Source organism: Thermobia domestica, chromosome 15 (genome assembly GCF_964235325.1).
Source record: "Thermobia domestica chromosome 15, izTheDome1.hap1.1, whole genome shotgun sequence".
NCBI classification, from domain to species: Eukaryota; Metazoa; Arthropoda; class Insecta; order Zygentoma; family Lepismatidae; genus Thermobia; species Thermobia domestica.
The window spans coordinates 153032321-153176499 of NC_137468.1; the positions used below are offsets into that span (position 1 = coordinate 153032321).

At 37.0% G+C, this 144179-nt stretch overlaps 4 protein-coding genes and 7 non-coding genes across 13 annotated transcripts in view; 6 read left to right on the top strand and 5 right to left on the bottom strand.

Annotated features, from left to right (window-relative positions):
• Positions 1-9159: 9159 nt before the first annotated feature.
• TRNAI-AAU (transfer RNA isoleucine (anticodon AAU)) lies at positions 9160-9233 on the top strand. Its single transcript has one exon. It is a non-coding gene; the product is annotated as a tRNA-Ile (tRNA).
• Positions 9234-9656: 423 nt separating this feature from the next.
• On the bottom strand, positions 9657-9730 carry TRNAI-AAU (transfer RNA isoleucine (anticodon AAU)). The gene has a single exon. It is a non-coding gene; the product is annotated as a tRNA-Ile (tRNA).
• A 27218-nt stretch (positions 9731-36948) lies between these two features.
• TRNAI-AAU (transfer RNA isoleucine (anticodon AAU)) lies at positions 36949-37022 on the bottom strand. Its single transcript has one exon. It is a non-coding gene; the product is annotated as a tRNA-Ile (tRNA).
• A 4961-nt stretch (positions 37023-41983) lies between these two features.
• TRNAK-UUU (transfer RNA lysine (anticodon UUU)) lies at positions 41984-42056 on the bottom strand. The gene has a single exon. It is a non-coding gene; the product is annotated as a tRNA-Lys (tRNA).
• A 1236-nt stretch (positions 42057-43292) lies between these two features.
• Positions 43293-43365, top strand: TRNAT-UGU (transfer RNA threonine (anticodon UGU)). Its single transcript has one exon. It is a non-coding gene; the product is annotated as a tRNA-Thr (tRNA).
• A 12406-nt stretch (positions 43366-55771) lies between these two features.
• TRNAI-AAU (transfer RNA isoleucine (anticodon AAU)) lies at positions 55772-55845 on the bottom strand. The gene has a single exon. It is a non-coding gene; the product is annotated as a tRNA-Ile (tRNA).
• A 40334-nt stretch (positions 55846-96179) lies between these two features.
• On the top strand, positions 96180-96779 carry LOC145671661 (uncharacterized). The gene has a single exon (XM_081740859.1). It carries the CDS (start codon positions 96180-96182, stop codon positions 96777-96779), a length of 600 nt encoding a protein of 199 aa, XP_081596985.1.
• A 237-nt stretch (positions 96780-97016) lies between these two features.
• Positions 97017-97613, top strand: LOC145671662 (uncharacterized). The gene has a single exon (XM_081740860.1). The coding sequence runs from the start codon at positions 97017-97019 to the stop codon at positions 97611-97613; it is 597 nt and encodes a 198-aa protein (XP_081596986.1).
• A 458-nt stretch (positions 97614-98071) lies between these two features.
• LOC145671663 (uncharacterized) lies at positions 98072-98584 on the top strand. Its single transcript, XM_081740861.1, has one exon. It carries the CDS (start codon positions 98072-98074, stop codon positions 98582-98584), a length of 513 nt encoding a protein of 170 aa, XP_081596987.1.
• A 15179-nt stretch (positions 98585-113763) lies between these two features.
• Positions 113764-113836, top strand: TRNAK-UUU (transfer RNA lysine (anticodon UUU)). The gene has a single exon. It is a non-coding gene; the product is annotated as a tRNA-Lys (tRNA).
• A 16555-nt stretch (positions 113837-130391) lies between these two features.
• Positions 130392-144179, bottom strand: part of LOC145671303 (uncharacterized) — a 14547-nt gene continuing 759 nt past the window's right edge. Inside the window, exons 2-4 of one of the 3 annotated variants that reach the window (XM_081740273.1) lie at positions 138183-138406; positions 136702-136861; positions 130392-133066 (exon numbers count right to left, since the gene is read on the bottom strand). In XM_081740273.1, the coding sequence (XP_081596399.1) occupies positions 132547-132987 (441 nt within the window). In that variant the 5' untranslated portion in view covers positions 132988-133066; positions 136702-136861; positions 138183-138406 and the 3' untranslated portion in view covers positions 130392-132546. The remainder of the gene's footprint in view (positions 133067-136701; positions 136862-138182; positions 138407-144179) is intronic. The other 2 variants (XM_081740274.1, XM_081740275.1) reach the window with 2 other exon arrangements.

The following is a 144179-nucleotide window of genomic DNA, read 5'->3' on the forward strand; positions in this document are numbered from 1 at the left end:
TGTTTCTTTCTTTATTTCCTATTGAAATTACTAGTTTTGCTCATGATACAAGATGGGAAATACAGTTTTCTCGTCTTGTCTGGTAAATTCTGTAGAAGACCCGATTCCCAAAGAATTCTTTTCCGTTTCGTAAATTAATGTATTTGACCTTTGGTAATAGTCTTGGTAGAATTTTGCACTCAATAATATTACGTTCAAGTATACGAGGAATGGCTGAAAAGTTTTGAGCCTTGTGGAAACTATAAGAAGCACAGATTTGGTAATACCTTTATTTTTCAACATAATTTCCTTGGACAGCAACACACTTGCTCCAACGGTGCTGCAGTGCTCTTATCCAAGTAGAAAAAAAAAACTTAGGCTGTCACCACAGGAACTCTTCCACGGCTTTCATGACGTCATTATCGCTTGCAAAACGTCGTCCTGCTAGAGTCTTTTTAAGATTAGGAACAAGTGGAAGTCTGAGAGGGTAAGATCTGGAGAATAAGCTGGATGAGGAACGAGTTCAAAGCCGCATTCGTGAGTAGTGGCCATGGCAACTGCTGATGTGTGGCCGGGAGCATTGTCATGATGGTAGAGAACGCCTCTGGACATCATTTGTGGCCTTTTTTCTTGAATTTCCACTCGAAGTTTTTTTTTTTTCAAAAGGTCACTGTAGTGTTGTCCTGTGATTGTATGACCCCTTTGCAGGTAATCAATGAATATCACATTTTGGAAATCCCGAAAAACAGAGGCCATCACTTTGCCAGCTGTAGGGATCACCTATGCCTTTTTTGGGATAGGGGAGAAGGGGTGCTTCCATTGTTTGAATTGTTGTCTTGTTTCTGGCTGGTAATGGTGTACCCAACACTCGTCCATAGTGATGAATCGACAGAGAAAATCGTCCACATCACGTTTTAACAGTTTCAAATTGTCCACGGATAGGAGGTACGTAGTGCGTTTTTGTTCGGGAGTCAGAAGACGTGGGACACATCGAGCGGAATTTTTTGATAAACCATTCTCATTCTTCAGAATATGATCTGCTCGCTCCTGTTATATGCCCAGCCTGTCTGCTTTTGTCGAGTTGACAATCGGCGATCTTCCATGATCATATCAAGTACCAGTTTTTCGTGGTGGTAGCACTTGATGGTCTCCCAGATCTCGGCTCATCTTCAACACTGCCTACCACGCTTGAATTCCTGCACCCATCTTTTGATGGTAGCATATGAAGAGGCAGATTCGCCTACGATATTGACCATGTCCTAGTGGATCTCACACGCCGACATTCCTTTTAATTGCAGACACTTGGTGGCTGACCTGTACTCGATTTATTTTCCATTTTCCCAACTTCTGCCATCTCACTCACTTCAAGAGCCTGTAAAAGACAGAAGAAATTACTTAGAAACAAGAGCTTGATACACATCAATATCAAAGGTTGTACTATTCTAATACATATGCTTATTCTATTCTAGATTCTCATTGGCTATGTTAGGCTCAAAACTTTTCAGTCCCTCCTCGTAATTGCTGAGTAATTCATATTAATTTAAAAAGATACATATTACCCAGACTTCTATGCTCATACTCAATGCAATATAAACGCCATTCATAGCAGAGAATTACCAGTAACGGACTTTTAACAAGGCAAAATTCTGGAGTAAATTATAATTTTGGAGTAATATATGAAATGCAAAGATACCGATCCTAACCTTCTTCCGTCTTAGAGAATAACGTAACAGAAATAATAGTTCATGTAGAAAGTAGGTAGCTTTACTTTTTAGTATGGAAACAATTTCTTTAACAAATATGAATAAGTATCACGCAAATAGGTAAATCACATAATGACAATTAATCTAATTACAAGAATAAATTATATACTCAGATAATTTATATACGATTATATGGAATACAGGGTGTTTCAAAACAACACTGACAACGTTTGGGAGGTGATTCCTGACACTAAGATAAGACAAAAAGTATGGACCAACCTGGGTGCACAAATGCTTCCTTTCGGAGTTATAGGCTGCCGGAAAATGAAAAAATGAACTTTAAATATCCATAGCTCCAAAACTATTTAACTTAGCGTACTCGGGGTCAAGACTTCACTTAGGAACTAGTATGTGCCCTATCCAAAAATCCATATTTCAGAACCCTGCGGTACTTTCGCAACAATTTTTATAGAGGTAGTTGGTAAGTGCTTGAAATTATATGCCAGTAGGCAAACTATCTCTACAAAAATTGTTGCGTGAGTACCTTAGAATTCTGAAACATGTACTTCTAAATAGGGCATATATTAGTATCTAAGTGAAGTCTTGACCCGACTACGGTAGGTAGGCTAGCATAGTTTCGGAGCTATGGACCATTAAAGTTCATTTTTTCATGTTTTCGGCGGCCTATAACTCCGAAAGGAAACATTTCTGCACCCGGTTGGTCTATACTTTCTGTCTTATCTTGGTGTCAGGAATCACCTCACAAACGTTGTCGGTGTTGTTTTGAAACACCCTGTATATTATAGGAAAGATAATACGAAATTTATTACAGTATATATATATATATATATATATATATATATATATATATATATATATATATATATATATATATATATATATATATATATATATATAATACGACTATAATATTTCATATATATTATACAAAATAAAATACGATTATACGGTACTCCATTACAAGATTTACTCGTGTTTATAATTAGAGTTTGTTGTAAAATGAGTTATGTATTTTTAAACATTGATACGAGTAAATGCCTTTTTATTTTATTAACTATCATTTTATCAACTTATACTATGAGTCATATGATAGTAAGACAATGTTTGACAGTAATCCTATAAGACGAAGAAAGTCTCGTCTTGTGTGAGAAACGAGACAATCATAGAGGCCACAGATATTTTTCAAACTCGAGAGGAGACGAGACGAGAGGAGAAAATTGTTGAGTTGCGTGTCCAATAGGGTGCATCGAATTTTCACTTTTTTTGAAATCAGCTTACCCTTAGTGATATTTTTTTTGCGAAATGGCCTCCATATAACGTGTAAAAAATTGCAAGTCGATTGGTCAATATCTTTAGGTGCTACCAACGGCCAAAAGTTTTAAAAGTTTGTTAAAAAATAAATGTTATTTTAAAAAATGTAAAATATCTAGTTTTATGAAATATGGTTATCCTATGTGGTTTTGTTTCTGTAAAAGGACAATATTTTACGTGAAAAAAATTTCAGCTTGATGAGCCAAGTCATTCAGGTGCCACCTTTGGCTTAAAATATGGACAAATATGTCCCTACTTTTTCATTTTTTAAAATTAAGTTGCATTGTTTGTGATTCATCTGGATTGTTAATTAGATAAGAAAGATTTTGTTTTACATCTGCAGCTATTTGCTTATTTCCAAACGTTAATGATGGAAATAATCCAGAACTCACCATGAGGAGGTGGCTGTAGTTCGAGTTCCGCCCACCCGTATATACTAATGTTGCATATGGTAGTGCAAGTCATATTGTTACTCTTTTACCTCAAACTGTTTCTCTTCTCTTTTTTGTATTACATTCTGGTATGTTTTTTCTTGATTATAGTGTTGATAGGACAAATCTATGTCGTGCTTCTTGCCCACATACCGTTGATGCCGCTTCTGTCCCCAACTTCACCATTCTTTCCACCGCGCGAGTGTGACAAGGTAAGGATGTAATATATTCATTAGCCATTGGAGCCGTCTTTACATTTTCTCTTAGCTTCTGCACGCTCAAGTGTTTTGTCAGTGGTGGCTCCGCCAGCGTCATGTTGAGCAATTAATCATATCACCAATTAATCATCATACACACGAATGAGCTCCCATTTCGACATTTGATTGAATTTATAGACGGCAAGTCTACTGGACCAAATACATTTAAAGGACCAATAGGATCAGCACTTCCAATCTGCGAAGAGTTGTCACTCCAGATTTTTCAGCCCGTTACAGTAGACTGGAATCTGAGGATTCATTAAACACGGATCAAAAGTATGTGCTGAATATCTGCCAAGCGGTTTCTTCAGAAGAATGGCCCATTGAGTTAGCTCACATGAAGCCTGGTAAAATTCATCAAGCCAGATGGGTAATTACAGCAAATAGAGTCTTAAGTTTGTGTGTAGGAACGAAAGAACCCACGAATGAACTTAAAACCATCGTCCAGTACATCATGATGGTCTACGCGCCACTCTGGTTTGCTGTGATCCGTAATACATCGTGTGCAGAAGAAGCTCGTCATTTGTGGCAACTCATCATGACTTCTCGCCACATGGAAGCGAAATACAGAAAAATAATTGATCCAGTGTCCGTAGAAATGCGTGGTACGGTCATCCTGAGAACTTACTTCTATCAATGTTGACTGACCAAGATGCTAACGTACGAGAGCTCAGCTGGAGGCGAGTCCTAAAAGCAAGACAAACGACCCAATCTGGTGATCGCGTACCGGTACGAGAATTCGTCATCCCTGAAATCAACTTAGAAGCGACAAACTATGTTGATATGATTAATTGGTCAATATGACGCTGACGGAGCCACCACTGACAAAACACTTGAGTGTGCAGAAGCTAAGAGAAAATGTAAAGACGGCTCCAATGGCTAATGAATATATTACATCCTTACCTTGTCACACTCGCGCGGTGGAAAGAATGGTGAAGTTGGGGACAGAAGCGGCATCAACGGTATGTGGGCAAGAAGCACGACATAGATTTGTCCTATCAACACTATAATCAAGAAAAAACATACCAGAATGTAATACAAAAAAGAGAAGAGAAACAGTTTGAGGTAAAAGAGTAACAATATGACTTGCACTACCATATGCAACATTAGTATATACGGGTGGGCGGAACTCGAACTACAGCCACCTCCTCATGGTGAGTTCTGGGTTATTTCCATCATTAACGTTTGGAAATAAGCAAATAGCTGCAGATGTAAAACAAAATCTTTCTTATCTAATTAACAATCCAGATGAATCACAAACAATGCAACTTATTTTTAAAAAATGAAAAAGTAGGGACACATTTGTCCATATTTTAAGCCAAAGGTGGCACCTGAATGACTTGGCTCATCAAGCTGAAATTTTTTTCACGTAAAATATTGTCCTTTTACAGAAACAAAACCACATAGGATAACCATATTTCATAAAACTAGATATTTTACATTTTTTAAAATAACATTTATTTTTTAACAAACTTTTAAAACTTTTGGCCGTTGGTGGCACCTAAAGATATTGACCAATCGACTTGCAATTTTTTACACGTTATATGGAGGCCATTTCGCAAAAAAATATCACTAAGGGTAAGCTGATTTCAAAAAAAGTGGAAATTCGATGCACCCTAGTGTCCAATACTAGATCATCGAAGTCTTTGATCTCAATCACTGAACTATAGTACAGAAACTATAAGCTGATAAATTGATTGTATGAATATAATAGAGAGTATCTATCAACATTTAAAGATATGGAAGTTATTACACAATAATAAATATGGTTAGAATGTTACTGTATCACATCCTTTGTGAACCTCTTGTGACGCGGAAGAATTCTCTCAACCTTCTAGATGAAATTAAGAAAAAAAAAATCATGCCGCAAATTATGTACTGTATGTATGTAAATTCACAAAACGAGACTAGAACATTTTTGCGAGACAAGACGAAATTTCTACAAGATTAGGACTCGATGTGAGAGACCGTATTTCTTACCTCGTCTCGTGGACATTAATATACTTGGATGAACTAGTATCAATGTGCGAATTAGATCATTTATATTGGGGGGGGGGGATAAAATTAGACCAAGAGGACGTAGAGTTTGAAGATGCAATAATTCAAAATGAGACAATAATGACTAACCCTCCCCCCCCACACACACAAACATAAATATCATATGACATCTGTAATAAATAAAAGATTTATTAATTCAATAAATCTACTGACGATAACTAGGTATATGTTGTCTGACACGGACACACCACACCTAACCTTTCGGGGCGTGTTTAAATGTTCTACCCATTCTTGTGCCCGTAGCTCTGTAAGGTTTGTTTACTTAATAATTCGGCCCATTTACTACCCTAGTCACTTGCGTCGATGAAACGCAAAATTTGCGTATTAAATTGCTGTAATCAGCATTCCAATTATAATGGCCTTTTAAATTTTTTTTTTGTGTTGCTTTAATGTAGCCTATGCAAAGTTTGTAGAGATATGAATCGGAATGTGCCACGGCGCAGACATATCACTCCAAACTGCCTGAACAAGACGATTGTGATATACTGTCACATTCCATAACGGTGTCCATAAAATTTGTGAATCGTAACGCAAATATTGCGGATAGGCATTATAATTTCTATGCCAATTATCACAAAGTAAATGCAACTTTAGAGTTCCGTAGACGCAAACCACTAGAGAATGAGGACCATACGCTAACAAAGAATACACTGGAAAATGAAATATAACAAAACTTTAAACAATATGGGGGCCGCGGTGGCTCTGTGGTAGAGCGTTCACCTCTGGTGCTTGGGGTCTCGGATTCGATCCCAGCCCCCGCCAAGTGAACTTTGTGGTGGACAAACGTCGTGTGCGTTGGTTTTCTCGGGGTTCTCCCGTTTCCTCCCACTTTCTTCATTCCACCATTTCCTTCATTACTCATCATCACCGTCTCTTTTAGCCTAACCGGCAGAACGTAAAACTCAAAGATTTCATTTCATTTAAAACAATATGATAATCGATACACATGTAGAGGATGGATATGACATGTTGACCTTCGCCAAGTATAGTAGAAGAAGTTATTTGTTTACTTGTTCTTGGCCAACCGCTAAGAGCATTTATAAATCCAGATGTGACTTTCTTATGCGTAATTAATACATTCAAATTCACGAACGACGACGAACTGAAGCTTACGAGGATATGGTTGCAAGTAACAACTGTATCATAAGAATATAGTTCAACTAAATAACAGTGAAATTAGTGGGTAAATTAGAAATGAGCAACAACTGAATGGTTTACATTGCTTGTTTCGAAATACAGCTAGCATATTAAACTTACAAGAGATGACAAAAATCAGTGAAATTTGGCCTTATACTTAGCATAGATTGGGGGGAAAGCAAGCATCCCCGATGGGGATACTTCAGTTGATTCCTAAGGGGAGAACAAAATATGCTTTAGGGTAACATCCGCCTCAGTCCCCCGGTAATTCGCACCATGACTAGTATTACTTACAAGACTCATAAAATGTATCGTTTTGTGTCGAAAACGGGACGAGAATTGTCTTATCTTTCATCTAGACTTGAATTTCAAAATATTTGTACGTATTTCTCGTTTCGTATAGAGAACACTAAAGTTAACAGTTTGAAGTCCTGATATTACTATAAGAAGAGATAATCACTAAACTTTTCCACTTCTATTTCTCAAAATGTGAGGTTTGTCTATGTTTTATATTTAACTCTTCAATAACTAGCATGATTTAACTTTATCATTTAGCTCGTTCTTGGCCGTATTTCCGATTTTGATTTCCGGTAGGGGCTTATGTGGTTGGGATCCACGTTAAGCTATAGATTCATATATTACATGATTCGGGACAACTTCGGCTATGTGGACCTCTACCAATTTTGAAATTTTTAACCTCATTGCATAGTGCTCCACTTACTAACCAAGAAACTGAAACAATTTCTTGTCGGAAACTCCCCCTTCCCCTCCATAACCGACATAAAATAACCGACAACGGTTATGGGGACCTCTACCAATTTTGAAATTTTTAAACTCATTCGATACTGCTCCACTCCCTAATCAAGAAACTGAAACAATTTCTTGTCGGAACCTCCCCCTTCACCTCCATAACCGACAACGGTTATGGGGACCTCTACCAATTTTGAAATTTTTAACCTCATTGCATAGTGCTCCACTCCCTAACCAAGAAACTGAAACAATTTCTTGTCGGAACCTCCCCCTTCACCTCCATAACCGACATAAAATAACCGACAACGGTTATTGGGACCTCTACCAATTTTGAAATTTTTAACCTCATTGCATAGTGCTCCACTTACTAACCAAGAAACTGAAACAATTTCTTGTCGGAACCTCCCCCTTCACCTCCATAACCGACATAAAATAACCGACAACGGTTATGGGGACCTCTACCAATTTTGAAATTTTTAACCTCATTGCATAGTGCTCCACTCCCTAACCAAGAAACTGAAACAATTTCTTGTCGGAACCTCCCCCTTCACCTCCATAACCGACATAAAATAACCGACAACGGTTATGGGGACCTCTACCAATTTTGAAATTTTTAACCTCATTGGATAGTGCTCCACTTACTAACCAAGAAACTGAAACAATTTCTTGTCGGAACCTCCCCCTTCCCCTCCATAATCGACATAAAATAAGCGACAACGGTTATGGGGACCTTTACCAATTCTCAAATTTTTAACTTTATTCGATAGGGCTCTACTCCCTAACCAACAAACTGAAACAATTTCTTGTCGGAACCTCCCCCTTCCCCTCGAATGAGGGTAAAAATGTCAAAATTGGTAGAGCTCCCCATAACCGTTGTCGGTTATTTTATGTTGGTTAAGGAGGGGAAGGAGTAGGTTCCGACAAGTAATTGTTTCAATTTCTGTGTTAGGGAGTGGAGTCCTATCGAATAAGGTTAAAAAATTGAAAATTGGTAGAGGTCCCCATAACCCTTGTCGGTTATTTTATGTCGGTTATGGAGGTGAAGGGGGAGTTTCCGACAAGTAATTGTTTCAGTTTCTCTGTTAGGGAGTGGAGCCCTATCGAATAAGGTTAAAAAATTGAAAATTGGTAGAGGTCCCCATAACCGTTTTTGGTTATTTTATGTCGGTTATGGAGGGGAAGGTGGAGATTCCGACCGGTAATTGTTTCAATTTCTTGGTTAGGGAGTGGAGCCCTATCGAATAAGATTAAAAAATTGAAAATTAGTAGAGGTCCTCATAACCCTTGTCGGTTATTTTATGTCGGTTATGGAGGGGAAGGGGGAGGTTCCGACCGGAAATAGTTTCAGTTTCTTGTTTAGGGAGTGGAGCCCTATCGAATGAGGGTAAAAATTTCTAAAGTAGTAGAGGTCCCCATAGCCGAAGTTGTCCCCATAATTCAGTAGACAAATGTTTAATTTCACTAGATGACAATATGTTTTAATGTAAGATACAACATTCAGGCTTGCATGGTGGCCGGTTAGCTCAGTTGGTTAGAGCGTCGTGCTAATAACGCGAAAGTCGTGGGTTCGATCCCCTCACTGGCCAGAAATATCTTATTTTGTTGTTTTACCAAGTCCATAAGTTTCAATGCCTTAACTGTTAAAAAAAAAAAAAGTTCGAGAAGCTATACCGATAATCCTAATTTATTTATGTACCACTTTATAATTACAATACACAATTAGAGGTGGGAAGCATCGAAACGTTTTCTATTTTTGTGAGAATCGAGACTTCTTTTGAAACTATCATTTGTGAATCTAGCACAATTTTTTTCTAGTTTAACGTCTCATATTTATGCTCCGAGGGTAAGGACGACGATGGTAATGAGATGGATGATTGAAGAAAGTGGGTAACCCACGCACGCACGGGGTGTTTGTTGAAGACAACGCACACTTGGCGCGAGCTTGGATTGAACCAGGAACCCCATGCATAGAGTTGACCGTTCTACCAATTAGACAAAAAACACACTTGTGGCCAGTGAGGGGATCGAACCCACGACTTTCGCGTTATTAGGACGACGCTCTAACCAACTAAGCTAACCGGCCACTATATTAAAAATTATTGTCATCTAGTTAAAAAGTAATTTGCCTCCTGAATTATGCAATATATGAATCTATTCCTTAACGTGGATCCCAACCACATAAGCTCCTACCGGAAATCAAATCCGGAAATACGGCCAAGAACGAGCTAAACGATAAAGTTAAATCATGATAATTATTGAAGAGTTAAATATAAAACGTAGACAAATCTCACATTTTCAGGAATAGAAGTGGAAAAAAACTTTATATATATATGGGGGGTATAAATGTATAGTAATATCAGGCGCTGTTGTTTTCAAATTGTTGTTTTTGCTGTTCTCTATACGAAACGAGAAATAATTACGTACATTTTTAAATTCGAGACTATACAATTCTCGTTCCGTTTTCGAGATAAGACGATGAAGTTTACGAGTCTCGTGGGTAATACTAGTTCAATCAAGTCTATTATTGCCCATGAGACAAGGCAAGACAAAAGGTGTCTCATTTCAGGTCCTAATGTTCTAGATATTTCGTCTCATCTCGATTCTCAAAGAATTCTCTCTTGTCTCGTTTCTCGAAAAACTTTCTTTTGTGAACTTATGTAAAAAATTTGGGCCATGGCTTTAAAAAAAATCATTTAGAAATTGTGAGAATTCTTGTGAGTCCCGATAGATTCACAAAGTGTATAATATAGTAAGCACTGTCCCCTTTAGCCTAGCCGGTATAACCGTCGGACGCAGTGGCGTATTTAGGAATTTGTTTCTGGGGAGCTATGCACATTTTCCTGAGTGGGTTTATATATACTTGGTCTATGTATATACATGTAAAGTTATTATACTATACTATATATAAATTTATCTATTTCGGGGGGATTGAGCCCGAGAGTCACCCCCTAAATACGCCACTGGTCGGACGTAAAACTTAAAGATTTTTACTGTATTGTGACAAGAAAACACTCAAAAAATTCATGAATCAGAGGAAAGCAGTCGTTCGACAGAAAAATAAACTTTGATGGACGCTGTGGGTTTTCTGTTTCCAGTGAATTATTTGTTGAGCTATTAGATAATGCTCAATGATAAAAAAATGTTTAACAGTTACTTACAAATTTAATAGTGTTAGCAATAACCAAGAGCGATTGCACATCTTTGCAGTCGGATTCACTACCGGAAAATGGTATTGTAACGATTTTCTGATATGATAAGTGTGTCTTCTCCATGATGCAGTGGGCTTGGTGTTTATGGACGACAACACACGTACACATAGAACCGCCCAAGTTGAAGAGACCCTGGAGCGTGAGAATATCTATCGCATGGACTGGCCACATATTCTCCAGATTTGAATCCCATTGAGTATGCTTGAAATGCTCTTGAAGGACGGGTTGCACAGCGGAATCTACCATCTTTGGCCCTTCAGAAACCGAAAACTGTCTTCAGGGAAGAATAGAACATACACCTGGAACTCATGAATTCTCTTGTGGACAACATGATAAACAAAGGTGTAGCTTATATTGGCAGCCGAGGAGGTGATGCACCTTACTGATTTGCTCAGAATCTCTCTTTATTAATGACACTGACATTTCATACCATCACTCCATAGTGCTCCTCATGTGTTGGTTTAGTTTTTCACATCCTCTTTCTTCCCATGATGACGAATTCCTGCCAAATATGGTTAATAAAATTGTCTTAATATGAGTATTCATGTATTGGTCATTTACTGTACCCTGGTTGTGTTTTAAAAAAAAAAAAATCTAGCTAAAAATATATTTGTTCCCTAGCAATTTTCAACCAGTGCAATCCAACTCTTCAAATTATATCACAACTTATATAATTTCTCAAATTATATTACTTATAAATAGTTTTTCTTTGTACTTTTTGTACTTTGCATTGTACAAATGTTTTTGATGTAAGTGACTATACAACAGTAACGAATGTTGCACTCATCTTGAAATCGAATGTTTAAACACTTATTTGTCATGAATTCCATATGTCTACTCTTTTTTTTTTTTTTTTTTTTTACTATGTTTTAATAAAAGCACTAAACTGCCAGAAAATCGATATATACATAACAACATGCTTTCTGTAGCGAAAGCGTCAAAATATCGTACGTTACAGAAAACTCCTTAGTTTGATCTAGGGTTGCCAGATCTTTCAGAGAAATAAAAGATTGTTAGTGACATGCGATATTCATTTATATGTAGAAGTTTCACATAGTAAACCGAGACAGAAAAACGTAAGATCTGGCAACTCTAATTTGATCTGATATTCTATTCAACTACAGTAAAACTTGTCTTCTATGAACCCTTTATTAAACGGAAACTTGTGTTAAAAGGAAGCATTTCACGGTCCCATGAATTTACTGGCTAAAATCGTACTAAATTCCCTTCATTAAATGAAAACTATATTATGCGAACAACGGAAATCAAAATAAACCTCTTAAACGGAAAATTTCAAGTTTCGGAGTGCAGCTTTTAGAAAGTTTTTAGATATCCTATGAGAGAGGGTGGATATATATTTTTTAGCAAAACAGACAGTGATGTGCAAATCGAAACAGACACGACGGATATACATACTTTAGTTGAGAATTATACGTAATGTCTGAAAGGAGAAGAGGAGGTGGAGGAAGAAGAGAAATAAGGCATTGAGTTGGAAGGAGAGTTTAGGCTAAAAAGGTATCAAGATTCGGTAAAAGTTTGAAGGAACTGCAACATTTGCCTTACTTCAAAATGACACAGATATGCTTAGTATGATTTTTCAGGCTAAAGTCTCTGTGGCAAGTTGAGCAGACAAGCAGCGATGTGTACAGAAAACCCTCCTTGACTATTGGAGAAATAGAATTAACGTGTGTACAGTAATTTTTTTCCTGTTCATTGTAAGTTTTGTGTGTATTAATATGTAGTAGAAAAAATGTCAATTGACTACGGTACGTACAGCATCTTATTTAATCACAGTGTGTGTATTATATAATGCACTTTTTCTTCTTTTGCATACGTGTACATTCGTTCACCGCAAACCTATTTTTAACGAAAATTTTTGCAAGTCATGTTCGATTCCGTTAAAGGCAGGTTTTACTGTACTTTCAAAATCCTCTTCACAATCATCTTTTTATTTCTGTACAGTCTGTTCTTCCTCAGTTTACACATACGTTTCTCTTCCTTTCTTTCATTTTTTTTAAAAAAGACATTTCCTCTTTAAAGGTGCAGAAAAAAGTATGCAGAGTGTGGATATTGTATATTATGTCACACTCTTGTTAACATGAAATTTATGGTGATAGGTCTACTTGCGTGACGTTGGTTACTGCTTTGCATTTTCATATTAGTCATCATCTTGTTTCTCACTGTACACCATACATATAAAACCACTTCTCAAACAAACATTCTGAATAAATAAACTTAATAATAATAATAATAATAATAATAATAATAATAATAATAATAATAATAATAATAATAATAATAATAATAATAATAATAATAATAATAATAATAATGCACGTACTGTAGCTCCAGGAATATGAGTTTATTCATCATTAGCAATTATAATCACATTTGTAGTTCTTGTGTAGCACGTAGGAACTTCAGTTTTTCTTTTTTCTACGTAGAGGAAACACACATCGCCGCTACAAATTACCTTCCTACTACAGACAGGCGTCATTTGGGGAGGCCAGTGGGGCAATAGCCTCCCTTGAGTTTGAGAAACATGTTTTTTAATAAATTACATACACTAATATACTAAAAAAAATGTGAAGCTCCTACGCCCATAGACAATCTTGCCTTCCCCTCTGGCAAAATCTAAAGTGGCGCTACTGATTCTTTCACATCAATTTTTCATTTAAACAAATTTGAACCTAAAAATACCAGATGTTTCTTGACAGCTAGTGAATCTGCGCTGAAATTTTCTTAAATGTATTGCAATATCTGAACTTAATGTATATCCTTCTATATATATATATATATATTAAATAAATAGCTACATTTTACCGCTGCCTTACAACTTTAAAGTTGAACCATGCTGTCACAATGCTAAACACTGTTTGACATTGACATTAGCGTTGTCAGACTTATCTGTAAATCTACAGATTTTCATTGCATTTATATAGTTACGAGTATAATCTGCTAATTTGTCTTTAATATTGCCGAGCGCATTTTCGCAGAAGTTTTAAAATGTGTAACTCAGGGCTAAGTTGCAATACTACTACTACTACTACTACTACTACTACTACTACTACTACTACTACTACTACTACTACTACTACTACAACAACAACTACTACTACTACTACTACTACTACTACTACTACTAATAATAATAATAATAATAATAATAATAATAATAATGCTGAAAGTTTAGTAGGTCTAAAGGTATGGTTCACGAGGATGCAGTTCAAGTACATAATGAAACTGAAAGATTATTATTATTATTATTATTATTATTATTATTATTATTATTATTATTATTATTATTATTATTATTATTATTATTATTATTTCTAAAATTTCTATCTATTATATATAATGTTTGAATTTTGAATCTCATTTATCTATAGGCCTATTCCAGTACTTACATGGTAGATCATTGAGGATAGCAATTGTCCAGCTGTCTTAAAGGAAAAGATAGGAAAAGAAAAGAGCTCTTTCGGCTGGTGTAAAGGTGTAACAACGGGTATAGAACCTAGACTTAAGACACTAAATTCATATCAAAAATTCGTTTCTCGATATTTATTACCGTTTTTGTTCTTTGGGGATTAATATAGAAACGGAAAATTGCTGGATTTCTACCACTTTCAGCTTCATTGCAATGATAAGAGCGGAAAAGGGTTCTATTCTTGATAAGTTCAATGAATATTTTTTTTTAAAAAATAATGCAACATTTTACCGCTTTTGGTCTGGCGATTAACATTGAAAGTGAAAACCTTGGCAGATTTCTATATTTCCGGTTGGTATAAAGGTGTAAAGACGGAATTCCTGAAACAGTGAATCTATATCCGAAAATTGCGTCTTACTATCTACCATTTTAAAATGTATGTTGTGCTGTATGATTTCGAAACATGGTCGTTTACTTTGAGGGAAGAAAGCAGACTGAAAGTATTTGAGAACAAAATCCTGAGGCAAATGTTTGGACCCAAGAGGACCGGGAATGGGGAATGGCGGAAATTTTTTATACAAGGAACTGCATAATTTATAGCGTTTACCAAAGTCTAGGAGGCTCAGGTGAGCAGGTCATGTGACCAAAATGGAAGAAAGTAGAAACGCTTTCAAAATTTTAACTGGAAACCAAATCGGAAGAAGACCATTATGGAGATCTAGGCGCGTAAGTGGGAGCACTGGCGCAAATCCCGGGGGGATGAGGGGGACATGTCCCCTCCAATCTTTGAACTCTGGGGGACTGTCCCCCTCAATTTTTCGATTTGAAATGTGCATTTTGCGGAGAAATGTGATGATTTGTGTCCGATTGCCAGAAAGGAAAGTGAGATGAAGTTGATTTCTCCCAGAATAAACCTCAAATCTGTCTGCTTTCCAATGTTGAAGACAACTCTGTTCCCCTGATCCTCCATAGCATTGTTTTTCAACTTCATAAATATTTTGAACATCATTAAAAAAAAATAAAAGATTATGGGAACCCGTCTCCCCCAATGTTAAAGACAGATTTCCGCCACTGGGTGTGAGGACAATATTAAGATGGATCTCACTGAAATGGGAATATAAAATAGAATCTAAATCCAGTTGGTTAAGGACAGAAGTGAAGGAGAGTTTTGATTAAAGCGATATTGAACCTCGAGTTCCATACGCCATAGAGTTTTAATTAGATTTCAACCTTTTTTTGGACTGTAACCTATCAGTAGACCGGAAGACAGATGGTCATACCTTATATATTTTCCATGTTTATGCATAGCACAGTTTGAAGTTTAATAACCTTTAGATGTAGTAAAATAATGAAAGTTTTTATCTAATATGTAGTTCACTTCTATTCAAAGTAACCTGTGCGAATATTTTAAAATTTCTGCTGAACCAAGTTACATTACACGAGCTGGTAACATTGCCAAAACTACAAAGAAAAAGAAGAACAAGAAGAAGTGGAAAGTTGTTAAACTTGATTATTAGAAGTAAAAGTAAATTATCCATTGATTACATCCTTATCTTCGTGGAGATAATACTTCATATTGAACAAATACTTCAAAATTTATTTCTGTCATTTTTTAAATAAAAGATCTCTCTCCTTCCATATATATTTGATTTATCTTCCTCGTCTTTATCAAGTCATTTCTGAGGTTTCAACTACGCAATCCGAGTGAATGTGTTTGTCCTCGAAGTGTTATGGATTCTGAGATGTGGTGTGCAAATTGTGAATTGTAGCCAAGCTCTACTTCGTGCTTGATTTCACTCTGGTGATAACAACAGTATAAATGTGCCACATCAAAAAAGCGTAATGGTTGGAAGTAGTGTAGCTATAGCGCATGATAACCAGTTAAAATTGCAGATTGAAAAGTCTCCATAACAGAACTCCATCTAATGATTACTGAAGAATGAATTCTTAGAGAATGAACAAAGAGATTAAGTCCATGCAAGAAATCGAGGGGTGTCCGGAAGACTTTTTGCCTCTGAACGACAAGAGTGAAGGAAGCTGTAATCTTAAAAAAGAATAAATCGAATTCGAGATTTCAATATTTTTTTACGTTTCATGACGGCTAACAAAACTACCCGGTACAAAAAATTTTGGTAGGGAGATTAAAACATTTGCGTAATTAGAAGATTTTGCAAGGGGATCTAGACACCTTACTTATGAGCATTGAAAGTAGGCCTACTGTTTCAGAAAATCTTATTTCAATAATGTTTATTATTATTTTAGATACATTCTACGTATAAAGAGTTGCCCATGAGACGAGATTTAAATATATCTTGTAGTGAAAAGGTGTTGTGAAGGTACTATATTGTCTTATAAAACTGTTCATATTGAAAGAGGTCTGTCTCGTCCAGGGTCGCACCTACAGGGGGGCCCACCGCAAGGTGACCAGACGTCCCGTTTTAGTCGGGACAGTCCCTTATTTTCAAACGTTGTCCCGCTTTTTTCTGATTCTCAAACGGGACGCCTAAATGTCCCGTTTTTAAGCAAACATGACCCAGGTGTCCCGTAATTATTATTCAAAATATAAATGGTCAATGCTAATTCTACACTCTTTCGTATCAACACTCATTGGGAAGGTTCAGCCGTGCCTAGAACTACTGCATATTCAAATGAGAATTGAGTGTTCTGTGGTTCAAGTGGGAATTGAGTGGGAATTTTGAGTGTTGTAGTCGTCAAAAGTATTGTTGGGTAGTATTTAAGTTAGAAACGCTGTGTTATCATTCTTACTTGTATATTTTGTAAATTGAAAACACGGCTGAGTCCCAAAATGCAATGTGGAAGTCACCACCTCCTCCCCTCTGTCGCCGATTCGTATGCGTCCCGTTTTTGAAAGTAAGAGTTCTGGTCACCTTGGCCCACCAGTCCTTTACCCCCAAAACTTCGTAACTTGACATACATTTGTACACTTCCTTAATAAAACTACTTCTTTAACGGGGAAATTATGAACATTTGATTTTACACTTCATCTGTACTCTTTCTCTTCTAAAAAACAATCTAGTTCTATCTGAAAATAGCCTATAGGTGGAAGTATTTTACAATTACTTATCGGGTACAGAATAATATCCGTTCAATATTACATAGATGTAGTGGCTTGTAGTATTGGAACATCTCAACAAAAAATTCTGGGTTCAACCCTGGTCACGTCAAGTGTCTTGTCACGTAAATTCTGTTTTGTCTTGTATCGTGGAAAACATTAATTCTGAATACAGTGCTTCCCTTGTCACTGTTATTATGTTATAAAGTTGTTACACTATATTTGGCAACATAACAATCACTTCTTCTCCTATTTTGGAGTGCACCTTTGAATTCGAAAAGCGGAATTTAAAAGTTCACATCACAGTGTAGCAGCAATTTTATAACATTCAGGTTTCAAAGCTGTATGCAGGAAACTAAATTGATAGAGGGAGAGGAATACGATGTTAAGTTGATTTTGAGTTTAACGTCCTTTTCAGCAGCGAGGCTATATAAGACGGGACCTACTGATTAACGTGGAATCCGAACCACGTGAGCTCCCGCCGGGAATTGAACCCGGGTCTCCCACGCCAAAGGCTCGCACGCTAACCGCTTAGCCACGGATGAGCTCAGGGGATATGATGTCAAGTCAGTGTTAAATATAATCTTCTAATATAAATAAAATAAAGAGTTTGTTTGTGTGTCTGTCTGTGTGCGGCTTGGGGACCAAACGAGTGGACCGAGAGTTACCAAATTTTGGTCAGGGATACCTTGGTTCAGGCCCTAGACCAAGATGAAGGTTTTTTTCAAACTTCAAACCAGGGGGGAGCGTTTACCGGGACATATAAAAGTAGTAGAAAATGACCGATATTAGTGTCGAATTTACAGTTTTCGCGGTCTATGAGGTCAATGGTGAAACTCTGATTGCATTAACTTTCAAATTCACCCAATTCGGGTCACCGGGAGGGGGGGAGGGAAAGATACCGAGACATGTAAAAGCAATCCAAAATGACAGCTATTAGTGTCGAATCTATAGTTTTCGCGGTTGCTGAGATCAACGGTGATACTTTCATTTGCGACAACTTTCAAATTCAGCTACCATTGTATGCGGGCAGGGTTCACCTGCGGGTAGGGGGTTATCGAGACATGTAAAAATAATCCAAAATGACCGATATTGGTGTCAAATCAATAGTTTTGGCGTTCGCTGAGATGAATGGTGATACTCCCACAAGCGTTGACTTCCAAATACAGCCCCCATGCGAAGAATGGGTCTTTCAGCTAGTAGAATATAAAATGCAATGACTTTAACGATAGTTATCCATATCCTATTTTTTAGTATTGAAACCGAGGTAGTAGAAGCTACACCTCTCATCGCTAGTTGGCAGGAAACATCCTTTGGCAGTTGACATTTGCCGGACGAAATTGAAATTTGTAATACTTGATCCTTTTTATCCTAACTTTATTATTATTACACTATGCAACACTCATTTTGTCCTTGTCTTATAATAGTGATTTCCAGTATTGTTACTTTGAAAGTAACTAGAAATGTATTTTTTCCATGAAACTTCGCTTATGTAAGTAGTAGCATTGAAAATATGGAATTTGCCCTATAATAATTAATTAGATGCGCATCTTAAAATGTTGGATGCGTTAAGTTGCGTTTAAATTCGATTGAAGAACTTGCCAACATTGAGAGATTCGCGATAGAATCAACATGCATTGGGCAGAGTGTTTTTAGGCTATTTGTAAGGATTTAAAGGTATGTGTATATACAGGGTGGTCCAAAAGTAGATATTGCATTGATCAAGTATAATATTCTAGTTTATTGGTGCATTTGCTTCGGTTCTTCCGAGCTTTAGATGTAAGTAAAAACACATTAGGAACAAATAATGAAGAAGCTAAGTCTACTTGATGGATAACAATAAGAAATGATATAAAATGCAACGAGCTCATCAGTAGTATACCTACTTTTGAGCCACCTTGTATATTTATAACAATAGAATATCCTATTATACTGCAATTGTGTCACAGCATGCCTTTCTTATTAAACATTGCAGATATGAACTACTAATAGACAATCCTACTATCCTAATCAGAATTAAATGATCTTATTCGAGATCTAACTGGTAACTGAGTAAAGATGGTAGGTAAAGTAGTGGAACATAGTTGATAAATCAGTAAACGCTACAGCTCAAAGGAGACCGCACGAAAAGTTTTCCTTTTTTTTTTTTTTTTTTTTTTTTTGTATGAAAGCTGGATTGTGCTTATAAGTGTTTATGATTTACAGATACCCTGCATTCTGAAAGAGTAGCGTTTGTTTCTAGACAGCTCGTCTAGAAATCTCAAGGCTATGCATCTGCACAATAGGAATAAGCACCTGTCTATTCCTGTAATTCATTCCGTCTCTATGAAGGAAGACTAACAGCTTGAAGACCTTATTGGACAATTTAGAGTACACAAATACGGGTTGCAAGTAATAGGGGACTTCAGAAATTGCTGTTTCACCAAATTCCCGTGTTACCTTTGTTTGTGAGACAGTAGTGACGCCGAGGCCCACTACCGTAACAGACACATAACACATAACGTAAAATACGAGCCACTTGTGGACCCTAAAATGGTATTGTTACCACCTCTACATATTAAACTTGGCATTATCAAGCAATTTGTGAAAGCTGTGGATAGAGATTCTGACACATTCAAGTTTTTACAAGACATGTTTTTGCAATTATCTCATGCTAAGATGGAGCCTGGAGTGCTTGTAGGACCTCAAGGGATGATAATAATCCAGTCCACTGACGTTTCCACGTTGCTAACTGAGATTGAAAACGAAGCCTATAGCAGCTGTGTGCCAATCGTTCAGTGTTTTTTAGGAAATTACAGAGCTGAAAAATTGTGTGGAACTTGTGAACATGGTGACAAACTGGTAACTGCGAAACGGGTTATAGGATCTCACTTAAGTTACATGTTCTTGCCTCTCATCTGGACAGTTTTAAGGAAAATATGGGTACAGAGGAACATGGCGAGCGATTTCACCAAGACATTATGACTTTCGAAAGCGGTTACCAAGGACAATATAACAAGAACATGATGAGGAACTAGATCTGGGGGCTAATTCATGAAAATGATGATACACATCAACGAAAATATAGGAAAAGGACAATTTCTAAGGTATACACAGGTATCATACATATGGATATCTATCATGGTCGCACGAAGCGGGCAGAGAGGGTTCCGGGTCCCCCTGACTCACGACAATGTAAAGTATACGTAATATAGCAAACCATGTATATTAAATACCAGAAATATCAAACGTAATATAACAGCCATGGAGATGGCTCCCCTAAAAAAATTCTTAGGGCGCCCTTGATATCTATGTACTCAAGTTATGTATTTAAGGAGCCTACTCTTTTGATGTTATAATAGGGGTGTTGAGGAACTTACTACCAAACTCCTTTAATCAATTTAAATGCAATGTCTAATATATTTCATAGCGTTATGTTTTTTCAAACAAATCGGTGTTAAACTTACAAAAGCGAAGTTTCATGAGAATTATGCACATTTTCGTAAATGTTTGATGAATATGACTAAGGAATCAACAATAGCAACCGAAGGACAAAAAAAAGTATTGCATAGTGTTATTATTATTATTATTATTATTATTATTATTATTATTATTATTATTATTATTATTATTATTATTATTATTATTATTATTATTTCTAGATTTATTTCTAATCGTAAGACTAGTTTATAGGTGATCATTGATCAATAATCGCAAATTAGTGTTCTTTCAAAAACAATTCTACTAATTTTGGTCATATTTCATAAATAAATACTTCATTAGTAAGCCTCTCCTGTCATCGTGTCGTTTTTCTCAGAAAAACCCAAACTGTAATTTCCTGATTGGAAGGGCGAGGGGTATTTTGTACAGACGAATTTTTATTAAATATGAGACTAATATTGTTGTTGATAATACTATATATAATTAACAACCGTAGAATATGATATGATTCATTTCTTTCGGAGAAGTTCACCGAAGTCAGCTTACTTGTGGGGTAAATTTTACTAGAACGATATTCTCGAAACTGCTTTAACGATTTTACTCATTTCCTGCTTCTATTCGCCTTATGTGAAGAACTTCACTCTATATGTCATTTGACAAGGCTAAAATTACTGAACGGATTTTAAGTATTTAAAAAAAAGTAAAATTAATTATTAGGTTAAGTTCCTATCTTCTTTACTTCAGAGATGTCAGCAGAAGATACAAAACCAGTGATGTTATGCGTTGAAACAGCAACCGAAAGTTTTTTTCTCCTTTATTGGGATAAACAATATTGCAAAAATGCCCACATTACAATAGACACACGTATCAATTTATTACGTGCTAATGATTACAAACAACCTAACAAACAACAGGCCGACACAAAAAACACAGAGGAACACCGAAAGCAAACAAACTTCATGGAAGGACCCGAGAAGGACAAATAAAAGGAGGGCCACCGAGAGACCCAGCATTAGTTAACCTATTAATCGCCTAACCTTTACCTTTTTATGTTGCTGTAAACTAGACGCACTTTTTTTTATTTCATGTTGAACTGGGTTAAAAATCCATTTTAAACTTATAATTTAAGTTTAACCTACAACTTGCCAAAGTGTTCTAAAAACTGTCATGAGTGGAAGGGGCACCCGGCAAAATATTTAGTATTTTTTTTTTTTTACTTGGTTATTGAGGAAGAAACATTAAATTAAGAACACTTGTATTTATTATATTATATTTTACTAGCAGCGTTCACCCCGCTTCGCTGCGGTCACCCCGGAACGCAATAAACTTTGTTACTTAGATAATTTTTACTTTTTCGCTTTCAAGTGATATGATAAAAACCATAGAAGATTGCAGTAAATGTTAACATTATATCGCCTGTCATTTATGTTAACCCGCCGAGTGACACGGTCATGCGGGTTGCATATAAATACGTTTATTTTTACCTATGATGAACTAACAAAGGATTTGTACGTTATGGACACTTGAATGGTCAATTATCTCAAGACACTGGTAATTAAAAATTAAAGTGATATGATAAAAACAATCTAGGGTCCAAATCCTAATAACCCCCCAAAAATGAAAGAAATTGGTTCAGCCGTATTAGCGTGATGAGGGAACAAAGGATTTGTACGTTCTCTTTTATATATATAGATAATAAAACTTGGTGAAGGGGAAAAGACACCCGGTCTATTATTTAACTCTACCAAACATTACAATATAGACAGCACCGCATCCTCTACTAATTTTATGTTTTAAGAAAATAAAAAAATATTTTACAAAATTTTTGGCGGAACATAGTTTTGAAATAGTGGGGGCGGATAAATTCACTTACTCATTATTAACTGATTCTTACCCTAAGAAGTAAGGATTATAGAAAAGCCTCATACAGCATACATTTTAATTTGGATTAATATGCGTATATGGGAAAAGTGCGCAGTACTACGTCTAATCTGTAGTTGACAATATTCGTCAGTAATTGAGAGTGTTATGGGAAAATGTTGCTAGAACAGCTGTTGAAAAGACGAAATCAAATCAGTATGATATAATGTAACTTCAAGGTACTGTACAGATAATTACGAGAAAAACTATGCATAATTAAGCAAATCACGAGTCAAGGATATGAAGTAGCAAGCCCGGTATGTAGTGCTTGCAATTCACGTGGTACTGACTTGTAAGAGTACTGTGTCAGCCAATATTTTTTTTTTGTCTGCTTTGGGGCAAAATTCACACCCATATACAGGAAAGTACTATACAAGCTCAAACTACCCCAAAGATATGGGTGGTCTCGAAGCCTATTCCAGTCGTGCTTCAAACCAATTGTATGTTTACCCTACCTATTAATTCGATGAAAATATTGCTAAAATTTTTAGCTGCCTTTATGCATAGAACAACACTTGTTGCATTCTTTCAATGTAATCGTCTTCCATCTCTAAAATTTTCGCTCATACGTGTGGAAGGCGTCGTACACCGTCAATCTTTGTCGATGTTCCGTAGACTGCTATATGGTACGGATGGCGGCTTCTCTTACGTTGTAGTGCTTCCCAATCCGACACGAAATCACTACAAATATTGTAATGCACTGCGCTCACGTTCAATTTCAATCTTGATCTACGGACGTTGTTCGCCTTTCCGAAACATATTGTTATGGTGCTTCCACTTTCTCTCTCTACTTTTAACCCTTAAGGGATCCGATGGTAGAATTTGTACCATACGGGTGTTTCATGGTACATTGCGTTATAACTCTTCTATTTAAGCTTTTTAGTCCAGTTTTTTTCTGTTCTTCAAGTCCAGAGGCATCGTAGACCTTACGTATGGTTTCACACCTTCCTGCGTCCAGACATAGGAGGTGATGACGTCATAATTTTAAAATATATATTTTCTCTTATTAAGCCTATGTTCATTATTTTTTGGCGGGCTTATTTTTGCACGTAGAAGATTGAAATTTTGCACATTCAGTCCACCGAGTAGTATTTACTAGATTTTTTCAGATTTCTGCGTTAAAACAGGAGGCAAAAAGTTAAAAAAGGGATATTTAAACCAAAAAATCCCTTTCTTCGGGATTTTCCCGCCTTAGATACATGATGGAGACACGTGAGTCATACCGTCTGAAAGGCAGTTCTATTCTGAAGAGAATGATGGGCGAAACATGACCCTAGGGTAATTAGGGATGTCTCAGGAAATCTTTTACCTGAGATCATGGTCTTTTGCGGTAATTTGGTGCATTGTGGGGATTCTTGATAAAATTTCTCCCGCCCTTATTATTCAAGATAGAAACTTAAAATTTGGCATACACATTCAGTCTACCAAGTACTATTTATCAGATTTTTTGAGATCTCTACGTTCACACAGGGCCGCTCCAGAGCGGCCCAAAGTGTGAAAAAAATCCTCCGAAATTTCCCCTTTGACATCAATTTTCCCTCTTCTGGTATATGATATGGACATGCAATTGCCATTTGATATGGACATTGCATGGTGCCATTTGAAAGCCAGCTTCATTCTGAAGAGAATGAGGTATGAACCATGATCCTAGGATAAATAGTGACGATGCAGTAGCTGCTTGACTGAAAGTCTAAAAAATACCCCAAAAACCCCGGATCCCTTAAGGGTTAACTGCTGCTTTTGACTGAATAACACGGCCATTGCCACTCGCCATACTTTGCTTCACATTACTTTATAACCTATACGAAAATCTTATAATGCTGCGACACAGCCCTCTGTCGTAAGAACAGTGTTATCACTACTTTTATCCAACCTATGTACAATACCGATTACGAAAATATAAATGTAGTGTTTCAGATTAACATCTATTATATATTTTTCAATTTGGAATTTATACCTGTAGCATATCGTCATTTTTCATTTAATCATACTAAATTTTTGTGATGTATTCTATTATCATTCTCATAATTTTAATTCTTAAACTATAGCATAGGTAGACGACTTCATACTAGAGTCACTTTAAATTATTTTCTGTTATTTTTGTGTAATTTTTGTGTAATTATTACGAAAGCAAATCTCAGAAACCAAGGGAAAATACAATTATGAAATCGGGAAATCATCTTCATCTGCATTATTAAGCTCAGATGGCACTTGTTGTCTGTAGTCCCCCCTCCAAAGAAAGGATCATTTCTTCCAATTACATAAGTAGGGGAACAAACGGGGCTTGTGTCCCGGGCGTCGGATTGGGAGGGCTTGGAATTGGGCAAATATTTGTGAGAAAATTTTGGTTTGGTTGGTCAGGGGGGCGCTAAGGCAAATTCTTGCCCCCGGCTACAACTAGTGTAGTTGCGTCGCTGTTTCCTACTATTTTCCTAAAAACCTGTCTGGACCAGTTTTAAGGACTGAAAAAGAGGACCTATCCAGGTAAAAGAGAGCGTCTCGGCAACCTTATAATACATTTATACTATCAAAGCCAGTTTATAGAATTAAGTGATTAATAAGAATTTTAAAAGATATTAATGTTTCTTTAATAAGTAATATAATACAGTAGCAATTATTACGCTGCACTGATATTTACAATATTAAAACAGTTTAAAGTGGTCTAAGGAAAACAATTAGATTAGAAATTCAAGGTTAAAACATTATAATAATACATATACTTTTCCTAACTTGTTGTAATATCAAGATCATTCAAAAGAAATTTGTTTTATTCCTGAACAATAGAGTGATTTCAATGCGCCATTCATAATAACAAAATGAATTATTTTGCAAGTGTTGATGAGATATTGGTAGTTTTATTAATTTAAATCTGAACAATACATAATACACGAGGATTTAAAAAAAAAAAAAATCATGAAAAGAAAATTGTTTTGACACATTTACGTTTTCGGAAATCAGAACATTAAAATATACATAATTTGATTTTAATAAAATTATAAATTATAAAAAGTACTGTATTCTTATATATTTATACATACGAGGGGCTGTCAAAAAGTTTGCGTAATTCTGTTGTAGCTCTTTATTATCACAATACAAATACATATTTACGTAATCGTCTTTAAAGTCGGCATCTTCGAAACACGCACGCACTTGTCAAACCGCTTCTGCGATTGGTGGAAACACCGGCGAAAGGCCTCTTTTAATATCTTCCGAAGTTCCGCCATCGCGTTAGTTTTCATCTCTTCTGCGTTGGCGAAACGGAAAAAGGTCCATTCTTAGCTTTGGGAAGAGCCAAATATCCGATGGCAGCAAATTGTTTTTTAAGACTATCAAACTCTCTGAAGCAGATTTTCCCCAATTTGTACATGAACTTGATATTTTGCGCGTTGCTCAATCCGTGAAATTCCACCAAGTGATCACCACACACTTCTTCGTTCAGTTACATTACTCGTGTTTGCTTTTATTATGTGTTGTTAGTACTTGTCAATTTCATAATTAGGCAACCTAAGGACTGTTGTGTACACGATTTATTATGATTGCATCACAAATGTCAAAACTAGAACATTCCAGAAAATTTTTGACTCCTCCTCGTTTATATATGTATGTATAGATAGATAGATAGATAGATAGACGCCTTTGGCGTGGGAGGCCCGGGTTCGATTCCCGGCGGGAGCTCATGTGGTTCGGATTCCACGTTAATCAGTAGGTCCAGGTCTCATATAGCCTCGCTGCTGAACGGGACATTAAACCCAAAATCAACTCAACTCAACTTCAACATTGTATGCAAAAATTACCGTTTTCTCCTGGTATTCTTACCCCAGTTTTGAAAATTTTGACGGAGCAAGGGCGCTACTTAGAGTGTGGAGAAATTTTCAGTGCTTATATTTGATGAAATGAATGTTAATGGGCGCTTGTACTATGACGAAGAGGTTTATTTAATTTTGGAACCACACAGAAATGTCCAGGTGGCGATGATAGATGTGTGGAAACAGTCTATGTATTATGATTTCGATAAGACTGAGTAAAAAGTTACTCTTCGAAATCATATCGAAAGTTGAAGTCTCAGGATTAAAGATAGTTGCAGTTCTTTCCAAGTTGAATGGTGGTAATATGAGGTTATATGGTGGTCTCATTCTTCTTTCGGATGAATGGAAGCAATAAAAAATAATAAAAAGTTATATTTTGAAAATTTCACACACATACACACAAACTGTGAATTGAAAAAAAAAAAAAAGGAATGTGATTGGCCTACGATCATTTGGTGTTTTAAGAAAGACACTTCTGTGTTAAAACTATTCGACAAGGCTAGGACATTCTTCAGAATTCGGTTTTAAATAGAAAAACACGGGAACTTTGGAAGAGGAATGTTCTTAAGATAGTGGATGCAAAGCTATTCTTCAAGTGTTGCACAATGCTAAAGTGAGTACATGTTGTATCTGTATGTAGTCTTTATTTTTACCGCATTTCAAAATTGTTTTCCTTTGCAAATCGCTATGGCGGAATATTTTGTTTGGCTCACGATATTGGTCCCTGCTTCACCGAGGTGACGTCACAGTACAGCTCGAGAAAGTGGCTACGCAGAAACAGCGAGTTATGAAGGGACCTGTAAAAGCGCGGAACAGTAGGATTGACGGACCTTGTCCATAAAGTATGCTCATAATTGTAATTTGTGTAATCACTAAAACACCACGTTAAATTTAAGTTACAAATATGCATAATTGCAATTATTATGAATTTTTATTCAAAGTAGTTTACCTTCTAGTTTATAAAAAGCAAGGAAGATACTTATTAAAAATTAGATACAAAGTTGAATAACACAAATAAGCCATTAGTATTACAAATATACATTTTCCATTACTCGTAATTTGCCAACTTAAAACAAATCTGAAATCGGGTTTATTTCGTGTTGGCCTCCAGAACTTTTTCGTGGTAAATCATCCGCAGCGGAATGATGCCCATCCTTCAGCCAAGAAATAACTAGCTCGTCTACTTTGAGCTTGTCTAGCGGTGGGCCATTAACATTGATGAACAATAAGTTAGACAATGTTTGAGCACTTAGTCTATTTCTCATATCAGTCATCTGTAAATTTATAAGGGGAAATCCCCGTTCGCACTCTGTCGTGGAAATTGATAATACTTCTACCCGACATAGAAATTTCTGTAACTCCTCATCGACAATGTGGTTGTTAGACTTAAGTCTGATAACAATTTTTCTCGGTCAGTTTTGAAATACCCAGCAAGAAGTAGGGCCTATCACCTCTCTATCACCATACAACATATTTTCCATATCAACCATGTCAGTTGGCAATGTTGACTCATGGAGAACAGAAACTTCACCTACTGTAACGAAATTACTTTGTGGCCTAAGCAGCAATTTTTAGCATTTTGCCCTCCTAAGATATCACGTCCCAAACATGAAATCAAAATCACAAACTACAGCTTTCGGACTCCCATAAATCTATAGTGCCAGTAGTATCATAAGTGTGGATATTTCTGCAGACTCTTTACATGCAACAGAATCATCACAAAACGTATGAACCCCTGACTTTATGCCATTCCAAATTACAGCCCCTTTAAAAGTGTAATTTTCTGTACTTTTTCTCGTGATTTCATGTATCGGTTTACAATCCTGCATATTATTTAGAAGCAAGAGTATATGTTTTCCACGTACCTCAGTCTCCCCTCTAAACATTCGTTTTCGTTTGGTGTTCGTCTGATTCGTATGTCCTCAACAACTGTAGTTTTCGTAAACGCTTGCAAAGGCAAAAATTGGAACTCCACATGCAACAAAGATGGTCGACATTCAGGAACATTTGTACATACGACAACGTGAGTGGTGTTATTGACCTTCTCACACAAGGTTCATCACATTCCAATTTTTATAATTTTCTGATTTGGTCGAGCAACCACTTTCGCCATCTTTGGACCATTTTAAATGGATTGCCCCATGTGGAACATGATGGGAGAACGCCTAACAGCAAACCGGTCTTCAATAACCACCATCAACCATCAATGACAATATCTACAGGGACCGTACTCCAAACTGACGTCGGCATATCTGTTAACGTATACCTGGCAGAATAAGCCTATCGTTTGTGTGGCCACTCGAGGTGGTTACACATACTAGTAAGATGAATACTAATATTTTTGAACGCCCTGTATAACGTGTTGTGGATATTTCAAGGACACCTTGCTGGGATCATTACCACCTGTCATTACCTTCTTGTGTATTAGCTTCGGGAAGATCCATGAATCCAAGAAATATATTTTCACTTGTATAAAGCTGCGTTGGCAACAAAAAAGGCTTTTCGATTTTCAGAAAAAGTGAAAACTGATTGTTGAGGACTTTTCCTAGTAAAATAGTAAAATCAGCTCTTGATCCAAATTAGGTCGTTATTTACCCAAAATATTAGCTTTGATCTAAAACCCCTCCAAAAAAAAATTCGACCCCCCTACCCCTACTCCTTATCAAATTATCATATTATACAAGCTCAAAATTTAATATTTTTTTTAATTCTGGTGGGGGTGGTCCAAATAATTTGAAAGTTTCACAGGTTGTAGATACTATGTATTTTCTTTAAAAAAATGGATACGTGTTCTCTTGGGTTTTGCGTGTTGAAATTTTCAAAACTTTTGAGACGGGTGCGTCGCTAATTTCTTGTTCAAAATGTTGTAATACCCTTAGGGAAACATATATTTTTTCAGGGTCTGAAAGTCAACATTGTCAAAAAAAAAAAAAACTTTTTTTTACAGATTTTGGGACCATTTTACGACCCTCAAGGTCAAACTTCGAACATTTCTTTGCCAGACGACGATTTTTCTTTCTCTTTCGTCACTGATTTATTTACACAGGCTCTAAAGTTGAAAATGTTTCAATCAAGGAAGACAGCTACGAAGAGCTAACGAATTATCGCAAATTATATGGTGTTTGGTTTCTGATTCGCTAAAATTGTTACAAAATTCCATGAAATAAATTACTTTCATTTATACGAAAAATAAACGAAAAATAACAATAAGTAAACTCGTTTATAGGTTGTTTACATTTGGAGATAAAGTACAGTTTGAGTTAGCTACAAGACGTCCACAGTTTCACCGTTAAATATTAAGAATACATAGGACGTTGTTTCTCTAGACACAAACCTAAATAAGTTTTCTACACAACCGACCACCATTGTAGAAGGTAACTGATTGACTCTTATGTAAGACCCAACATAGATTCGGGTTCTGTCCAGTAATAGGTCACAAGATTTGTCTCGTGGCTTTCTGAATAGTGTACGCGCCTTTGACTTGGAAGACCTGGGTTCAATTCCCGGCAGAAGCTCATGCAGTTCGAATCCCACGTAAAGCTGTAGGTCCACGTCTGGTCCATAACTATGGAACCTACCCTAGTCGGGACAAGACTTCACTGAGGAACTAATATGTGCCCTCTACAAAAATCCATGTTTCAGAATCCTGCGGTACTCACGCAACAATTTTTATAGAGGCAGTTGGTGAGCACTTAAAATTATATGCCCGTAGCAAAACCCCTCTATAAAAATTGTTGCATGAGTACTGCAGGATTCTGAAAAATGGATTTTTGAGTAGGGCAGATATTAGTCCCTAAGTGAAGTCTTAACCCGACTACGGTATGTCCCATAGTTTTGGATGTATGGACCTTTAAACTTCATTTTTTTTTCATGTCTTCGGCAGCGTATAACTCCAAAAGAAAGCATTTGTGCATCCAGGTTGGTCTATACTTTTTGTCTTATTTTGGTGTCAGGAATCACTTCCCAAACGTTGTCGGTGTTGTTTTGAAACACCCTGTATATATATACTCCTATGTTAAAGTAAAAGAATATAAGCTACACACCCACTCTGTACGTTCCAACTATTAATATACCTATATGTATTTTAAGGATTTCAATAGCCTATTTATTATATTGATTTTGCATAAAAAAAAAAAATCAAACTAAGCTATCTAAAAGGTACACAAACCATGGAATGAACAGCAAACGTTGGAAACGCGCACCACCTACAGCTGTTCACACATATGCAGGTGTCATGTTAGGCAACACTCACCAGATAATAAACCTGAGTATTTTCTCACAGTTTCTTCAGTTTGGATATAATACTATTTAGTTACGTAAATAGTGTTAGCGATATGTCTGGCTCTGTTTGTTACATAGGCTATCAATTCATTCTTGAACTTTAACATATTTAAATAGTTTTACTACATTCCCTTCTAGTTGACAATATATATGCATTTTTCTCCTTTATCCTGTGTAATTTATATGTTTTAGCCCAGGTCTGCTTATATCCATCCAAACCTATATATACAGTGGCGGATCCAAGGGGGCTATAGAGGCTATAGCCCCCTTTGACGATTAGGTATACACTCGATAAAATGGATTTCAATCCTGCTTTACACTGGATAAAACGGCAAAATATGGTTTAGCCCCTCCCTTGATCATATCCTGAATCCGCCCCTATACAAGTTTTACAAGTTTTATAAAAATTTTTGGATCGTACATAAGATTTGGTACATCTTATATCATATTCAGATCATAACTTTGGTCTAATATATTGAGTAGACCTCGTATAATAATGATTTAAAAATACAAAACCTAAAATGCTGTTGAACGGATATTATCTTAAGTCACGTGATTGTCAGTGACTTACAAGCAACGTACAGAACAAGGCACGATCAGATCCGACTCAAACTTCGCCCAGTGAACATATAATAGAAAAGAAGAAAAAATGCCAAATTAGAGCTGCCTCCATCCAGAAATACCGGAGATATGCTCCGCAACATAACACACCACGCGACAATATGATATAAAGTAAACGTCGCAAGATACCCGTTTATATCGGAAACGGAAAGGATGGGCAGCACCAGGATATCAAGATATTTCATATGCTATAACACTGACTTGGCGGCCATCTTGAAAACCGCCATCTTGGATATAGCGTAATGTATTGAAATGAGAAGCGGGGTGTATGATATATCAATGTAAGGTAAAATGCAAAAGGAAAACCAATGATGTAACCGCGAAAAACATATATGTAATGGTATGGACGGGACGAAGTGTAGAAGACTCGGGCAAAACAAACGTGTATTCGAAGGGAAGAATAATAGGGCAAGACTACACGATAAATGGTACGCGACAAGTAACTGCAACAGTGTCTGTGCTTGGAAGTGCATCCGCTTTGACAGATTATGCCTTCCGAGGATATTGGGATTCCGTTTGGAATAGTGAAATCCTAATTGCAACCCGCGATACGATCACTCGTTTGGAGACTACATAATCTACAAAGGACTACCTCTTATGGAACAGCAATTCGGCACCTCACTCCGGAGTGTAGGACATATCATCTTGGATTGGTGATCAAAAGCGCGACCTACCTGTGATTGAAGCACACTCCTGGACACCGTTTTGTACGTTTCTTGTTCAATTTTCTTGTTGTTTCGTGTGAACAAGAGACATTTCGGCCCATGTTTGATTAAACAACACTATCTGAAACAAAGTGCGTACGGATGGGAAAGGCCAGCCCTGTTCTACCTTACATTCCTTTACGAATGTATCTTTTCCTTTGCACGGTTTACTACACTGTTTCACGACGGTCTCAAACAGTCACAATATCAGAGAAAGGCACCAATATTCTCGGAAGGCATACTCTGTCAAGGCGGATGCACTTCCATGCACAGACACTGTTGCAGTTACTTGTCGCGTACCATTGATCGTGGGGTCTTGCCCTATTATTCTTCCCTTCGAATACACGTTTGTTTTGCCCGAGTCTTCTACACTTCGTCCCGTCCATACCATCATACATATGTTTTTCGCGGTTACATCATTGGTTTTCCTTTTGCATTTTACCTTACATTGATATATCATACACTCCACTTTTCATTTCAATACCTTACGCTATATCCAAGATGGCGGCTTTCAAGATGGCCGCCAAGTCAGTGTTATAGCATATGAAATATCTTGATATCCTGGTGCTGCCCATCCTTTCCGTTTCCAACATAAACTGGTATCTTGCGATGTTTACCTTATATCATATTGTCGCGTGGTGCGTTATGTTGCGGAGCATATCTCCGGTGTTTCTGGATGGGGGCAGCTCCAATTTGGCATTTTTTCTTCTTTTCTATTATGTGTTCTCTGGGCGAAGTTTGAGTCGGATCTGATCGTGCCTTGTTCTGTACATTGCTTGTTAGCAGCATATATACGTATTTCGTAAACAAAATTTCAACTTTCTTTAATGTAAACCCTTTAGGATACGCATATTAACCAAAGTGACATTACAAAAATTTCGGTTTGATGTATACTCAGAATGCTACAAGCTTTCAGCATAGCGCTAATCGGTTCTGCTCCTCGCCAACCAAGTTCCCTACACGTAACTTCTACAACCATTCGACGGATCTTATGAGTATTAGTCCTGTGTCTTTAAAAGTCAAATAGACAAAGGATTGCTTCCTGGTTATTTGAATCAGTGGACTGAATTTCACAATGAATTGTTGGAAATGATCTGAAATAATAGTAATAATAATAAACGACCGCGATTCCTTTATAGTGTAACGTCAGCAGTAGTAGACCATATCATTCAAATAGCTCATAGAAGAAATAATCGCATGGTGATAAATGAGGGGACCGTGAAGGTCATTGATTCTCCGAAACGAGATACCCATAATTAAAATCAAGATAATATGTATTTGAGCATTTTCAAAACTTTGCTTTTAAGTAAGAAAGGTGTATCGTTTCTCAATATTCAAATTTCTCTTTAATTATTCAGAATATACCGAATGTAAAGGGCAGCTTAAGTTAAAGATGTTGAATTTAGCATAAAGGCTTTTAAAATAATTAAAATGAAGTGATGAAATATGTTTCAGAATTTCAAAAGAATCTTCCTAAGGGAGTCCTTTCTATATCCAAATTTCCCTTCCTTCTCTTTATTTTCATAAAGGTGGAATGTAAGGATTCGTTTAACATAGAGGTGTGAAATTCGATAAATAAATTTGTAATAAAAGATAAGGAAATATGGTTTTCAGTATTACTAAAAATTTCGCTTTTAAGGGTTTAAATTATCTCATTTTCTTTCTATATAATGTCTAAATTTTCTTTTTGTTTATTCAGAAAATGACCATTCTAAGCATGCTCAAGCTGGAGGTAAAATTTGGTATATAAACTCTTAATTAAAAGTAAGTGAATACTGTTCGCAAACTCCCCTCTAAGGAAGAAAAGGAGGAAATTTATAAAATATTCTAATTGCTCTTTCTTTGTTTCGAAAGTGCTCAATATTAGAATTTTTTTTAAAGTTGAGGTATGCTCTACGGTACACAATTTGCCCATTAAAAATACGTAATTCAGCATTTAAAAGAATCCATATTCGAAGGGAAAATGGAGAACCGGAATATTCAAAATTCTGGTTTTATACTCATTATCTCTTTCTGTACGCAGGAAAGACACTTTTGTTAGTGCTGATAAAATTTGGGGACCATTTATTTATTTATTTATTTATTTTTTACACATTTATTCTCCTTGCTCGCAGTAGTTCTTTCAGGTTTTGCTTGAAAAGGGAGAGAAGACTCTCCGGTATACATAGTTCCACGTTTTACATTAATATTATATATACAAATATATATATATATATATATATATATATATATATATATATATATATATATATATATATTATTGATTAAAATGTATAAATATCTTATACTAAGGGGGTCAATTGCCCGCTTGCTCTCCAGAAAAGACGCCACTGCTTGCGCAAATTACTAAAGAATTAGTTTCTAGGATGAACATCTTTCCATATTGCTTTCTCTTCAAGAGTAAACATTAGACTATGCTCTATTGGGGAATAGCGCCCCTTTCAAATATTGGCTTCAGCAACACATAAAGTTTGAGGGGGGCAGACTAGCGAAGGGACTGGGGTATATGGAATACCCCTAGGAAAACCCTCCCCCGAAAAATTAAAAAAAAGTCTTCTTACATTGCATTTTAAAGCATTTTTCAAACTTAAAAAGCAAGCAAAAACTTAAATTTTTTTGTCTTTTATTTTTAACTTTGATAGTCTAGTTTTTGGAAAATGTATTAAAAAACACACACACACACACACACTTTACAGTTTATTTGTTTATTCAAACAGTAAAATTGAAGCTTGTTTTGCAATTTTAATTAAAATTAAATGATGCCCAAAAGTAAATAAAAGGCAGTGTAAAGTAAATACTCAGAAAAGATAAAAATTTAGAAAAAGGTTTTAGGCACAAGAGCCTACAACTGATGTAAATGAGGCTCAACAATGTATAGCTAAAAAATTAGATCAAAATTAAGTTTTTTTAAATATATAGTTAAACTAAACTTGCTTTGCTGCTCACTATCTAACAAAAAGTTTGTTACTTTACAGTTTACTCCACCTTCACTTTCATAGGACCAAAATCCGACTGCCTTTTTTCACAATTGTAAACAAACTTTTGTGCTATTTTTTTCATATGCACTCTATCTAACATTGTTCTGTGTACGTAGAAAACTGTTACATGATTGAACCTTTTTAGTTGACCTAAGATACTTGTAATATTGGGGACGGACGCAAACCGTTTTGCAAATTTTGGGGGGACACGTCCCCGGTGTTTCCGGTGGGATTGACGCCCGTGCTTTCAACACAGAAGTTTTACTCGTATAAGATGTGGACATGTTGTTTGACGAGAAATCCGAACCACATGAGCTCCCGCAGGGAATCGAATATGGATCTCCCACGCCGGAGTAAACGTTAGAAATAAGAGGAGACGGAGTTGTGTTTTTGTTTAATATTTATGTTCTAATGTATATACAATGTTACAAAGCTGGGATTTATAATTATTCTTGCATTCAAACATGAATGCTCTTTGTCAGTAAAATGCAGATTCTTTATTACAAAAGTCTTGCTTATCCAGGATTTGAACCCATGTTAAAAACAAACATTATCACACGAATACATTGTTATCCTACACAAGCTTTACAATTTACTCAAAACATGTTTGGGTTAAAATTTGGAGATCTTACCGCCCTAGAATATGAAATTAAAATGAAATCTTTAAGCTTAACGTCCCACGATTATATCTTTTAGTTTAAGGGAAATAATGATTATGGTGGGAGGAAACGGGATTGGCGGTACAGGGTGTAATTTCGTGACCTTTTCTTTGCCAAACCATAAAATTTTGTAATATTCTCAAGAGTGAATTTAGGCGCGAATTAGGCTGAATTTTCATGCATGCGATAGAAGCGTGCTTTGCTTGTGATTTGTTAGTGTTTCAAGCCGACCATTTTTGGTGGTGAATTTTGACGTTTTACACAGCAAAATTTTCCAGTCTGTACTTATATTTGTACAGATTTTTAAAAATCGTGACCTAAAAGCTAAATTTCTTGACTTTCAGGACCGTTTTCTGATTTCGTGACTTTTTCATGACTTTCGTAACCGATAGACACCCTGTGATGTGATAATGTGGGAGAAAACGGGAGTACCCGAAGAAAACTATGGACACAATGTTGTCCTCCACAAACTTACTAGGCTGGGGATCGAACCAAGGCCCCACGCACCAGAGGTGAACACTTTACTACTGAGCCACCATGCCCCCTCAAAAGTATTGAACACAAACACTATCGAAACAACTCCTACTTGACGAATAGCGCATGACTGTTAGCTTTTTTCGTTTGTTTCTGTTACTGTTCTGTTGACGGTGTACTTTCCACAGGTTTTATTCTCGTATCATGTAGTATGTCAGTTTTTACTTTTATCTTCTTTTAGGTCATATTTTATGATTGTTTTCTATATGCCCTCAATATTTAGTTGGAGGCAATGTCCAGATTTTCTATTTTTATTAGACAATACGCACATTGCGCTGTAACAGAATAGAGGGGAAATAGATTTTCCTTCTAAGGAGATTGAAAGGACGTTAAAATCTAGGTTCAACTTTCTGGACTTAGTCTCTGGAAGGAAGTGACACTTTTAGTGACCAGAAACTTTTCTTTCTTAAATATAAATTAAGATGTTCCTGAGATGATCGGTTATGTTGCTCATTAATCGCTGTTTTATTTAAGCGTTGAGGAGCACATTTCATCTTCGCACTACAATTTTTACCACTTGACTGTAGGGTACTTTATATGTATCTTTCACTGTGCGGAATATAGCTATCGTATAATCCAGGAAAATCTTTGGAACACCAGAAGATATGCATGTCCACAATGTCAGGAAAAAGAAAATGTTGGGACAAAGTTTGCTAATAAAAATTATCATGGCCAGTGAGGGGATCGAACCCACGACCTTCGCGTTATTAGCACGACGCTCTAACCAACTGAGCTAACCGGCCACAGTTATAGGTTTCCTTATAAATTTCTTTTACGTCACATAATACAGGTAATCGAAACGATAAAAAGAATTCCAGTACTGAAATCAAGGATGTTATAAAATAGAGGATCTGCCCATACAACAAAATTTTGAAGCCATACGTCACAGCTTTGCTACACCTACTCTGCACACTCCGAGCCACTAAGATCACAATGTTTCGAGCAAACAATCATGGTGGAAACGAGAGTAGCCAATCAGACGTGCCAGTTCGGACGATGCTCGGTTATGTTTTTGGCTTCATATAGTTCATATGATGATGCTACGTATGAGCAGATCCTCTAGTTTATAACGTCCTTGACTGAAATGGAGACGGAATTTAACACCTCGTAGATTTCCTCATAGTTCTTTACAACAGTTTCTTTCGTTTTGCTTCATTAAAATTTAGAAGTTTAACCCCGTACTACATAGCGATCTATATACTGTGTGAGCCAAACGGGAAAACCGCTGTGTATTTTCCTTACATGCACACTGGATCAAATATGGGTCTCTAGTGATTCGCCCTAGACATTTACTGCCGTCTCCCGGACATTTGGATTGGACGAAGGTAGTGCAATTTGGCGGGAGCAAGTAATGGAGAACATTGTTGTTAGAAACAAAGGCGAGTTTTCTTTGTTATTTTTTTGAAGAAATATCTTGAATTAGCCAAAATAAAAATAAATAAATAAATAAATAAACAAAACATGGCATGAAAGTTAAATCTGAAATGAGAAAAATATATTACTTTTGATAGTGGTTTTACGTTTTTGTATGAATAAAAAATCCATATCTTACACGTATGGCATTCCATGCATGCATACTACAACAAGAGTAAACAGTGTGCTCCATATTTGTCCTTTTATGCAGCTGGTGTCATATTTGCTATTTTACGTTTTGCACGTACCGAAAAAGAAAAAAAAATAATAATAAATGGGTTGCTTTTCAAACATCAGGTGGGAGGCTTGCCAACACTTTTCAGTTCTTACCTGTTTAGACTTGTATTAGTATAGAGAGAGTTTGGATTGTTCGAGCTAATTGGGCAAACAAACGGTTTCGTAAATGGCTTGAGGCACTTACAATAGGATTGAGAGACAAATAAACATCTTTTGACTAAAACCAGAGGGTAAAAGTGAAGGGGAACGCGGGGGGGCGTCCTCCCACCTCCAAAAATATATACACCGTCCTGCGTCCTCCCAGTTCTTAAAAAATAACAATGGGTAAAGATAGGTGGGGGGACGGCGTGAAGTCATGCTGCTAAGTACTTTCCGCTTACCTTTTCAGATTCACTTTTACTCGTGACTGAAAGTAGATCGAGTTGCGCGGACCTTCGTAAACTCAGGCTTGAAGTATCTGTTGTAAGCCCCTTCAAACCTAGTTTTTTATATTATTATTACATATTTATAATGCTAGGCGCTCTTTGCTGTTCTCAGCATTTTTTTGTCTTTTTCTCATCTTTCCAGTCTGAAAATGAACCCAGCAAGATTCGATATTAGAAAATGCATCGGCTACTGAAGACTCAGATTTGTCGGACGATGAGGAGTGGTGCATGCTAAACCAGATGAATATTTTGATTCCTCTTGATTCCAAGGAGGAACTCTTGTCCAACGTGAGAGCTGCTTCAAATAAACCTGATGCCAGTATCATCCCAGAAACGCCCTCTGAGAATTTTGAAGAAGATTCAGAACCTACGTGTCAACTTGTACGAACGCCATCGGTGGTTCCTCCAACAAGAAGTAAGAAGACACGTGACAAGAGAGATAAGCAAGTTGTGTCGAAAGAAGATATCTTCTTGCAGGGGCGGATCCAGGACGGACTTTTGGGGGGGGGGATTTAATACTGCTACTTAGAGCTACTTTTAAGAGTTCCAAGCTCTGGGATTGGTTTTATTTATATATAAAATAAGAAAGTTGCCTCTTCTGGGGGGGGGGGACGATCGCCTAGATGCCCCCCTGGATCCGCCCCTGTCTTCTTGTCTAGTATACCTGATGTTCAGTTTAAAGGTGACATAAGTTTCCCTGCATTGTTTCAAGTAATACATAGCGAGACGTGATTTTCTATAATCAATCAAGCGTCCCAAAGTATAGTGCTATTTCGTCTTCACTCTAGTATCTTTACTAAAACAGGAAGTGGTAGAAATCGACTACCACTTCCGGTCTCAATAAATGTTAATTGTGAATATATCACGCCATACAAGCCAATATCCTTCAGGTAGTGTAAACGTGTCACTGCTACTTGATTTATAATGTGTAGTCGTATTGAGTTTGGTGGGCAAGCACGCAATTGCTTCTTCCATCTCTCTCTCTCTCTCTCTCTCTCTCTCTCTCTCTCTCTCTATATATATATATATATATATATATATATATATATATATATATATATATATATACAGTGAAACCTCTACTAACGGACACCTCTATATAGCGGACACCTCCCGTAACGGACATATTTTATAATCCCCAAACACTGTAATAGGATAAAACATATTGGCAAACCTCTCTCAAGCGGACACTCTTTAGTACGGACACGGACAGTCTTTTCTGTCCTTTATAAGTATTATTTACCTCCGTATTACGGACACTTTCTCTATAAATAAGTTGAAAAGAATTGTAAAAATACATTTTTAGTAATTCATACATGTGTCACCAAGGAAGCATTGTGACATTTTGTCTCCTCAACTGTCTACTCAGCAATCCAGGCGAAGAGTTTCTGTTTGACAACACTCTCATGTCCTTTGCTTGCATTCCACTCCCACCCGAGCTGTTTTAAACACAAAAGTGATTGACAGTTGCCCGCCGTTTTGGGATGACACGTTATTCTACTGTCCCACTGGAATCTCTAACCAAGCAGAAGACAAGTTCGGTAGTTTTTGCCCGCGGGTACGCATATTGTCACAAAAAAGACACTACTGGACTGCAATTAACCCACAAATTAAAGCGACATACTAAAAACGTAGTAAGTAGTGATAAGTGTAAAGTGCAGAGAACTATAACATCTTATTTCCATCTTGTGCCTCGAACATAGAGTATTGGACAGCAGAGGACAACACAGGTACAGTAACATTTTGGTAATATTCGTGAATACATGATTCATCCAAAAATATTGTTACTAATTGCATATTACCTTCTTTACTAATTTACGTAAGAAAATATTAAAACCTCTCTAAGGCGGACACCTCTCCAGAGCGGACAATTATTGATTCCCCACGGCTGTCCGCTTTAGAGAGGTTTCACTGTATATATATATATATATATACAGTGGCGGATCCAAGGGTGCTATAGGGCTATAGCCCCCTCCTTGACGCTCAGATATACACTGGATAAAATGGGCTTCAATCCTGCTTTACACCGAATAAAACGGCAAACGGCAAAATATGGTTCCCTTGATCATATCCTGGATCCGCCCCTGTATATATATATATAGGGTGGTAGGTAATTCCACCGAAAACTTTGGGAGGCGATTCCTCATACGAAATGAAAGAGAAAATTTCTAATAAACATGGGCCGATAAATGTCTCCTTTCAGAGTTATGATCCATTGAAAATTCGAAAACTCACTTTTCAAAACTCCCTAACTTTAGAAACTATAGGACATATTCCAAGCGGTTTAAGGAATTACACAGGAACTAGTATATGTTCTGTCTAAATATCCATGATTTACCATCCTTTGTTATCGGTGAAAGGAACTGTAAAAAGGAAGTTGAGGTATAGGGATACTCCTTTAAGTACTAATAGTGCTTTCGTTTCGCTGGTACCGGTGAATTCTGAAACATGGTTATTTAGATAGAGCGTATACCAGTTCCTGTGTAATTCCTTAAACCGCCTGGGATAGGCCCTATAGTTTCTAAGTCAGGACATTTTGAAACGTAATATTTCGAATTTTCTGTAGTTCATAACCCTGAAAGTAGTCGTTTTCTGACCCATTAGAACTTTTATTAGAACTTTTTCTTTCATCTTGTATAAGGAACCGCCTCCAACTTTTCGGTGTTGTTACCTATCACCCTGTATATATATGGCTTATAGATAGATAATTTTTGATGCCTCATATGTGGGTGATTCTCTCTCCCTGCAAAAATATTCAACTCGCACACTGATTTTCTAAATATAACTTTATCACTCAAAGTTGTTTCACTAGATCTTTAGCCTGTAAGGTTTATTAAGAACCCTTGCTATTTACTGTCAATTTACACAGAAAATCATATATCTTTAATTTTTTTTAAAAAAATATATATTTTAGTTAACGTTTTAATATCGTAGTTTTAATATAACAGAAAAAAAAATCCCAGAATAGAATTTTACAGAAGGTTTAATAAGGCGAAATTGTCCTTTTTGTATAACACAGGGTCGTGCCGTGGAAAATCAGCGCCCGGGGCGAAAGTATACGACGGCGCCCCCATACATATATTCCAAGTAATTTTTCCTTTCTTTTGCCCCTTTTTCTAACGATTTTTTCGCCCCTCTTACTTCGGGGCCCGGGGCCGCCGCCCCGCTCGCCCCCCCGGCACGGCCCTGGTATAACACGTGACTACAGCTTCAGGACAACAGCTCAATGGTGTAGCGCACACTTTTGCTGCTTAGCGGTACCTGGTTCAATGTCAGATCGTGAGTTTGTTGCTTTCAGCGTCGTGTCCGTGCGTTTTCTCGAACTTCTGTCATTCCCTACTACATTTTCATTCCACTCATTTTTTTTATGACCATTCATTTTGATTAACTACCCGTCTCCTCTAGCCTAAAGGGTATAAACATGACATGTAAAACTGGAAGATTCCATTTCTAATTACAAATTATTTTTACTTCTTTTTAGATTAGAAAAAAACCCACTTCTACATTTTAAAAAAATGCTTTTCAAGAGGTTCATAAAAAACACTCATTGCATTTTCTTATCCAGACGTTCTATTTATTTTAGAACCATAATTCCACATTTTATCATTAAGTATAACTAAAAATCACGTCGCCCGGACAGGGACTCGAACCCTGGACCGTTAGGTTAAAAGCCTAACGCTCTACCGACTGAGCTATCCGGGCTCATACTCGTATGAACGGAACACGATTCTTTCTGGTTTCCCTTCTCTCTCTCTCTCTCTCTCTCTCTCTCTCTCTCTCTCTCTCTCTCTCTCCCCTCTCTCTCTCTCTCTCTCTCTCTCTCTCTCTCTCTATATATATATATATATATATATATATATATATATATATATATATATATATATATATATATATATATGTGTGTGTGCATTTTTTCTTTCTTGCTTTGTAATAATCGTTGTCATGTAATAACTGGCTCTTCACAACAGAATTTCCGCTGTTTTAGCATTGAAAGGGACAGTCATTTATTGCAACGTCACTTTCTACATCAATGACCCCAAGAAACGAGGATTCAAGGTTTCGTTCTTGTTATGATATCAGTGGTTGCTCTAGAGATAGGTTATCGCGAAGAACTTAGAGATTAGAAAATTCATTCAAAAAAATCTAATCAATTTTGAAGCTGTTTAGATTAGAAGTTCTAACTTATCATTGTCTCATTAGAAAATTATTTTCCTCCGTGAGTAGCATATAGAATATTCAGTGGCGGTTCTTGAGGGAAATCACAAGAACGGTAAGAATGTTATTGCTACAAAACAAAGATGAGAAAATTTAATATTAACCTCAGAAAGCTGTGTAAAGAATTAATACGTATATTCTTCCAAGACCTGCCATTGTAAATAAATTTTCACAACTGTCTTATTTAAGTGTGAAACTACTACATTCCTAATTTTTTGCCATCGGGTAAGTCACAAAACCATAGATGTGTTGTATGTTGTATTTACCTCGAATTCTTGTTCAATTATTGAGGTTGAACTCAGTTACGCATGAATTTCAAATCAGGGAGTTCGGACATTTGCCGCACGAGAAAGGAAACCCTCATCAGACACCGATATACATGGATTACAATACAATAGGACTGTCGTCAGGCCCATAGACAGCCCAAAAATGTAGAGGGGCGGTGCTCCCCCTAAATGACGCCCCTGGTATATTTACATGTATATTAGTACAGTACTTTTATTTTTAAAAAGGTTTCATTCACACTACCTAAATTGCGACGAGAAACTCATAACGGGAAACAGTTCCACTTTTTCTTTCTTTTCTTTTCTTTTCTTTTTCTTTTTTTTCGTTAAATCAAATGTATGAAAACAGACACTTACGAACGCTTATTTCCACACCTGTCGTATTGTGATGATTCATCGAACAGCGAAGTTATTCTGCATTGCAGTTTTTATCTTCATAGCCTCCTTAGCTCAGTGGTTAGAGCACTGGTCTTGTAAACCAGGGGTCGTGAGTTCGATCCTCACAGGGGGCTGGAGGGTGCTATTTTTGTTTTAAGTTCTTTTTGTACATATATACATAATTATGTATATATAATAGTGTTAACAATTAATGAAAAGTTTTACGGACTAAGATTAAAAGTTAAATAAAAGAAAATATAATTGATAAAATTTATATCAGATAAAAATAACCGTTAAAATTGAAAGTAACTTCAAACTTGATTGAAATTAAGTGTCACTATAATATAGTGAGAATCGTCTTTGAGTTGTAAAACAATGATTAAGCGCATAGAAAAATGAATAGATAATTACAGAAAGTTAATTGTTCTTAATCAAAACTGATAATTAATTTTTAAAAACTAAAAGGTCATAAAAATGAGAAAAGTAATAACAATTATATATATATATATATATATATACAGTGGCGGATCCAGAATATGATCAAGGGAGGGGCTAAACTATAGTTTGCCGTTTTATCCAGTGTAAAGCAGCATTGAAGCCCTTTTTATCCAGTGTATATCTGACCGTCAAGGGGGGAGGGCTATAGCCCCCCCTTAGATCCGCCCTTATATATATATATATATATATATATATATATATATATATATATATAAAAGCAATTTTACAAGTTATTTACATTGAATCTCCAATGTAGGATGTTAATGAATCAAATTTTAAAGTTATGAAAGATACATAATAGAACGTAATAGAATCATATCGTATATGAGTATACATAACGACACCACTTTTAGTTTCTTTGAGGGAGTGGACGAAATAGAGGGACAGAGAAATATTGGGGCAGAGCTATACTCTTCCAAAAGTCCTGCAAAACAGTAAAAAGCTGTAGCTTTGTAACCATTTATTGTATTTGTACAAAACTTTTAGTGGCCTTGTAAGAAAGTTTGAAATTTTGTTTCCAAGCATTTTTTCAACGCCAAATCTCCAGCTGAGCACCATTTACGTCCAAACATTGCTGAAATCTTTTCGGGAATCCAAGAATGGCATTTCGACGTTCATTGAAACTGCACACTACACATTTAATTTTGGAGAATCACGAATATGTGTCTCAGTCTCAAATTTGTGTGGATTCTCAATTCCCCAGATTCTACAATTGTGTCGGTTTACCTTACCAGACACATGAAACGTGGATTCATCTGAGAATAGTAACTTTGAAAGAAGTCCTGGATCACTGTTCAACCGTGCAAGCATCGTTTCACAAAACTAACTTCTTATGTCACAATCTTCTTCCGTCAATTTCCGTACAAGTTTCAACTTGTAAGGCTATTTATTTTCTTACGAATGATATTGTGTAGCGTTGTCATTGGCACTCGCAGCTCCAAGGATCTGTGTTTCAACGATTTCTTTGGACTTCACAATACGCTTTCTTGCACGGACTGAATCACATCAAAACTGGTTGTTGGGCTTCCGCTACGAGGCAAGTCCAAGACACTTCTGGTAGCTAGGAACTTATCGTACCATCTCTTGATACTTGAACCTGCAGGTGGTTGTTTTTGTTTCTGATATTTTTGTCGGAATTTTCTTCTCACCAAAACATTGGATTTTAACTCACAAAACCACGCCACACACTGTGCTTTCTCTTGAGTAGACGCCATCTTTGTCACGTGATTTGCGGTTATGACGTCAACGTTTACATCCGCTCATTGTTGCCAATAAAATGTTTAACATTTCCACTAAACATTACAAACAAAATACAAAATTGTAAGTAGTACTTTCAAAGTTACAGCTTTTTACTTTTCTGCAGGACTTTTGTAAGACTCTGTAGTGTACAAGGTATCCGGCTCAGAGCTTCAACATTACAAAACAGTATAACTTTAGTTACACTTAATTTTAAATGAAATTCTTTGTTTGTATGAAACGGTTAACTTTAGCCATTTTCGAGAACTGTCAGTACTTCGAGTTGATGTGACGCGCGTGTGCATGCAACGCATACATTGCAAGATGGAATGGACAGTTGAGCATAAAGTAGGGTTGCCATTCATTCCGAAAAATCGGAGACCGTCACGGAATCGAGATCTGTGTCCCGGCATCCCGAAAATATTTCTCGGGACGCTTAAATGTCCCGGATTTCAGCGAAGAAGAAAGGAAGGGAATATTGTAGTTTTTTCACAGGATCAGGTATGACAGATAATACATAATTGAATCATTGAGTTCAAAAACCAGTCATTTTCATCGAAACTAATTTTACAGGAGAAACAAAAAACAAAATAAGTCAATATGCATCTGACATATAGGGCTGGTTTCACTTTTTTTTTTTTTTTTACTTAGATTATGGCTGTTTTCATAATATTCCACCACTTTGATGTCGTAATAACTCGTTTTGTTTTATTAAAAAACAAAATTAAAAATTGGAGATGACTTGTTTTCGTTCAAAACTGGAAAATATGCTTTACATTATGTTAAACAAATAAAAATATTATTCACTCTTCATTTACAGCTTGGAATAAATGTATTACATGCAACAGATTACATGGATATGGTTATGTCACGCACTGTAATAGTATTAACAGTTCACGGATAGCTAAATAAGTCTATAAGGTCAGACATCCTTTTGGATCATGATTGTAACAGGTAGCAAACTAATAGTGTAGATTTAGAAATCCACTTCTGGATCATGACAATGTGTGGTGAGCCACAGACAAATTTCTTCATAGAAAGGCAAAATCTGACGTGGGATGAATTTGAGCACTTTCTCAATGTCTGTAATTTTCTTCTGGTTTATGTGTACTTTTTCAAAATATGCTTCCTTTACTGGTATTGGAGCTACTTTCAGGGTACTTTTTTAAACAGAACAAACCTGAACGTACATAAACCACGAATGAGATGAGATACTTCAACTTCACCAGGACTCAAGCTTTTGTAACTAAAACTGATTAATTAGGCATCTGAAATTGCTGTTTCTCATTTCTTATTTTTTTATAGGAGTTTGTTGATAATGCAGTTTGTTATAATACTCCTTTGAAATCAAGTATCATTTAGTCTCATCTCGGGCCGCGGCGGCTCAGTGGTAGAGCGTTCACCTTAGGTTCTTGGGGTCCCGGGTTCGATCCCAGCCGCCGCCCAATGAACTTTGTGGTGGACAAACATCATGTGCGTGGGTTTCCTCCGGGTCCTCCCACTTTCTTCATTCCACCATTTCATTCATTACTCATCATCACCGTCTCCTTTAGCCTAACCGGGATAACCATGGGACGTAAAACTTAAAGATTTCATTTCATTTTTTACAGTGAACTTCTGTGATATCGTTGATGATTCTATCAGTGTGGCATATTGTTGAGGCATGTATATTCGAATTTTCCTTAGATTTTTCTCTTCAGAATCCCAAAATCACGACCAGAAGGGTAGAATGAATGCCCACGAAGTGGGAGAAAGTGGTGAGTTAGAGACATTAAAAACCTCACAACTGTGTGATTTCTATTCTGTCGAATGAGGCGCCACCTGGCGGCATATTTCCAAGTTTAGTTCGAGAACAAATCATCTCCGGGATATTGAATATTTTCAGACTAAATGGAAATTTCAACGTACAATATTTTCTAAAACCAGTGAGAGAAGATGTGTGTGTGGGTGGGTGTGTGTGTCTACATCAGTTGAGTTGGAAAGTCCGATAATTTCAATTTGGTACAAATGTAGAGATGACTGGTTTTCGAACTCATCGATTCAATTATTCTCTTAACAGAAATAAAGTAAAATTTCACCAAAAAAAGTTCTTTTAAAACAAACGTCGCTAGAACATATTGCCAATGAATTAACCGTTCTAAAATATACTACTACTACTACTACTACTACTACTACTACTACTACTACTACTACTACTACTACTACTACTACTACTACTACTACTACTACTAATAATAATAATAATAATAATAATAATAATAATAATAATAATAATAATAATAAAACACGAACAGACAAAACGTGTGAAGGGAAACATCATACTTTGAATGAGTTAAAACAAACTCTGGAAGCCACAAAATGTAACAGATTCTGGGAAATCATTTTAAAAAAATGCTTAACAGGGAGAAGGCGGTAAATCATCTGCTTACGTTTGCTTGCCTAGGGAGGTGAAGGTCTACTAGAATGACTAAAAATGTGATTACGTAATATTTAACTCCATCTAACGGAAGCAAGTAAATTAGTATATAACACTTCTTTTCATTTTAAGCATTTCAAAGATTCTCGTAATTTAGTACCGTTCCGGATTTTCATTTTTGAAATACGGTAACCCTAGTATAAAGTGTTCTGCGTTAAGTGGAAAAAAACAAATCTATGAAGCTTGTTCAACGTACTTTTCGGTATGAAATCAATCTTGAACATCACGACAATGTTCCTTTCTGAGTAGGCTATTAAGTGGGATAATCAACTGAGTGAAAGTGGAAATCTTGTGTCGATGCACGGGAAATTTGCGAAGCGTAAGGTATCAGTAGAAAACATGGAAGTGATTCACAAGAAGTCCAAGAAAATCAATCAGAAGTGCAAGTTTAGAGCTCAATATTCTTCGATCTACTGTCCACGACGTTGTACATCAACTAATTTATCCTGATGATAAACCTAAAAGACATATTTTTTTCAGGCAAAATGTTAACCGAAGTTGATAACAAGAATGCTTTTCTGATGAAGCTACATTTCACACGTGAGGCAAACTTAACAAATGTATTTGCCACATTTGGGGGAGTGAAAATCCTCATTAATTTAGTGAAGTTATCAGAAACTCGCCAAAAATTAATGTGTGGTGTGGGTCAATGAGACATAAGATAATAAGCCCGTTCTTTTTTGCTGAATAAACAGTGACAGAAACGAATTGTTTAAACATGCTCCAACATTACGCTGTGCCTCAAATACCTCCAGAAACCATTTTCTAACAAGATGGAGCCCCGACACATTTTGCTATCATTGTCTATGAGTATTTCCCTAGAAGATGGATAGGAAGAAAATCTGAATCAATTGTTTGGTCTCCATGCTCGCCAGACCTTTCCCTCTAGAGATTTTCTTCTGGGAATTTATCAAGGTTCAAGTCTACAGTATTCCTGTCGACAACTTCTAAGATCTGTCAGTCGACTGACAATGTGTCACCTGAAATGTCAATGAATACCTAGACGGAATTGAAATATCGGTTTGACATCTGCTATGCCACTAGGGGGAAAAAAGGGGCTTATATCGAGTGTGTGAAGTGCTGGTACTGGAACAAAAAAAAAAAAAAAAAAAAAAAGCGTGAGTTTTTCTATCCATATGAACATTTTGCTAATAAAATTTTGCTTCTGTGAAAAATTATTATCTTTAGTAAAGATCTAAGCCTTACACGTATTTCTGTGTACTGAAAAATCATTTTGAAATATTGCTTGACCGAACTTATAACATGTCTGGGGGGCAGACTATGGCACCAGGGGTGCGCTCGCCCTTCCCGCTTTCTGCCACCATCACTGTTCCAAAATATTATTAAGAGGCAGCACTATAAAAAAGCAGTACAAATATGTTTTATATAACATATAACTACGTATGCATGAACATCATATACAAAACCTGTAAATCGAATTGTTGGTTCAGGTTTTTCATGACTTGACATGATAGTGCCACTCCTGGAACTCTTCTCCTAAAGTCTGCTGGAATTACATTTATGTTTTTGTTGTCTTCCCACCACGTTTGTAGCATGAAAGCACGTTACTCCCTTGTTAATTTCCGGTTCATTCAACATTTGTAGCTCAGTAAACAACTCTTTTTTAAAAAGTACATGCTAAGACATGGTTACCAGTCCCAGCCACACTAAGACACATAGAAGTACCAGTTCTAGTCTTAAAAAATACTCTTACTTCCCTTTTCTTCCTTACTTATTTTGGGGGAAGCGACTTTGTGGCTACTCTGTATATACATCCAGCATTGACTGTTTATCTGGATACGTCCTTATAACTTTTAAACTAGTAAACAAAAAACGGTAACATTGTATATTATGGAAATATCGGCAGGGGGACATTATTTGGCACACGCTGTGATACTTCAAGGTTAACTGTGTTACCGGTACCAACCCATGAAAAAGCTTTATGTTTTCATATGGCACTATAGAAGATTATTCCACATTTCAAATCTACTTATAAAAACAGAACATGAAATGGGTCTACACTTGTTATTCAGTGTTTTAAACTAAGGTTACTACAGTATCATAACCATCGAGTTCTATAACAGTAATAACACACATAGACTCTTTGAAATATTTCAGTTTCACGTCCCACAATTATGCCCTTAGAGTAAGGGAGACGATGATTAAAGCAAGTGAATGATGGTGGAATAAGAAAGTGGGAGGAAACGGGAGTACCTCAAGAAAACCCACGGACACGATATTGTCCACCACAAACTTACTTGGCCGGGGATTGAACTAACGATCCCACCTACCAGAAGTGAACGCTCTGCCACTGAGCCACGATGCCCCCCCCCCAATAATGCAATTGAAACGGATGATGATGCACATTGAAAGTACCTTAAATACTACTATGGTCTAATACTATGGTCATCATATGACGTATCTCGCACAAGTAGAAACAAAGTTTCCAAGAATTTAAAATTTGACGTTTTTCAAAGGACTTTTTCGAAAAATTGTTTAAATAAATATCCCATCCAATTATGTACAGCTCACAGATGACGAGAAGAACCCTAAAACAGGGGAAGCGGGGAAAGGTCAACGACACGGTCAAGTCCATTTTTGAGGTGAGGCTTATACTTAGATGTCTGCTACTCCGGGTAGTTATCTGTGTGCCATTACGTGGTGTCATTTGAAACCCCCGTGCGAAAAGTGAGCGAGCCCATACCTACGTCACACTACTTCTGCTAGGGTTCTTCTCGTCATCCGTGAGCTGTACTTGGTTCTCAATACACCAAAGGATTATAATGCCGTTTACAGTAATTTGATATCTCGAACTATTTGCGGGATATGAAAAAATTGGTAAAATGTATTATATTGTTTAAAATAGTGTATTTGTGGGAAATTTTTAAAGCATTTTTTAAAATTTCCCTTTTCTCTATAACATTACAACATTACAGTTTGGTAGACGTAACTACAATAAGTTCTGGAAATTACAAAATTTTAAGCATTGTTGCAAACTTCAACACTTTTTACCATATCTCCAGAACGGTTTGAGATATCAAATTGCTGTAAATAGCATTGCGATCTTCACAGCTATTGAAAACCATCTATACAATAAGATGAGGTACTTATCTAAGATTTTTTTTTAAATGAAGGCTTTTGAAAAAAAATACAAAATTTCAACTCGTTGTAACTTTGTTCGTATTCATTCTAAATCTCTCATATCATGATCATAGTGTTAGACACTAAAGCTCTTTAGAAGTGTTTTGCCCTGTCTGTCTCATTCACGTTATTACTGAAGTAGAGGTCTAAAAAAATGGATGTTTATGACATTGTAGCGTCCTTAGTTTGCAATCTGCATAACAAGTGGTATTATATGCTTTCCTTTTAAACGTAAGTTTAAAATATGTAAAACGGATAGTGCTATTCGAAAGAAAGACAACTTTATGTTGGGTTTGCAACAATGCTAATCTTGTAGTATCACATAGTATGCCAAATAATGTCACCTTGACGATATTTTCACGGTTCAAAATTTCAGTGTCTTTTGTCCATTAGTTTAAAAGTTACAAAAGCATATCAAGATAAATTGCTAATATGGTTTCTATTTTTCGATACTACATTCCTGTTGAATCCCGACCTCCCTTGCTTTGGTTACTGCCATCACAACACTAGCTAGATATATCTGAACTGACCATAATGACCAAAAGATTAATATAAGGAAAGTTTCCATATATTCAATATTAGTTTTAATATATCTATATCTATATCTATATCTATATCTATATCTATATCTATATCTATATCTATATCTATATCTATATCTATATCTATATCTATATCTGTATCTATATCTATATCTTCGTATCTATATCTGTATCTATATCTATGAGGTTCGGACGTGGAATGATTTTTGTCATTTCACTTTGACGGTGCAACTTACGGGAGGGGAGAGGAAGAGATATAGAAAAAAATAAAAGTGAAAGTGACTACGTTTGTGACTTAATAACTCTTGAACCATCCGACAATCGCGATGAAAATTTTAACATAAATGAGGTTTGAGCCTAGGAGTATTTTTATTTTATAGGCCTATACAGGCATGGATCTAAGGGGAGGCTATAGGGGCTATAGCCCCCCTTGATCATATCCTGGATCCGCCACTGTATATATATAACTCTTGAACCACTAGACTAATTTCGATCGAATTTGCCATATAGATGAGGTTCGGGCCTGGAATGCTTTCTGTCATTTTTCTTTGACGGTGAAACTTAGGGAAGAGGAAGGGGAAGATATTTTAAAAGGATCGAAAATGACCGATATTAGTGTCGAATCCATAGTTTTCGGGGTCGCTGAAGTGAACAGTGACATTTCCGATGCCGTTTAATCCAAATTCAGCCGCATTTGGCGTGGGAAACTGGGGTTCGATTCCTGGTGGGAGCACGTGTGGTTGGGATTCCAGGATACACAGTAGGTCCCGTCTCATATAGCCTCGCTGCTGGAAGGGACGTTAAACTCAAAATGAACTCAACTCCAAATTCAGCCCTGCAACTTGGGAACAGAGTTGGCGTGGGTCAATGAAAACTTGACCCACAACCCACGACCCACTGACCCAAAACCCGCCATGACCCACTCTGACCCACCACCCACCGTGACCCACTCTGACCCATCACCCACCGTGACCCACCATGACCCACCACCCACCGTGACCCACTGTGACCCACCATGACCCACCACCCACCATGAACCACTCTTATTCACTTTGACCTACTCTGACTCACCAAAATCCATCGTCATCAACTCTGAACACGATCCACGGCCTCTTCTAAACTGACTAAAGAGTTTACACTTGTAATAAAACAAGACTGTGAAATTGTCACTAATTGGAGTTTGAATTTCTAGTCAATCGCTCAAGCACCACTCTGTTACAATAACAGTGGATCTGACCTAAGGTATAAAATGGTAAAGTGTTTGTCAGTGAGGAAATTGAAACAGTTCGAGGTGGGGGGAAATTAGTGTGTGCCTAAAATATACTTGTACTAAGAGAGTATTCTTTCAAGTGTTAATTTCTGAACGAATTCCACAAGAAACTTCTATTCGCAAGAAAATACCCCTATACAATATGGAAAAGGTTATGGTTTTTCAGTTTACAATATTTTTCTCACAAAAGCCTTGAAAAATCAGTTGTTCATACGGTATAAAGGTGCTCGGTTACCCTCTGTGAGAGCATCTCCATAAATTATGCTCATAATTGTAATTTGTTTAATCACTAAAACACCATGTTAAATTTAAGTTACAAATATGCATAATTGCAATTATTATGAATATTTATTCAAAGTAGTTTACCTAAAGCAAAGAAGAGACTTACTAAAAATTAGATACAAAGTTGAATAACACAAATAAGCCATTAGTAATACAAGTATACATTTTCCGTAACACGTAATTTTCCACATTAAAACAAATCTGAAATCGGATTTATTTCCTGTTGGTAACTTTTTGGCGGTAAATCATCCGCAGTGGAATGATGTCCATCCTTCAGCCAAGAAATAACTAGCTCGTCTACTTTGAGCTTGTCTAGCGGTGGGCCATTAACATTGATGAGCAACAAGCTAGGAAATGTTTGAGCACTTAGTGTATTTCTAATATTAGTCATCTGTAAATTCATAAGGGGGAATTCCCGTTCGCACTCTGTCGTGGAAATTGATAATATTTCTACCAGATTTCTGCAACTTCTCATCGACAATGTACTTGTTAGACTTAAGTAAGTCTGATAACGATTTTTCTTGGTTAGGTTTGAAATACTCAGCAAGAAGTATCATCTCTCTATCACCATACAACATCTTTTCCATATCGACCATGTCAGTTGGTAATGTCGACCCATGTAGAACAGAAACTTCATCTACCACGCCTTTGATAGGGAATCTTGTGAATAAATTATCAATTAAAGCCTGATAAACTGATGATTTCTTATTTGTTTATAAATTTAATTTTTGTAATTACACATGAAGATTTGATACCATTACCAAGTTCCCTCCCCCGTCTAGAAAGCGAAAGGGAACGAGTTTCCTGGAAAGTGTTCAGAGTTGAATGATAATTTCCCTCCTTCTTCCCCTTCAATTACCACACTGCTGTTTGCCATGTGCCAAATTACGATGAATTTCAATTAAATTATCATAGTATAATTATTTCCTTGTTGAATTATCAATACTTTTCAGTGGAAAAAAAGATGAAATTTCAAAGTTCCAAATCAAAGTAAGTAGACCAACGTAAAGGGAGAAAAAGTGTAAAATTTTCCATACAATTATGCGTACAATCCAAACTTCAAATTTCCGTGTAATTAAGCTTACAGTACAAATTGTATGCCTATTTTTCGCACAACTTTATGGGTTGACTGCCCTGTGCTGTAAGCGCTCCAAATAATAAACATAAGCTTCAGCAACTTATTATAGCAGAAAGCAATGAATATATGAAGCCAAGCACTGTATTTTTTGTTTCTAATTTTTTTCTTAAATATCATCGATCGTTTTCGATCATTTTTACAAACCAACTCACTACCAATTTTCCATATATAGAAAGTTCCCCCCCACATAAAGGAAAATTTAAAAAAATGCTAAGACACACACTGTTTATTTTCAATAAAGAGTTAATACACTGAATTTCATCGCCGTAAGTTTAACGGCTTGCGAGATACTCATTTTTTTTCGCAAAAATTCGGATCCTCACTACCTCCTTAGGATAATATGCATTATAATAAAAGCAATATAACATCCCAATTTGGATTAAGGCCTAACTATATACCAAAAATAATTTCATTTGATTTTGCAATTTTACCGTGATGATCAGGCACACATAGTTACATTCAGTTTTTTAATATAATAAATTATATATTACAGTGATTCAAAAATGTATTTTTTCCAGTAGTTAGCTCTAAAAACTCACAGGTCTCGAAAGCCAAGTAGTAGTGTAAGTCCTATTGCTATTATTACTATTAAAAATATCAATATCCAAAAGTGCCTGAAGTTCTTTTTTCACTTGGTTAAATATACTCACCTCAGGTAAGTAGACAGAAACAAGTGGAAAAGGAAGGGAAATAAAGGTCTTGAAAGTAAAACGAAGACAAATTTACCAGTCTTCAGAAGATACTGTCTACAATGCAGTGAGCAGAGAGGGTCGGTAGATCATATTGAGTCGGTGGGTCGCAGTGGGTCACGGTGGGTGGTGGGTCGCAGTGGGTCATGGTGGGTGGTGGGTCACAGTGGGTCACGGTGGGTGGTGGGTCACAGTGGGTCATGGTGGGTGGTGGGTCACAGTGGGTCATGGTGGGTGGTGGGTCGCAGTGGGTCACGGTGGATGGTGGGTCACAGTGGGTCACATGCTGTTGACCCACGAACCACTGACCCACCCAGAAAACTTGACTCACTTGACCCACTGACCCACCGACCCACTGACCCATTCCATCTCTGCTTGGGAATAGGGATGGGGAGATATATAAAGGAGTTGTGCATTTGAAGTTTTTATTTCAACCCAGCGAAGCGGGTAATCAAGGCTAGCTATTAAGAAAAGTAAATATAGGCCTTCTTCCATTTCGAATGCTTTCGAGAAACAAACGATTGTTTTAATCGTTAAAATTTTCTTTTACAATTATCAACTAAAAATTAACTCCTGCAAAAGTTATGTGATTAAATGGCAAATTAACAAAACTTTTTAACGAATTAATTACAAAGCTGAGTTTAAGTTTACATTGATTGGGTAGTTGATTTGAGTTTAACGCCTGTCCTCAGTGCCTGTGGACTGTATTGTTTAAAAGTGAAATCGAAACCAGTAGGCCTACTCGAGTTTCTATCTGGGGTAAATACTGTACTCTACCTAGCTATCTATCAAGAATTAAACCTGGGACTGGTTAAAACTTTTGTAAACCTTGTACTTTGAGTTATTATCGGAAGTAACGATATTATTTGACTCGTCCATAACCAGTATTGTAATAAATTAAAGTGACAATGTGTTGAAAACCATACACAATTATAATATGCTTATATAAGGTAATGATATGTACCAATTAACCCATTTGTTTTATCCAGGTGTTAATATGAAATTCTTCATTGAAAATGAAAGAAAACCATACGCCCGAACAGGAACTCGAACCCTGGATCGTTAGGTTAAAAGCCTAACGCTCTATCTACTTAAAAAGAAAAAACTTCGTCACTTATTTTTCATTTTCAGGACTCGACATGAGGATACATGAAGTAACATGAGGATAGTTCAAGTTCCGCCCGGCCCGTGCAGGTCTCTAGATTCACCGCAAGATCATCAGCCTAATGCCTCAGACCTCTCGGCTACACCCATCGGCAAAATTAATATGGCCAGTGAGGGGATCGAACCCACGACCTTCGCGTTATTAGCACGACGCTCTAACCAACTGAGCTAACCGGCCACAACTGTTACTCCTGAAGTATCCAGGCACTGTTAGTTATTACAGGTAAACTAGAACATAAAATCAATGTATTATGAATTTATATTTCGAGAGGTGGAAAAATAGTTATAATTAAAAATTAAGACCATGCCTAAAGAAATCGCGAGAGGAATTAACTAGAAGAAGAGAAAAAATAGAAAAACGGTAACTAAAGACTTGAAATAGCTGAAGTGCCAGTGTAACCTTAATTCTGCAGACTACTAAATATTTTTGAAAAACTAATATTTTTTCTTTTGCCCGTATTTCGTAAGTGGAAAGAGGTAATAAAATGTAACTTACCACAATAATAGATAATGTTATTCTACATCCGAAAATACGAATCGGAAGAATTTTCAGTGTTGTTATCCATAGAAATTACAGTGCAACCAGAATTTGAATTACTCAAAAATCTAGGTTATGGCAGCTACTAGAAAAATGAACTTAACGGTAATTGATGACTTATCATGCTGTTTATGTTTCTTGTTTACTACTTTTTAAATAACGTTTCTCTTTATTTTGTAATAATTTATGTAAGGTTTATAAAATAAATAGAAATGTTATTTAAAAAGTAGTAAACAAGGAACATAGACAGAACGATAAGTCATCAATTGCCGTTGAGTTCATTTTTCTAGTCGCTACCTTTACCTAGATTTTTGAGTAATTCAAATTCTGGTCACACTGTAATTTCTATGGATAGCAACACTGAAAATTCTTCCAATTCGTATTTTCAGGTGTAGAATAATATTATCTATTATTGTGGTAAATTACATTTTATTACCTCTTTCCACTTATGAAAACCGGGCAAAAGAAAAAAATATTAGTTTTTCAAAAATATTTAGTAGTCTGCAGCCTTAAGAATGTCTGAGGAGGTCTGGCTCCAACATTTTCCCCTGGACAGTAAGGTTAAAACCCTAATATTCCCCGAATAGATATTAATGTTTTTAACATTCGCTCTCAGGTAAATTAGTGAATACACTTTTACAATGTCTGAAGACAAAGGTGGAGTTTCTGGAAAGGACTGATTGATTTTATGTTGAAAGAATGTTGAAAAAAATAGTTGGATAATGACAAAACCTTACCAAATAACTAAATACAGTCAGGAGTGGAGTAGTTATTAAAAGAAATAATAGAATAATAATAAAAGAAAATTGAACGTAATCTAAAATCTATTCTATGCCTTGATGCAGAGACGTGCGCAGGAGATGGATCCTGGGATCCGCTCTCCGAAATATCTTTTTTTTTTTTAAAAAAATCTTTATTTAAGGGTAAATTTACAGATTTTAATATAAATTCCTATATAAATTAGGCTAGCTTCTACTACTTTAAAGGGAAAAATTGTCCAGGAGCTCAAAGATTTGAAAATTTGACCAGAGCTCAGGAATATATTAAGTTTGGATTCTCAAGTATCACTAGGGAGTACGGTGGCTCAATGTTAGGGAGGTTACCTCTGGTGCGTAGAGTCCTTGGTTCGAGCCCAGGCCAAGTTAGTTTGTGGTGGACAACAAACTAACTTAAGTTTTCTCCATGTCCGTGGGTTTTCTCGGAGTACTTCCGTCAGAGATAGAGTGGTTCAGTAGGTCGTAGGTCAAGTGGGTCAAGATATGTGAGTGGGTGAGTTGACCGTGGGTCAACAGAACGTGACCTACAATTATCCACCACTTGCCGTGACCTACCGATTCACCATGACCCACTCTGATTCACCAATCCACCCACTGACTCATTCTGCTTAGTGTGTTGTAGACAGCGACTTCTGAACACTGATGTATTTGTCTACGTTTTACTTTTAAGGCCTCCACTTTCCTTTATTTTTCATTTGTTTCTATTTATTTACCTTGAGATGAGTATATCTAAGTGAAAAAATAACTTCAGGCACTTCTGGAAATTGATAATTCTCATTGTAATAATAACAACATGACTTACTACTTGGCTTTCGAGACACAGTGTTTTTTAGAGAATCTGACTACTGGAAAAAATATTTTTGAATCACCTTTAATATATGAAGTATTATATAAAAAATGAATGTAACTGTGTGCATGATCATCAGCCAAATAACAAAGCCAAATTAAATGAGTTTTGGTATATAGTTTGGCTCCAATCCCAACTGGAATGTCATTGTATCGCTTTCATCATAATATATCCTAAGGGAGGAGTGGAGGTGCGAATTTTTGCCAAAAATTGAGTATATCACGAGTGGGTCACGGTGGGTGGTGAGTCAGAGTGGGTCAGGGTGGATCGTGGGTCAGTGGGTCGTGAGTCAAGTTTTCATTGACCCACTCCCGTTTCCTCCCACTTTCTCATTTCACTAATTCTTCCATCACCATTCACTCGCCTTAATCATCGTCTCCCTTAGCCTAAAGGGTTTAATCGTGGGGAACGTTAAACTGAGATATTTCATTTCGTTTTTCCTAAAGTATCACTGCATTGTTCTCTTGGAATGACATCGAACAAGAATAAACATTTGCTGCCTTTGTGAAGTTACTAGAAAATTAGATGCTGGATGAACAAAACCTTAATTTCCTTGTTTTCTAATTAAATTTCAGATCTTATATAAGTATTTTACTTTTCTGAATTTGTGATATATAAGCAAAATTTAATGCACATGCTCTGTATAGCAGATGCTATTATTTCATACGTAGTTTTGGAGGAAATGAAGGAAAACGAAATTCTTTGTAAACCTAAAAATTGATGCTGTACAAGAACCACGTCACTTATTGAGGTGAAACTTATCCTGAAGTATGAGGCGTTCAGGGCACAAGGGGTATCAATTTCAATTACCAAAGTTGTGAAAGAAAAGAGGCATAAGGTTTGTATGATACACTTCAGTACATGGAAAACTTAAACATGCACCTTTTAAGACATGAACAGTTTTACGTGAACCATCTAAGACCTGAATAAGAATTTCAATACCTGGCTAGTATTATTAGTAGTGATATGAATGTGAACGTGAAATAGAAGCAAGGAAGAAAAGTCTGTTTTGTAGGACCTTGAATAAAGAGTTAAGGAAAAGACTCATAAAATGCTTCGTGTGAAATATTGTATTCTATGGGTCGGAAACATGGATATTAAGAAAAATAATTTTAAAAAACGACTGGAAGCTTTCGAAATGTAGGTCTGGAGAAGAATGGAGAGAACTAGCTGGGTCAATCGGAAAAGGAATGAGTTGGTGTTAGAAATGGTAGGGGAGGAAAGAACAATTTTAGATATCATTAAGAGGAGGAAGAGGAACTGGTTGGGACAGTGGCTAAAAAGAAGCTGTATCATGAGGGGTGTGCAAGAGGGTATGGTGCCAGGAGAGAGAGTGGGTGAAGAAGATTACAATAGATGGACGATACCAAAACAGGAAAATCGTACATAAAGACGAAGAGGTTAGCGGAAGACCGTGGAGGATGGAAGCTTCTCAGTTGCAGCAAGTGACCTGCCAATGACAGAATACCTATGATGATGATGCTTATGATATATTGATCCTTATTCTCCCTATGCGAACGGGCACTTTTGTTACAATTATTACTATTGCTACTACTACTACTACTACTACTACTACTACTACTACTACTACTACTACTACTAATAATAATAATAATAATAATAATAATAATAATAATAATAATAATAATCAAAATTTGAAAATTTAAATGTAACGCCCGTGCACTATGTGCTACTAGATACGGCAAGACATCCTGGAAAATTGATTAAATGAAGAGTGCGCTAGAAGATGAGAAGACTGCGAGAAAACCGAGAAATACAAGGTTGTTCATTACAATAAGAGTGGAATATTTCGAGAATACCATCCACTAATCTCCAGCACCACGTTACGAATTGACACGTCACACTTTAAACATGAGACTGATCGTCATAAATGTGTTCTGTGCAAATTAGGATGAATAGAATAGTTTTGTAGTTTTGTGGTTCTTCTTGCATCTCGTGTTTGCGTGACAACATACAGCCATAATGAATTTATCGATTTTGTTCGGATTTACAGCTTGCAAAGCTACCTCAGTAATTAAATGACGAGTTGTTCATACATTTTGATATCCAAGTCATTGCACTAACAACCAACTTTTTTAGCTGGACATTAAAACCAAAGATTTCACCTAAACTTATTTAGTATGGCTAAATACAGTAATTAACCAAATCTTTGCTTAAGGAACGAGAAGGTTCATTGCTGCAGAAGTAAAGCAGTACCATTGTCTTCTATCCAGCCTTGGGAGCCACGGTATTCAGTGGTAGAGCACTTACCTTTGATACGTGGAGGTGGGGATGAGCGCAAGAGTCTTGGTCTTGCAGTTTTTGCAAGAGTCTTGCATGCAAGACCAAGACCAAGACCAGGAATCCCGATGCAAGACCAAGACCAAGACCAAGGGGTGCAAGACCAAGACCAAGACCAGGACCATACCTGCAAGACCAAGACCAAGACCAAGACTCTTGCGCAAGAGTCTTGCACAAGTATGGTACTACTTGATTTTTTATAGAATGTAAAAAGGAAGGGGAAAAATCATTATATCTTTCACGTGAACTTCTTGGCTCCAGTAAAAATACCGCCGGAGTGAATGTATTCCCAGTAGTTTATGCAATCCATGTGAGTCGATCTGCTCCTGTAACATATAGCTACAGTATGTCGTTTTTTGAATCGGTTGTTCACGAGACGACCGACAGCATAATTATATAGCTATAATAACTTCAGTGTCTGATTTACTTTGGTCATCATTTGATCATTCACAACGGCCCATGATTGGATTTTGGGAAATCATACGAAGAATAGTTGTGTCCATAAGAAGTGGATAAGCAAAAATAAACTAGAGCATGTTATGGACACGGTAGCTCAGTGGCAGAGCGTTCACCTCTGGTACATGGGGCCCTCTTTCGATCGCAGCTTGCGCTATGTGAGCTTCTTTGGTGAACAAACACCCTGTGCGTGGGTTTTCCCGTTTCCTTGTACTTTCTTCATTCCACTATTTCTCATCATCACTGTTTCCCTTAGCCTCAGTGTAATAATCGTGGGACGTTCCAAAACTAAAGAAATGTAGTATTGAACATCGGCAATTCCGTACACCATAGGTGCCGACTACATGGGTATGGCCTTGGCTCTGAGGTTAAAGCATCCGTTGGAAATTTTTAATGTGTACATATAAAATTAATATTGAAATAACATTTTCATGACATTGACAAAAACTTAGCGCATGTGACCGCAAGTTTGATTTCATAGGTGGATGCTTATACGTTGAATAATTGTTTATCAATATAACTTATAGTCCCCTTAGGTATACGGCATATCTAGGATTCAACGATATAACATTATACAACAATAAATAATCTATATTCACAACTGAGAGTGATTTCGTAATTATTTCAAATAACTTGAAGTTTGATGCTGTTATTTTGATGCTCTGGTGTTTGGGGTCCCGCGTTCGATCCCAGCCCCCGCCAAGTGAACTTTGTGGTGGACAAACACCGTATTTGAGGGTTTCCTCGGGGTTCTCCCGTTTCCTCCCACTTTCTTCTTTCCACCATTTTCATTCATTTTTCATCATCACAGTCTCCTTTAGCCTAGCCGGCATAATCGTGGGACGTAAAACTCACAAATTTAATTTCATTTATATTCTAAAATATTAAGAGGTTTAATTATTATTATTTTAATTTTTTCTCTTTTTTGGTCAATATTGCAAAACATATCATCATCGTCATAATAATAGCTATTCTGCCATTATTGGCAGCTTCAACTACAATCTCCTTCGCCCCCTCTTTCTAGCACGTCCCTCATCATACAGTTCCTCCTCAGCTAATGTCCTCCTCTTAATTACATCTAAAATTCTTCTTTTCTCCCCTACTGCTACTATTTCTAAAACCTTTGCATTCGTTTTCCGTTCACCAAGCTGATTCTCTCCTTTTTTCTCCATGTCCACATTTCGAAAGTCTAACTTTCATCGTTTTTGCGTAATGACCTTGTTTCTGCCCCATGCAGTACATATTAGAATCAGTAAAACAAAATTTCGATATTTAATTGGGAGTTTGTTCAATACAAAGATGAGCTAATCTTGGTTGGAAAGAAAAAAATCTGAAGCCTTTAGAGTGTAAAAATAATTTTGCAATTTATGGTATTTCAGTAATCTGTGCCGTCTTGGTTTTCTTTCATGCGTCTCACTGTCAGGGGTAGCCTCCCCAGTTTGGGAACCAGTGGAGTATTGGATCTGTTAAAACATATAAAAATATTACGAAATGTTGGGATTTATCTTATAAGTAGTGAAGCGTGATCACCCATTGAAAAAAAAAAGTAAAGGTCATCGCCTATGTTGTACAGCATCATCACACTTACACGAAGGTAAAATATATTACATTTAGAAACATACATTGCATTTCCCTCACTATTGACGCAATGTAGGATTTATTATCCCTTATATCCAGAGTAAAATTTACATATGAAAATCATAGATTTCTTAAAAGCAAAACTTGCAAGACTCTTGCAAGCAAGACCAAGACTGAGTGTGCAAGACCAAGACCAAGACCAAGACTAGGTGTGCAAGACCAAGACCAAGACCAAGACCGAGAGTTCCAGTGCAAGACCAAGACCAAGACCGCATGTGCAAGACCAAGACCAAGACCAAGACCACCCGGGTCTTGGTCTTGGTCTTGCATTTGCTCATCACTACGTGGAGGGATGCTTACGAGTCGAGACGAGACAGAAATTTTCTGACAGAAGTCGAGTCGAGACGCAGCTCTCCCAATAGAGAAATATACATTTTTAGAGTCGAGTGTAATCACTTTTATAGCTCATTTTCGAGCGATTAGAGCCTCAAATCTTGTTTCGTGCGCACCCCTATACGTGAGGTCCCTGATTTGATCTTCCGCAAATAAGTTTGTGATGGGCAACATCCCGTCCGTGTGTTTTCTCAGGGTACTTCCATATCCTCCCACATTTTCATTCCACCAAATTATTCGTTATCATTCACTTGCTGTAATCATCGTCTTCTTTAGTCTAAAGGGTATAATCGTGTGATATTAAACGGAAAGATGTTAATTTCTATTCGGTTTAGTAGGGATTGGTATATTTGTTTTATATTAGGGTATCTTCTTCTACTTCTACCCAGAAGTGCAAGCATTTCAACTAGATATCAATAGATTCCGCGCTAGTTTCTCGCACAAGCGATGTGTCCCGCCAACCTTGGGTATTTTGACTTGTTATTGGTCTAATATTAGGTAACATGCATACAGATAGTTGTCAAAATAATGGAGACAATTACGATTTGCAGTACGTAGGAGTATGAGATCTGTATGAACAACTGAGAAATCGTACGGAACACCTTACCGTTGTTTAGTATATTAGGTGATCGTCGGTAGTACGCCAGTTTGGGCTGAACACAAGTGTGTGTTGAATCAGCCAGACAGTGGTCACAAAATGATAGGCCTCTCAGAGTTTCAAAGAAAACTAAAATTGTGAGTGCGTGGTTAGTTGGTGGAAGTAATCGATGTGATAGGTGTGTCGCGAGGCACAGTGTCTAAAGTGATAATGGACTACAGAACTCATAGGAAAACAACATCGGTGAAGAGGTGCAGGAAACTCGGGTTCGATTTCCGGTAGGAGTTCATGTGGTTCGGATCTTATGTTAGTCTAAAAGTTCATATTTCATATAGCCTCGGTGCTAAAGGGATGCCTAAACCCAAACCAACCAATGTTGGACGGAAGAGACGCCTCAGTGACGGAAGTCGCAGAGCACAGAAGAGCATTGTAAAGGACTGAAGAGCGAATGTGGCAATATGATTACCGAATTCAATTAAACTTGAATTTCGTTTATTACGATAACTACAGTTTGACGTGGTTGTTTATTTTCATAATTAAACATCTGCGGTCAGGTTGCAGTGTTTAAACTACTAATCAGTCCAATAACCCTTTAGCGTGATGAAAATGGCGCCGAGAACATTGGTAGCCACTTTCTTTAAATCAACCTCGAAAATCGAAAGTCATGAGAATATCTCGTGGAAACGCACCCTTACACGTGAGAGTAGAACAAAGAGAACTTGAAAAGGTCGATAATTTCAAATATCTGGGAAGTATTTTCACGAGAGATGCTTACTGTATCAAAGAGATGAGTTTAAGAATTGCCATAACCAAAGAAGCATTTAACAACAAAAGACTTAACTTGACTTGATTTTGAGTTTAACGTCCCGTTCAGCAGCGAGACTATATAAGACGTGGACCTACTGATTAACGTGGAATCCGAACCATAGGAATCGAACCCGGGCCTCCCACGCCAAAAGCGCGTACGCTAACCGCTTAGCCACGGAGGAGCTCTTAACAACAAAAGATCGGTCGTAACTAGCAGGCTTATTAATAGTGGACTCAAGTGCTATATATGGAGCATTGAACTGTATGGATCAGAGACTTCGACATTATGGAAGTTAGAGAAGAACTATTTGGAGAGCTTCGGAGCTGGTGTTGGAGGAAGATGGGGAAGATAAATGGACAGAGGGAGAGAAACAATAGCAAACGAAGATGTCTTAAAACAGGTAGGAGAGAAGAAGACACATATAGCCAGCTTCCTTCGTAGGAAGGCCAATTGTATTGGACACATCATTCGAACAAATTGTCTCCTTCATTTCGCTATAGAAAGAAAGTTGGAAGGAAAGCGAGCAGTAGGTAGGAAAACATAACTGATCGATTATTTGAAAGACAAAAGAAAATGTTGTTATCTAAAAGAGGAAGCTGAAGATCGAGAAATCTGGATGGAAAAATTTCCAGGTCCAAACCTAAGAAAGAAAGAAAGAAATTAAAACGTCATCAGCCCCAGGATCTGCCTACAGACAGAATGTTTAATAATAATAATAATAATAATAATAATAATAATAATAATAATAATAATAATAATAATAATAATAATAATAATAATAATAATAATAATAATTCGTCGCAACCGAGATGTCTGTCTCTTTTATCTTCTACTTAATCTCATTCCTATTAAATCCAACCTGACATGGATATGAATTCAGGAACCTCGAGGACAGTTAACAATCTGACCATGTTCTTAATAGGAACTAGAACTCCGATGGAATGGAAACCGACTGGCTAGGAAATGAGATTCTACATTAGTAAGTACTTAAGAATGTAGTTTTGCAAATCCATTTCTTCCATTCTGCTACTATTTGCAAGTGTGGAATTGGATTTTCAAGTTTAATGGAGATTAGCAACAAATGAATGAAGTGTGGCAGATGATCTTCCCATTTTATCTATTGTTTCAAACATTAAAATGTTGACAAAAGAAAAAAAAGGATGTTTGTCAGAGATTGAAAATGTTGCTGGTATTTAGTTGGATACAAAATATTACTTTCGTTTTAAAGTGTGCAGATTGTTATCAAAGTAATGGAAATGTTCAAATGCTGTAACGCCTCATCTTTGTGAGTTAGTAACATTAAACATTCATCCACTGCAACTGTCTTGTTTTACAGATTGTATTGGATGATAGATGGGAAATATTGTATTACTATTTCGTGAGTGCACTAGGCCAGGCGTTGCTGGTGCAATTGGGATACCTCTCCGATTAACAATGAGGATAATTATTAGATAAGTACGAAGGGGGGCTGGAAAATTCATGAAATCACTAAGAAGAAATAAAAATTGAAACATATCATTGTAGTCATTAGAATGGTCATATATTGTGAACCTCTCACCCCGTATATGATCATTTTATCATTGTGATTTCCTTTGTTACAGGTTCTGTAAAAAGATATGGCGGAGGATCTAAGGAAATTCGAGAAGAATGAGTTTCGCAGTGTCATCAAGTTTTTTGTGCTGCAAGACAAAACCTCTATGGAAATTCATAAAACTTCGCAGGATACGGGGAACACACTCCTGGATATACAGCAGTAGCGAAGTGGGTGAGGCGTTTTAAGACTGGTCGTCGTGAGACTGAAGATGAACCTCGCTCACGCACGCCTTCAAGTGCAGTGACCACCGAAAACATCGACAAAATGCATGACATGATCATGGAGGATAGGCGCATATCGATCAAAAACATTGCTGCGTGTGTGAGGATATCGCGTGATCGTGTGGGTGTCATAATAGCAGAATATTGGGACATGCGGAAGGTCCGTGCCAAATAGATCCCAAAATGTTTGAATGCTGACCAGAAGAGAATACGGGTGCAGATGTCACAGCAAATTTTGCAAAAGTTTCGAAACCCTGGTGAGTTCTTGCGCAGTCTGGTGACAGAAGATGAAACGTGGCTGCACTACTATGATCCAGAGACTTAAACAGCAATCCATGGAGTGGCGCCACAGTGATCTCCTCAACCCAAGAAGTTCCAAAGTCAAAGATCAGCTGGGAAAGTGATAAGTGTTTTGGGATAAGGACGGTGTCATCCTTATCAAATATTTTTAAAAGGGTGAAACCATGAATGCTAGGGTACATTCCAAATATTTGATTGAGCTGAAGGAGGCTCTGAAGAAAAAACGTCGAGGAAAAGTGAGCAGTGGTGTTCAGTTTCTCTAGGACAATGCACCCTCCCACAAGGCTCATCAAACCATGCAATAACTGGTGGATGTGTACCTTCACCTGTGTACAGTACCTCAACCATCCTACACACCTGATCTGGTCCTCTCCAACTATCACTCCTTCCCACATCTCTAAAAAGATCTCAAAGAGAAACATTTTCCATCCGATGAAGCACTCATTGCGGAGGTGGAGAGCTGGTTTGCACAGCAGGACAAGACCTTCTATTTGCAAGAGTTAGAAATGTTACAACATCGCTGTGAAAAGTGTATTGAGCTTTAGGGGGAATACGTTGAATAGTGTATTAAAATGGTTCTTCCAGGTAAATTTCTTTTTGGTGATTTCATGAAATTTCCAGCCTCCTCTCGTAGTTAGTGGGAGCGAATGTGTCCAAGATTGTCAGTGTATGAGCGCAATAGATCCAGTGCAATGATGGTGTTCAGAACTAAAAAGATGAAATCTTTAAGTTTTACGTCCCATGGTTATGCCGATTAGGCCAAAAGAGATCCACACGGTGCGATCGAACCAGGGACCCTAAGCACCGGAGGTGAACGCTCTACCACTGAGCCACCGGCTGTGAGCCGAGTCGCTCGAGCGGTTGACAACACTAAACCCGGGCCGAGCAGTTTTAACAACTTTTGGCTAAAGCCCGAATACTTGCTCCTCCGGAACTCAAACCCACTACTTAACGATGTTCTTGTCTCCTAAAGATGTGTCCATGATCGAGATCGGCAGTCAACTAGTTTTTAGTATTCAGATATCTAAATAAATCATGGTTATACACGGTGTTAATAATAATAATAATAATAATAATAATAATAATAATAATAATAATAATAATAATAATAATAATAATAATAATAATAATAATAATAATAATAATAATAATAATAATAAAGATGTAGTAATAGTAGTAGTAGAATTGATAATATATTGTCTATGTTGGGTACTTGAAGTGAGTACTTGAAACTATACACAGAATTTAGCTAGATTTGGCTCGACTCGACTTGAAACTCGGCCCGAATTCGAGTGAAGTTGGAGAAAATTTTTCGAGCCGAGCTGTTGAGTCGAGTCCATAGATGTCTGTTTCGAGTCGAGTCGAGTTTCAATGAAAACTCTCTCGAACTCGCTCGTGCCCATTCCTAATTAACAGTATAAAGATAATTTGAGATTCTGGATATAAGGTAATGTCAAGTTAATTCCTGAGTATCTGACGCGAGGAATGGCTATGACTATTTCATAAGTAGACGAAATAACAATGAACGTAAGTTTTTTAGTTTAACATCCAACATTTATTCCTCTTAGACCAACGTTATGAAACTTCTTTCAAGTAGAGACCTCTTTTATTGGTCAGAATGCTCTACAGGCTTTCTACTCTTGTCTTCTTATTTGTAAATCAAATATATTATATTTTTTATTTTTTTTTATTTTGAGCAGTATCGTTGTACCAGTATACTTATATTTTGAAGATACTATTAATTATAACAAATAGCAGCGTCACGTGTACTCCAAATGAAGGTGTTTGGTTTATATGGCGTGATATTTTCTCAATTAATTTCAAACCGCAAGTAGTAGTACATTTCTACCCGTTCTGCTTTTAGTAAACAGATTAGAGTCGAGATGGAATATTTTCTTGGGACGATTAGTTGATTAATTAACACAGTTTCTCCGTATCTATTACGATTTCTACTCTATAGCGATCAAGATTGAATTGGAAATAGTTGATTTTCCGTCACCTCCGGTTTTAATAGACAGATTGGAGTGGAGATGGAACAATGGTGGACAAACACCATGTGCGTGGGTTTCCTCGGGATTCTCCCATTTCCTCCCACTTTCTTCATGGCATCATTTCATTCATTTCTCATCACCACCGTCTCCTTTAGCCCAGCCGATATAAGCATGGGACGTAAAAGTAAAAAAATTCATTTCTTTTTTTGGAGGTATTCTTGAAAGGACTAATGAATTGCAGAAAATTTCTCCTTTCCTTGTTACCGTTATTTTTCTAGGACAATCAACGTTAAACCGGATGTGATTGATTTCTCCCATTTCCGGTTTTACTAGAAAGATTAGAGTGGAAATGGAATAATTTCTTGTGACACTTAATTGACGCAGTTTCTCGCTATCTATTATCGTTTCTACTGCATAGCAATCACCATTGCACTAGAAGTGGTTTATTTTCTGCCACTTCCAGTTTTTAATAGATAAGTAGATTAGACTGCTTAAAACCGCTTCTCGTTAGCTGTTACCGCTTTCACACGTAAATGAAGATTCGCTCCTTCAGACGCTGAATCGATTCCGAAAAACCGCTTCTCTCCCTGTGTTACTCTTTTAGAGACCTTCAAACTATGCTATGTATAAGTCTCGGAGGTCTTATAGAATGACTTTGTCCATCAGTCGGTTTGTTGATAGGTATCAGAGCAAATATGGTAACAGATATCTACAGCGTGGTCCGGAAGTGGGCGTACCCCTAATTGGTGTTTTCTTCGAAGACAATGCTAATGGACATTCTTACCTGGAGATGCTTAATGACTGGTTGGTGCTCAACTGGAAGAAAATGTTATCAAAGACACTGTTGTGATACAGCAGGATGGAGCACTAGCACATTTCGCGATTCACGTGCCTAATTACCTGAATCAGACGTTTCCTAGTCGCTGGATTGGAAGAGGTTGTGCATCTTCAGTAGCTCCCTTTGCCTGGCCTCCAAGAAGTCCCGATCTTACTACACCAGACAATGCTCTCTGTGGTTTCATAAAGCAACAAATAAGGAACATTCGATATCGCAGGAATTACTAGCAGGTGTGGAACACGCCTTCACCCTCGTGACTCCGGAGTATCTCCCCAAAACATCTGCGTGAACTTGGCGCAGAATTCAGCTGTGTTACGACATGGATGGTGATCATACCGATGTTTATGACTCTTAAGACTCTTAAGTCTTCAAGGTAACTGTGTGCGATTCACGTGCCAAATTACCTGAATCAGACGTTTCCTAGTCGCTGGATTGGAAGAGGTTGTGCATCTTCAGCAGCTCCATTTGCCTGACCTCCAAGAAGTCCCGATCTGATGACACCAGACAATGCTCTCTGTGGTTTCATAAAGCAACAAATACGGAACACTCGATATCGCAGGAATTACTAGCAGGTGTGGAACACGCCTTCACCCTCGTGACTCCGGAGTATCTCCCCAAAACATCTGCATGAACTTGGCGCAGAATTCAGCTGTGTTACGACATGGATGATGATCATACCGATGTTTATGACTCTTAAGACTCTTAAGTCTTCAAGGTAACTGTGTACAGACATTCTACCATAACTAACGCTATACTGTTGAAACTAAAGGGGGGGGGGGGGGTACGTCCACTTCCGGACCACTTTGTAAATGCTATTTTTTTACAACCGATTCAGCGTCGCAACAAAAAGTTTATCTCCTCCAGTTTTTTTTTTTTTTTTTTTTTTAACAAAATAACTTAGAGTACCAAGACAACATTTCATGACCATGCATAACACTCTACCGAAGTCGAAAATGGTTTAAATTTACTCTTACTTTCGGTTTCAATACTGGTTTCCGAAGAGCAAAAATGTAAACTGCTATTAAGATGCAGTTTTATGCAGTTCAGCGTCCCAAGAATAGGTTTTATCTCTTATGTTGTAGATCTATTAAAACCAGGAGTGGCTGAAATAACCTTTTTTGGTTTAAACCTTTATCGTCAAAAACCAAAAAACAGTAAGGGATAATGAGTAATGGCTTTTCGATATGGATTCAGCGTCCGAGAAATAGGTTGGTTCTATCTTTAATCTTATTACTCTATTGCAACCAATACTTATAAAAGCACTACTTGAAGTTTGAGTATTGAATTCGAATAATTTGGAAGTTTTAGTTTCACACTGTGAAACGATAGTCATTTATATTCTATCGTGATCAACATTGAAACGGGAAATGAACTAGTGTACTACGTGAGTCAAAACTTGATGTGTTTTGTAACAAAATGACACCAAAACAATGTATGTAAGATAAATGAATAAATCAATATGAGGTTTTAAAGTTGTAAAGTTCTTTTTGATACACCCTGTATTTACCCTGTTCATCCGTCTCAAGAACTATTTGGTCAGGATGGTCAAAATTACTCTCTTACCTTAGTTTCTCTTAATGTGTTTGGACAACTCTGTGGAAAAGCCATGGATGCGTTAGTCAAACTCTTAATTCAACGCTAATAAAAAACAACTCTACATAGCGCCCATTTTGACATCTTAACTTTATTATTATATGATTAACCTATTCAAGACATACCACCACCTTACATTAGTAATATTTATTTGATAACTTAAATATTACATCAAGAGTGACTTCTAAAGCAATGCAGAAATGTCCTGTTTCCAAGGTTGTTATTCATTTTTTAATCTCTTCTACGTGAGGAAATTTAGAATCATTGCTCGCTTTATGTTATTTTTGCTTTCTGTTCGCTTGCATCTACATTTTGCTTACCCATTTTTCACACTTGAAGCTGCACACAAAAGATAAAAAATAATAACATCGTTTTCCTCATGTAGCTTAAATGAGTATTGACATGTCTAAATAAATTGCAAAAACAATGCAGTTCACCATACGAGTTATGGCGTCTTGTCAAAGACAAAGCTTTGATTGTGCCACAGACATTATGAAACAATAGGGACATTTAGGCGCCAATGATTATGCGGATTTTTACTGCCCTATTCCACAGCAATCTGTATGAACGTCTCCACTTTACGACTGCAGTTGCAGCACTTAAAGATGTCTGGCGAATGTTCGATTGTGACCAAAACATAGCAGCTAAAATAGCGTAATTTGAATCATAATTATGAGTAAGCTATTTTTCTTATATTGAAATGGGCAAAATTCCAGACACGCTTCTCCTATTAACCATACAAATGGTTCCAGAAGATTTAACTTTGCGAAATTTATTTCTCAAGCTGAGCAGGAATATTATCGGGAAAAGATTTGCATTGTAGAACCAAAGTAGGTTGATAGCATAAGATTCAATCATGTATATAAAGCATCATTTACCACAGGAGAACACAGCTTTTTTGAAAAAAAACGTGAATGAGAGCAAACATCTTTATTTTGTGCTCTTTTAATATATTTTGTACAAAAGTTTAAGTTGTATAAAGACAGTGTTTCCAACTGTATTCAAGTGACTGTTTCATACTTAATATGAACACTATTATTTTGTTAGCAAATATTTCACGGTTTTCAGATTGAGCTAACTGCTCACAAGTCCGAAGTTTTTTTTTTTTTTTTTTTTTTTCTTGACATGACATGAATCTCGTTCATTTCGTAATTTTTGAGTTCCAGGAACTACAGAGTTGCGCCGACCCGACTGACACGTTTCAAACTTGAATATTTCACAGGCGTAATAACTTCTATTTAGTGTTCGAAGTGGGAAAAGAAAGCAGAGGCCGTATGTTTTATTACGATTTTGACTCGACATACCGCCTACCTAAATGTTGAAATACAGTGAGGGCATGTTGCCTAAATGATTGCATTTCTATTTACCTAATGACTCGAACTAATTAAAGAGCTTTCCTGTAGTTACATGGGGGTGGGAGTGGAGAGACTTTGATTTCTCACCAACAATTTTCTGAAGAAAAAAATTAAAAATATCCCCCTATGTTGTATTATAGAGAATTATACACGAAAATGCTCAAAAATCGAGTCTTTATATTAACAATTTCCTGCGGGAAATCTCCTGGACCTTCCACTCCACTGAGAGACATTCCAAACTCCCGAAAGATCCGTGCCTCTCAGCAGAAAACCCGTAAATCCGCCCATGCTTAAAACAAATTTATGTGTATTCAGGCAAGACACACACATACATAAGAAAGAAACAATTCAATATAGCACATCAAAATATTAACTAGATGAACTTCTTTGAAGACACCTCATTTTAAAAACAAAAGGTAAGAGAAAGATAACAAAAGTGTCGGTGGTGTCAACTTAGAAATTATTTCTAAATAAGAAATAAAATCTTTTTACGTACGAAGTTATTCGTCCATTACTTTCTATAAAAACGGATTTATTAAAGGTATTTAGCATCTACTCTCCAGTGACGGTATGCTTTCATCACTGAGAAATCAGAGGCGGTATGCCTCCATCACTGAAAAACCAGAGGCGGTATGGCATACCACCGCATACTGTCTCACTCCGACCACTGCTTCTATTGGTTGGTGTTGTGGGAACCGAAATACGAAAGAACGCTACGTTATATGGTCAATCGTAATGGACCATTGACGCACAGAACATCGTGTTACCTCAATTCCTAGTTATTACGAAACTAAATCTGCCAGAAGTGCAACGTTTTTATAGACGAAACTTAAATGTTGGTCTCTCCATGTTCTCAGGAGTTCGAACTGTTCTTGGAGCTCCATATTTCACATCCAACACACTACCAGTCTCGTCAAACTTCTTCACCCAAGCCAATATGGTACGAGACAGAACCTTACCATATGGAACAACATTAAAGTTTCGTCTAAAAAACCGTTGCACATCTGGCATAGACTTAGTTTCATAATAACTACGAACTGAGGTAACACGATGTTTTGTGCTCCAAAATACTGCATTGCGACTGAGCATAATCCTCTTTGGCATACAGTTATAACATAGCGTTCTTTCTTCTTTCAGTTCCCACCCCGCTAACCAGTATAAGGTATTACGTCTACTCAATATTCAAGTTTGAAATGTGTCAGTCGACTCGGCGCCACCCTGTGTTATTCATTCCACCTAACCTAATAATAGGCGATCAAAATAAACTCTTCTTCGCCACGCGCTTGCTCTGGGTCTGATAAACGTAAATGCTGGTGATTCTCTTTACAAGGTTTACCAAATGCCAAAATCCAGACACACCTCTAGCTAACTCGTTATACAAGGTGGGTCAAATAAAAGTGGTCCGGAGAACTCAGTTCCAGGGTACAAAGAAACACAGCAAATGAAAGAAATTGTTCGCTAACCTGCTTATAGCAGGTGTTGAAAATGACCACCGTTCATGTCTAGGCACTTTTGGGCTCTAGTCAGCAAGTTGTAGAACCCAGATCGAAGCTGGGCTGCTGGAAGTGCTGTAATCTCAACAGAAATGTTCTGCTGTACTTCTTGAAGATTATGAGGGTTGTTGCGATATACCTTAGACTTGAGGTTGCCCCTAAAAAAAAAATCGCATACGAATAGATCAGGTGACTGGGGTGGCCAGCTAGGGCCAAAACCAGACGGACCTCTGCTGACAACTCTGTTCGGAGTGAAGATTATGTAAATGTGACGCATGGTTTTGGCAGGCTTATGGGCAGTTGCTCCATCCTGTTGGAAGTAACCGTAGATCTGAATCGGTGGTGTGCGTATAAGAGTTGGCGTGGTTCAATGAAAACTTGACCCACGACCCACTGACCCACCACCCACCGTGACCCACGACCCATTGATCCACCACCCACCGTGACCCACTCTGATCCACGACCCACCATGACCCACCACCCACCGTGGCCCACTCTAACCCACCACCCACCATGACCTACCGTGACCCACTCTGACCCACCACCCACCATGAACCACTCTCATCCACTGTGACCTACTCTGACTCACCAAAATTCATCGTCATCAACTCTGAACACGATCCACGGCCTCTTCTGTACTGACTAAAGAGTTTACACTTGTAATAAAACAAGACTGTGAAATCGTCACTAATCGGAGTTTGAATTTCTAGTCAATCGCTCAGACGTTTACAATATCAAATGATAAAGTGTTTGTCAGTGAGGAAATTGAAGCACTTCGAGGTGGGTGGGGGGAATAGGAATTAGTGTATGCCTAAAATATACTTGTACTAAGAGAGAATTCTTGCAAGTGTTAATTTCTCAACGCATTCAAAAAAAACTTCCATTCACAGGAAAATACCCCTGTACAATATGGAAATGGTTATGGTTTCTCAGTTCACAGTATTTTTCTCACAAAAGACTTGAAAAATGAGTTTTTCTTATTGCATAAAGGTCCTCGGGTACCCTCTGTGAGAGCATCTCCATAAAGTATGCTCATAATTATAATTTGTGTAATCACTAAAACACACGTTAAATTTACGTTACAAATATGCATAATTGAAATTATGAATATTTATTCAAAGTAGTTTTACCTAAAGCAAAGAAGAGACTTATTAAAAATTAGGTACAAGGTTGAATAACACAAATAAGCCATTAGTAATACAACTATACATTTTCCATAACTCGTAATTTGCCACCATGAACGACGGGATATTTCGTTTCCGAAATACCCTGTTGCTTGTCTTAACTACGGATATTTCGATTTGAAAATGGCACTACAATAACGTTTGTAACACTTTTTGTTTCATGTGTCTTCGATAAATAGTAGCGAAGAAATGGACTTCTTTGTAAACCCTTACGAAAACGCTTTAAATATAGTTTAAAGGTCAAATAAATTACCTCCGTAGTTTAAAGGTTAAAACAAATCTGAAATCGGGTTTATTTCCTGTTGGCCTCCAGAACTTTTTCGTGGTAAATCATCCGCAGCAGAATGATGTCCATCCTTCAGCCAAGAAATAGCTCGTCTACTTTGAGCTTGTCTAGCAGTGGACCATTAATATTGATGAACAAGAAGTTAATCAATGTTTGAGGATTTAGTCTATTTCTAATATCAGTCACTTGTAAGTGTATAAAGGCAAATCCCCGTTCGCAATCTGTCGTGGAAATTGATAATACTGCCGTAAGTTCTTTTTTCACTTGGTTAGGTATACTCACCTCAGGTAAGTAGACGGAAACAAATGGAAAAGGAAGGGAAATGGTCGTGAAAGTAAAACGAAGACAAATTTGCCAGTGTTCAGAAGATACTGTCTACAATGCAGTGAGCAGAGTGGGTCGGTAGATCAGACTGAGTCAATGGGTCGCAGTGGGTCACGGTGGTTGGTGGGTCGCAGTGGGTCATGGTGGTTGGTGGGTCGCAGTGGGTCATGAATGGTGGTGGGTCACAGTGGGTCACATGCTGTTGACCAACGACCCACTGACCCACTCATAAAACTTGACCCACTGACCCACCGACTCACTGACCCACTCCATCTCTGGCGGTAAGTAAAGCATTAGAGGCACTATAAGCCTGAGAGACAAGGCAGCAATGGCCGCCCACTTGTGCTGAGTGACTGCGACCGGCGACGTCTGGGCAAACAGACAAGCAACCAGTGTTGGGAAGTAAAGTAACGCAAGTAACGCGTTACTTGTAACGCGTTACTTTTTAAGTAACGTTTCCTAGTAACGCGTTACATCTTTTCCAAAGTAACTGTAACGGTAACGCGTTACAAATTTTTAAGTAACGTACCTAGTTTGCGTTACTTTTTCCGCGTTACATTTCGGATGAGTAACTACAATATATGTATATTTTTTTCGGAAACAAATGTTTCTTTCCTGTAAGTGAATTTCTCAGAATGAAACAATCGAGCATGAACTACGTATGTCAGTGACCGACAGTCACAGACACACAGAGAACAGAAGTTCGTAGTGCCACTTGCTGTTTTTTGAAGATGAGGACAGCCTTAGGGAAATCACGTGTACTGATTGCAAGCACCTGGAAGATTTTGTCGTAGATTTTGACAGCTTCAAATCAATACATTCAGTGAGTGAAATAAGAGTGCAATGATACTGGTAGTCTATTTTACTTTGATTGGTGTTGTTTTTATAAAGATGCGGAACGAAAATATTTTACTGTTCGAACATTTGAAAGAATACTTTTTCTAAAGAGCTGAGGATGATGGTGGACAGAATTTAAAAGTAAAGTGTCTGAAGTGTCCCAGCGGAAAATATTTATCAACAACTAGGGTGCCATAATTAACGATTTACGGTCAGGGGTTAATATGAACAAACTGTGTTCTGATGAGCAAGCCTACTTTATTACTAGAAAATAGTTTGCTGATGGTATGTAATTGGAGTTCTTTCAGATCAGTTTCAAGTCGAGTCGAGTCAAGTCGAGTTTCGAGTCAAATCAAGGGTAATATCCTCGAGTCGAATTCCGAGCCGATTCAGTTTTCCCCGTCGAGTTTCGAGTCCAGTCGAGTTTGATAAATGGCTTGTTCGTTTTAAGTCGTCTTGAAATCATGGCCTGATTACACTGGAAAACGAAAGCCATGAGAAATGTAAGCTAAACAGTAATATGGAATACTCTTAGTGTTGCTCACGAGAAGGGACACTGCTCGCATCTCGTCTCGTCTCGATAGCGAGACCACAAGAGCTATTTTTTAAACAAGCTCAGCTCTGCTCGACTCAACTGAGAAGATGGCTCGAGCCGGCTCACTTGGGGTGAACCATCGGCTCGAGCTGGCTTGGTAGGGATGAGCCATTTGCTCGGTTCGGCTCAACTGAGCCGAGGGCTCTAGCCGAGTTGGTTGAGTGAGCTGTTGGCTCGGCTCACTTCTTGGTTCGGGTCGATAGTGAATGAGCTGTGAACCGAGTTGCTTGAGTCGTTGACAATTCGGGCCGAGCAGTTTTGAAGATATTTGGCTAGTGCCCTATAACACTTAACAGTGTTTGGCTCGAGCCCGAATACTCAACCTAGACCCTCAACCCAAATTCAGAAGCTCGTAAACAATGTCCTTGACTCCTAGACTTCACGACTACCGAGGTTGGTAATCAACTAGTTTTTTAGTATTCAAATACAAACCGCCCATCTTTCATTTTTATATATAGTGTTGTTATAATTAATAATAATAATAATAATAATATAAGTTGTAGTAGTAGTAGTGTCATTGATAATAATTATACTGTCTATGTAATATACTTGAAGAAGTACTCGAAACTACACACCGGATTTGGCTCGAGTCGACTCGAAACTCGACCCCAATTCGAGTCGAGTTGGAGGAAATTTTTCGAGCCTAGTTCTCTGTTCAATCTCAAAGGTGTCTGTTTCTAGTCGAATCGAGTTGAGTTGAGTTGATTTTGAGTTTAACGTCCCGTTCAGCAGTGAGGCTATATGAGACGTGGACCTACTGATTAACGTGGAATCCGAACCACATGAGCTCCCGCCGGGAATCGAACCCGGGTCTCCCACGCCAAAGGCGCGTACGCTAACCGTTTAGCCACGGAGGAGCTCTCTAGTCGAATCGAGTTTCAAAGAAAACTCGCACGTGTCCATCCCTACAAGTAACGCAGTATGGCATTTTATCAATGTTACATTATATTGAAGTGTTCATATATCAAGTAAAAATTCGTCCTTACAGTTACTTAAAGCGACTCAGAACGTGCAATAATAATAATAATAATAATAATAATAATAATAATAATAATAATAATAATAATAATAATAATAATAATAATAATAATAATAATAATAATAGCGGTAGTAATAGTAGTACGGAAAATTGAAGTCATATTTTTTTCAAATTTTTAAAGTTTTGGACATAAAAGTAACGCGTTAGTAACGCGTTACTTTCGAAGTAAAGTAACTGTTACTTTTTTGGGGCAAGTAACGCGTTACATTTTGAAAGAAAGTAAAGTAATTTGTAACGCGTTACATTTTTACAAGTAGCTTACCCAACACTGCAAGCAACAGTGTGTAAACTGATAGCATGAATCAATGCAGGACGTCCCACCAACGCAATATCAACTACTACAGCGCAATATCATCTTCGTGAGATATTGCAGTTCCAGACCGTGCCATTACTAACCTCTGACTATCGAGAGCAGCGACTCATTTGAGCTCGGGAACATGTGGATTGGGTCTTGAATGACCGGTAACGTGTAGGGTGATAAGGTAAGTCACGTTTCTAGATAGTATGTGCGGATTGTAGAGTCACACTGTCGCGCAGACCCCATAAAACCAAGGATCGAAACTGTCAACATCCCGTGTTTACATAGGATAGTTTAGATTCTCTGGTCAGCTTTACGAGACATTGAACGGCCATCGCTATCACTGCTTGGTGATCATCTCCAGCTATTTATGGACTTTTTGTACCCTGCCAACAACGGAATTTTCTAGGATTACAATGTGCCATGTTACCAAGCCGTAATGGTGCGCATCTGGTTTCAAGAACATTCTGGCCACTTCTAGCCACTTTGGTCCCGTAGATCATCGGACATGAACCATATCGAGCACATGTGGGATATCATCGAACGAGTCATCCCTGCCCAGGATCCTCCACCTGGATCAACCCCCAAAATATGGATACCAATCGATGCTGTATGAAGGTCCCACACGTTAATAGGTACACTTTTGGCACTTCAGTGTAATTGGTGTAAAATTTGAACACATTACAGTCAGACTTAACTTATAAAAATAATTAAACTTGCTCATAGCCGTGCATATCCTCGAGTCGAATTCCGAGCCGATTCAGTTTTCCCCGTCGAGTTTCGAGTCCAGTCGAGTTTGATAAATGGCTTGTTCGTTTTAAGTCGTCTTGAAATCATGGCCTGATTACACTGGAAAACGAAAGCCATGAGAAATGTAAGCTAAACAGTAATATGGAATACTCTTAGTGTTGCTCACGAGAAGGGACACTGCTCGCATCTCGTCTCGTCTCGATAGCGAGACCACAAGAGCTATTTTTTAAACAAGCTCAGCTCTGCTCGACTCAACTGAGAAGATGGCTCGAGCCGGCTCACTTGGGGTGAACCATCGGCTCGAGCTGGCTTGGTAGGGATGAGCCATTTGCTCGGTTCGGCTCAACTGAGCCGAGGGCTCTAGCCGAGTTGGTTGAGTGAGCTGTTGGCTCGGCTCACTTCTTGGTTCGGGTCGATAGTGAATGAGCTGTGAACCGAGTTGCTTGAGTCGTTGACAATTCGGGCCGAGCAGTTTTGAAGATATTTGGCTAGTGCCCTATAACACTTAACAGTGTTTGGCTCGAGCCCGAATACTCAACCTAGACCCTCAACCCAAATTCAGAAGCTCGTAAACAATGTCCTTGACTCCTAGACTTCACGACTACCGAGGTTGGTAATCAACTAGTTTTTTAGTATTCAAATACAAACCGCCCATCTTTCATTTTTATATATAGTGTTGTTATAATTAATAATAATAATAATAATAATATAAGTTGTAGTAGTAGTAGTGTCATTGATAATAATTATACTGTCTATGTAATATACTTGAAGAAGTACTCGAAACTACACACCGGATTTGGCTCGAGTCGACTCGAAACTCGACCCCAATTCGAGTCGAGTTGGAGGAAATTTTTCGAGCCTAGTTCTCTGTTCAATCTCAAAGGTGTCTGTTTCTAGTCGAATCGAGTTGAGTTGAGTTGATTTTGAGTTTAACGTCCCGTTCAGCAGTGAGGCTATATGAGACGTGGACCTACTGATTAACGTGGAATCCGAACCACATGAGCTCCCGCCGGGAATCGAACCCGGGTCTCCCACGCCAAAGGCGCGTACGCTAACCGTTTAGCCACGGAGGAGCTCTCTAGTCGAATCGAGTTTCAAAGAAAACTCGCACGTGTCCATCCCTACAAGTAACGCAGTATGGCATTTTATCAATGTTACATTATATTGAAGTGTTCATATATCAAGTAAAAATTCGTCCTTACAGTTACTTAAAGCGACTCAGAACGTGCAATAATAATAATAATAATAATAATAATAATAATAATAATAATAATAATAATAATAATAATAATAATAATAATAATAATAATAATAATAATAATAGCGGTAGTAATAGTAGTACGGAAAATTGAAGTCATATTTTTTTCAAATTTTTAAAGTTTTGGACATAAAAGTAACGCGTTAGTAACGCGTTACTTTCGAAGTAAAGTAACTGTTACTTTTTTGGGGCAAGTAACGCGTTACATTTTGAAAGAAAGTAAAGTAATTTGTAACGCGTTACATTTTTACAAGTAGCTTACCCAACACTGCAAGCAACAGTGTGTAAACTGATAGCATGAATCAATGCAGGACGTCCCACCAACGCAATATCAACTACTACAGCGCAATATCATCTTCGTGAGATATTGCAGTTCCAGACCGTGCCATTACTAACCTCTGACTATCGAGAGCAGCGACTCATTTGAGCTCGGGAACATGTGGATTGGGTCTTGAATGACCGGTAACGTGTAGGGTGATAAGGTAAGTCACGTTTCTAGATAGTATGTGCGGATTGTAGAGTCACACTGTCGCGCAGACCCCATAAAACCAAGGATCGAAACTGTCAACATCCCGTGTTTACATAGGATAGTTTAGATTCTCTGGTCAGCTTTACGAGACATTGAACGGCCATCGCTATCACTGCTTGGTGATCATCTCCAGCTATTTATGGACTTTTTGTACCCTGCCAACAACGGAATTTTCTAGGATTACAATGTGCCATGTTACCAAGCCGTAATGGTGCGCATCTGGTTTCAAGAACATTCTGGCCACTTCTAGCCACTTTGGTCCCGTAGATCATCGGACATGAACCATATCGAGCACATGTGGGATATCATCGAACGAGTCATCCCTGCCCAGGATCCTCCACCTGGATCAACCCCCAAAATATGGATACCAATCGATGCTGTATGAAGGTCCCACACGTTAATAGGTACACTTTTGGCACTTCAGTGTAATTGGTGTAAAATTTGAACACATTACAGTCAGACTTAACTTATAAAAATAATTAAACTTGCTCATAGCCGTGCATAACTATGATCAAATTAACAATTTTGTGTCAGATTGCTCATCCAGACTAGTTGCTCGAATTTGGTTTATTCCATGTAAATACGTTTCTACCAAAGGAAAAACAATATTATATTTCAACTTTGAGTAACCACTGGAAATTTGTTAATCTGTTGGGAAAATCGGTATGAAAAATCGATTTAAAAGTTCTCATAAAATCATGGACAATCGTTCGACTATTCAGAAAAAAAGTATTTGCGAACATTTTGCAGTTTTGGTTAAACAAAAACCCACATTTATTTATGTCTTTCAGCCGTGTCCTCTTCCATATAATATTCTATATAGTAACTTACTTTTTTTTAAAAAAAAAAAAAAATAAAAGTTCCCAATATTTCCATCATATACAGGTACAGTTTGTCCATCAAAATTTCACATGACTTGGGTTCGAATCAGGGATCCCTCACACCAGAGATAAGGGTAATACCACCAAGCTATTTTTTTTTAACTTTAAAAGCAAGTGATAAAAGTTTCGTGAGTATCGAATTTAGGTTCTTACCCTTACCTAATTAGATAGTGATATGAATACGTCGAGAACTCTCTTGTGACTGAACGGTTAACGTACGCGCCTTTGGCACGAGAGACCAGGCTCCGATTTCCGGCGAGAACTCGTGTGGTTTAGATTTTACGTTAAATGCAGGTCTATGCAAAGGGCGCCGATCCTGGGGGGCCGAGGGGGCCCGAGTCCCCCCAAAGCCCATGTGGGCTCCCATGTACTTTTATGAATATATATTTTTATATGTATTTTTATTGTTATATGCATTTTTTTATGAATGCCCCCCACCCCAAAGTTACAGGGAAATCGGCGCCCTTGATTATAGCCTCGATGCTGAACGGGGCGCTAACCCCCAAATCAACCAACAATCACATCGAAGAGAAGTTGAAACACTCATACTCGTCATTTGGGCTCGAATTAACGATAGGTTTTATTTTACCAACAAGTTTCTCTGTTGTTTCGGTTTTTAATATACTGTATATATTTTTAAATATTCTTTAGTATAGTGGTTCTCAACCTAATTCCTATCACTACCCCCATTTTATCACATTCTCTTGCTAGCGACCCCCTTACAATTTCAGGTTTATAATGAATTTGTATGGAATTTTTAATATACCTATTACGGAGATTGCATGATATCTACCTATTTCTTTAATATTAGAATCCATTTCTTGTATATAGTGAATACAGTAACTTCCCTAAAAGCAAATCGATTAAAACCAAATTTAGCCAGTTCGTTCATATTACAAACATCGAATCCGATCCAGCATACTGTTTCAAAATGGAGGCCGTTTGAAAATTTTAAAACTTCATAACTCCCTTAATTTTGAGTGATATGACAAAAAATAAAGTTGCAAAAGTTGTTTTCCTTCCATGGTAAGCATTAAAACAAAAACAAGAAATCGCTTTTCAGTTGAAAATGGCTTGATAATATGCATCATAAAGATTGAACCGGATATTCCCGCGTTAGCGAAACCACACCATGCTCAGGTATCTCATTAGCTTTCAATTTTAATTATATTTCAATATGCAGGTTTTGTTGCATTTGTATTTTTCTGATATTTCAATATGCACTTCTCATTAGTTTCATATCGTACCTGTTTCATTTAAATTTGATTTTTAAACAACTCCGCACCTGTTGAAAATGTTCAGTAGACCTATTTTTTTGTTGTTCTTAAGAGTATGAATAAAAATAAAAATATGCCTATCATAACAAAATTCAAAATAATATTTTAAAATATTTTCCGGTATTAGGTTCTAATTATATTTATCTTTTCCACTTATCTTCGCGACCCCCCATAAACTCTCTCGCGATTCCCCTAGGGGCCGAGACCCCCGGGTTGAGAAACCCTGCTTAGTAAAATCGATAAAAACAACTTGCAGTGTTACGTGTGTACCACATGGAGTTTGGTTTCTATGGCGTTATTTTCTCAGTAAATATTGAAACCAGTAGCAATAGTAGTTTTCTACAATTTCCGGTGTTAGTAGGGGGATTAGAGTGGAAATTAAATATACTCCTGAAACGCTTAATTTATTGCAGAAATCCACTTTTACTACCGTTTATACTCTATAGCGATCAACGTTAAAACCGGAATTGTTTGATCTCTACCACTTCCGGTTTGAATAATATTTCAACTAACGACCTCGATTTGGAATTTTTGACCTTTTACGTATATCCTGGCCAATATTGATTCGAGTAGTTTTTGATAGTGTTTGTCTTCCGGCCAGACAGACATCCGGCCGGCCGGACGGATACAGCTAGAGACATGATAAATATGTAAAAGGATTTATGTAAAAGAAATTACGTAAATTTCAAAAATATGTAAAAGCAACCCAACAACTTAAAAATTAATCGTATTTCTGCAGAAAAAAAAAACACCAACAATTAGAATAAAAATATTTTGGTTGGCTTATTGCAACAATAATTTTTGCAGTATGATTTGCCAGTAAAAATCTCCAAGCAACAGATGAGCGATAGGAATCTAAATAGTTAAACGTGAAAATTTTTTGAGCGCTAACTATAATGACTTCCTGCACATCTACTTTATTCACTTCGGTGAAACTGAGACCATCGAAGACCGTGTTGGTCTCTTCCACATCAGCCACTACGTGTTTGCCATCGAATCGATCTTTAACATCGTTCAAATACAAAGAAACTGCCGCCTCTACTCAGCCATTGAACAGGACCAGAAGTGAACACAGAACACGACTCTTCTCTTGCCGACGCTGGTTGCCACGGTTTGCAACTTGGATACGAAGGTTGATTTGTCATCCACGAACAGTTGATGAATCTGTTAGTGCAACAGCATACGACCGTGAAAAGGTGGTTGCTTCTACGTCAGCACAGCGCCATCTTCCATTAAACAGCAGCTTCATGACAAAAAGAAGAAGAAGAAGATTCTTGAAGGAGATTATCCAGCGTTTTCGATATTCTTTTGTATATAAACCGTTATCGTCGACTCAATATTTGATGACTATCCGTGGTGAAACATTACTGCATGCAATGGGAATGTTGTCTGTTTTACCTACATTTTCAACCGACCAGTTTGAAGACCAAGGTCTTCCGTATACATTTTGTGATCAGCTGCACGTTTATTACAGCAACAGTGAGCACTATGTTGGAATAGTTGGCAGTGACTGGCGTGGTACAGTGTCCCTTTTCACTGTCCAGGATTTCAAAGTTACTATTGGATGCTCAATCATCAATTATGGGCCAGTTGCACTGTTTACTTTCATGGAGTGGTCAATATCCAATCAGTTGCTCGGAATCAAAATACACCCAATCACCAGAGATTTTGATGATATTTGTCACTGGACTGCTGTTGTTATAATTTTCAACTTGAAAACTAAAAGCTTGCTGAGATGTGGTTTAGTCAAGAAGCCAAGACTATTTAGAAATTGGACACGTCTGTTGTTTGAAGAAAAATCATCGCAGACATCTGAAATTCTTGATGATGCTGATTCTGAATACTTGAGCAGAAAATCTGATTTATCCATCAGTAAGCATCAGAGTCGATTTTGTGTCAGAGCATTGTTTCCTCGATGCAGAAAATGGATGCATAGATGCCGAAAACTATTTGTGCATCGAACTAATTTACCCATCCAAACAGAAGAAATGGAATCTGAACTGAATGATATGTCGAAAAGTCTGCACATGTCCAGAAGAAGAAAAAGACTGTTTCTTAAAATGATTGACGTCATACGATGGACATGTACTTATAGACATATTTCCTCCATCCATACATTGTTCGTTATAAGAGCCGAAACGTTGTTACATGGATTGGGTCAGCTCTCCGTCTTGCCAACCTTCTCAGAGGAACAATTTAATGACCAGGGACTGCCTTATGTTTTTTCTGATCGGATTCACATTTTATTGGATGGATCCAACAATGGTGTTATTGTTCTTGGAAGTGACTGGAGAGGAACAATGCCTCTTCCTATAGCTATGAACCGTAGAGTGATTGTTAGTTCCAGCATCCTGGATTATGGTCCAGTTGCATTGTTGTCTTTGCTACAGTGGACCATCTTCAATCATCTACTGGGGCTTAAGATACACCCTATAACTAGAGAGTCGGACGATATTTGTCATTGGAATGCTGTTATTATTATTTTGAACTTGAGAACCAAGAAATTGATGAAGTGTGGTGTAGCGAAGAAGCCGAAAACATTCCAGAACTGGACGACTTTGTTGACAGATGATGGAGCGTTGGATACGTCTGAAGAAAGGAAAACCAAAACTGAACAAAAACAAGTTTCAGAGTATTTAGAAAGCAGTTCTTCTGATTTATGTTTGAACGAACACCGGCGGCGATTCTCGGCGAGAAAATGTTTTCCTTCTTGTGGGAGATGGTTCAGAAAAAGATGTCGAGGGCTTCTTCGGCGTCAGAGCAGATGCTGTTGATGAATTTTTATAGTCACATATCCCAAAGGCAACTAACTGTAGAACAATTTAATGATTACTGGGAAAGAGAAGACAGATGTTAATATCAATAACATGGATTTTTTGCTTCGTGTTGTATTTGAAGTTCAGTAAACGTTTGTCATTATGTAACTAAATATTGTGCGCTGAGTAATGAATGGCAAATTGTAAAATGAAGATCGTGAGGCAGTTTCAAGACAGGACATCCAAGTTAGAACCTTAGAAGATTAGGGAGCAAACACGTAAAACAAACAGACACAAAAAATAGTAGAGGCTGGTTTTATCCTCACCACAAGGATTTGCTGCAATGGACTAACGAAGGCACTGGTGCTGCTGTGGTGAGAGTACTAAACATGAGATATTCCAGTGTCACTCTGTATCCCGTTTTATTAGCAGCTTCATTCGTTTCCATCTGTTATAAAGGGATATGTTTTTCGTTCTTCTTTTTCTTTCTTTCCTAATTTGGCCAATTAGTGGATCCACGTTTCGGAAGTAGGCACAATCCATTTCAAGAACAAGGACTGCAGTTTTGATCAGCTTTGAAGCTTAAAATTTCAAGTTCTTATGCCAAGAAGTAGGAGAGTAGTAGTAGTATTATTAGTAGTAGTGGTAGTTGTTAGAAGACATATATTAAATAAGCAATCCTCTTATCATATGTGCCAATCTAATTTCACTTAAAAATTTTGAGTTTCATTTGTTACGGATGCTTTTTTTGTATATACCTATTATTTCGGTTTGTAATTTGATTCTATTGGATATTAATAAATTAAAAATTTATTAAACTAGCCTTATGTTTGTTTATTACGATTAACACTTTAAGGAACAACTGTTACTTACTACTAATAATAAAAATATGACCCTCCCCCTCCAATTCATAATAAGGCGATGTGAAGGTTACTTCGATATGAATTAGACTCTTTTTCCTCCAAGTTCCTCAGGTACCAGTCTTACAGAGATTGTGTCACTGACAAGAAATAGTATACAAAAATACCTGTTATCAAGTCCTTTGTTGAAATTGGAGCCAATTGGTTGGATAAGTACCAGTCAATCAGAATGTCGCGATGGAAGAGCGGCCCTGTCGTCGGTGTTATTCTTGACTTCACAAATAGAGGAGGGAGAAAATATGTTATCGAGTTTAATAACTTCAAATGGGAAAAAATAAAGGGGACAGTAGAAAAGTGTAAAAACATTGAGTTAAACTAATTAACTACTATTCTATGTTGAAAATGCATAACACATGTTTCTAATCTAGTTGCAAAACATGCTAGAACATTTGTTTTTTTTTTCTGGGGGACAGAGTGGATTAGTAACACAGTGCACACCTTTGGTTACAGGGCGGCTATTTGAAGCGTTCGCAACGCGTTTTTTATTGCTCATGCGTACGCTTGGAATACGCTGACCATATATTTATATGTGGATGGCTTATCACAAACGTGAAAGCAATAAAAAAGCGCTGAGAAAACGTCAGCTCGAGCGTGTTTGGTGCGTTTCGGAACAATAGACCGCCTGCTGTTTAAAAGATGTCAAAAGGAAGGGAGGGAAAGGAAAGACGTGTTGCCAGGCAAGGGGATTTTAGCAAGGAACAGCTGATTTGAAGATGCTTTGTGCAGAGTACTGGAACTCTGTAATTGTAGACCTGGACTTGGCAAAAAAGACCTGGAAACCCTGATTGGCTCACAGTATGATTTATAGCTCTGGCAAAATAAAGTAACCAAATAGCCACCTTGGTCGCGTTCGCTCTAGAGGGTAACGCTTCGAAAACGCATTCTCAAATAGCCACAGACTTATATGGTGTTCCTGATACCATCTCAGATCATGTGAGTTTATGGTAGACAACATCGTGTCTGTGAATTTTCTCGAGCTCCCTTGTGATTAAGCGATAAGCGTACGTGCTTTAATGAGATCAAAGAGCTCATGTGGTTCAGATCCCACATTAAGCTGTAGGCAGAGTTGACGTGGGTCAAAGAAAACTTGACCCACTACCCACTAAGCCACCACCCATGACCCAATCTGACCCACAACCCACCATCAACCACTCTCATCCACTGTGACCTACTCTGACTCACCAAAATCTCATCAACTCTTACACATAATTTACGGCCTCTTCTACTGACTAAAGAGTTTACACCTGTAACAAAACAAGACTGTGAAATTGTCACTAATCGGAGTTTGAATTTCTACGGTCAATTGCTCAAGCACCACTCTATTACAATAAAGGTGGATCTGACCTTTACGATCTAAAATGGTAAAGTGTTTGTCAATGAGGAAATTGAAGCACTTCGAGGTGGGGGGAAATTAGTGTGTGCCTAAAATATACTTGTACTAAGAGAGTATTCTTGCGAGTGTTAATTTCTTAACGCATTCCAAAAGAAACTTCTATTCGCAGAGAAATACTTCTGTACAATATGGAAAAGGTTATGATTTCTCAGTTCACAGTATTTTTCTACAAAAGACTTGAAAAATCAGTTTTCCATAGCGTATAAAGGTGCTCGGGTAGTGTCTGTAAGATCATCTCCATAAAGTATGCTCATAATTGTAATTTGTGTAATCACTAAAACACCACGTTAAATTTAAGTTACAAATATGTATAATTGCAATTAATATGAATATTTATTCAAAGTAGTTTACCTTCTAGTTTATGAAAAGGAAAGAAGAGACTTATTAAAAATTAGGTACAAAGTTGAAGAAACACTAGGCAAGTTTCGAGCAAGTTCACTCGAAACATACATCTTTCAGCTCCACTCGAAACTTTCCTCCAACTTGACTCGAATTTGTTTCGAGTCGAGTCGACCCAAAACGAGCCAAATCCTGTGTGTAGTTCTAAACAGTCTCTTCAAATATCCTACATAGACAATATAATTATTATCAATGATACTACTACAACACATTATTATTATTATTATTATTATTATTATTATTATTATTATTATTATTATTATTATTATTATTATTATTATTATTATTATTATTATTATAACATCATGTAAAAATATGAAGTGGTTTGTATCTGAATACTAAAAACTAGTTGACTACCAATCACGGTAGTCGTGAAGTCTAAGAGGCAAGGACTTCGTTCCCAAGGTTCCGGGCTTATATTTCGGAGGAGGGTGATGGTATTCATGGAGTCATACGTTTATAGAACCCACCAAATTAATTGCCCTAAGACGTAAAGTACCTTCCTTGTCATCTCTGCCAGAAGCTGGTAGACCTCGGATCAGCTTAATTTCCTGCGTAATGATTGAAAACAGTATAGTATTACACAATTAAAATTCTCTTCGGTGCTAGCAGTTCCGGGTTTGCTTCCCGCTGGGAGCACTCGGTCGAAAATGTGTAAAAAGCTTTTTTAGGCCAATCATCCTGAATTAGGTTTTTCTCATTTACACCAGCCCAATGCCGGTGTGGTACATAATATATACAATATTTTCCCATATTATTCTAGATATTCTTACATCCTTAGTCCTGAAAAAGGTTAGCTCACTCATTCCACAGGATCTATTGAAATATTCAATATTTTTTCATGTTCGTGCCAAACGCTATGTATTATTACCACAAAAATATTATATTCATTTCCTTTTAACAAATCACCTACGTGGATCGCAGTGGCTCAGTGGTAGAGCGTTCACGTCTGGTGTGTGGGGTCAATGGATCGATCCCAGCTCGTGCCAAGTGAACTTTGTGTTGGGCAAACACTGTGTGTGTGAGTTTTCTCGGTGTTCTACCGTTTTCTCCCAGTTTCTTCATTCCACTTTTTCCGTTTCCTCCCACTTCCGTAAAACTTAAATATTTAATTTCATTTTCTTTCAAATCAGCTAGGCCGCTACTTACAGAAGCTTATAAGTATTTTCTTTCCGCATCTTTCTGTTGATTTTTTGTGGCCCAATCCTCTCACTATCTAGAAGTTTGGAGGTTTTACCGCTTCAAACAAACGTACAGGACACAAAAAAGAAAGAACATTTTGTCCGATTTGCCGACGGTAGATTCACAAAATACGAAACATAGAGTAAATACATTGTTCTAAACAGCATGTTGTAAATCATAACCAGTCGGTCTCCAGAGAAAAAAGTTTATTTCTTCCCTCCCAACTGTAAAAGACTCAGGAACACAGATAAAGTATAACCGCTATTTGCAGATGCGAATATAACAGGTTACCAGATCTACATATTTGTTTTTAGACCTTGGGATTTTTCGTCGCAATACGAAAAGCCAGATTTTTTAAAAGTGTGGTCTGTAGATTATCTGTAGTGTAGGAGTATATACTCAAAAATATTGTGTGGCACATACTTTTTTTTTCAGTGAGGTCAATGAACTATACAAGGCCTATATTTTACTCCTTGAATGTATCTTACTAGTGAGAAAATGCGAGGACTGATAATTGTGAAAAGAATATTTCGCTGTCTTCACCTTCCTTTTCCCCTTCCATTTTAGGTTTCCTCTATCCTGCAAGAGGTCTGTCATAAATAGAAAATAATGACCATAGAACAAACAAACTCGACCTTTGTTTCACCTTATGTAGATGTCAACTGTTGAACTTGCCGCTATTCTAATACTAACACATTGCTGCACGAAGCATTGTTGTTAGCAGATGAGTGATTGTTAGGATTTTTTTTTAGCTGTAACTAGTTTAGCTTTCGAAGATTGGCAACACTGACAAAAAAATCAGAAGAAGAAGAAGAAGAAGAAGAATGAGGAAGATAGAGTTGGTTGGATGCACACATAGACATTTAACATTTATTCAGTGTTTTTGGTACAGTTTAAGGTTTAGAATACTCTGCAACATCTAGTTTTGTTCCAGCTTTTTATCTTGTGGATTATATAGTTCATAACACATGTAGTAGTATCTTTCAACATCAAAATCGTTGGTATAGAACTCAATCAGCATGTTTCATGTGGTATCATTTTATGGTCCTCCGGGCCGGATGTTTTGCAGATGATAGTTACAAGTGAAATAATATCCAGTAGTGTGTGCAATTCATTAATAACTGTGCTTTTCATGAACGTGATCTAGGTGCTTTATTTGGAAGAATGAAACAATGTAAATTTGTTTGTGGATTGGTGTGGTGAGTGACTTGACAGAAGTTAGCAACAATAAAAAATTCATCCACAAGTGAGGGTTGCGAGGAGTAGTGACTCAAATGCTTATAGGTAGTGAGTGATTGTAGCTTACGCAAGTTAGCAACGAAAGGGAGTGGTTGTAATTATGCGAAGTTAACAACGAACTTTGGTTTTGTCATTGAGTGCAACAGTTGTTCGATTAACAGTAATTTTGTTGTATACCTATTATCATAAGCACCTTTTATTTAGCAAATACGTTTTACAATGGATGACAAAGAGAATAGTAAATTGCTAAAACAAAGAGCAAGTTATAAAGGACAACTCACCCGGATGCAAAAATTTGTGCAGGAATTTGATACAGCACAAAATATTCAAGAACTGCATGTTCGTTTAAAACATTTAGAACAAGTGTGGGACAAGTTTGAAAATGTTGTGTCAGATCGAACTCGAAGATGAATCGGAAGAACACGAATCATATCGAGCCGAGTTTGAAACTATGTATTATAGTGTGTATTCTCAAATACATGCTTTAATTAGCACGCATAATGAACAAAAGTACGCAAACGGTAAGGAGACTAATGCTAGTGTTGTCAGTGAAGTTAGACTTCCCAAATTATCGTTGCCATCATTTGATGGTAGCTATCAAAATTGGCTCCCTTTCATCGACAATTTCAAGGTCATGGTCCACAACAATAGCGGGTTGCCAGCTATACAAAAATTTCATTACCTTAGGTCAGCCTTGAAGGGAGAAGCGTATAAGTTAATTGAGTCTTTACCAGTGACTAGAGATGCAAGGGCTCGGAAAAAACCGGCTTTTTTGGAAAAAACCGGCTTTTTTGGAAAAAACTCGGTTTTTTCTGCTTTGCTTTTTTGCTTGGGAAATTTTGGGCTTTTTTGAAAATTCTGCTTTAAATTGATAAAACAGACTTTGTATCGCTTCTCTATAACACAAAAAATCATTTAATTAGTGGTTGATGCTGATAATAATATAAAACATCGAAAATAAACTATGAATTTCGAAAAAATATTTCAAACAATTTTTCTTCAACATATTTACATTATGAATTCCACAGGATTAACCAATGTATATAATAAGAATTTTTTAACCTCCTATATACAAAAGTAAGCAGAGTTGGCAAGAACCATGGTTGTTTTTGAAAATGCCAAAAACCCGTTTTTTGGGGGATGTTTAAACCAGGCTTTTTTGGTTTAAACCAGGCTTTTTTGACTTAGATTTTTTGCTTTATGTATTTATATTACATATTCACAGAAATAAGTTTATTTCGCCTTGATGTTATTATGCAACAGCGGGGTTATGCCGGAAGAACTCCCATAAGCTTAAAGAAGTGCGGTCAGTAAATTTCTTAAGTTGAGAATCTCCCGCCCTAGCCATTGGGAAAATCCCGTCATTACTTGAAATGTAAGACAATAACGGGAAAATCCTTTTATTGGTTTGCATGTAAAATTTAAAGGTCAACGTACCATAATCAGTACGCTAAAACTGAGGTATTAAATTACAAATTTAGTACCGGTACGTAGATATCATTGAAAGTCCAATCCAAGCTAATGTTGGAAGCTACGTAGGCAATCGATATATTTTGCCAATTTCTATCAATATATTTAAGCAATATTGGCTTCTTTATAAAACAACACGCATTTAGGCATGCAGAAATATACAATTTGGTTTGTTTCGTATATTTAGGCTTAACATCCTTACGAAATACCGAGGTTATCAAGGAGAAGACTTTCGCTTAAACTGACATCCGAACCGCTACTTGGGTTACGCATGAAAGAAGGTTTGTGGTTCGACCGAGAATTGAACATGGGACACCTTGATTAAAACTTGAAAGGGAAATAAAACTATTGCAGGTGGTTTGATATCTGGAAACGTTACCATGAAGTTCACACGATTCGCATTTTTCATTCTTTTTATTTTTGTGGTTTACACAATCCTCAAGTTTTCTGAATTTTTAACAAGAGGGATTCAACATATCATTTCGGAACTCCCCCCCCACCAAAAAAAAAAGACTACGGAATATATTTAAGTTAAGCTAAATACAACTGCACAACAAACATGACTGAGTGATTAGCTTTTGCGCTTCTATCGGGAAGTCCGGAATTCAACCAGCATTCGACCATTCTGACAAAGCTTTTCTTCATTCCATCTGTGAATGTAGAAATAGTGCGTGTACTGTGAGTTGGGCGACTTCCTTTTTTATTGTTTTTAAATCGTTATTATTACTAATTACCAGCAGTAACGGTTTTGCGAAGGTTAGGGGGGCGGTCTTTCGGACTGAAGCCCGTTCCCCAAAGTTACGGAATGTCTGCAACAAACGAAATATCTATTATTTATGCCTTTACTCATAAACTTTAAGCTCCCGTCAAATAAAAATTACGAATGTTTAAAAAAACTAAACATTAGTAAGAAACCCTTCCCAAAATACTTTTCTAAATCCGCCACTGATTCTCAGTATAAAATGATTTTTAAAGTTGTATCCGGAAGATTATTGCTAAACACATAAACGAAACGAAATATTAGTTATGCCTGTACTCATAAACTTCAAGCACTTCCCAAATAAAATTAGGACTTTTTAGGAAACGAAACAACCAGAAAAAACCCTCCTAAAGTACTTTTCTAAATCCGCTACTGATTATTTGTATAAATTGGTATTCAAGGTTGTGTCCGGAAAATTATTGCTAAATCACTTCACAGCTACAGTATAACAGAAATGTGGAAGTACGGTTTGACGGATATATTGAAAAACGTACGCTTTGACGGATAAATAGAAAAACGGGCAAGTTTAACTTTTGCGTTAGAAGCTAGAGTACTGAAAGCTCTTAGAAATGAAACACGGATGACAAACTAGAGAAGAAAAAATATGTCGATAACTCAAAAGTTAAAATAAAGTTAAAAAGCCTCTAAAATTACCCTCAAATATTACATTCTTCATGTTAGCTTTAATTCGTAAAACATGTGCTCCATCCATCTTGATGGTGAATTTCAGAGCGAAATATCACATTCAGGTCATGTAATTCTTATCTAACTATAGAATATACTATAAGAAAGCTATTTAGATAGAAAAATCATGAAGTTGAAAAAAGCCAAAATTTCCAAAATTCTCGTTTTTTTCCCAAAAAAGCCGGCTTTTTAGGTGAAAAAACCATCGATTCAAAAAAGCCGGCTTTTTTGCATCTCTACCAGTGAAGAATTATGAGGTAGCCTTTAATTTAATTGTTGAACGTTATGAGAATAAAAGACTGATAGCAGCCACATACATACAGGGTCTGATGAACATCGAATCAGTTAATAAAGAAAGTGCAAAGAACTTACGAGAATTTATTAATACGGTCACTAGAAATTTGAATGCGCTTAAGGCTATGAACTTAGAAACTCCACTAGATGAAGTGATACTATCGCATCATTTCTTGTCAAAGTTAGACACCAATATACGAAAGGAATGGGAATTAAAAAATGAAAATGAGTCTTTTCCCCCATTATCGGAATTATTTTCGTTTTTGGAACATAAGTGTCAAGCACTTGAGAGCATCAAGACAACTCATAGTGATGGGCATACAAGAGACGCGAAAACTCTTGATTTGCGAGGCAAGTCCAAAAGGTCTTCTCCGAATAGTAAAAGATATATAGTAACAGCAATGGAATTATGCATGTTTTGTAAACAAAATCGTACTTTATTTCAATGTTCGTCTTTTTTGCATGCTAGTAATAAGGAAAAGCAAGAATTTGTTCGTAAACAAAGATTATGTATAAACTGTTTGCATGGTTATCATTTTGTTAAGAATTGTAAGGCAGGGTCTTGTAAAAAATGTGGTAAGAAACATAACACTTTACTACACTTTGAATCAGATGATGAACATTCTATGATTCAGGACTTAGTAAGTAGTAAGAATCCCTCAGCTCAATCAGGATCAATCAATGGTAAGCAAGAAACAACACAAGGTTCTTATTGTACTTTGAAAATGAAACGCATTCCTCAGGTTATTCTATCAACAGCAATTGTGCATGTGAAGGATAGTAGTGGGGTAACATATTAGTGTCGTGTTCTTTTGGACAACGGTTCTCAATCGAACTTTGTGACAGAAGCCTTAGTACAGAAATTGAGATTAAATAAGGATAACCATTGCGTTCCTATACAAGGTATAAACGATGTGTCTTCTGAAACAAAGTATTGTGTAAATATTCAGTTAACGTCAAGAGTATCAGATTTTTCAAGAACCATGAATTTTTTAGTTTTGCCTCGGGTTGCAGGTAACATTCCGGCAGAGTTAATCAATTATGATAGTTGGAATTTACCTAAGGATATTCAACTAGCAGATCCTCTGTTCTTCCAGCCAGACAAAATTGATATGTTACTTGGGGCAGAAATATTCTTTGAACTTTTATTGCCAGGCCAAAGGACACGTGAAGGTGATTTCCCAATATTACAAAATACCAAGTTAGGATGGATTCTTGCCGGAAGGATTCCACCATCATCATCGAAGTCACTTGTTAGTCAGCATCCCCAAATACCTACTACAGCATGTTTTGCTCACACTGTTGATGGGTTGGTGTTACGTAAATTCTGGGAGTTAGAAGAAGTAGACGCTGTAAGAATGAGTAAAGAAGAACAAGTAAAGAAGAACAATGTATTACACACTTCCATGAAAATAATAGAAGAGATAGTACAGGCAGATTTGTAGTTCGTTTACCGTTTAAGAAGAATCATGAAGATTTGGGAGACTCATATGAAGAAGCCTTAAGAAGATTCAATCAATCGGAAAGTAGGTTGCAGAGGAATCAAACCCTACATACAGTTTATTGTAAAATTTTGGATGAATACCTTACATTGGGCCACATGAAAGAAGTTAATACATCAAAGGAAGATAAACATTTGTGCTATCTACCACATCATCCAGTTTTCAAGCCAACTAGTAGTACAACCAAAACAAGGATTGTGTTTGATGCTTCTGCAAAAACATCAAACGGTTTATCTCTGAACGATATTCTGTTGACTGGGCCAACAAGATATGTGCTCTATTGTATTGCGTTTTAGAACGCATCAAATTGTATTTAGTGCAGATATTGAGAAAATGTGCCGTCAGATAAGATCGCACCCTGACGATACATGCTTTCGAAGAATACTATGGAGAAAATCAATCAAGGAACCAATTAAAACTTATGAGTTAGTAACTGTAGCTTTCGGGACAAAACCTGCACCATATTTAGCAACAGGATGCTTACAACTATTGGCAGAAGAAGAGGCAGAGCGCTATCCAGTTACATCTAAAGTAATCCAAAGTGATTTCTATGTTGATGATTTAGGGTCTGGAAGTCATGATGTCGAAAGTGCGCTCGTGTTACAATCAGAGTTGATCAATTTGTTGAAAAAAATGAAAATGAAATGAAATCTTTGAGTTTTACGTCCCACAGTTATGCCGGTTAGGCTAAAGGAGACGGTGATGATGAGAGATGAGTGATTAGGTGGAATGAAGAAAGTGGGAGGAAACGGGAGAACCCCGAGAAAACCCACGAGCATGGTGTTTGTCCACCACAAAGTTCACTTGACGGGGGCTGGGATCGAACCCGGGACCCCAAGCACCAGAGGTGAACGCTCTACCACTGAGCCACCGCACCCCCTGATCAATTTGTTGAAGAGCGCAGGATTTGTTCTACAAAAACGGAGTTCAAATCATTCTAAATTGTTAGAAGCTGTCTCACCAGAATCGAGAGAGATGGAAACTCCATTTCAATTCAATCGGAATGATGGAATCAAGACATTGGGTTTAGAATGGCATCCATCATCAGATAAGTTGTTGATTTGTAGTAAAGCACTAACAAATACATCATTATCAAAGAATGAAAGAATTACAAAGCGTGAAGTCACAAGCATCATTGCTTCAATTTTCGATCCCTTGGGACTGATTAGTCCAATTGTAATTTCTTTCAAAATGTTTTTGCAAGAATTATGGTTATGCAATGTACACTGGGATGATGATTTGCCTGAAAGACTATTGGAACGTTGGAATCATTTATTCGCAGAGATACCCATCATCACAAGGATACAAATTGATAGGTTTGTCTTAGTCCAGGGCCAAGTTACGAACATTCAGATTCATGAATTTTGTGATGCTAGTGAAAAAGCATACGGAGCTTGTATCTATGTCAGATCAGAAAACAAGACGGGTGATATAAATGTTTGTTTATTGTGCTCAAAATCAAAGATTGCTCCAACCAGAAGAGTAACGCTTCCTCGATTAGAGTTATGTAGTGCAGTACTCTTAGCGAAACTTGTTAACAAAACAATCCCTATTCTTGATATGAAAATCGATTAAATTCATTTATGGATCGATTCTAAAATTGTGTTAGCTTGGATTGCATCACCAGCAAATCGTTGGAAGCAATTTGTAGCAAATAGAGTTTCGCGAATTCAAGAAATTACCAACATCAGTGTTTGGAAACATGTTTCGTCACAACAAAATCCTGCAGATCTCATCAGCAGAGGAGTAAGCTCTACATTTTTACAGCATTCCAAATTATGGTGGCATGGACCTGAATGGTTAAAGGATTCAATGTCATGGCATAATGAAAATTCGTCGATGGAAATAGAGATTCCAGAGGAACGGATAACGTCCAAGACTGTATTGGTGAATACCAATCATACAGCGAACCTTATGGAAAGGTTTTCCACCTTAGGGAAGCTGCTTAGAGTTGTTGCGTATTGTCAAAGATTCATTTACAATGTCACACATAAATCTACAAGAAGGAATCATGCATTATCAGCTGATGAGCTAAAGACAACCTTACAAACGTGTGTTCGTATTGTTCAACGTACTTGTTACAATGAAGAAATTCAAGATATGTCATCAGGATGTTCCGTATCCAAAAACAGTTCATTGAGAAATTTACATCCATTCATTGATAATCAAGGTCTTTTGCGAGTAGGAGGACGACTTAAACACTCTGACTTATCCTATAGCAATAAACACCAATTGATCCTCCCTCCTAACCATCATTTAACTAGACTTATCATTACAGCAGAACATTTGCGTTTATTGCATGCTGGACCACAATTACTCTTACCATCTCTTCGAAAGAATATTGGATTCCACGTGCTAGACAAGTTATCAAAGCAGTGCTACACAGATGTTTGCCGTGTTTCAAACTGAAGGCTGTAACGTCAGAACAATTGATGGGTCAACTTCCACCACCTAGAGTGACTCCTTCACGTCCATTTTGTAACACCGGAGTTGATTATGCTGGTCCTGTGATCTTGAAGAATGCACCAAGAAGTCGTATCAGATGCAAGGCATACATAGCCATATTTATTTGCTTAGCAGTTAAAGCTATTCATTTGGAATTAGTAACTGATCGAACCGCATCAGCATTCATAGCAGCACTTAGAAGATTTATATCTCGAAGAGGAAAGTGTTCCCATATTTTCAGTGATAATGGATACAATTTTGTCAGGGCAAATCATGAGTTGAATTCATTGTACAAGTTATTCACTTCAGAAGGGTTCCAGGATTATATTAGTGAATTTGCTGCCTGAGAAGCCATCACATGGCATTTTATTCCTCCGAGATCTCCTCATTTTGGTGGTCTCTGGGAAAGTGCCGTCAAATCAATGAAATATCATCTAAGGCGAGTAATTGGAAATACTGCATTCACATATGAGGAATTAAGTACCTTATTGACCCAGATAGAAGCATGTCTCAACTCGCGACCTATCACCATTTTGTCGAGTGATCCTACAGACCCTAGCTGTCTTAGTCCTGGCCATTTTCTTATTGGTTCACCCTTAATGAGTTTGCCTGAACCTGATATAACCGATGTTAAGGAAACTTATCTCTCTAAGTGGCAACGTATCCAACAAATGCAACAATACATATGGAAACGTTGGTCTACAGACTATCTCCATGGACTGCAACAACGCAACAAATGGAAGAAGATATCAGAAAACTTGAAACCGAATACCATAGTGTTAGTGAAAGAAGACAATCTTCCCCCTTTATCCTGGCAGTTGGGAGTAGTCGACGAGGTGTACAAGGGGCAAGACGAACTTGTGAGAGTAGTGAAAGTCAGAACAAAATCTGGGACTTACAAACGTTCAATAACCAAATTGGTTCCTTTTGGTTAATATATTGTAGAGTTTATTGTGTTATACTCCTTAATTGTTGATTGTGTCCAATCAAGAGAGGGGAGTATGTTAGGAATTTTTTTAGCTGTAACTAGTTTAGCTTTCGAAGATTGACAACACTGACAAAAAAAATCAGAAGAAGAAGAAGAAGAAGAAGAATGAGGAAGATAGAGTTGGTTGGATGCACACATAGACATTTAACATTTATTCAGTATTTTGGTACAGTTTAAGGTTTAGAATACTCTGCAACATCTAGTTTTGTTCCAGCTTTTTATCTTGTGGATTATATAGTTCATAACACATCTTTCAACATTAAAATCGTTGGTATAGAACTCAATCAGCATGTTTCGTGTGGTATCAGTGATAAACAGTTAAACCTAAGATCTATCGAGTCTCTCCTATAGGTTTCTCCATTATTATTTCATTCACATAATTTCTTGATGAATGCATTTGCTACCTATGTATGCGTTTGTATCTATAATTGAGTATTGTATATAGGTCTAAAGTGAAAATTAATTGTTACGTTAAGGAAACTTTAACTGGGAACAGTGGTCATTTTTGCTACCTCTTTCCTGCTAAATGGCGAATGTGCTTGCCCTCTATGTGTGCGGTCCCGGCTCTATTCTCGACAAGTTTGCTTGCTTCGGTTTGAACAGGCAGTAGAAGCAAATTTATTATTCTTTTCCGGTTGATATTCTGTATGAGCAAAAAGCTCTCAAAGCTAAGGAGACGATTTAGAGTAGCAGAGTCATACAGAAAGGGAGGGCTAGGGACCCATGGCCCAGTGGCGGATCTAGGCAGGGGCCAGGGGCGCCTAGGCCCTCAGTTTTTTGAGTGACAAAAATAATTTAAACTATTATTTATATATCTTGAAAAGTTTATAATAAACAAAGTATACTTATCATAATCTTGGTTCCGACTGCGCCCCCCCAGTTTTTACCTCCTAGATCCGCCTCTCCCATAGCCTCACTAACTTGAACCTATGAAAACTACTAATCACTGCTTCTATCCATAATCCTTCAAGATACACTGAGAAAAATCTGTTATCCGGACAGCGGTATATTGTACAAATACACGGAATCCTCTTGCTTACTACAGAAATCAGTATAGAGCATACGTTAACCATATGATACATACGCACTATCCTTAGATGTTACATCATGTCGTTGCAGGATGTTTGATATCTACCAGTTTTTCCGTATATCATATGCATATATTTATGTTACATTCCTCAGCTATATATTATATACGTCCATTTGTATGTGAGATCCTGACCGCCTATATTGTTTCATACGAAAAGTACGTATAGATGGAACACTTATACGGAAAGTATTATAAAACATCCGTTTTCAGTTATAAGTCTGGTGTAAGTTAAGTTCAAAAAGTACAGGAATTACGCATGTAACCTACCTTTTTAAGTACGCTACCTACATTTTTTCTTAGTGTAGCTCTCAAGAAATTTATCGAGTTGGAAATTTACACCTGATTGTACAAGAACTTAGTTTTGTAATAGTCTTCCTCATATCCGAACCAATATTTTTTTAAACTAGGGCCCAGATACAAGATCCATTGATCCAGATATACAGTCACTTCAATAAAAGCGACAGCGACATCTGACTTCTAGTGAACAAACAAACTCGATCCATTTGATCATGTTGAATCATCTGTGCCGACTCTAATGGTGCAATTGGTTTAAATGGGTCGGCTCACGACTCGTTCACCACAGAGCCGATCTCAGAAAAATCGCTTGCATGCCATGTCTACTGAGCCGATGGCTCACCTCAGGCGAGCCGCCTCGAGCTGATGGCTCACCAGAGCCGAACCAAACCGAGCTGATGGCTCATCCCAACCAAGCCGGCTCGAGCCATCGGCTCACTTGAGCCAAGTTGTCGGGTCACCCCAATCACGTCGGCTCGAGCCTTCGCTCAATTGAGCCGAGTCGATGGCTCAGCCCTACCAAACCGGATTAAGCTATCGGTTCAATTGAGCCATGCCGATGGATCATTCCAAACGAGGCGGATTGAGCTGTTCTCTCAGTTGAACCGAGCTGAGCCTGTTGACATCACTGCCTGGGTTGGGCTTTTGCTTGGGCTAAAAAATTCGACCGTACAAGTCTCAGCCTTGATAGTAAGATCTACACAGTATACATACTTTATTGGTGCTCACAACATTTGAGACTCTCTCGTTATAAAATATATTGTCTCGTTATCGAGACAAGACGAGACGCGAACAATGTCCCCTCCCGTGAGCAACATTAAAAGTAATCCACTTTACTACTTACTGTATATTTCTCATGGCTTTCGCTTTCCAGTCTAGTCAGGCCATGATTTCAAAACGAACTAAAACGAGCTGAACGAGCGAGCCATGTATCAAACTCGACTAGACTCGAAACTCGACCTCAAAACAGTGACTCGACTCGGAACTCGACTCGAGAAAATTACCTTTGACTTGACTCGTAACTCGACTCGAATTCGAGTCGAGTTTTAGCTCGACTCGTGCCCATCCCTAAAAAACACAAATAAGCCATTAGTAATACAAGTATACATTTCCCATAACTCGTAATTTGCCACCTTAAAACAAATCTGAAATCGGGTTTATTTCCTGTTGGCCTCCAGGACTTTTCCGTGGTAAATGAAAAATGAAATGAAATCTTTAAGTTTTACGTCCCACGATTATGCCGGTTAGGCTAAAGGAGACGGTGATTATGAGAGATGAGTGAAATGGTGGAATGAAGAAAGTGGGAGGAAACGGGAGAACCCCGAGAAAACCCACGAGCACGATGTTTGTCCACCACAAAGTCCACACGGCGCGAGCTGGGATCAAACCAGGGACCCCAAGCGCCGGAGGTGAACGCTCTACCACTGAGCCACCGCACCCCCCTTCGTGGTAAATCACCCGCAGCGGAATGATGTCCATTCTTCAGCCAGGAAGTAACTAGCTCGTCTACTTTGAACTTGTCTAGCGGTGGGTCATTAATATTGATGAACAACAAGTTAGATAATGTTTGAGCACTTAGTCTATTTCTAATGTCAGTCATCTGTAAATTCATAAGGGGAAATCCCCGTTCGCACTCAGTCGTGGAAATTGGTAATACTGGGCAATCTGCTTGTTAGACTTAAATCTGATAACGATTTTTCTCGGTCAGTATTGAAATACTCCGCAAGAAGTATCACCTCTCTATCACCATACAACATCTTTTCCATATCGACCATGTCAGTTGGCAATGTCGACTCATGGAGAACAGAAACTTCATCTACCACATCTTCGATAGGAAATCTGGTGCATAAATTATCAATTAAAACCTGATAAACTGATGATTTCTTATTCGTTTATAAATTTAGTTTTTGTAATTACACATGAAAGTTTGATGGCATTACCAAGTTCCCTCTCCCTAGAAGGCAAACGAAACGAGGCTTCAGAGAAGTGTTCAGAGGTGTCTGGGAATTTACCCCTTCTTCCCCTTCAATTACCACACTGCTGTTTGCCATGGGTCAAATTACGATGAATTTCAATTAAATTATCATAGTATAATTATTTCCTTGTTGAATTATAGATACTTTTCAGTGGAAAAAGGGATGAAATTTGAAAGTCGCAAATCAAGGTAAGTAGACCAACGTAAGTGGGTAAAAAAGAGTAAAATTTTCCATATAATTATGCATACAATCCAAACTAAAATTTCCGTGTACTTAAGCTTACAGTACAAATTTTATGTCTATTTTTCTCACAATTTTATGGATTGATTGCCCTGTGCTGTAAGGGCTCCATATAATAAACATGAGCTTCAGCAACTATTATAGTAGAAAGCAATGGATATATGAAGCGAAGCACTGTATTTTTTGTTTCTGAATTTTTTCCTAACTAATATCGATCGTTTTGATTATTTTTACAAACCAACTCACTTCCAATTTTCCAAATATAGAAAGTCCCCCTCCCCCATAAAGGAGAATTTTAAAAAAATGCTAGGACAGATTCTGTTTATTTTTAATAAAGAGTTAATACACTGAACTTCATCTTCGTAAGTTTAACGGCTTGCGAGATACTCATGTTTTTCCCCGCAAAAATTCGGATCCTCACTACCTCTTTGGGGTGTGTATTATAATGAAAGCAATATAACATCCCAGTTTGGATTAAGGCCTAACTACATACCAAAAGTCATTTCAATTGACTTTGTAATTTGGCCGTTATAATCAGGCACACATAGTTACATTCAATTTTTTTAAATAATAATTTATACATTACTGTGGTTCAAAAATGTATTTTTCCAGTAGTTAGCTTCTCTAAAAACTGACAGGCCTCGAAAGCCAAGTAGTAATATAAGGTCTATTGCTATTATTGCAATTACAAATATCAAATCCAAAAGTGTCTGAAGTTCTTTTTTCACTTAGATATAGCCTACTCACCTCAGGTAAGTAGACAGAAACCAATGGAAAAGGAAGGGAAATGAAGGTCTTGAAAGTAAAACGCAGACAAATTTACCAATCTTCAGAAGATACTGTCTACAATGCAGTAAGCAGAGTGAGTCGGTAGGTCAGACAGTCGGTGGGTCGCAGTGGGTCATGGTGGGTGGTGGGTTGCAGTGGGTGATGGTGGGTCGCAGTGGGTCACGGTGGGTGGTGGGTCACAGTGGGTCACATGCTGTTGACCCACGACCCACCCAGAAAACTTGACGCACTTGACCCACTGACCCACCGACCCATTGATCCACTCCATCTCTGGTGCGTACATGTGGTGTGGTTCCATGTATATATTCACGTCCAATCGTATTCACTGTTCGGTACCACTTTTATTTGCCCCATCCTGTATAAACATTTACTTTTGACATTAGCATGATAATTTATATCTTTTCCTTTCATATTTGCTTTTAAAACATTAAGGTAAATATGTTGAAGTATGTGAACAATAATTAAGCAATAAAAGTACTTAAAAGCATCATTTCGAATTTAACTATTCATACTTTCAGTAGACCTGATCTTTGTTAAGAATCCCTTCTTTGAATACAAACAACCAAACACGTCTTTACATCTGTAATGTCTGAAATTGAATGGACAATAGATATAAACTTAGAAAATGCGAACAAATCAGGAAACTTCTTTAAACGTACACGGACCAAAATTTTTACTCTCTAAACGTGGACATGTCCGCATAAATGCTGACATACAGTTACCCTACTCTTAATATCACCTCCGTATACGGAGCTTTGGAATATCTAAACATGTGTCAAGAATTGATTTTAAATATCATAATAACGAAACTTTGGACTCGGTTTCTGTTCAATATGCATGCAATTATGCAGTAAAAATTACAAAAAATATATACTAAAAATGTGCCATAAAAAGGTATGAGTACATTAAAATATGCAGTACAAAGGTAAATCTATTATATAAAAGAGAACGCACAAATCCTTTGTTAGCTCATCACGCTAATACGGCTGAACCAATTTCTTTCATTTTTGGGGGGTTATTAGGATTTGGACCCTAGATGGTTTTTATCATATCACTTTAATTTTTAATTACCAGTGTCTTGAGATAATTGACCATTCAAGTGTCCATAACGTACAAATCCTTTGTTAGTTCATCATAGGTATAAAAATAAACGTATTTATATGCAACCCGCATGACCGTGTCACTCGGCGGGTTAACATAAATGACAGGCGATATAATGTTAACATTAATGCAATCTTCTATGGTTTTTATCATATCAATTGAAAGCGAAAAAGTAAAAATTATCTAAGTAACAAAGTTTATTGCGTTCCGGGGTGACCGCAGCGAAGCGGGGCGGGTTAACATAAATGACAGGCGATATAATGTTAACATTTACTGCAATCTTCTATGGTTTTTATCATATCACTTGAAAGCGAAAAAGTAAAAATTATCTAAGTAACAAAGTTTATTGCGTTCCGGGGTGACCGCAGCGAAGCGGGGTGAACGCTGCTAGTATCTAATAAATCAATTTTTCTTCTTATTGAGCAAGTTTATTAGATCAGCTAGGTAATGAAAAAGAGCATGCTTAATTCAATAAGTTACAGTGAAAAAGTTGTATGTGTAATAGAAACTAATACACAGAAGTGTTCCTTCATTTACGTTAAAACAACGGTTGAACTCAAGCATAAGTTTATTGAATTTTTGAGTTGGAATAAACAACCACGTATTTTTTAAGTTCTGTTTTTTTTTTCCTATTACTAGCCACACTTTTGCGTACAAAAGTGTTTTTGCTGTCCGTCCAGTTATTAGAGGGCAACATTTCAATGATAAAATATTACTTGCTGAAACATTTTGAATCCATTATTCCTTAAAGGACTTCATTTACTTCATTTGCAAATTTTAGACGCCGGTGTTTTACAACAACATGCTGCTTAACCCCGGAAAAATTTCGTTGTTAGTGGTTGGAATAGTTCCAATATGGTAGAAAGTTCTAAGCCACATTCTTCGGTTTCGATTTTTATTCGTTTCGGAAGTGGATTGAAGTAATCTTTGATAAACACAAGTTGATTTTTTGATACTGCCAACATGGAAGGCTTCATTATTTATTGAATATTTGTTATTTTAAAATAATCAAATGTACACTTCAAATGTCAAAGTGCAAAGTGTCACAGACGAGTCTCGTAATGCTATAATGGACAGTAGGGATGGTACTGAGCATAGGTATCCAAACTCGCGAGCCCGACGCTCGTGAGCTCGGCACTCACGCTCAACCGGGCTCGGGCTCAATAATTGAGCGCGAGCCCGAGTGAGTCCAAGCCCCAATGAAATAAGTGAGCCCGAGCCCACTTGAGATTAGTGAGCGCGAGCCCCAGTGAGCGCGAACCCAATCGAGAGAAGTGAGTGCGAGCCCGAGTGAGCGCGAGCCCAGTTCAGAGAAGTGATCGCGAGCCCAGTTGGGAGAAGTGATTGCGAGCGCGAGTGAGTGTGAGCCCAGTTGGGAGAAGTGATCGCGAGCCCGAGTGAGTGCGAGCCCAGCTGAGACAGGTGAGCGCGAGCCCGAGCGAGCCCAGTGGAAAATGGCCACCTTTGGTACTGAGACCGAGACTAATCTTGATCTCCAATTTTCGAGACGTAATCGAAACGTTCCTTTATAAACCGAGAAGACTGATTCAATATAACGAGATTTGCTGAAGACGAGACTGATATCGAAACAGACATTGTATTTCGAGACTAGACAAGACCAGTCTCAGTCTCGTCTCGAATACTGACAAAAAAATACTGGAGTCCTCTATAGTTAAAATTTGTTACATTGCTAACTTATGTGTAAGATAATAAAAGGTGCAGTCACAGTCATATACACAGGAAAAAAGGGACAAATACTACTTATGATCACATGGTAAAAATTAATATTTGTAAAAATGTCTTAGATACCGTAAGAAAAATGTTAAAAAGGTTCTCTCTCTCTCTCTCTCTTTTTTTTTTTTTTTTGGCCGAAACTGTTCTTTGAGATATAATCCCTATATGTGTACTGAAATCAGGTATTTTGTACGTAATCCTCGTTACATATGACTCGACTTGACCGAGCCATAATCTTAAGGTAGTAGCCATCTCTTTTCTTAATTTCCGTAAATTTTCAATCAAATTAAAAAAAAAAAAACACTATCTGCGTTTGAAACATTATCTTGTTTCCTAATGCTAAAATCAGTGACGACGCCAGCTTTAATTTCTTGTGGGGTACAGAGAGGCAGAGGCAGTTTTGACGGGGCGGCTTTTTTTTCATAATACCAAAAATAAAAGTCATATTACTTGACCTACGTTGCAATACACCATGTCTAGGAGGGTCAGAGAGGTCGTATGACGTTACTGGGGGTGCATCTGTATCATTTTCCTCTCTAGCATTGTCACAAGCTCAAATTTTTGAAACATTCGTCTTTACAGCATCTGTCCGGGAATAACTTTACCACTACTGGATGTGCATCTCTCACCTGATATATTTTTATCTTCTTTATACCAAGGTCACTGTTTGATTGCACGTACCTTCCGTTTCTTTGGAGTGTGAGCTCCGCACTATGAACTCGTGCTACAACATTACGACGGTTTTGAACACTGTTTAATAAAGCTACCCGATTATCATGACTGCACCTGGTATTCCATTCCGTCTTACGACGACCTTAATTTGTTTAAAGCAGCAACATCAAGACCAGTGATATCAAAATGAAACTTGGAGTGACCCAATCTAATATCTAAGAATGCAAAAATGCACTCATTTACTTAAAAAGCTCTTATGCTAATACGAACTTCTATTATACAAAACTTCCCAGTTATTAAAAATGACTTACTTATGCTTAGGATTTTAAATTTCTGTGCTTTTGGCATCTATGGCCATGTTGGCCCGTCACGTTTTGAGGGATGACGTCCCTCGGCGAGCACACTATCTGGGGAAAGGGAAGAAAGAAGAAAGCATTGGGGAAGGAAGGATACGACCTGTGATCTATATGGTAGGTACCACCCCGGCATTTGCTGGTGGAAAACCTCATTGTTATAGGAAAACCTCATTCAGAATGGCTGGCCTGAAAAAGCTCTTTACAATTTTTCGACCGAATGCTCCCACCGGGAATCGAACCCAGGACCGCTTGCACCGAATGCGAAAGCGTTAGCGACTACTGAACGAATGTATTATTTGCTGAACATATGAGAAAATCGAAAGTAGAAGGTTTTCTATATAATTTGATATAATTTCTATAAATTTTGATATAAATTTGGTATAATTTGATATTTCTATAATTTGATATAAATTTCTTGTTCTACCTACACTGAGAAAAAATGTTTGTGATGTACGTAAAATCGTATGTTACATTTGTAAATCCTGTAGTTTTTGGACTTAACGTACAGGAAACGTATAACTGAAAACGCATGTTTTATAATACTTTTTCTATAAGTGTTTCATGTGTACGTACTTTCCGTATGAAAGAATATAGGCGGTCAGGATCTCACATACAAATACACGTATATAACATATAGCTGACGAAGGTAACATACATATATGTATGTAATATAAGGAAGACTCTTACATATTAGAAATTACACAACGGTATGATGCAACATCTAAGGGTAGTGCCTATGTAGCATACGGATAACGTATGCTCCGTACTGATTTGTGTAGTAAACATAAGGATTCCGTATATTTGTACAATATACCGCTTTCCGGAGAACGGGTTTTTCTCAGTGTAGTGTCTTGTTCTGCCAACTTATGTTTGATTATTCCAATTATACATGCTTGAAGTTACTATTACATTCAATAAATTAGGAGAAACTGGGGCTATTTGAGTGTAGTAAGGGAAAACTCAAAATTTCCAAAAAAGACGCACTTTAGAGTTTAAATAATTAGGCCATAATTTACGTATATTAATATAGTACAACATATTAAAGGATAAAGAACCTGTTAAATCATATACATTCAGGAAACGAATTTAAAATAAAAATGGCAGAATTCGAGACAATAAAAATCACAGGGCTATTTGCATCTCTCACGGGGCTATTTGGGTATTTCACTGTATCAACATTGTTTACATTAATTACATTAGTGTGCATGTATAATCTTAAATTATATCCTTTTCTATATGATTTGTAGAAAAAAAAACATAACTTCATAGTTAAAGGAAATTAGTGGAGCAATTCTTTAGGAAAGGGTATTCAGGATAAGCTAACACTCCTTCAGCGTTGTAATAACACAACGAATATTAATTTTCTTATATATTACACAATACCTTACACGTATAGATTCATCTTAGAATGGTTTGAGTTATTCTCTTTGAAATAAACACTTGTAAAAGCAAACGAGAAAGAAGAGAACTCTTGACAGAATAACACAAAAAGAAACTTCGGATAGTTTTACATTTTCTATATTAATTTTCAGTAAATAAAAAGAATACACAATAATGAAATCTGTAGTTCAAATTTAACTTTTAAAATAAAAATGGACTCACAATAAGATTTAAGTTCAAAATCAATTTAACGAATAGTCTTGTCAATCAAAATTAAATGTGTAGTAAGATAAAAATCAAAACGTGAGAAAAAAATTGGAGAAAGCAAAGTGCATGAAAATTATTTTTTATAAACTTGCGAGAAATCATTAATTTCTCGAACTTCTGAAGTACGAGGCAATGAAAGTTATCCTGAAATGTGTAACCTAGAGGTACTTGTTGCATACAAACTGTTTTCTCCCATAAAGTCTAACACATATCTCATGGTACCACTGTTTACAATGTTGGCAGAGAATCCATTCTCCTTTGCTCATTGATTCTTTCGAGTAATATTTCACCTTACAGAATCAGTATAGTACATTGTTCTTGGATTCAATTCAATCATTATCATCACGTGTAGCGTAGGTAACACTTGAAGGCACAGGCCTATTTATTTTTGTCTTCTTGATGCTTCTCGTCTTCGAGCAGGCTTTACCAGATCCCTCCAATGATGAGTTTCGTTTCGTGCGAAGATGTTGGACTTTTTCGGGAGAGGTAAGTAGGCCTATGCTTTGCTCCTTCTTCGTGTGGATACATTTGACTTTTTATGTAAGAGTGAGAAGAATTTGCATCACTGTAAGCATAAGATGGAATTCCTGCTACATCATATGTTGTATATCCCACGTACTCTTAAATATCTTTCTCAGAATGAATTTTTTAATTCGATTATCACTTGAACTTCCGGGTTCTGATGGGCTTATGTCATGAAAACACACTGCTCTATCCAGTGGTTGTAATATTTAATACATTAGTGGTGTGAGGTGACAAGCACAAAACTTCAATGCCATGTTGCTCACAAAACTTGAGAACTTGTAGCGAACAGTGAGAAATATGTCCCTCCAAAATTAACAAACACTTTCCCTCAGCCCCGCTTGTTAAAAAAAAAAAAAAACTCCTGCCAGCGTGCAAACAGCTCTTTATTAATGTAACCACTATCTGATAAAGAAACTTGAGAAGCCACTGGTAGATTGTTTACAAATTCTTCATTCATATGCTGAACTTCAAAATAATAAATCGTGTGATGTATTATCCAACTGCGTTCCAAGCGACTATTACAATGACATTTTCGTCTCTCTTAATGTAAGTACCACCCATTTTCCCACCTTCTTGGCAATGACTTTGCTTCTTCCACATAGTATATACGTTTTTGTTTTTGTGTTGAGACCAATCGTTGAAGTAACGGAGTTCAAGAATTGAAAATCATACTCACTACTTCCTTATTAAAGCCCTCAGCACGAGCTCTTAAAAATCCCTCAGGCTTTCGTAATGATAAATTGGGATGTCTTTTCATGAAACTGGAAAACCAATCTTCACCAGCTACTTTCTCAAAGGTTATGGAATATGATTTATTGTTAGATATCGATGTACAGCCTTATGAATCGTTTCACGGTGCAGCTTAGTACTTTTTCCGAGAGTCATAATTCGGAACACGAACTTCCTCCTGTTCTTCTGTCAATATTGTAGAGTGATTTTCGGTTTTGTACTTTGAACTGTTCCATTATTATCACCCTATTCTCACCATTTCAAACTGCACTTTCCTTCACAAAGTTTCGAAAGGAAAATTGCAGATCTGTGAAGCTCCACGTAAACTCAAATAACTTTTTGTTAGACTTTGCATGACCTTCTCCATGTCTTCATTATTCCACTTGCTGTATTTGTTTTGATTTGTGTTCGTACCATGTAAAAGGAAAATGAAGTGTTGTATTTTACATGCATGCATCACATAGGAGGATGAACCATAAATACAAAACTGAGATTAAAAAATTAAAGATATTCTCGTAAGTTTACACCTGACTCAAATAACCCCAATTGGCTCAAAGAGTCTAAATTTTTTCGACTCAAATAAGCCTGTTTTGCACATATTTACGTAGGAGCGTACTATTTTCAAACGAGACAGAGAAGAGCAAAAATGGCGGTTATAACATGCGAACTTTCTTTTTTTTTTTTTTTTACGCGCAGAGTAATAATTTTACAAATATATGCATTTACTCAGGTTCAGCACCTTATACAGTATTATACAGACATTATTTTATATCAGACCAAAATATGAAGTATTGCAAGCCATCTTGCTCAGAATAGCATCATATTTACAGCAACTGATAAGAAGCAGCAGATCAACGACACATTCAACCTTTCCTTTACCACCGAACTCACAATTGAATGCAAATTTAGAGTACTGATGCGCATATTAAGTGCGCAGTGACATTTTTTTAAAGTTTCAACCAAATATCTTCGTGACCTAAATAGCCCCGGTCTCCCCTAACCTCTACTGAGTAAGTAACTATGAAGGTCATTGCAACTATAATTTCTAATATTGAAATAAGTGAGCAAAATATTCCTAATATTCATAAAAGTGAACCTGTTCTTCTCATCTACCTATTGTAAATATGTAACACTCAAAACTCTCTATTATATATTGGCATTGTGCTCCGGTAGGTAGGCCTACTCATGTTTCCAGCTGTAAATTTGTTTACTCATCAATTTAAATTAATTACTGTACTGAAGTATATTATGAAGATTATATATGTAAAAAGGACAGAATATGTTATTCTTTTTCAAAAAGTCAGGACAATAATTTGTTCCCAAAAACGAGACAATGCCAGTTAATTAGGAGTATGGTTAGCCTAGACGGGACGGAACCAGGAGCGTCATTTCAGATTTTGCTTGGGGTGGGTGGGGCAAGACCCCTTGATATAAGTAAAATTTCGCGTTTTTTACTGATTTACTACTATTCTATTAATAATATCTATATAAATCGCCAACTAAGGGGGGGCATTGCCCCTCCCTGCCCCCCTAAATGACGCCTCTGGACGGAACTTGCGATGTATCGGGAAAAGTTATGACATTGAAACTAAAATGCACACTTTATTTAAAAAAAGTTTATTATTTATACCTTTCGAAATGGCAAGATATCGATTTTTCGCTATTTGATAGACAGTTGTAGTTCCGCAAGTAGGTCTAAGCCTACTGTTTTCTTATAATCAAAAGTACGAGTAATTTTCCACGAACTTAAAATAAAAGATTAAATTTTTATAAGTGTAAAGTAGGCAGAATCTTCCGCAGAAGAGGGAGAGGCAAAAGTCTGACATACAAGCGAAGTCATGAATATGTACACCTTGATACACTTAATACTTCGTGTAAAACACTTATTATTAGCCCACATAGCATAACTTTATTAACTAGATTAAGCATACTAAATACTATAAGCGTGAGTAAGATAGTCTAAGGAAATGTTCTAGAATACTGGCCCGGACACATAGGTGATGGTGAATTAGTAGTAAGGTAGGTTTCTTTCTTTATCAAAGCTCAATACGTAATTCACAAGTAATGCCGAGCGAGCGATAGCAAGTGAAGGCAGGTTAATAGTAAGATTGATGGCTTTATTTATATGAGGTTGAGGACCAGTATTCTAGAACCCTACCGAATGTAATATGCTTTGACAAGTATTTCGAAGATGCTTGTCTCTTTGGAAATCCAGGTACGGACAATTGCCCCCTCTTGTCCGCCGCTGGTGGACAAATATGATTTTATTTTATATATTTTACGTGTCAAATACTGAAAAATATTGGAAAACATTGCTCTAAAGAAATTGATCCTTCAACAACTGAAAAGCTACAGTTGCGATTCTCCGGTGCAGGTTCACTTTAACGGGTCTTCTGCAAGACAACTGGCAAGGTGTAGTTTTACTATACGGATCCATAGTATAAGTAGTAGTAGTAGTAGGAGGAGGAGTAAGTAGTAGTAGGAGGAGTAAGTAGTAGTAGTAGTAGGAGTAGGAGGAGTAAGTAGTAGTAAGAGTACTTAGTAATTGTAACAGTAGGAGTAGGTGTAGTAATAGTAAGAGTAGTAGTAGTAGTAGGAATGGGAGTAGGAACGGATAGTAGTAGGAGTAGGAGTAGTAGTACTAGTAGTAGTAGTATTGGGAACGGGTTAGAAGCCCCGAAAGGGTTGGTTGGGTTCTGTTCTTGATACAAAATGGGAAATTATAGACTTGACAAAATTTCATGGCAGCTTATTGAAGATTACGTGCAATTCGGGTTCGACTTTAATTTCTATATTTCCACGTAAATACGCATCACAGATGTAAGTGCACACCATACTTCCATTACTTATACACTACTCTATTAAAATATTAGAAATTTCTCCGGTAAATTTTATAATCTATGGATCTGTATAGTAGCTATCAAGGGCGGATCTAAGGGGGGGGCTACGGGGCTATAGCCCCCCCCTTGACGCTCAGGTTTACACTGGATAAAATGGGCTTCAATTCAGCTTTACACTGGATAAAACGGCAAATTATGGTTTAGCCCCTCCCTTGATCATATCCTGGATCCGCCACTGGTAGCTATAACTGCACCGTTAAAAGTCCTTTGTATCATAATAAGCATATGCGAAAAAGGGCTTTAAGAAATAGTGAATGAAATATCTGTTTTTAGTTTTGGAGTCATAATTGCGCTCTTCTCCAGTGATTTGTTTGCTACGTCACGACAAAATGCTTATCAAAATGCTACCATGTAAAAGCACAATATACTTTTGATGCCATAGAATATTATACGAGATTTTTGGCAGCACATCTGCTACGAGAAATGCTACGATAAATGCTTTCGTCTAAAACTAGCCTAACCGTTGCTGTTACGATGTAGCCTATGGCAGTGTATCTATTGGAATAAGACAGGTGCTGTAACTTTGAGCTATTCACGTTTACTAACCGACAGTAGCAACACCATGCGGTGCAGGTGTGAAACTTTTGCTTCCACCAGACTTTATGGCGAGGATACGTTGCTTAGTCGCTTATATTATTTATTTACTTATTCAATGTGTTAAGCATGAATACTCGGGCGAGTACCGAAACGAATATTCGGCCCTAAGAGGAACGAGAATCGGGAATGGCGGAAACTTCATAACGAGGAACTACATAATTTATATGATTTACCAAGCATTGTTAGGGCCATCAAATCTAGGAGGCTCAGGTGGGCGGGTCAGGTAGCCAGGATGGAAGAAAGTAGGAACGCTTTCAAAGTCTTAACTGGAAGACCAATCGGAAAACGACCATTAGGAAGACCTAAGTGATGATGGGAGGAGAATATTAAGATGTATCTTGTAGAAATAGGAATACAAAGTAGAAACTAGATCCAGTTGGATAAAGATAGAAGTCAGTGGAGAGCTTTTGTGAACGCGGCATTGAACCTAAGGATTCCATAGGCCAAAGAGTTTGTTAGTTACGTGTTAAGCACGAGCCCGGATAGCTCAGTCGGTAGAGCGTTAGGCTTTTAACCTAACGGTCCAGGGTTCGAGTCCCTGTTCGGGCGGTAGGCTTCTCTTATTTTAAAAAAGCTATATTTTGTATAGTCAGGAATGTGTAGATGCTGAATTGAGACATATATAATAAGGAAATATGTGCTGAATTAACACTTTACATTTGACAAGTATATAAAGTATGACTTATGAGATAAAGTAAAATCCATATTTAACATCCTACGGTTATGTCCTTTAGGCTAAAGGAGACGGATGAATAATGAGAATGAGTGATTACAAAAGAATCGGTGAAATGAGGCTCATGGAGGAAGAACACAGAGAATCCATAGAGGCGATGTTTCTACCACAAACTCACTTGACCTAGGATCGAACTAGGGCTCTTTGCAGCAGAGAGAAGCCACTACCATTATTAAACTATCGTGACCCTTAAGATACATTTATGTAGGGCTTATGCAACAGTTCTTACTTTCTTTTTTGGCATTAAATCCACTTGGATACCTGACGAAGTTTAACTTCAAGACTTACTGTGTAGAGATGTGTTACCTGTCCTGGGCAAGACATAATTTAAAGTCGAAACCAAGGACGAAAAATGAAATGAAATCTTTGAGTTTTGCTTCCCATGGTTATGCCGGCTACGCTAAAACAGACGGTGATGATGAGAAATGAATGCAATGGAGAATGAATGAAGTGGTACATGAAACGGGAGAAGAACGAGAAGACTCACGAACACAGTGTTTGTCTATCACAAAGGCCCTTGGGGCAAGCTGGGATCTAGCCGGAACCCCATGCACGAGAGGCGAACGCTCTATCACGTTTGTCACTTTTTTAAATTTCACAACAACTTTACAAGTACATTGTATTACACTACAAATCAGAAGTAATTCACTTCAGAGAAGAAAGAACTACATTAGTGTTGGAGAAGCAACATGCGTAAGAAGTTTGCAAATTTCTTTGTGTTTGTTTGAGGAGTTAGAATACATTAAACAAATGCGATCTCCGAGTTTGTAAGAACCGAATAGAATTCAAATAAGACATTTGGCAGGATATTGTGACATATAGGATTTAAACTGTCCATTCAACCAATTAATGGCATTTAGTTGGTCTGGGGGTATCAGTGATAGTCAGGAAATCGTAAGACGAAGGTAGAGAAAATTGATGGTGGTTGTCCAGATATGAGTCCCAGCATCCGACAAAAGACATCCCAAATTGGTCGTCTGGAAATACATGCCATGATGCGATTTATTAAAGTATCAAGCTGATCACATAAAGAACACTCCGCTCGCACGACACGATGAATAGAAAATAACTTTTCATTTGTAGGCAATAACTCATAAATGAGTGCAGTATGAATGCTGCTGTGACACATTCCGAATTACAGTTTTTTTTTTCAAATACGTTGTCACTTGTAGTGCGGAAACTACAATAGTACCCATATAAACTGGCTCCATTAATAGAAAAATTCATGGCCGCGGTGGCTCAGTGGTAAAGCGTTTACCTCTGGTGCATGGAGTCCCTGGTTCAATCCCAGCCTGCGACAAGTGGACTTTGTGGTCGAGAAACCGTGTACGTGGGTTTCCTCGGGATTCTCCCACTTTCTTCGTTCCACCGTTTTAATTCATTTCTCATCCCCGTCTTCTTTAGCCTAGCCGGCATAAACGTGGGACGTAAAATTCAAGGAGTTGATTTTTTTCATTAACTGAGAATAGATTTGTTTGGAAGACAAATCATTGGGATCATCTTGAATACCAAAGTAAGCTCAGTATTGAATAAGAGTGTGAGCATAATCTTCGATCAATTTATAAAAAGGAATTAAAGCTGGATTATTCGGAAACACATTTTTCTACCCAAAAGTGGAACCACAGATTCGTATGCATCGTTTGGTCTATATAATATTGGTAGGCTGTTCACATATACAGTGTCTGACATTTTCTTTTTTTCTTTTTCTTTTCCTTTTTTTTGTATTCACTAAATTTAATCCAGCCACAAAACATGGAAGATATAAAGTGTTTCTATTAGTTCTAAAGAAAACGTTTGACCAATAAGAAACCACTAAAGAATCCAGTTCTTTCTTTTCGCATACAGTTCTAGTAAGAGGTATATATGTGCTATATGCCAAAGTTTGGATTAAATGTTCGTATTCAGGAACCAAATTTTCTGCAGTAAGTCCAATCGACGATATTTGTTTTCTTTAGTTAATAAGCGAATCTGTTGTACGATTGGATTCCATATTAAATTGTAATTGAGCGATGTAAATCACAGGACAAACGCAACCCCAGTATTTTAACAGTGTCGGCAATAGTATAAGTATCCGCTAAAGGAAAAAAAAAAGTCTGGTGGGCATCCACATAATAAAACATAACCGTTGATTTCATATACAGCAGAACCCCTCTCGTCTGTCACCCCAGTTGATCCGACCGTGCTCTAGCAGAATTTGTCCCGACTCGTCAGTGACTCAGGAGGCCTAATGTCGTTTTTTGCATTCAGACCATAGCCCCCAGTCCCAAAGGTGACGGATTAGAGGGGTTCTACTGTGATTGTTCTTAGCTTCACTTGTTTTTTCGTGCACGCACTTGGAGATTGGTAAACAATCTAGGAGATGACAAAATTGCGCATTGGTGTACGCATTAAAGTTACATCATCTGTAGAAGCTTGCAGATTGAGTGCTTGAAAGTCATGTAACTGAGGTTTATGGAGTTGCATCAATTTTCGTAGTAAAACGTCGACACCAAGGCAATATAATCCCATAGATAACGGAGATCCTTGTTGTATACCACAATTAATATTGAGATGACAGGTGAGATGCCCATTTATTTGAAGTTTAGTGTAGCATGTGTATATATTGACAGTACAACTTGGATAAATAAGAGTAAAAAGACATATATAGGAAGGACCGCAAATAAGTGGTCACGAAATAGACAGTCAAAAGCCTGTTTGAAATGAACGGATTATAGAAAAGTATTCCTTTTAAAGGGAGGAGATAGAAATTGTCTGCTGGGGGGGGGCAGACCTTTTGGTAGTTCTTGGACCTGTGGATTACTTCCTAGACGAATGTTGAGTAAATATGAGACGAGGGTAGCATTTTTATTGTTTGTAAAAAAGTTGGAAGGGCAATGCCTCCATAGCTCCGTCTATGTTTGTAGTATGCTGTGAGATCACGAATTTCACTAAGAGCTGAAAAAATATTATATTTCGGATTTAATGCAGCTTGGTAGTCACTAATAAGAAAAGGGTAGATTGGTTAAAGCCCATTAACTTTTTGAAAATTTTTGGTATCTGTGTTAAGTAGCATGATGGGACGATATGTAAGAGACGGACTACGGTGGATTATGAAGAGACATTTCTTAAAAACTTTCCGATGTCTCCTGACTTTTCCAGTGATTCAGTTGCTCTTACAATTCTGTATCCATCGAAACATACTTTTCCTGTGATATCGATGTGTCGGTCTCCTCGCGAGCTCTCTTCGCCTGCAATATGGCCTTGTGTACATCAATGCTGGCAACATCAGAAACACAATGGTGGCTCTTTTCTTTAACAAATTATCCGTTGTTGGTAAACACTTTTCCTTTACATGACCGTGCAACACAACGCCAAACAATTTCACCACACTTTCTCTCCGTCTTCTTTATATATCGGTATCCACCAAATATCACACTAGGTTGACCTCTCTTAGTTTTAGAAAACTCAATTGGAGAACGCTGTTACAAATAACGTTAGTAAGTGTTCGGAATGTCTAGAAGGCCTATCCGGCTGTACTGTCACCTAGTTTTACGAACTATCGGTTGATCGACGCACAGTGGGGCGAAAACGCAAAAAGCTGGCCAAAATATGATAACTATATTCAGATTGAATGAAATTTAGTATTAAGGGGTTATTGAGATTGCTGATTACGATTCTGCAACTAACGTTGAAAAAAACAAAATGGCAGATCCAAAATGGCGGAATAAAATTTGCAAAAGTCGAAAAAGTCGTAGAAATGTTCTCAAAAGTGGTGATAAAGGGGTCATTGAGGTTGCTGATTACAATTCTGCAACTAAAGTTGAAAAAAACAAAATGGCGGATCCAAAATGGCGGAATAACAAGAATGTCAACATACTTCGTAATTTTCACAATGTATCTTTAACAACATTCACTTTTTCACATATTTTGATGAACAATTACTTGTTACTTACGTTCTTATTTATTAGAAATGTATTATTACTTAAATGACACAAATTAGTGGTATTTGATTCAGTAATGATAACAGCAACGGCTTGTCACTGTAGCATTAATGAGCAATAATTAACATCAACACGCTTCGTAATTGGCACGTTTTGGCAGCTACGTTTTTGTCGACAGCATTAATTAATATTCAGACTACCATTCTACAAAATATGAACGTGTTGCACGAGGGTGCACATAATGTTTTCAACGCTTTAAGTTAATAAAATATATAAACAATGTGAAAATTTTGCCTGACTTGCTATTCAAATTATAAATTATTACATCATTATTATTAATTTTTCACTTCATACACTTATTCTACTTACCAGTACGATATAGGAAAACTTTACAGATTTAAAAACTATGAACGCGTTCGAAAGTTACAACCGTTTAAACGGACGCGTCACAATTCTTCTATTGTTCTCTACGCATTTGATCTGCTGAAGGGTCTACTTAAGACTGGCTCAGGTAGTCGGAATAAAGGAAAAACCCTATTTTGTTTATGGATTTGGGTCCTTCTAACATCACTCTAGCCAACTACATAAAAAAATTCCTATATTACTAACTTTCGTTTTTTTTACTTTTGGCCAGCTTTTTGCGTTTTCGCCCCACTGTGCGACGTGTGGAGTCATCAACTGTGTGTCGCTGGGACGAAACACTACTGATTAGCCTGTTCACTAATCAATGAAAATAGCTCGAGACGAACTGGCACGGATTTGCATTGGGACAACACGCTACTGGGACGAAACACTACTACACCGGGACGAAATGCTAGATTTTGCCTTAGGACAAAACACTACGGAACCACAGTCATGAACAATAATCACTTTCTCTTTCTTTGGGATTAGTATTATTGTTCCTGGATTATAGTATATGTTACATTGACGGAGCAGTTCATTACATAATTCACAAAAAATATCCTGCAAAATAACCCAATAATGCATGTAAAGTTCATTAGGGGTGCCATCAGGTCCTGGGTATTCACGATCTTTGCATGTTTGGATCACGCAAAAAATCTCTTGTCTCTGTATAGGCGCCATAAATTCAATAATTAAATGATCAGATAATTGACGGAGCGGCAGTTATAAATAATAAATCACTAATAGTTCGCTGAACCTTGACAATCTTTCCATACATGTCACTAGAATGATTGGTAATAGTCTGATGAATGTAATGAGGGTCTGTAAGAAGACTACCGTCTTCTGTCTGAAGAGTTGACATATTTAGAATATCGCTGGTTTTGTTCACGTACATAGTGGTATAAAGAGACGGTTGATCATTGGGAATTACATCACCTGTGTCTATTGTGACATAATATTTCTGAAGTAATTGTGTCTGTATATTGAGAATGCGATCTTTAATATGATTGATATGTTGACGATTGGTAGGACTACCAGGGCGGTCTCAGGAATAATTTAAAACACGATAGTAGTATTCCAGTATGTATTGTGTACATCTTGTTTTAGTTCACGACCTTTTGACAGGATCTTCACGACCGGAAAAATACTCCTATTTTCGGTTTGATATAAGATTCCATCATTGAATGGTGTTAGAAAAATGTTTCCTCAGATTTTGCTAATATGTCCAACGCATATAAAACGCTGTACGCACATCACTATTGTAAAAGTGTAGTGTTTAATTTCCAATAGCTTGGTCCATATGTTGGTTTAATATACGTCTGAAATTTTAAGGTATACACCACATCGCAACGTAATTTACTGAGAAAAGTAAAAGTAACATGCAAGTTTCAATTACATATACGTAAACTCCAAGATTCTGAGATATTTATTTTCTCGCTTGAGCAGAAGTGGTTCATTAAAAAAAAATTCTCTAGAATGCAGAGACAAAACTCGATAATTTTTGGGAGAACTGTTTCATTTCTAAATCTTTTCTTGAGGATAATGAACACAGTCACCCATCGATCGTGTGCTTTGACATTTGAACTAATCTAGTTATTTAATTCTTCTGCTACAATATATTTAACAATAAAAACTCGTCAAAGAGTTGTGCTATCAATTTGCATATTAGCTATATTTTCTATTAGTTATACAAGGTGTTTTTTTTTTTTTTTAAATCACGGATTTCATTTGGGTCTAGAATTTCTAATTGAAGTCTGATTTTCATGCGATTTGTGGCAAACGATCAAGGAAGGGTGAGAGATTTATGGGACTATATTTACTGGTTTAAATTCATCCGGGGTAATATCAACCACCCCTCAAGAAAAACAGTAAATACTCGCCAGTGTATTTTACAACTGGAATGAGATTTTAGATTTTGAAGCGAAATTACAGAATACAAATTAAGTTTTAGTGAGAATACAAATTAAGAGTTAATGGTAACACCCGTAAATCACATGTTGAATAGGTATAGCCGGTTTCTTGCGACAAACGACGGAGAGATTTCTTGGGCGACCTAAGGAGGCGATAACTGACATCTTCCACAACACCTGTCTGTGGGGTCCGATGCTTTCCTCCCCCACTCGGAAGTGATCCTGTTTCTTCCTATTTATTCATTAACAACCATATTATGTTCCTGTCTGGGGCAGAACGTGAGGCAAATTTGTTTCTAAATGCCTTTTGCGTATAGCATCAACAGATTCCGTTCTCCAGAAACTTTTAACAATACATTCATGTTATACTCACACAGTAGCATAGAACTGTACAGCACAATTCCCAATACAACGGCCCAGTTTCCTGTTTCTTATTGGCCTTCGCGAGGTTGCCATCTAACGAAGAAAACTCAAATCTCCACACCGCACCGCACCTTATTCCAATTGTAAGGTACACTGGCGAATATTTACTGTTTTTCTTGAGGCGTGGCCGAAATTACCCCGGATGAATTTAAACCAGTAAACATAGTTCCATAAATCTCCCATCCTTCTTTGATCATTTAACACAAACCGCATGAAAATCAGACTTCAATTAGAAATTCTAGACCCAAATGAAATCGGTGAGTTTTTTTAAAAAGAAATCACCCTGTATAATACCTACTTTCTTCAATATTTGACTATTCAAACTCCGATTCCAAAGTACATCAAGTTAATGTGCTAAGATCTGAAAATTGCTTTCGTAGAATGTGTGAACGTAAAAATAAAATCTATCCTAAGGTGGTTTGTCAGATTTATACATGTCCTTGAATAGAGATTTAACTTTTAGACAAGAAATTATGACCTTCCCTATTTTTTACTTTCATTGTATGCTAAAGCTTCAGCATACAGTTGTTTCAATTTCTCGTCTTTGTCTCAAAAATATTCAGCTGACTGTGCACCAACCACAACTGCAATTCTTACTATTCATATTAAACAACTGATATTGAGAGCAGAAATGAGACGGGACTAGAATCATGCGCGCCGAGTACGTGGGTGCTCCGGGCCTCCAGCACCCACACAAATAATCTTGTGGGTATGCCGCAAACACAAGATTTTTAATTTGATAGAAACAAAATAAATATTTCTCACTTGTCATTATCAAAAATAATAACCAATTATAACATTGACATGGAAGTTAAAATTTCTAACCTTGAAATCATACTGTAATTGTTCGTTTCAAATGTGTTTGTGCAAAGGCAACCAAGCTACACACTCCCCCTTACGTTTCAAACGTCCAAGGAAAAGTACAGACAAGTGTTTTTTTTTTTTTTTTTTTTTTTTTTTTTTTTTTTTAAGTAATTGATGTGGCAGTGGATTCGATAAAAATAGTAGATTTCAGACAAAGGGTATTTTCAGAACTTGAAGCTTTTACTATCGGTGAAAGTGGTGTTGATCGAATTCTGCTGTTCTATGTTACAGACTTTGATAAAGACTAGCTAACATTTTATAGGAATATGTTTCTATATGTGTGCAGAACGAAGAAAGAAAAAGTGACCAACTTATCAGACATTACAAATATTTTAAGTAGAGAAAACAGTGCTCCCATGCGTGAAATGCTCACTGAATTTGTGAAGTTTGTACGATGATTTTAACTATACCTGTTACCTTCTTCTACCTCTGAGCGGCCATTTTTCAGCACTTAGACGATTAAAAATGTTTTTTTGGTCAATAATGACCCAAAAATGATTGAATTATTTGGTAATTTTGCATGTTTAGAAGGAAATGACTGAAAATATTGACATTAAAAAATTGCAAAGAAATTCCTAAGTGCAAATGACGTAAGAAGGAATGCGTTTTAAATTCAAAAGTTAACATGTCATGATTATTAGACCTACTATTATTTGGTACATGGAGTTAGCCATTTTGTAGTTTGTTCACAACAAATCCTTGCACAGTTCTTTCTGCAATATCATTAAAATGATTTACCCACCCAACACAAGTACATACTGATCATGTGTAAAGAATGTTCCTCGAGGTACATTGGAATGTACATGATAGGTACGTGAATAGAGCAATCATGTGAAATACACATGTAAGGAATAAGGTTACTTCCGCCCAAAAGTACGTGCATGACACATACCGAGGAATGTATCTATTATGTGTATATCACGTACCGTGTATGTACTTGACACATGTACTTGGCATTGGCATGTGCCAGGAATGTACTAGGCATGTCAGTAATGTTCCTTAGGGCAGTGCTATGCAACTGGGGGTGCGAGTACTTAAATACTAAAACCTTAACGCTTCATTTTTATGTTCGAATTTAGAAGATTGTACTTTTAAAAAAAGCCACGCAACTAACTCTGAAAATATATGCCCTCCTCCGGCATCTGTGTGGCAATTTAACTATCTATTCAAATACTACAGTAACATTTACGAGCGACCGAGCTCTAACCTATAATCTTAGCATTCAAACCTTTGATTTACGGTTATTTGTGATTTCACGTTTATAACAAAGACAAATATTTTTAAAAGAGTGTAGTTTAAATAAATTACTGAAATAAATATTTTTCACAAAGTTTATCCTTTTAAATTATTGTTCAAAGGCCTTTGCCTTTAGTAAGCCTTCTCCGAAATACATGCAAATGAATTGTGCTGCCATCTTTGGAGCTCTTTTAAAATACACATATATGTTTCTCGACAATGAGATCTCAGAAACTACAGGCTCTAGAAAGATGACGTTTTCACTGATCGATTGCAAATTTCATGTAGATTGTCCAGTTCTAATTGAATATTTAAAAAACATGGGCACTAATTCTTTAGTACATTTTTACGGGTACATTGGAAGTGTTGAACTTTCAAAAAAATAAAATAAAACATCACATCTTAATCATTACACATTCCAACACCACACTGTTGTATATAGCGGTTGTATATGTCTCCGGCATTTGTTTCATAGCCAAATAATAATGGAAAAGGAAGGATAACCATTTCTCCAGTCTAAGATGAACTTTTTTGGGTAGTGTTTTTCCCAATAAGCACCATATATAACTGACAATATATTAATTTTGTATGTAATGTATTTGCTTATTACATACTGCATGCAAGAAGAAAGAAAACACTGCAGAAAATTGCAAAATGACACACACAATATATTACAATGTGGCTAAACTCAGAAAGTGGCTATAGAAGTGAAAAGCATATGGCTAAAAAGCCACTATTGGCTCTTTGGAAATTATGTGACTAACGACGTTCTCAAAATGGCCAGATCTCGTCACAAAGTGGCTAAATTGGCAACCCTAGTCGCAATACGAAGCAACTTACGCACAACCATGCCATGGTACATGGGGTAGGTGCCATTCACATTCCTCACATTCCAGTGAAGCATGTACAAGTACCTTTCAAGTGTCAGAAATTCCTCGAAAGGCACGTACCTAGCGACACGTGCTATGCATATGAAATGTATATTTTTCAAGTACCAGGTACGTAAACGGTACATATGGAACTTAAATGGCACGTTCCTAGAATGTACCTGGTTGGGTGGGTACTTTTATGAAGATTTTTCATTTTAATTTGTATGAATGTGGTATTTCCTTTTAGTAACGTGTTGATATCATTCCTTCATGCAATCATTATACATCATGTAAATTGTTTAAAGTATTAAGTTGAGTTGATTGTAACGTCCCTTTTAGCAGCGAGGCTATATGAGACGGGACCTACTGATTAACGTGGAATCCGAACCACATGAGCTCCCGCCGGGAATCGAAACGGACCTCCCACGCCAAAGGCGCGTACGCAGTATAATCTTACAATTACATTTACTGAGAATATTCATTACACTAACTTATCCTTAACCTTGGATTCGGGTTTGAACCCGTTTCTCTTGCGTTTAAGTCAGCCGTCTTATCAACTGAGCTAGGGACGCTCCAACTATAGTAGACCTACCGGTACATTTTACTTTATCACATCACAGTTCTTTATGAAAGTGTTCATAAAAGATTTTAACTAAAAGGAAATCAATCAAAAAATATCGAGACTCTTCCTGAAAACATATAACACGTCTCGCCTTAAGTATGCACCCACGAAGTCGGCGCCGTTGACTAGAATACAAGACTGTTGCATGTCCCATCTAAATTTACGGAGACTTAGGACATTCAGATCCAAAATCGGGACTTACGGACTTTTTATTGGATGTATGGCAGTCCTAATTATACTGACAATTGATTGTTGTTTCTTAACATTTTAAATATAAATATCGAAGAACACCTTCTATTGCCAGCACAAGCCACTAAGAAAATGAATAAAAATCTTTAAATGTCTGTATCTAAAAATCGAGATTTTGGACTTATTTCCCTTTTCCCAATACTAAAAATATGTAACAGATGTTGATTGTATTTTACTGTAGAAGTGTTGTGCATAATTACACAGGCAACTGATCTTATTCTTTTTGTTACTTTTGCAGGAAGAAAAATTGCTTCTATCAGAACGAACGCCTTTATGTTCATGAATAAAGTGTTGAGAGCTTTCAAGTGTAATAAAAAAAGGGAAACGAATAGGCGCTAGATTAGATAAGCAACTCCAAACAGAACAACAATCAGGATATCAGCCAGCAGGTAGTCCAAAGCTCGTGTGTATTGCCAAACTTACAAGCTACCTTACCCCCATTTTCACACTTCTAGATTTAAGAGAGGGGGGGGGGGTAAGGAAATGACTGCAACTTCTGTTCTGTTGACGTAGCTAATAACAGGAATAACGTCTAAACATGAAAGGTAACATAAAAAATGGGATTTATATAAGGATAGGGGGAGGGTATCTGGCATAAAATGTGTAACACAGAGGATTGGTGGAGAGTAAGTGGAGGACACTGAACCATATTACTGTAGTATGCGTGGCAGTTCTATTTCTGAGAGTATTGTGTTGTAATGATCGAGGTCTGTTCACCATCACACACCCATTGTGCATCCGTGTGTTTGTGCAGATGTAGATATGAAATGTTGAGGAGGCGACGGGAAGAAGGGGGAGGGTACAGTGAGATTGTAGGTGGGAGAGGAAAAGGCAACAAGTGTATGTGTATGTGTTCCTATCGTCACACGTCATCATAGTACGTACGTTGGAAGAGTGTCATCGTGGCACACAGCCACATGTCTGTTGCCTCGCGGATCAGTCAGACACATTACGTCGAGTGCTGCTGGTTCGAACCAAGGATTGATTGCGTTCAAGTGATTGATTTACCAGGGTCCAACAGTGAGACTCAATGCAGCATTATATAATCATGATTGCCTTTATTTATGGTAATGTATGTATGTATAATTATTATCCATCACAAGCAAATATCTTTTTATTAAAAAAAAAATCATACACATAATTACGATTTTATAACACACCAATGCACATTCTTTAATATATTTTCTATTTTAGGAAATAGAAATAGTAGTCCCCCTACCTAGTATTTTAGGTAAATAAATTTGAGGTACAGTTGGATCATAAATTTTTCATAACAGCATAAACTCTGCACTTGCAATATTTCTTTTGAAAACAAAAATTATTGAAACAATGGGAAAAAATAAAGTTAATGAGAAACTTCAACGAAATAATATGATTCTACTTAGAAATATTTATATACAAATTTATTCGGAAAAATAAGGGAGGAAAAACATACTTTGTAAACTAGATGTTAAGTAGGAAAATGGCTTCAAACAGAAAACAAGAATAATTGAAATGAATATAGCTAAGTTATCGTGTTCGTTGAGATTTTACAACAGCAATCTCGGACAGTAGGGGGCGTGGCATAACGATTCTTTCCAGATCTTTTCTCTTTACTTTCTTTGTGCCACGTTCATGACAAATAAAGTACAAAAGCTAATAAAATCTTTTGTTTAAAAATTTGATTATACAGTATACGTAAGATTCTGAATAGAAATGCGAAGATTTTTTTTTGGTAAAAGAATATCGTAATTTTTACGGTCATTATATAATATTTCTTCCAACTTTTTTTTTCAGTTAAAAGTACTTCATGCTTCATTTGCAGTAATATAAATATTGAGATACGGATTACACCTATTGTTCTATACTTGGGAAATTGTTAATAAAAATTCGTTCCATATATATAAAACATGAAGGATGAAATCTAATGATTGTAAACTGAAATTCAATACTTATTTTCATATTGCATACAAAGTAATTCTTGAAAGCAAATTTCATGTGAACGTCTGATATATTGAAACAATCTTATGGGCGTCGAACTGGTGCTTAGGGCTGTTCCGATAATCGAGTAATCGATAACAATTCGATAAAATTTCAAAACCGTTTCATCGATAAAGAATTTTAATTTTATCGAATTATCGAACTTTCGAGACTCCCGAAATGTTCGAGACTCTCGAAATGATCGAGACTCCCGAAATGATCGAGACTCCCGAAATGATCGAGACTCCCGAAATGTTCGGGACTCCCAAAATGTTCGAGACTCTTGAAATGTTCGACACTCCTGAAATGTTCGGGACTCCCAAAATGTTCGAGACTCTCGAAGTGTTCGAGGCACTCGAAATGTAAGAAACATTAGACAACTTCGAGACACTCGAACTCTTCGAGAGTCTCGAATTGTTTGAAAGCAGCAAATACAGAAATATATCAATATGATCGCATTTGTCGAGTCGCTTGAATATTTTGAAAAGTTCGGGATTATCGGAGTGTTCGGAAGAAACAATGAATTTGAGATTATCGTAGTTGTATATAATATGTATTACATATATGCAGAGTGTTTATTTTAAAACTTCTCTCCTTAGCAATGAAGTGAAGGAAAAGTTTTTTCCCCACAGATCTGTATAAGGTTTAAGCAGTCTGTCAGAAGAGAGAAAGAGGAAGAGAAAACATGCATCACCTGAATGGAATTGGAATCCAAGACACCATTAGTCTACTAATAGTCTTTTGCCGATTGCGCCAATAACGGGGCAGGCAGAAAAATAATTTTAATATGATTTCGAGGGTTTAATTTGAAGTTCTGTATAGAGATAGGTAGAGTAAGGAAAGTCGATTGAAGACTTATCAAACTTTTGTTTCGAAAATTTACTCTCCGGCGCTCGAATGCCTTCGAGTATTTGAGATTGTCGTGAAACAAACCTTGAGAATTTTGGGTGCGAAGCTCACCATTTAAAGGGCGTCCTGTCTGTCTGTTTGCATGTGGCGTCCGACGATAACTTTCGAACGGATTGTCCGATTTTGATGGAACTCATTTTAAGATGCTCTCTTTTGCTTTTACCAGACACCTATTGTTTTGGTTAGGGGATTTGGCCATACCACAAGGGGATTTTTTCCGAATTGAAGTATTTGTTCTTACTTTGGGCGTAGGCGTGTGAAAGCTACGATAACTTTCGAATGAATTATCTGATTTTAAAGAGGATTGGTCTAAATGAATATGGCAGGTATCTGTTGCTCTTGGTTACTTTACGATATTTGATTTTGTGTATAAGATGCCGTGCGGCTCTGGGCATTACCAACCTCAGATTCAATGCGTACCTGGGAGGGGGGATGCGGCCAAAGCGTGGTGCCGACAACACCACATTCATCTACGACTGAGGGCACACTCCCTACATGCCCTCATGGCATGATGCTATGCACAAGGGAGAACTTTACATATGACAGAACGAAGACTAAAGGAAAATGAAATGAAGTGAAATCTTCCAGTTTAATGACATACTATTATGTCTGTTAGGCTAAGGGAGAAGTATGATTAAGGCAAGTGAATGAATGATGATGGAATAATTGGTGGAATGGGACTGTGGAAGGAAACGGGAGTACGCCGAGAAAACCCACGGACACGATATTGTCCACCACAAACTTACTTGGTCGGGGATCAAACCAGGGAGGGACAAAAGGGATGAAGGGGAAAGGAGAAAAACACACATCCTCTGACTTACATTTCAATGGCTCTGATTCAATTTCCATATCAAATTAAAATAACTTCCGATCAGTTCTTAAGGAAAAATAGAAAACATTATTTCCTCAAGAGTTCTCTCAGCTGCTTCGTATATTGTTGCATACAGACTTTCAAAGAAAGATGGTCGTGCAGTTACTTGCTTTGCAGTTGTTGAAAGAAAGATTAGACCCTATCTCTCCTGTTGTGTTCTGCATACAATAGACTACTTATCATTGTTTCTTTCTTTTAAGAAACAAGAAGCCAATGTCATTGAAACCGATTGCAATTACATTGCACTTCGGTTGTAATAAGATTTTTCTATGGGAAACAAGGTTATACTGCTAATCCAAGCTGAAACGGTACTGGAAAGTGTGTTCAAGTTACTGAAGTGAAAATGTCAGCGAAAAGATCATATGGGATATTTGGATCATTCTGAAACTTGGATATTTGGATAGGGCACATACTAGTTCCTAAATAAAATCTTGACCGGACTACGGTAGATCCTATAGTATTGGAGCTATGGACCTATAAAGTTCATTTATTCATGTTTTCGGCATCCTATAACTCCAAAAGGAAGCATTTGTGCACCCAGGTTGGTCTATACTTTTTGTTTTATCTTGGTCTCAGGATAGGGTTGCCATATTTTGAAATTAGAAAAGCGGGGGATTCTAAACCGTAAGTACTGGTGTGAATTTGTGTATTAGAAATACTGACGATCCTTCTGACATTTCCAATGTACTTTTCTAACAAAACTAAAGTAAAGAAAATTTAGTTTTTGCCTTTAATGTTTTATTAAGTTCAACAAATGTGAGTCTCGAATTGTAAAGTAAGTATTAAATACCCTAGTAGCAAAATCGATTGGCCCAACGTTGGGAAAATGGTGGTAATGCGACATACAAACGGTGGTCCAACGTCATGTTTGGCCGCTTTGGCAACCGATTCCCACCCAAACCATTACCCACTTATTCCCCAACCAAAAGAAGGGTGGGCCTTCGTTTACCCAACCAATTCCCAACCATCTCCCAACGTTGGGCCAACTAAACCCCAACAACCTTGAGAATGTTGGGCCTTCATTCACCCAACCAAATCCCACCAGTTTCCCTACGTTACCCCAACTAAACCTCGACGTTGAATGGTGGTTCACCATCCAAACGCTGACGTTTACCCAACCAAATCTAGCATTATTCCCTGACGCTCCCCGACGTGTCCTTGCGACGGATGGGGTAGGGTGGTGATGCATTCGGTTTCGCACCTTTGACTTTTTATATGGTATTCCTGAGATATTCGGATGTTATTTATTTACACAGTTATTATTCATATATAATGACGCAGATATTATCGACTGTATTTGCGTTATTACCATATAAATAATAACTCATTCCTAAATAAATAACAGATCTGAGTATCAGGAATACCATGTAAAAAGTAAAATGTGTCGAACCGAATGCATCTCCACCCTACCTCATCCACAGCGAAGACACGTTAGGGAACGTCAGGGAATTATGCTACATTTGATTGCGCACACGACAGCATTGGATGATGAACTACCATTCAACGGAGAGGTTTGACTGAGCTAACTTGGGAAGACTGAAAATATAGATTATTGAATGTGTGAAGCAGTCTGCGATTCGACTCGCTCAGCATTTGTGTTGTGTGTTGGTCTCACGATAAATTTCGAACAATTGAACCGACTCAAATGAAACTTTCAATGATTATTTATTCGTTCAAAGTACATGCCAAGTGCATTGGAGAGGAAAATTGGGCAAGAGTGAGGGGGTAAAGCCCCCTAAATGTGCAAAAAATATAGGAAAACACTAAAGATGAATACTTACATGTTGGGTCAGGATGCGACGTCTTCCGATTGTACATTTATACTAGTACTAAACAATAAACTCCATGGTTCTGGATAATCAATAACCATTAGAACGCTCTAGAAAACCATTAACCATTAAACAACCATCAGATGATAAGATCTGCTGTCAACAGTCTTTTCTCAATGTTTGCGTCTGATAAAGAGAACGTTAGGTTCTTGAAACTGTAATGTATAGTTATTAATATAATTCATTTTGTTCTGATCAGAACTGCGTTTTAATGGATACTAGTACTAACCAAGCATATTATTGAAAAATAAAAATCAATAGACAAACAGCCAAATAACAAACACGCATTATACCCATTAGAGATTGAGGAACTTTTCCTTGCTATCTTATACACCAATCCACAATACTACTGCAATAACAAAGTAATTGAAAAGAGATCAGTATTAATTAATGAAATAAATTAAACACTGTTCTTAAGTTTCCACTACATAATTTTTATTATAATTGCAAGTTGCAAAATCATTTGTTTTACAAGATTACAATCTTCTTAAATGTAAAAAAAATACAATAACAAAGAAAAATAGTAAATATTTTTGAAGTTGCAAACAAAATAGTGGTAACTGTTCATTGTAAACAACAATGAGATATGCATATTAAATCTGGATCCATGTTGAAATACCAGCATTATTTCACATATGTGTACGAGCATATGAAAGGGGACCAGCCGGTGGTTAATGATAGAAGTAAATCTGTGCATGAAAATGGCATATTTTGAAGCACTATACAGTAAACAGTTTTACATAATGGAAATTCTTATTTTGTTAATGTTACAATTATACTCAGATAGCGTAGATCAGTTATTACTTCTACTACATATGAAGAAATTTTACAGCACCATTGCCTCATATACGTATAAAATAGACTTTTTTGAATGCGATTATATATATACACACACACACACGTCTGAGTGTCCACTTTCTAAATGCATGCACCCATACATATGTTGTAACATTACAAGAAAAACGTTGAGATGTGTAACCGGCTAGTAAACCTATATATTTCATAATTTCTTAACATACACAACTTAATATTCTGATCAGATAAAACAAGTAAATGCCTTTTTATCTTATAAATCCAAGAAAGCAAATAAATAAAAAAAACGCTACATCATAGGAAAAGACAAGTAGACCCAACAGTGCGAATGAAAATTCAAAGAGTCATTAAACGTACGATTCGATTTTATAAGGCACAGGATGATGATTTGGATAAAACATACCTACTGTTTCCCTTACCCCCGCCATGTGTACGTACAGCTTAAAGTTAATAACGTTGCTTTCTTTCTAAAATTAAGAGGCCCCGTCACGGCGAAATCAAAATATCGCTGGTTTTACAGTAATTATGATATCTTCAAACAGATAAAAGTAATCGAAAAGTGGAACAAGAGCTCACTAGACAATATTATTTTACATGAGATACCGTTATCACGACTCACTTATCTGCTTTCGATTTCTAGTCATTTAAAGAATCGGCACTTATTTTTGCGTTTACAAATGGCTGCAAACGCAAAGCTACTAGGTGATTCGTGATAACGGTATCTCATGCAAAATGATATTGTCTAGGGCGCTCTTGTTCCACATTTCGATTCTTTTATCTATTTGAAGATATCACATAATTACTGTAAAATTAGCGGTATTTTAATTTCGCTGTGATTAGCCCTCTTAAAAGTATACTTCATCACAAAGTCAACACTCGAAAAGTAGGGACTATAGAAAATAAAAATATCTCAATAAAGAAATTAGGGCGACTTCCGATTTTTACACCAAGCCTCCGCAAGTGCAGACATTATAATTTTGAAGTAGAAAATGTGTGATTGGACCAATAATCGAACCTGAGACCTTAGGCTCATCATGCTTATGTGCTAACTCACTGCGTCACCCAGTCGATCTAACTCCCAACCACACAATTTCAACTATTGAGGACGGTGTTGTCTTTCTTTCAGACCACATGGAGTGTACTACAACTTCGTTGAGTTTGGACTGCCCCAGTGTCTGCTGGGAAGTCCAATCACAACAGAAAGTTGTGGTATCCTGACTCTCCATATAGTCTGAAAAAAAAGAACACCGTACTCAAAAGTGTAAATTGTGTGACTGGAAAATGGATCGACTGGGTGGCGAAATTGGTTAGCACACAGGCGCGATAAACCTAAGGACCTGGGTTTGATCTCGAGTCCTGTCACACACTTTTCACTTTTTAAAATTATTAATAATGTCCACTTGAAAAACTGGTGTTTAATCACTGGCTGATCCACAATTCCCATTAAAGGCCAAAAACATTTGGTTGAATTCGAATGTAAAGGTAAACCATCCACATTAATTGTAATAGTTACCAAACATGTTCCCTCATTTTCTACCAACAACTTGGAATTTACAAATGGATAAACACATGGAATCAAACCTGATGACCTTTTCTTCACAATATTATGTTCTACGCCAAAGTATTTAAATAGACCCCCTGCACGTGTATCTACATTGGAGCAATTGTATGTAATAGAGTTCGTGCGTCTAAAGGAAGTTGAGGGAAACATTGGTTTAAAATATGTAACAGATTGGTAGTGGCTGTATTAGTTATGTTATATTCCTTTGCCCACTGCATCAACTTCACTTCCAAAGAATCAGGAACTTCACTATCACTCCACACTCCAAAATCACTAGAATTATCATATTCACTAGATACCTCTGAAATGTCGAGGTCACTGACACGTGGAACTTGATCATCATTTCTGCACGAAGTTTCATTCGCATTGTTATCTGAATCTAGTTTATTAGTTTTCTTTGTTTCTTGTCCTATTACTTCTGCAGAGAGAAATTTGTATTCATTAACAATTTCTTCATACTCCTTTTGAATCTTGCGGCGCTTAGATCTGGCAGAATCTCCAAAGCTTTCTTTTTCCACTGTTTCCTCCATTTTTCAACTATTTAGCTGTCCTTTTAAAATCGAAGAATTGGATGTAGGTTCAGTAGCTGGCCTCTCATCTCAACCAGAACTGCAAATAAAAGTTAAGTAGCTTATTAGCACAAACAATCCCCTCAAATGCAACGTAATATATATTTCATATGTACAAAGTGAAAACAGCCGAACTTAATTTATAAAATATAATTTAAATACATTTGCAGTTCGCGATTTTCTAAAGTAAACAAATAAAGGTCCATTCTACCACTGGTTTAGCATTTGCAAATTCTGCGCTTCGCGAATGTCAATACTGGGTAGAAATTTTCATGTACACCTCAGATGAATACTGGAATAAAACTTTCAAAACAGACCCTACCAGAGCCCTTTGTCCTTCCGACTTGTGCCATATACACTTAACACCTTAAAACTTATCGAAATAAATAATGAAGTGGAAAAAATATTTTTAAAACTTCATTTGGCAGTTCTTTTATTTCAATCTTTTTTAAATAACATTTTTCTCTTGTAATAAGTGTTGCGAACCAGGGTTGGCAAAAAGCGTTTTCTTACAAAAAATAAAAAGTCAACCTGTTTCTGTGATTGATTAACAAAAAAATACGTATGGACAGAAATAAATTAACTTGGCCTTCACGTATTTCCAGCAATGGGGTTATAAAGGACAAAATCTACAACTCCTATACGAAGTATATTCGGGAATCGAAATAGTACTTTGCGTATAGAGTTGTGCGGTTCTATTTGTGTATTTTTTAGACCAGGAAATTCCCGTCATAATCATGCCTGCGTTATTATTTATCAACAATATTAACAAGTATGTAACGTCATTTTAGTGACATTGTATTGTAATCAATACGCTAGAAATGACGTTTATAAAAGTAATGAATGGTTGAATTTTAAAATAAGAATTTAACCCAACACAGGGTTCTTACAAAATTACTTTTATCATTTTCCCTGATTTCCAGGTGCAAGATCACCTATTTTCCCTGACCCGCGACATTTAATAACATAATGGTGTACTGATGATGAATGCCCGTAAAAGCTAAATAAAGACTTGGGGCAGTGATTCTCAACCTGTGTGCTGCCAAAGATCAGCAACTTTCCGTTTGTAACACTATACAGTAGACACAGAGCCATACAAAAGGCTAATAATAGTAGACCAGTGTAAGTTATCGAAGGAATTGCCATTTGAGCTAGTGAAGAGACTTTATAAGACATCTTCAAATAATATTATACACTAACGTTAAATTTCTTTATATAAAACACTAAAAGATTAGCCATCCTTCTGCACAACAAGCAGCTGTAACTGAAGAATTCTTAAAAAAAATGGCAACAAAGTGATTCTATAAATTTCGAAAAAAAATAAGCGCTCCTAAAAGTTTAGTAAACAAACAAAAGAAAACCGATACTTTAATGGAATTTCTCAATATTTCTTTGAATTCAATAAAATGAAAAATAAAACAATGAGAAACTTTTCAAAATAATGTGTAAATGTATATGCAACTATGAGAATGCAAACCCTCAAACGCAAAAATATTTGAAAGTTTAACATAATGAAAGTTATGACGAGCGAACATTACAGCTGCCCATACCAATTCCTACCGATTTTTTTTCAGTTATTGCAATAGATCCTACTTGGTATCACAACAAAACAAATTTATTGTTATACATATTATTAAAAGATAACGAGAATTTTAGGAATGACCCCCCCCCCCCCCAAAAAAAAATGCATCAAAAGATTGCGATCTTGGCCGATAATTAGTTTTCGGATCAGGAGCTACAAAATTTTTGAACGGCACCTAAATGATTTTTTTTTTTTTTTTACGGAATAAGCTCATACAGAGTTAAGTGATAATTTTCTCTTTCTTTTCCCGTTTCTTCCAAAGCCGAATTGTCTTTTTCTCGCACATTTTACAGAAGTTCAGAGTTCTGAAGTTCCGCGTGCGTAGGCCAATCTACCAGTTGTCGTTGGGCTAATGAAGAAGCCACTTACAAGTTGTCTACCAATAACTTTTCTTAATAGAAATACCAGACTCTACACTTGAATTTCTATGTGAAATAATCAATGTCACTCTCACAAGACTCCACAAGTGTTAGAATTCACTTTTCCCACTTAGAACTGATTTATAAAACTCATCAAGATTTGAATTAAAATAAGACGCTTTTAGACGGTTGAAAAAAAAAAGGTTCGAACTCTTTCTCAACTACCTCTGTTTTAACATCATCGAGACGAAACGACTGATGGAGTATTACCAAGCACTTCGTCATCCTTATCCGGGCAATTTTAGGTTTATACAAGAATACCTCAGGATCAAAGCATGAAATGGCACGAGTAAGAGGATATTTTTCGAGTATTTCTTTCAGTAGTGCCTATCAAAAATTTTCGACAATCAGTGAAGAAACTGCACTTGTTTACTTCCTTGACATCTTTAAGCTTCCCAATGCAATTTTTTTCTCCCGAATCCTATATCTACATTCTTTGGGGCTTTCAAGTTACTTTTAACTTCTAGAGCTTGCCCGATATGTGAATTTTGGACATCGTTTAAAATTTATTTCAAATTTTTTGACATTTAAATAAAATAAAATAAATAAATAAATAAAAATAAAAAAATATAAAAAGAAAATTGAAAATTCTCTGTATTGGGGGAAAGAAAAATTCTTATAAAGCTAAATAATAATAGTAATAACAGTAAAATTAACTATTTTTTTTAAATTGTTCATTGTAAAAATTCTACATGTATGCAGGCCGAGGCAAAAGTCTGGACATGTCATATTTTCAACATTGCTGGAGAAATCGGGCAATACCTTACGATGGAGTAATAATAACATGAGGACCGAACGCCTTATGACGATCATGTTGAAGGTAGTCACCGTACGTTTTGTCTACACTTTTAATAAATAGTTATATAATAATTAGCTTGGGACCAGTTTGTCCTAATATGGCGTAGAAAACAAATTTTATGTCAGCTGCGAGCAAATTTGATTCATTAAGTTTTACTATGAAAGCTAGAAAGTAGCTGTGTAAGATTACGTTATTTTGCATGTAATCCAGCTAGGCACTCTCATTGCATGACCGCACAGAAACTGTCTTGGTAAGTACTAGTAGCAACAACTGAGTGATAAGCCAGATAAATGAAAGAGCATTTATTTAGTTCTTGCCCAAGATACCGACAGGTCAAATATTAGAAAATCTAAGCAGTGACAAAAGCCAACGAGGAAACTATAACGAAATTTAGGCCGTCATTTCGAAGTGGGGCATCTTGACTTTTCCCAAGTTTACAGGAGAGCGATTTAAAGTTCTACGGGAAATTTGATTTTTAAATCTTTATATCGCCGGAACTATAATGAAGTGAGATACTGCATTTTAACAGTTGATAGAACACGTGGAAGTCATAATAGAAAAACGCACTTTTTTTCAAGTTACGCCCCTTTGCGTTTTCACCCCTGAATTTGTAAAGCATACAAGTTGTGTTTCGCGCATATTATCGGAGGAAACGAGCATCAATGAATAGTAAGTAAATCCTATAGGTCTGTTATCCACGAATGGAACCTACACAAGATTCAGTCACAACAATAACGCACATATGAACCTCAGATCGCGGGAGGAAGGAGGGGAAGGTGGCATTTTGCTCAATGTACTTGATAGGAGTGGTGACTGTCCAAAATTTGTCCTCAAACAAAGTGCATATTAGACAGGAGTTTCCAATCAAAGCATACCTTTCAGTATTTGCATTATTCTCAGGGTTCTTAGTGCTTCTTTACCCTTTCTACCGGTCCAGTTGAATTTCTTTGCTGCGTCGTTACTGAATACTTTTTCTAACATTCGTCTCACTAATTTCTCAACACTTTTACCACCCAAGGTACTCAAAGCTATTTGCTGTAAGCAAATATAATAAAAGCAGTTATAATTATACATATTACCAATACACTAGTTGTTACTAACGAATAGCAGGACACAATGAACTAAAAATATCAATTTATTTCCTTGCCTAGCATAGAAACGAAGAAAACTAGAAGTAATCGATGAAAGGGTTCCCGCTCGTTTGGCAAAATCAAATTTCCTGACTTTTACAGGTTCTTAAATACCACTACTTAGAGATGTTTAGATAGCATATATTTGTACCAGTGCACAGAGCAATACAATTTGCACACGAAAGAACGGAAACAGAACATTTTTAATATGAAACATCCCGTAACAACTAGCCGGATAAGGCAAACAGTAAAATATGTTATTATTTCCAAACATGAAAATAATGACGAACCGAATTTAAAAAGGATAATGAAGCATAAAGAACATACTGTGCAAATAACGAATAATTTTCGGAAAGTGGAATGCCCCTTTAACTGAAAGTGACATACCGTTTAATAATTCTTGTACCCAAGATTTACAATGAAAAATACTTAAAATGTGTAGCAAATATACAATGAAAAACTTATTTCTCTTTAATCATTTCGCCAACACTGAATAAATAATTGTTTTCTTATGATACAAAAACAAAGGAAGCAGGGATGCTACTTCAGGGATATTTCCATTGCATTGTGTATAACATTTTGTTTATAATCTAGATACAACACACACGTTACATAACAGCTTAAGATGCGGGAAAATGTTTAAGTCATGACCATTTTCTATAGGCATATTCTTAAAATTCTCCTGGTGGGAAAACCCTGAAAGTCCCTGTTAGAATGGCGGAGCCGAACTTGAGCCCAAAATACAACGAACGCAAATCCAAGTCTCTATAAAATAAGATATGCCCTATAGGCTTCATTAGGTTATGTATACTGGAACGAAGTTATTCATAATCGCTTCCGCGGTTGTGAATATTCATATTACAACAACTGAGACATTCATAGAAACAGATGCCGAATGTTTCTACCACACACGCCCCAACATGACACGTTAAGGTCGTTGACTGCTCTGTAGCGGCTTAATATATGAACAATTTATGTGGCATGTTATATAGATTCATACTAGGAGAGACGCCAATTGCTGGTATGAACAAGTTTATTTCTATCATAGTTGCTGCATTATCAATGTTCAAAACTACAAAGGAAATTATGACCCACTTTGTTTATTCAGTTTAAACTTGCCACGTGTCATTGAACAAATGTAAGATACCTAATGGGAAGTATCACCCCGTATAATATAAAAATACGGAAATTACGGTCTAAAATACTACAGTGAGCTCAAAACCTACCAAACTTGTAGCATTATTTTCATTGTGTGCCCATTCTTCCAGTGATTTAACCGACGATACCGTTTCACAGGGTAGAGTCAGACCGTCGGGTAATACCAGTGGTTGCGAAATTCCCGGTGAACGTAAATTTCCGTGGACGTATCCCAGTATGCGTGACTGGGTTTCTTCTATGCGTTCCAGACGTCCCTTAATGTTCGCCAAATGCTTAGCAATAACCGTGAAACCTGCGGGAAAAATGAAGTATAACCTGTATTGCATATATAATAACTTTTAAGAAATACAAAAAAAAAAAAAATATATATATATATAAAAGGAAAATAACTTTAAACTTTTTTTCTTTTTTTTTGTAACATTACGATTTCGAATGCTCATAATTTCGGCATTTTTTGTTTAAGAATGTTAACCCTTGTGTACTACCAAGAACACTTTTACACAGGAATTACATAGGGTCTTCTAGAATCCCACCTAAATTATGTTCTTTACGCAGAACCATCAAAGAGACAACTTAAATATTTAGCATGCATCTTTAGCATAAACTCGAGATAGTCTGCAAGAAAAGATGAACTGTAATCTCACTTGTTTAACAGCTGTAACATGAGAAAGAAATCTGGGGTTCCAAAAGACCCCATGGTGGTACACAAGAGTTAAAAATAGTACTAGACTACTAATAATTTCTGAACTTTGTTTTCAGAATTTTATTCATTTATTAATAAATATTTGCACCAGTTCAGTTTCATAGAGGGTACAAAACCAACCAACCATTTCTGCTTTCAAAGATATAATAGTTAATGGGTGAAGGAGTTTACTTCTGCCAGCCTCAAATGCATTCATTGCAACATATTTTGAATGTACAATTCTAGGATATACTAATTTATATGCCTGCTTTCAAAACCCGATATTATGATACTGATCTTACAGTTTGGGTATTCTAATTCTCCTCTCAGCCGTTCAGTCCAGCTTATCTACTGACCGCAAACATGCTCTGCACCACGCGGGAGTCTGGTGCAGGGTGGAAAATACTAACAGTGAGTTTTTTCTTTTAAACAGTGTTATCTTTAATTTAATAATTTCTTTCGCTTTGGATAATACATCTCGAGACCTGAGAAAAACATTGGGAATTAGAGTTAAATGTTAATTAGCTATGAATTTTCATAGCAAATTTCCTAATTGGGATTAAATTTCGAATTGATTCCCAATCTTTTACTGATTGCAATCCCAAACACTTTTTCATATGCATTGAGGAAAAAGTATATCAACATTCAACAAAATGATACATATATATATATATATATATATGTGTGTGTGTGTGTGTGTAAAATCGGCCGGTTCAGAACTAGTTTACGGCATGAAATGCATAAATTTCGACTCAAGTTATGTAAAATGCACAGGGTTTTCAACCTTGGGTGCAGATGGGGGGGGGAGGAGAAACACCCGAAATACGTCCCTGAAGTCTGCATTGGTCTCCTCTTTCTACTTTTAACAAAAATTGTTGTGTTCAGTACTCTATATCTTTGGCGAAGTTTGAACAATGCAGACTCGTTTAAAAAAAAAAAAAAAAAAAAAAACAATAGTAGGCGTATTTCCGCCATTAAATAAAAAAAAGTGTGCCTTTGCGCCAAATATCATAGTTCCTTCCACGTACAGATACAGTGCTACTTAAAAACACAATAAATAGCCAACAACCAGGCCTAGCATATATTTCGCGGTTCCACTCGAGCAGAATGTTTTACCAAAAAGAAAATTTATAGCTAAATACGATGTGAAATATCTTTTGTGAAAGAATGGAAGTGTGAATGTAAGAAATTACTGTCAGTGCACAGCATATTTAAATGAATTTTGAGTGAGTGAAAGTGTGCGTCTCCACTATCCTCGTTTATGCGTACACCCTCCGTCGCTGACGCGCCTGCACCATACGGACGCACCCCGTCGCTTTCGCTCGCGCCTCCCTGCTCTGACTCAGACAGCATTCGTGTTTCTTAGTGGCCACCTAGTACAAGTTAGTTCGTGTTTTATGCATTGTAGTTTGTGTGCCATACGTCCATACTGTATTTATACTGAGCCCCAGGGTTGGCAAAAACCATGGCTTTTATTGAAAAAACCAAAAAACCAGTTTTTTTGGTTTAAACCCGTTTTTTTTTTTTTTTGGTTTAAATAATTTGCTCTATGTATTAATATCGCATATGGACAGAAATAAGCTTTTTTCGCCTTGGTGTTAGTATGCAACAACCGGGTTATGCTGGAAGGGGGTCACATAAGCTTAAAGCGGAATCCAAACTGCTTCTCGGCTTACATCCAAGAGAAATTGTCCTCTATTTGAACTCGAAACCGGGACTAATTGGCCACAAATGCGATACGCCTGCCGACTCACTCACGAAGGACTCCTGGTAAAAATACGTTGATTAATCTTTACATATTTGTCAATATAATCATCAAGAGTCATTAGGACAGAAGGACAAAAAGATAAACAATTGCACAATGGAACCATTATACAGAATTACATATGGACAATTTCAAAGTACTACAGAGTACAGAAGAACTAATATAGTCCAAGTCAGCTCACTACGACTTTTATTAGTCCAAGTTAAAGAAATAGGCATTTATTCCGAAGTTGGGCGTCCGCTTTCACTACGTTTTTTTCGCTGTTATCTCCTTTGCACACTTTCTGCAACGTGTTACTGGGTTCATTAATCCGTGCTCTTCACAAACTTTTAAAAGATTTTGTTCGTTATCAACGTATTTGCTTCACAAATGTTAAAACTGTGAGTTCATTGCCCTTGTACATTCGCCATGTTAATAACATAAATGCTCGTTTCTTTCCCACAATACAACTGTTTGGTTACCTTGCGCCAAGTAGTTCCCTCCGCTCGCCATATTGTTCCATGTTTATAACCTCTTATATAAAACAAATAAAGAGATTTTTCCAGACTTGTGTATTGTCAAGCACACAAACGATCAAATTACCCATATCTTTCCTGTAAATTATAAATAATTTGCTGGAAACGGACGCCAACTTTGGAACTTAACCCAAGAAATATAACTATTTAATTTGCATATCAGTAAGAAAAATGAATAAAGATACGAATTATTTGAGTCCACTTAGGCTCTGACCAATTTATACAAAAATAGTTACCAAAGATTCTTGTTATTTCAATAATTGCCTCCAGTGGGGTTTGTATGACCCTACTCCCGAAAAAAGTACGGTACTTCGATGTATTTTATCAATAGTAAACGTTATTAAAACGAAACAATTTTTAGAATTTTCCTTTGGTTGCATAACAATAGTAACAAACTATAAAAAAATCACAAAAGAAACATCCATAAAGTTACATAAAAAAAAGTTGCTTTTGTAATATAATATCTTTGAGTAAAGAATGGGGAATTTAGGTCTAAATATAGTACGAATAATATATGGGAGTGAAACGTGATAGCCCACAAATATGTGTTCATCAAAATTTTACGAATAGTTACACTTTTACGAACATTTTTTGTTTTTTGGTTTAAAGCAGATGTTTTTTCTTTCTTTTTTCTTTTTTGAAAAAACCAGCTGGTTTAAACCAAGGTTTTAATCATGGTTTAAACCAGGCAACCCTGCCGAGCCCGCCTGAAGTCAATCTGCAAGTAGTAATGGAGCTCCTCCAGGGTTTGAAAGAAACCGGGTCTTTTTGAAAAAGCACAACCCACCTGGGCCCATATGGGTATTTTCCGGTTTAATTGGGTTTTTTCGAAATATTTCAATGTCTCTTGATTTGTAGTGTCAACACCTGCTATTTTGAACAAAATGACCGCGATTTTGAAATTTTACATTGGTATGCAGCCAAAGTCTGTACAGGAAATTTACAGAAAATCTCCTGATTGTGCCCTGAAAATTTAAGCTTAAAAGACTGAAAGTAGTACCGTGTAGTATGTGTGGTACAGGCAGACGAACGAATAAATGTAGATAGAATCATCCCGGGAGCCTCAATGACGTTCGCCAAAAATATTAATTTAAAACAAATACACAACTCATGTTTTATAAAATAAATAGTTTTATCGGTGAAGTTCACTTCCGATACTTTGTGTTCAATTATGGGAATTTCCCGAGCATTTCTTTCGCGATGTTTTCTTTCTTTTTTTTTTCTTTCTAAAATCCAAGCTTTTTTTACTGTACATCGAAACTTCTAGTAGTATGGAAGTTTGAATTCAGCACTTGAAATAATAAGCGTCACACGGTTTTCGGAACTCTGAGCATTACGATTCTTAAATTTGACAAGAATTTTTACGCTATTGCTGCTGTTGATTCTACAGAATGCTTATTGAGGAGGAGCAACAAATAACTGGACTAAACAGCTGTTGTTGGAAAACCAAATTTTACTTAAGAATACTTGTGCTACCATCAAAGGTAACCAAAAATAAATAAAATAATAATAATAATAATAATAATAATAATAATAATAATAATAATAATAATAATAATAATAAATAAGGGTTAAGTTCCGTAGCACCGGACCAATTTTAGGAAATTTACCCGGTCAATTGAAGAATTTATTTAAGTTTGCGAGTAAGAATGAGTGAAAGTGGGGTAAGTAAACTAGTAAAAGTGAAGAAAGCTGTTTTTGTTCGTTGTTTTTGATTTTGTAAGCGGCACAGTATGTTGAGGCGGAAGGACTATTTCGCGGAGAGGTACATTTGTTATGATATTGTAGCGCGAAAGGCAAGGTGTTGGGGAAGAAGGAAGAGCATTTCGAGGGCTATTTAGCGGACTATTTATTTAAGGAAACGAAACCCCAGGAAACTGTTGTGCACGATTTTCTTCTTGAAATCGGAAAAGTTTACAAGCCTCAGTTTTGATAAGTGACTTCCAAGTGAACGGGAACGTTGTCACTACCATACCCATCTGCTCCCTTCGGACGCAACCCCTTGCTCCGCTCGGGTCTCCCTGCCCTGACTCGGTTCGACAGCATTCGTGCTTTTTAATGGCCACCTAGCACAGGTTGGTTTGTGTTTCTGTGCTGTAGTAGTTTTTATGCCCCTAACGTAAAGTAACATAATTTGATGTAATCCAACAAAATATAACCGAATGCAGTGCATTTTGGTGCTTTTTCCAGTTTTCAAATTGGTCCGGCGTTACGGCACTAATGCCAAAAATAATACTAGTATTTTCACTAATGCAGTACATATTTACTGATAGTACCGGCACTCTGTGAGGGATAACGTTCCTCGGTGTCGCATTTGGCGAGCACAGTATTCACGGAAAGTATCTTCTAAAATATAAAATTGCATATTTTATTTCAAACAGGCTATAAGCATATTCTGCACTTTAATTTGTTCTATAATTATCTCAAGCTAAGAGAAGGTTTTTTCTTTTTATCCATTCAGTGCATTCTAAAGTTTATAAATGTCTTATGTTGAATGCTGTTGAGTACCTTAACGTGAAAGCATCTGATTCGCCCAATGAAAGTTCAAAATCTGATAAAAATCACTTTCAATATGATCGCCTTAGTTGTACCAATAAAAATACTAACAAAAAGCTCAAAAACCCAGATGGTTTTTTTCAAGTGGGTCCAACCCGAAAAAACCCGGTGGGTTTTATCGGGCAGGGCCCACTTGGGCAAACCCTGCTCTCCTCACTTAATGCATGCTCTGCTAAAAGGAATACAAAGCCCTAACATAACTTGAAAATATAGGAAACGTGTCAAAATTTGGTAGAATTGTGTGCTCGAGTAATGCCCATTCCAGTACATAAAAAACAAAAATCTCCTAACTGATACACACTGTTCCTCTGAGAACCAAAACTAGGCCTAATTGTTCAATATATTCGGCAAAGTTTCTGAAATTGGTTGGGACTTTGGCAATTCACTCAAAATCTAAGTACAAGGGGCATATGTCTTAAAGTTTATTGCATGCTGTTTTCAGTACATTTTGGCACTATTTCCCTTTTTTCAAGTGACTGGAGAATCGTTACTAATGCATAAACTTATACAAAGTCAAAGCATTATGTCACACTTGGGTGGAAGAGCA

Bases quoted from the DNA above. Each gene is read 5' to 3' on its own strand.
- LOC145671662 (XM_081740860.1), top strand. From the start codon at position 97,017: ATGTCATGGCATAATGAAAATTCGTCGATGGAAATAGAGATTCCAGAG.
- LOC145671661 (XM_081740859.1), top strand. From the start codon at position 96,180: ATGGAAACTCCATTTCAATTCAATCGGAATGATGGAATCAAGACATTG.
- LOC145671663 (XM_081740861.1), top strand. From the start codon at position 98,072: ATGAAATATCATCTAAGGCGAGTAATTGGAAATACTGCATTCACATAT.